Genomic DNA, 144,179 nt, shown 5'->3' on the forward strand with positions numbered 1-144,179 from the left:
ATTAGATGTTTACCACTACAGAATAAAAGTTATTTTTAAGCTTCTGATAGAAGTTTTCTTGTCCAAGTGCAAAGCACATATTTCATGAGCTTGCTATTATTATTATCACATGACTGTTATCCAGACAATAAATGAAAAGAATCCAAAACTACATCAAGGAAACCAAAGATACTCTTTTAAATTTTAGTCTAAACAAACCTTAATATTCAATTAAGTTGAAAAATCACAGAGAACAGCAATGATGAGTCACAATTCTGAATAACTGACACAGAAACAACTGGAAGAGATTCTTGTAAGTATATCAATTATTCATTATGAATCTTTGTGTCCTCTTATTCTATGTTTTTGTCAGTGTTTCCTTTTTATAAATAAAACTTTAAAAAAAAGAAATATAAATACTTCTTAATCATTCACATACAGTCCCAGTTAAGATTTAATTTTGTGCCCCTTCAATGTGAGAAAACATCTTCTGAAGTGAGTAGAAGCTTCTAAACTTAAATAGCTAGACTTGTTTGCCTCAGTAGTTTTTTTATTTTTTTTAATCTTTTGTGTTTGGAAAAGTCATTCTGCTATCCCTGAAGTAATCACACAAGGGAAAAATCTCATCCATTAGTAGTCATTCACAATTCAAGGAAAGACATGCATAAACTTATTTTAGAATCACAGAGTTTCCACAAAGAAATTTTCAGAAAATATCCCAAAGGACTTCTTAGCAATAGCCACTAGCAGCAAGTCCATACAACAGCCAGCAAAGGAAATACAAGCTGTCGAGAAGAATTGCTTTCAAAAGCTCTTGTTTGATAGAGAGTTGGAATGCTTTGTTTTATTTCTTTAGAGCAAATCCTTTTTTTAGCTTCTGGTATTCATTTGTTAAAGGAAATATGTTGGTAAAGTCCACATGTAGAACTCTGTCACAGAATAACGTTTTTGTAGAATAGTTAACTTGTATAAGTATTTAATTTCTATAAGGATATTTATATGATTCAATAGTATATAATCTTCAAATTAAGTTATTAGTATTCTGGCTATACATTATCAGTTTATTATACTCTAAATCTAGAACAAATGAATGAAAAAATAAGCAAAAATCAAAATACAGATGTTTCAGTTCTAAAAATAATTAAGTTCCCAAATAAACTGAGTTCATAATTTTAGGGGAAAATCACCCAAATAAATAATATTTTATTTCTTTTAATAATGAGATAAGCCCAGAAGGACAGAGAGTGAGAGCCTGGAGCACTGCTTAGCTCTGGCTTACAGTATTGTCAAGTATTGAACCTGGGACCTTAGAGAATCAGGCATGAAAGTCTTATGAAAATCTTTTTGCATAATCACTATGCTATCTCTCCAGGCTCATTTTTATTTAATTAATATAGTACATATAATATATAAAAGAAACAGTATATATCATTATCCATGTGATGAAATAATTAGCATAGTTTACTTTTACCTTATAAAATTTAATGACAAAATTCATTCTCAACAAATGTAAAATAAAGTTCTAGTTGATGTTTCATATATTTTATGGACATATTTAAAACATGAAGTATAACTATATATAGCATTTGGACATGGGCAATACCTGTATTTATATTAGGTGATAATATTTTCATATTTATATCAGAATGTACAGTTTCTGTATATACTTAGAATTTTTTTGAGTTTAAAAACATATTTTGTCAGCTAGCAATGTGAAAGAGAGATGACCCAGGAACCAAGCTTGTGGCAATTCAAAACTTTATTCATCCAAAAGCCCCAGAGTCAGGCAGTAGCACACATCGTTAAGCCATGTGGCACAAACTGCAATGGCTGGCGTGAGCCTCTGGCCAGTCTGCACTTGCTTCTCCAGGCTGGAACACAGAAGAGGCAAGTCAGAAATGGAAGTGGTTTGACAATACCATACATGGTTAGGAAAAGGGCAGAGAAAGGTGAAAGAGGGCTGGGAAAGGTAGGGACTTCCTTAGCAACTGTTGCTAGGGGTTTAACTGGTAGGATTAATAATACCCTGTGGGGAGTTAGGGAGGGGACCTTAAGTCATTTATAAGACAAAGCAGAAGATTGATATGTAGATAATAAAAGGGCGGGCCATAGTATCAAGGAATGCAGGGTGGAGCAGGGGAAGCTGGCTTAATGTTTTAAGGAATGCCAGGATCCTGGAGGCAGGAAAATGCAGGGTGCATTTTGAGGCAGGGAGTCTGATAAGACGAGGCAAACCTTGGGGGTTCTCCTGTCCCTCCTCTCCCGACTTCTCAGTAGAGAGAGAGACTGACAGGATAGATGCTTCCCTCAGGTCAAGCCCTGCCAGGCTCAATCACATCCTCACAATTTCCCTACAGTATTTATTTATTTTCATTGCATAAAGATAGAGAGAAAGTAAGACAGAAGAGTAAGATAAAGAGAGTAAAAGAGAAACCTGTGGCATGCTTTCCTATGCATGAAGCTTCCGCAACCCCCAGCAGGTGGGGATTAGGACTTGAACCCTGATCCTTGCACATTGCAATGTGCACTCAGCCCAATATGCCACCAGCAGCCCCACTTCTGAGATTTTGAAATATCACGCTGACTCAACTTTTCCACTTTCCTCTCTGCTTTATTCAATGCCAACTTGATTACTTTTGAGATACTTTAATAAAGCACATCCTATTTCAAAGTCTGTTTCTGGGAACTTGACCTAAAATGCAACTTTACTGGTATCTCTTTCCTTTGACTTCTCTTTTAAATTATTTTTTATTTATTTAAAAAAGGAGACATTAAAAAAACCATAGCATAAGAGGGGTACAACTACACAATTCCCACCACCAGATATCCGTATCCCATCCCCTCCCCTGGTAGCTTTCCTATTCTTTATCCCTCTGGGTGTATGGACCCAAGGTCATTGTGGGATACAGAAGGTTGAAGGTCTGGCTTCCGTAATTGCTACCCAGCTGAACATGGGCATTGACAGGTCGATCCATACTCCTAGCCTGTCTCTCTCTTTTTCCCTAGTGGGAAAGGGCTCTGGGGAAAGCAGAGCTCCAGGACACATTGGTGGGGTTGTCTGTTGAGGGAAGTCTGGTCTGCATCATGCTAGCATCTGGAATCTGGTGGCTGAAAAGAGAGTTAACATATAAAGCCAAACAAATTACTGACCAATCATGGACCTAAAGGTTGGAATAGTGCAGATGAAAAGTTGGAGGGGTCCTCCATTTTGTAGATAGCTAATGGGCATATTTTAGTATACTAAATTTACCGTATGTTCTGCCAATCTCAAATGATATTTTGCTATATTTTAAGTTCTAGACTAAAATATTTTAGTTGAATTGTAAAGAATAATCCACAAATATACTTTGAATTCCACTAATTCCAGCAGAAAATTCTGTGTATGTCTGTGATAGCCAGACTGTATATTTTCATTATATATATATATATATATATATATATATATATATATAGAGAGAGAGAGAGAGAGAGAGAGAGAGAGGGAGAGAGAGATTACAATAAAGTATTACTCTGGTACATGTGATTCTAAGGATCGAAATCAGAATTTCATACTTTCACACACAGAGCTCTAACCATTGCACAATCTTCTAGGACACTCATCATTTCCTATTATTTTTCTGCCTAGAGTAGTTGATCTGTTGGATTTTGTTTAATTTTTTTGGTTTACTGACTTCAAATATGATTACTGTTGATCAATTTCCCGGCTTCAATTAGTCCAGAAAATATTATATTGCTTCAATATTATTATATTCTCAGATGAAGGAGAATTTTGTTGGAACAATTGAAAAGCATACGTTGTGCTGCTCAAGAGCCAAATATATGTGTGGTTTTTGTCAGTGTAGAGGTTTTAGGTGAATGAGAAGGAAGAATGATCAGTCAAGAGTTGATAATATAAAGTAAGTGCTCAACTTAAGAGTATATAAAATTCAAGGGGGCCAGGTGGTACACCTGGTTGAGTGCACACATTACAGATAACAAGGACCCATGTTTAAGCCACTGGTACACACCTGCAAGGGGAAAGCTTCAAGAGTGGTGAAGCAAGGCTACAGGTATCTCTCTGTCTCTTTCCCTCTCCACTCTCAACTTCTTTCTGTTTCTAGTAATAAATGAATAAAATTTTTAAAAAATTAAGAGTATATTGAATTCAGCTCTCTGTATTGGGATACAAAAATCAATATTCTGTATGCTTATTTTATTATTATTGATGCCTATAATTGTCTTGGGGGTGTTACTGTACTTCAGGATTCTCATGTTTTACAGTAATGAGATGATAACATTTCATCAGGTGTCAATTTGTTTAAGGAAAACATCAACGTATGAAATCATCAAACTTTCAGAAAAGTCTACTGCTTTGGTAATTCTTGTACATATTTTGTAAATAATCCTTCTGTAAATTTTTATAATTTTATTTATTTATTATTGGATAGAGACAGAGAAACTGAGAGAGGAGGGGGATGATAGAGAGGGAGAGAGACAGAGACACCTTAAGCTCTGCATCACGACTCATGAAGCTTTCCACTTGTAGGTGGGGACTAAGAGCTTGAACCTGGGTCCTTGTGCACTGCAGAGTATGCACTTTACCAGGTGTGCCACTGCCTGGCTTTGTGCATTGGCAATTTTGTTCTGATACCTACTTCTAGCTTGAATTCATAATAACATTTTAATCACACAAAATGGGGATATTTTAAAGACATGCATTTGAAAGCACGTAAAGATATATGTAGGGAAAGAGAGAAAATATGAAAATAGACTGAGGTATAAAAATATTCTGGGGGTACTTCTTGGGAGCAACTGACATGAACTGACTAAAGTACTAATGAAATGTTGCCATTTAAAATTCAAACTGGCCTTCAAAATGAGAGAAAATGTCTCTGTGTAATTAAAAATGCTGAAATAGATTTTCAAAGAATGTTACCTTGTGTTTTTCAGGGATCATAAAATCATTGTAAGTTTTTCTCTTGGTTTTGATGTAGTTTGTTCCATACAAATCACTACAGACTACACCATGGACCTTCTTAAGGGTAAAAAGTCACATACTCAGCAATGATTCAGTGCTTTGTCCAAATCAAGTTTCACCCACTGAATGCCATTTCCTTAGCACTTCCCCTTATCTCTGTCCCTCATGAATATTCAACCAATCTAACTGTAGAAGTTGTTTTTATAATCAGAAAATTTTATTCTTTGATTTGAGAAATCTGAAAAGTATAGGGATATAATAATCATATTATAAATTATAAATTTCAAGTGTACCTCTGGTTGATATGACAAATTTACAAATTGTGATATGAACCACTATTGTGTTAGCTAACCCTTCTATCTTGTCACATGTAGAAATATATAGGAAGTTTATAGGATAAGAATGTGCTCTATATTTTCCATATTATTATATGGAAAACTGAGAAATAATGTACATGTACAAACTGTTGTATTTGCTATGAACTGTAAAACATTAATGTTCCAATAAAGAAATTAAAAAAAGAAAGTGTTCTAAACCAGACTACTTTAACTACCACTATTTTTAGCAAATTCATTAAATTTAAAATTAAAGTAGAGTTGCCACAAAATTGGCATTTAGAATACTACTTAGTAAATTTTTAAATGATGACCTATTAGTTAAAGAGAGAAGAGTACATGACTATGGCACATGTGATACCAGGGATTGAATTTGACAATAATGCCTTATCTATTGGACCAACTTCTATGTTACAGCTACTTTATGTTTTATTAAATAGTACTTTTAATAATGCATTCATATTAGCTTGTCCTAAAAACTGCTTTATTTCTGGATTTTGAATATCTTGACCTAAGTAAAAATGCATATATCATGTTTAAAATTTGATCATGTCTAAAATTTCAATTTGTGGTTATGATTTATTTTTTGTTGACTGGACTTTGCCCCTATACAATTCTGCAGGTCTCTCCAGGTCCCCTGCTCAACCCTTGGCCATTGGGTGATGGAGGGTCACTGCAGCCCCCTGGGAGTCCTGGGGCAGCTCTGTGAGATGAGGGCAAAAGGCACACAACGACAAGCAGTCAGCTCTGGGAGATCCTTAGAGTGTAACTCATTTGTTGGGAGAGTAAAGGCAAGCAGATACACCCATAACTGTGGGTGAGGGGTGGGGTTGAGGTAATCATTAACCCAAACACAGAGCAACACAATGTGTAGTCACATATTGATCTGCAAACTATTTGATCACAAGTAAAAGGTTACCATACAAGGTTTGATCACAAGCTTCACAGTGCATATTTCTCCAGAGGTAAATTGCAGGAACTCAGGGCATGGGAGGAGGGAGGCAGCTGAGCAATCAGGATGTTTGAAAGAATTTTCAAGGTAGCCATACGCAGTAATTCATGACCTTTGTTAAAAAGGGGGGTGGGGAGGAGAGGCATGTGTAGAAAGGTGCCCATGTCTGGGCATCCAACCATCATAAATCCAGAAGTCCAGGAGACCTGCCCTTTTCTCAGTGCATAAGAGGGAAGGCTGGTTCTACCCACTCAAATTCTCATGGAAACAATGGCTTGCACTTCCCAGACATTGGGCACATTCTCCAACACAATTCTGTTGCTCCTTTATTTTTTCCAGATAGAGGGCAGAGACAGCCAGAAACTAAGAGATAGCACAGCACTGCTCTACAGTGCTACAGTGCATGAAGCTTTCCACATGGTACTCCCATGTAATTCAGTCCTCAGTCTTGGTTAAGCATAACATCTAAACTGTAAACTGTGCTCCGCTATATGTATAAAATTTTTAAACAGCTAGGTTTTTTTCCTTCAACTGAACTTCATAAGCAATGCTATTCAAGCTTAACACTTCAGGGTGTCTGTTTTAACTTAGAAATTAAAAAGAGTACACATTTTTATACAAAAAAAATTAATCAGGAGCTAGAAGGAATTATGTTAAGTGAGCTAAGTCAGAAAGACAAAGACAAGTATGGGATCAACCCACTCATAAACAGAAGTTGAGGAAGAAGAACAGAAAGGGAAACTCAAAGCAGGATCTAACTGAGTTTGGAGTAGGGAATCAAAGTAAAAATCTCTGAGTTGAGGGTGAGGGTGGATGTTCATCATTACTGGGGGAGAACAGGGGGAGGGTGGGATTGGACACAGTCTTGTGGTGGTGGGATTGGTTTTTATGTACACTCTTATTAACTTATAGTCATATAATAACTATTTAATTAATATGAGATGGGAAAATTGAATGTCTCAAACCTTTTTAGGGTGCATTAAAGTATCACATATTTTTAAGTTTTTTTATTTTTTATAATTTTAATATATTTATTTATAAAATGGAAACACTGGCAAGGTCTTAAGTAAGAGGGTTACAATTCCCACCACCAGAGCTTTGTATTACATACCTTCCCCTGATAGCTTTCTTATTCTTTGACCCCATGGGAATATGAACACTGGGTCATTATGGGGTGCAGGAGGTGGAAGGTCTGGCTTCTGTAATTGCTTCCCTGATGATGGGTGTTGGCAGATTGATCCATGATCCCAGCCTGTCTCTCTCTTTCCATAGTGGGGCAGGACTCTGAGGAAGCAAAGCTCCAGGACACATTGGTGGGGTCATCTGTCTAGGGAAGTCTGATTGGCATCATGTCCTTTATCTGGAACCTTGTGGTTGAAAAAGAGTTAACATATAAAGCCACTCAAATTGTTGATTAATAATGAACCTAAAGGCTGGAATATTGCAGATGAAGATTTGTGGTCTCCATTTTGGAAATAGCTAGCAGGTCTATTTTAGGTATGTTCCAAAAGGTCCATGTCTTTATTATTATTATTGCCTGAGCCTGACATCTGATATGCAGGTGGACCCAGGTTATTGTCTGGAGAGATTGTGTCATAGTTGGAAAAAGGACTAGAAAGCCTGGATTAGGGAAGACGGTATCTCCCAAATATGGGAAAAGTGATATATATTGTTGATTTTAAGCCCTAATGATTTGATCTGGGGCCCAGATTCAGCATAGAAGACTATGTAACCTCTACATCCATGTAGATCTGAACATGCATTCTGTGGTCATCATTAGGGACATTCTGAGTTTCACCAATTTCAGGACCTATCTTCTTCAGGTGGTAGGTAGAGTATGTTATCCAACCCCCCTTCAGAGTATGGAACATTCTCTACCATTGTTGATACATATTGAGGCCAAGGTCCTATGGGGGCCCCCAAAGGGTATCATTATGTCTCAAACTTTTTAATGCATAGACCATAGGCTGAGCCTTTGAAATGCTGACCATCTTAAAACCTTAGACCAGCGAGAACAGAAGCAACTGGTGGTGATAGTCTATAAGATACAGCTATATATAAATAATGTCAAAGGACATAATTTATGGTGATGTATATGTTATAGCAAAGCCTAACAATGGGATTTTCAAAGTCAACCCAATTGCCAAAAGCTTGATTATAACAATAATTATCTATTGCCTTATTAAAGCCTAAGACAGCAGGAACATACAGTTTCCTCTATAGAGCCTATATTTTCCCCAGTCCTGGAAATTCTAAGGTGGGGCTCACTTCCTGCATGCTTTTCTAAATTCGTATTGAATGATATTGCATCTTCTGATCCCAACCTAATCAACGCAATGAGCACCACCATGGCAATCTTCACTTCAAACTGTGTCCAGAGACATCATGCATGGAATGTCAACCCTTCAGCCTCATTATTCAGTGAGACCTTTCCTTTCTCATAAGATTCTCTAATTTTGAGTGGTTCACTTCCTAAAAAAAGTCCCAAAACCTAGATACAGACCAGGTCCCATGAGATAGGGCATATGTTCACATGTATCCATAAATTAGGACAAAATATTTACCTGAAAGCAAAAGTGCATGGTAGTCTGCAATGAGTCACTATATGCAACAAACAAATAGAAAGACCTAAAAAAAAAGACACCATAAAGTTCCTAATGAAATAGTTTCTGCTTAGACTTAGATACCCTCCTCATTTACTTCTTATTATACTTCCTTCAGTCACTCCAAAGCTAGCCTTATCAAAGTAAGGACTGCAAAAGCTGAAGAAGGGCAAGAGACTGGCATACTTTAAAGATGACTCTTTAGTCAGTATCAGGCCATCCCATCAGCAAGGGCCCTAGTTGGGGAGTCCTGAGATTCCCAAATAAACAGGATGGGCCTAGACTTTGAATACATGCCTCTTTCCATTATTACTGGTCATCTCCATCAGGAACACATAACAAACCCCTTTGTGGGCCCCCATAGGATTTTACCCTCATTTTGGATCAACAACAATGGTAGAGAATGTTCCAGCCTCTGAAGGAAGGCTGGACAACATACTCTATCTACCACCTGAGGAAGATAGGTCAAAAAATTGGGGCAGCCTGGAACATTTCTACTCATGACCACAGAATGCGATCTCAGACCTACAGGGATGCAGAGGTCACATAGGCTCCTAAGCTGAATATAGGCCCCAGATCAGATCAAATCAATGGGGTTTACAGTCAACAATATTTATAAACCTTTCCCATATTTAGGAGCTACTCTCTTCCCTGATACAGCTTTCTGGTCCTTTTTCCAGCCATGACATCATCTGCCCAGACATCTCCCCATATCCACCTGCATATCAGATGTCAGGCTCAGGAAAAAAAAAAAAAAAACTAGTATAGTCATATAGTCATGGGCCCTTTGGACTTTGGGATATAACTAAAATAGGCCTACTAACTGTCTACAAAACGGAGACACCCAACTCTTCATCTGCCCTATTCCATCCATTAGGTTCATGACTAGTCAACAATTTGTGTGGCTTAATATATTAACTCCTTTTATAGCCACTAAATTCCAGATTCTACCATGATGCCAACTGGACTTCCCTGGACAGACAACCCCATTAATGTGTCCTGGAGTCTTGCTTCCCTATTTCCCACTCTGCCGGGATAGCCTGAGGGTACTTCTTCCCGAGCTAGTGCTCTCTGGGTTGGAGAGAACTCAACTGGAGCTGATCTAGGCTGCTGTGTGGGAGAGGGATCAGGAACTCATGCTGCACCAACTTCCGCAGGAGATACACTCTGGAACTCTCAGAGCCGGAAAGCAATTTCCAAGTGTCTTTAATCAGAAGAGCAGCTGTTTTTATACTCTCCAAGTAGGGTGGAAACAGGATGTGATATAGAGAGGGTGGAGAGAAAAGTGACTGGTGAAAATCAGAGTGTGACAAAGAAGGGATCAGTGTGTGACAAGGAGGGGGTGGAGCAGGAGAGAATCCTATCATAGAATCACCAATGCCCTGGAGTGCTTTATGTAAAAGTGATTTATGTAAATAGACCAAAGCTTTGGATCAGTAAAATCCCTGTATAGGCATATGGTTAAGCAGAAGCCAGGGGGAGGTGGCAACTACCCAACATCTCCCCCTTTCTTTTTAACTTTTTGCCATAGTATCAGGAGTGCGGGGCACTTTGTGAGGCAGGGAGACTGATAAGAGGCACACCTTTTTGGGGGGTTCTACTGTCCCTCCTTGCTCAACCTCTCCGTGGAGAGAGAGACTAACAGGATTGACACACCCCTCAGGCTCAAGCCCTTCCAAGCTCAACCATATCCTCACAATTCCCCAACATCTTCCTCTTACTTAATGGCCATATATAACTGGGTCAATGTCTGTAAAAGGCTTCATCTCTGTCAGGGGAATAGCAGTGTAGGGGTGAATGGAAACCTGTTGGGAAGAAGGCAGAATGATAGTGTGTAAGTGTCTTCAAAAAGAACTAGCACAAGACAGGGAGGGATAAGTAAGAGTAGCAAGAGACAGAGTGAGCCTGATGGGTGGAGGAGTGGGGGCCTGATTAGCCGAGGGGCTAGAGGGGTGATCTGGCATTGCAAAATTCCCGAGTCAGCTGGCAGTAAGCTCTATGAACTGCTACAGTCATTCTTCAAGAAGTCCAGCAGTATAAAAGGAGTGTCCAGCAAGTTCTATAGAAGCATCAGTCCAATGTCAAAGGCCAGGAAATAAATGTCACACGTCTATCTTGATGGAGGAGGACGGCCACTGGAACTTTTCTTCTCTGTAGAGAGTGACCTGGAACCGCCAAAACATGATGGGCGAAACAGAAGCAGGAAGAGCAGACACCGATGGTTGAGAGAAAGGCAGTAGGAAAGTCTTGTCCTTTGGAGTCTGTGAATCAGGTTTCCCAGATCGTGTCAGGTCACATCATGGGTTTCGGGGGATGGCTGTAATTGTGGGTGATGTCAGAGGTCAGGGGTCCAAGATGGATTTCTGGGGATTCTATATGAGCAGATGCTTCTTTATGCGAAGGCTTGTCATAGCTGTAGTCAATTACTTATGAAAAAACTTTGTAACAAATTAGAAGTTTACTACAATTGATAACTCAATGATTATAATTGGTTTAGGTATCTTTATAATTTCGTGTAAAGGTCATCTTACGTGACCTCATGTAGCAGTCTTTATATAGCAAAGTTTTCATACCGAATTTAAGTCACATATATTGATTCTTAACTATTTTTACATTGGGTTTTTAAGCAAACTCAGGTTACTAGAGTTAACACATTTTAGTGACAATTTTTTTTTTGGTACATTTACAATATCGGATTGATGCCAAATTTGTTGTGGATTAATTTCCACAAGATAGCTTACAGGACATTTTTGGGGGCCCTCCAAAAATGTCCTGTATAGAGAATTTGTATTTTAACTTAGGAGATGATGAATTGTCACATTGAATATTTAGAGTTTTACCTTAAAACACTCAGTTACTTAAATGAATTGATTTTACCTCTTCTCATAAAAATGTAGCTTCGAAGTTACAATTTAACTGTTAAGTTAACGTTTACCAAACTTGAAACACGCATATTAAACATGTAGTTTATAACACACAGGAGGAGAAAAACTTGTAAATAAGATATATCATTTCAAATGTGAATTTAGATCTACTGTCATAGTTGAACCATCTTTACTCACACAGTTTAAGACTAAACATTTCATATTGATATCAAGACTTAAGAAAGAAATCAAAAGGGGGAATGAACAATTTTTGGACTGTTTCTGGACGTCTCTAGAAACCATGGCTGCGTCCAGCCATTTGATATAAAGTCAGTTAACTTTCAGAGTACTCTGAGCACAATGGGTCATACAAAAATTTTGGTCACTCAATTTTTTTTTTTTTTCACTCACTCACTCACTCACAAAACACAACTGGCCAGTCATAGCATAAGACATTCATTCGGGGGGGGGGGGGAAGAGTTCTGTGAATCAGATTTTTTTTTTTGATTCTGCCATGCTGTATTATGGATCCTGGGGTGCATCCTGTAGCCAGTCCTCTTGCAGCCAGTCTTCTTGCAGTGTTTCCTGTTCTTCAGGGATATCAGCGCCATCGTGTGGGTATTGCCGAACATGGCGGGCAGGAACCCAAACAGGCTTGGAGTAATTTTGTGGAAAAATACATGCAAAACCCCTCCCCATAGTCAATAGGGGGTCAGGTCCTTTCCAAATTTTATCAAGTGGGTCTTTCCATTTGACTTTAATAGCTGGGAGGGTGGGTGGTGTTTGCCAATGAAGAATTATAGGAGGTTGGTCTGAGTTTTTGTAAATATTAAAGAGATTTAATGTAGTTAAGGCTTTTGCCAGCTGGATATTAGGGGGGTACATTTCCCCTTTTTCTTTATTTAATTGAGCCTTAAGAGTTTGATGGGCCCTCTCAACAATGCCTTGTCCCTGTGGATTATACAGAATGCCTGTAGTATGAGTAATGTTCCAGAGGGAACAAAAATCTTTAAATTGTTTGCTGGTAAAAGCAGGTCCATTATCCGTTTTAAGTTGAAGAGGTAAGCCCATTACAGCAAAACAGGAGAGCATATGGCTTATAAGCTTTTTTGAGTTTTCTCCAGTCTGAGCTGTAGCCCACATAAACTTAGAGAAGGTATCAATTGAGACGAACACATATTTTTGTTTGCCAAAGTTAGGTATGTGGGTAACATCAATTTGCCAAAGAGCGTTGGCTTTTAAACCTCGAGGATTAACCCCCAGAGTCTGAATAGCAGGTGTTTTGATTAGACCTGCACAGGATGAACATGTAGCAAGAATACGTTTTAACTGTGGCAGAGGAATATCAGGAAATCGAGCTCGAAGACCTTTAAGATTAACATGGGTTAGGGAATGAAAGTCAGCAGGATTAGAGACAGAGGCTAGGAGAATTCCTGTGGAGGCAAGGCGGTCAGCTGCAGCATTCCCTTCGGACAGGGGACCAGGAAGAGTGCTGTGGGAACGTAGGTGCTGAACATACAGTGGATGGGTTCGAGAACAGAGCATAGAGGCAATCTGAATTAAAAGAGGAGAAAGTGGGTTGTCATCAATTCTTACATAAGATCGAGCAAGCCATGGAAGTAAGTTAACAGTATACACACTGTCAGAAAAAAGGTTGAAGGATTCTGGTACAGCTTTTAATGCAAGGAAAACAGCATAAAGTTCTTTGTACTGAGGGGAATTATCAGGAAGTTCAGTAAAGAGAGGTTTGGGGTATTGCTGGTCTGGATAATATATAAGGGCAGCAGCTCCCTTTTTTCCACCATCAGTGAACACTGTAGGAGCAGAGGGGATGGGATCTCGAGAGAAAAGTTTAGGTACTAGTAGAGGCAACAGAGGTAAAGAAGCTATCAAATTATTAGAGGGAAAATGATTATCTAATTGTCCTGGAAAACCCATTAAACTTATGGCAAAACGAGAATGGTGGCGTATGAGCCATTCTGTATCTGTGAGAGAAAAGGGAAGAATGATTGAATCTGGTTCCCTTCCTAAGACCTGAACCGATCTGTTTCTTCCTTGGTGAACCATAAATGCTAAGGCATCAATCTTGGTAAGGAGTCTTGGAGCTCCACCTACTGACGTATGAAGCCATTCGAGAACACCATGTTTCTGCCACAATGCCCCCACTACCGTGGGGGTGGAGTTAAAGATTAGAAGATTTACTGGAGAGGAGGGGGAGAATCGAACGAGGTGCATGTCCTGGAGAGCCTGGTTAACTTTTTCTAGAGCCAAGGATGCTTCGGGGGTTAACATACGCTTTGAGGAGGGCTGTTTGTTTCCTTTTAACAGATTGAACAGTGGTTGCAGGCAGCTTGTAGGCAGATAAAGATACTGCCTAAGCCAATTCAAATTTCCAAGAAAACTTTGTAAAGAAGCAAGAGTGAGATTAGAAGGAAAAGTAACACAAGGTTTTAAAGGACGAATCTGCGTTAGGGAAATCTCTGAGCCTAAGAAAGATATTGGAGGGATTAGCTGTATCTTCTCAGGAGCTACATTAAGTCCACTTCTCTTTAAGGCAGGATTAGAAAATCACGTAGGGCGGAGAGATCTGTATCTAATTCTCCCCATATTAACACGTCATCCATATAATGAAAAACCTTAAGGCCCTTATGAATATATGGAAAAAGGGCAGATTTAACAACCTCTTGACAAATAGTAGGACTATTAGCCATGCCCTGGGGCAGTACCACCCATTCAAATCTATCGGCAGGGCTGGCATTATTAATAGAAGGAACAGAGAAAGCAAAACGTTTACAATCTTGTGGGTGTAAGGGAATAGAGAAAAAAACAATCCTGTATATCAATAGCTATGATTGGAATTCCTGTGGGAATTGCGGAAGCAAGAGGCAAACCCCTTTGGGGGGAGCCCCAAACCTGCATGGTTTTATTAACTGCACGAAGATCTTGGAGGAGGCGCCATTTTCCTGAGCGCTTTTTAATTACAAAGACTGGAGTATTCCATGGGCTTCGAGAATGACGAATGTGTCCCAAAGATAACTGCTCTTGGACGAGTTTTTTTTAAATTTCTAGCTTCTCCCTAGGCAAAGGCCACTGTTCCACCCAGACAGGCTCATTAGAAAGCCAATCTAAGCGGGGAGTTCTGTTACAAACAGTGGCAGTTAGTATTGGGGGTGCTGGTTGGGTCTAGCAGTCTCACAGGAGTGAGTGTGGTGTCCTGCAGAGGTGTCTGAGGATATCACTACATCTAAAGATTCCAGCAAGTCTCTTCCCAATAAATTGGTGCTTATATCAGCTATTAAAGGCTGAAAGCGTCCGGTAGTCCCTTCTGGATCTTCCCACACAAGGGAATCTCGTGTGCGGAATGCCTGAGTCAATCCTCCAACACCATGTAAGCGTGGTCCTGGGAGGAGTTCCCAACTCTGGGGAACCTCTGCTTGTCTTAATATTGTCTTATCTGCTCCCGTGTCAATCAAACATTTAAAAGGAATATTACCAATCTTTACTGTCATAGTTGGGTGACCCCTTTCTAAAACAGGGGTGGTCCATAAAATCTCAGGCTCTGAATTCGAGCTGTTCTCTTGCTCCAGCCGGTTATTTCTATGCTGGAAGTTCCCACATACTGCAGGTTCCTCCTTCTGCTCACCCTCTGTTATTGTTACTTGGCGTGGTGGGTGTAGCGATGGATTGGGTCCCAAGCTGGGCTTCTGTTTGTGGAAGAAGGGCACAGCACCAAGCGGGCGACCTGCTTCCTTCCCTCTTGGGGGCGGGGCTAAGGGAAGCCCCATACCTAGTTTAAATCCCTGTTTACATTTGGCAGAGGTGTGCCGTTCCTATGGAACCTTGACCAACAATCTCTTCTCCAGTGAAATCCTTTCTGGCATCTGGGACAAGGCATTCGTGGTCTCTGATTGCCTGTCTGGAGGCGGGGTTGCCCTGATTGGAAGTGGGTTCACCCTGACTGGAGGTGGGGTCACCCTGACTGGAGGCGGGGTCGCAGTCTATTTTCTGGACATTGGTTACGCCAATGCCCTTGGCGACCGCACTGAAAGCAAGCTCCTTTTTGCTTATGTAAGGTAGCTGCATAGGCCTGTAACATAGGTCCTTGAAAAGAGCTTGATCTGAGATCCTGTGTAGCTAGAATCCAAGTATCTGGGTGTTCGTTTTTAAGAGTGATACAGGCCTGTCGAAAATGCGGAAGCATTCCATCCCAGACTATGGATCGCAGAAGGAGAAAACGAGCGTCAGGATTATAAATCTTCCTTTCCAAACTCGACTGGACCCTGGCAATGAATTTAGCGAGGGATTCATCAGGTTCTTGTTGCAGGGAGAGAATGGGGGCTGAGGCTGCTCCCATGGGTGGTGTTAATCACTCCCATGCTTTTAATGCACACAGGCGTACTTGATCAAAATACCCTGCTGGAAACTTGGCTTCTGCCTGTTGAATCCCTGTTTCTAATTGGCCTGTTCCAAACAATGCATCAAAATTACCCTCTGGCTGATTTTGAATATTTTTCCGCAATTGTTGTAAACATTCGTCACGAAAGAATGCCTCCCATTGCAGGAAGAGGGGGCCTGGGAGCGTAGCACGAGTCACATCTCTCCAATCTTGAGGGGTATTAAGGTTCTGAAGCAGGCCTTGTAAAATGGACCTGGTCCATGGGGCATGAACACCGTCATCTTTGATAGCCTGGCGTAGTTCCTTCAGGTCTGTGGCGGAATATGGATACCAGGCCTGAGGTTTTTGTCTATTGGGGGCAACATTGACCGGAAATGTGTGGACTTGCTCTGATAAGTGTGTAGCGGTAGGAGGAGTCATCGAAGTGGAAGCTTCTGGACAAGTGGCCGAAGAAGTGGTTTTGGAGGCTACAGGAGAATTCGGAGATGTGTCTATCAAAACAGGGTGGGGTGAAGAAGCAGCCGTGGAGGCAGCAGGAGGTTCCGGACACGTTTCTGCCAAAATGGGGGTGGCCGAAGAAGTGGCTGTGGAGTCCAAAGGAGAATTCGGACACGTGTCTGCCAAAATAGGGGCCTCAGGGCAAGATGCCAAAATAGGGGCCTCAGGGCAAGATGCAGAGGAATTAGGGTGGGTCAAGATCACGACAGGCCTTTGCTTCTTCTTGTTTTTAAGGTGCTGGTTAAGTTCTATGATTACTTCCTTTATCTCTTTGACCTCAGCCTCTAGGTCCTTAAGCCTTTTGAGAGGTTGACCTATATATCCCTTAAAAGCTGCTATGATGATCAACAGGATATAAGGTGAAGCCCCGAGAAAAATGTCCCAGATATATAAAAATTGTATACTGGAAAAAGAATGCAGGATTTGGAAAAGATTTTCCATGGTGGAAAGATCTCCGGAAAACAATAAGAAAGAAAAAAAATCACAGTGCCTTAACACAATATTGCAGATACCCAAAAGGTGTGTACTTATCTAAGATGTCTTCTTGTAAATCTGCTGCTTACAGGTCCCTGTTCCGGGCGCCAGATGCCGGGATAGCCTGAGGGTACTTCTTCCCGAGCTAGTGCTCTCTGGGTTGGAGAGAACTCAACTGGAGCTGATCTAGGCTGCTGTGTGGGAGAGGGATCAGGAACTCGTGCTGCACCAACTTCCGCAGGAGATACACTCTGGAACTCTCGGAGCCGGAAAGCAATTTCCAAGTGTCTTTAATCAGAAGAGCAGCTGTTTTTATACTCTCCAAGTAGGGTGGAAACAGGATGTGATATAGAGAGGGTGGAGAGAAAAGTGACTGGTGAAAATCAGAGTGTGACAAAGAAGGAATCAGTGTGTGACAAGGAGGGGGTGGAGCAGGAGAGAATCCTATCATAGAATCACCAATGCCCTGGAGTGCTTTATGTAAAAGTGATTTATGTAAATAGACCAAAGCTTTGGATCAGTAAAATCCCTATATAGGCATATGGTTAAGCAGAAGCCAGGGGGAGGTGGCAACTACCCAACACCACTCCACTAAGGAAAGAGAGAGACAGGCTGGGAGTATGGATCGACCTGTCAATGGCCATGTTCAGTGGAAGCAATTACAGAAGCCAGACCTTCCACCTTCTGCATCCCACAATGACCCTGGGTCTATGCTCCTATAGGAATAAAAAAATAGTAAAACTATTAGGGGAGGGGATGGGATAGGGAGTTCTGGTGGTGAGAATCTTGTGGATTTGTACCCCTTGTATCCTATGATTTTGTCAGTGTTTCCTTTTATAAATGAAAATTAAAAAAAAAGAAAACAAATAATCACTGTTACAACCCCTCATTTCTAGTATAAACATGGACAAAGATATATGGCGAGTTGGGTGGTAGCGCAGTGGGTTAAACGCACATGGCGCAAAGTTCAAGAACCATAAGCACAAGGCTCCCCACCTTCAGGGGAGTCTCTTTACAAGCAGTGAAGCAAGTCTGCAGGTGTCTTTTTTTCCTCCTCTCTGTCTTCCCCTTCTCTCTCCACTTCTCTCTCTGTCCTATCCAACAACAACATCAATAACTACAACAATAAAAAAGGAAAAAAGAATCTATATGACTATAAATATAAAAACAAATTTTATGATTTACTAGGGTTCCTTCTGTAAGCCCTGACTTTGCTTCCAAGGGCATGGGTGCAATAACCGGTATCAGATAAAGGCTTTCTGCTAGCCTGGTAGTAGTCTCTTTCATCTGTGTTTAACCCAGAGATGGCCCAGAGCCTATGCTTCCCTGAGTTTGGGTGGTTCCGGGATGCCAATCATAGTGTACCCAGGGTGTTGAAATACTGCAATCAAAGCTACATCTCTTGAGTACTTGTGAGGAGTTTGCAGATGAAAAGTTTAGCTGCTTTGGCATGGGTCCATAGACCTGTGAATTACAAAACGAAAAAACAGGCCCTTTACCTTAAATTAGTAATCTTATGTCTCCAATCACAAAGAGGCTAGACAAATCAAGGAAAGTAAACATTTAGAGTTAAGTCTAGATAATATACATGACTGGGAGGGGGCATTTGGTCATCTGATGGAATGGTGCTTCTGGTAGAGAAAGAATAGAAGCTCTATAGAGAGTTATGTTCACCAGCTGTTTGATTAGACTTATACACTGCAACAGAGGGGATGGGATACAGAGTTCTGGTGGTGGGAATTGTGTGGAGTTGTACCCTTCTCATCCTATGGGTGTGTCAGTGTTTTTTTTTAATAAATAAATAAATAAATAAATAGTGAAAAAGAATTATATACTGCAAAAATTTATAGTACATAAAGCCCTCTTTATTCTTCCATTTATGTTTAAAAATTGCCCTTATAAGGGTGTATTACAGAGTTCCACAGCTACTTGTCGAGTGGGTTTGTAAGGTTTACCAGTTACATGCTTAATATTTCACTAAGAGAAATGAGCAGGAGTCTGGAAGTAGCACAGTGGGTTAGTCACAGGTGGCTCAAAGTGCAAGGACCCCTGTAAGGATCCTGGTTTGAGCCCCGGATTCCCCACTTGCAGGCGAGTCACTTCACAAATGGTGAAGCAGGTCAGCAGATGTCTATATTTCTCTCCCGCTCTCTGTATTCCATTTCCTCAAAATCACTGTGGTTGTCCTGGGCCTATTCTGGATTCAAATACATTTTTACACATGTGTTCTGTTCCCTTAAATTCAGTAGAACTTTGATGAAAATTAAAATCAGACTATATTTTGTTATTGGCAAGATGGTTATTTTAATAATGCTAATTCTTCCTATTATTGTCATGGAATTTAATTTTTTGTGTCTTTTTGTACTTCTTTTGTAGTGACTCACATTTTCTTTTTGCAAATTTATTGTTTTAATCTAATGAGCATTACCAATTGATATTTTAAACTGTAAAGTAAATCATGTCCGGTGGCTTGAAGTTGACAGAAAAGACAGGTATTTCTTATATTCTCAGGATTTATCATCATTAACATACAGAACTAAACCATACATCATTATTATTCATCATTATTATTCATTTCTCTATCTCCCCAATGACTCACGTTTTTAGTGTACAGTTTTAACTTATTTGCTTAGTTTATTTCTAGATGCCAAATTCTTTCTGCTGCTGCTGTAAGTGGGATTGGTTACTTTCTTTTCTTGTTCATCATTTGCATGGCATAAAGGACTATGCATAAGTTTTGTATATCTATGTTATAACCTATAATTTTAGTTTACTTCTTAATAATTTACAAGTTTTACTGCAATATTTTGAATTTTCTATGTGTATCGCCATATTGAATCATATTTTTTAAAATTTTCTTCCGACTTGGGTTATTATTATTATTAGTCTTTTTAATTGTTTAAGCTAATAGGTAGGATTTGATAACTCTGCTGGGTTTGGATAATTGTGCAGTTAATTGTTCTTTTTCTTATAAAGTCCACAAAAATATTATTGTAAAGTCCTAAGAGGTATTCAGTGATACAACACATGCTTCCATTGTGCAGGACCAGAAGTTTGATCCCTAGCACCACCAGGAGCATTAGATGCAACACTGGAGACAACAATGATGGGAGTTCATGGACAGAGTAGTATTTTGATGTCTCCCTATTTCCTCCTGATAAAAAATATTGAATTAAAAAGCATAGAGTTGGGGAGGCAGTTCAGCAGCGTCACATGTGCATGAATGAAACTATAGTGCTGCAAACAAATTTAACATACAATAAATTATCTGCAAACACAAAAAATGATCATTTAATTGATTTTTTACTTCCTATGTTTTAAAAAGAAATTTTGTACAGAAAAAACAGCTAAATTTTTTTTCTTCTTCAAAATGTCACTTTAAAATTATATTTATCTATTTATTTATTGATTGATTGACGGAGACAGCCAGAATTTGAGAGGGAAAGGGGTGATAGAGAAAGAAAGAGACACAGAGACACCGGCAACACTGCTTCACCATTTGCAGTTTTCCTTCTGCAGGAAGAGACCAGGGGCTTGAATCTAGGTCCTTACACATTGTAACATGTGTGCTCATCAGGTGCAAAACCACCAGGCCCTTCAAAATGTTACTTTCTTACCCTAATGAGGTTTTAATCTTAGCTTAATTTTGTTTAATAATTGATAGTGTGAATGGGCACATCTCAATTTCTTTACCTTTATATTAATAACAAAACAAATGCTTAAAAGTGTAAAGTCACCAAACTGCATATACCTAATATTTGAGAACCCAAAGAATAACCACAAAGAAGATTAAATTGCAAATACTGGTAGATGTTCCTTTAAAAGCATATTTATAAAATTCATTCATAAAATGAAATAGGTTATTACTTTGGAAAGACAATATCATATCAAGATTATCATATGATAGAAAGAATTAAGTGATTTTAGGATGTGTGAAACAGAAAGTAAGCCAAAGTAACATTGGGAAATATGCAAAATCTCCTTTCTATAATTAATACATAAAGTAAATATATGTCATGAAGAACTGTTAAACAGGGAGAAGCTGAGAATAAAAAGTAATCAAAACACATACATTTTCTTTTTCTTTTTTAAGTACTTAAAAAAATATATCTTTATTTATTTAGTTACAGACAGCCAGAAATCAAGAGGGGAGAGGTTGATAGGGAGAGAGACAGGGAAACACCTGCAGTTCTGCTTCACTACTAGTGAAGCCTTCCTCCTGCAGGTGGGGGCCAGGGGCTCAAATCCGGGTCCTTGCACATTGCAATATGTTCCTCAACCAGGTGTGCCACCACCCGGCCTCAAAACACATAATTTTTCTTAACATTTATTTACTTAAATTTTAATCTTGAATATAGAAAGACTAGACATAAATATGATTTTGAATTTTCCTTTAGAACACATTGAAGATGGTCAGTAAAAATACTTGTTAAATTACAGTAAAGTGCACAGATTTATAAGATGTGTTAATTTTAAATAATCTGCAGTTTCTGCAGGCAATGATAGATTATCTCATTTTGAGCATTTGGGATAAAGGAAGAAGAAACAATTTTTAAAACTGCAATGATTTTGATTCTGGGCAGTAGCACACCTGACTGAACATGCACAGTACAGTGCTCAAAAACCCCTGTTCAGGCTCTTGGTCCTTACCTGCAGGGGGAACCTTCACAAACAGTGAAGCAGTGCTGCAGGTGTTTTTTTGTCTCCCTCCCTATTTTCTCCTTCCCTCTAAATTTTTCTGTCTCTATTTACAAATGTATAAATAAAACAAAATTTAAAACATGTGCTTTAAAAGAATTAAGTGATTGAAATTTGCATAAGAAACTTGGTGGGGGTGGGAGGGTGGATGGTAGCATAGCTGGTTAAGCACACACAGCCCCAAAGCACACCGACTGGGGTAAAGCTCCTGGTTCTAGCCCCCAGCTCCCCACCTGGAGGCGTTTTGCTTCACAAGTGGTGAAGCAGGTCTTCAGGTGTCTATCATTCTCTCTGCCTCTATGTCTTCCCCTGATCTCTCAATTCATCTCTGTCCTATCCAACAGCAACAACAACAGCAAGGACAATGATAACAATAATAACAACAAGGGAAACAACAGGGGCAATGAAATAGGGGGGAAAAAAAAGGCCTCCAGGAGCAGTGGATTTGTAGTCCAGGCACTGAACCCCAGAGATAACCCTAGAGGCAAAAAAAAAAAAAAAAAAATGAAAGAAAGAAAGAAAAAAAGAAAGAAACTTTAAGTAAGAAACTTTTTATGATTGTATTTACATTTGAAAGTAATCATCTGATGATTTTATAGACTTGCTTATTAAACACTTAAACAGATCTAGATTAAGTAAAGAACTGTTAAGATTAAAAAGGATAAAATATTTCCTGACATTGGTACTATAATTGGAATATTAGAAAATGAACGATATAGTAGTACCTCTTTGCTTTTATCTCCCAGATAAGGTAGATGGTAGCTAAATATTCATGTAAAAGAACACAAAAGAAATGATATAGCTGAACGGATGTCAGCCAGTCACCTGAATGCTGCTTGATCTGTCACATATAATTCAAACAAAATGACCTTGTGAAGAGTGAGTTCAGTTTTGTAGAAACAGGGCCAAAAGTGTTCAGCCTCTGATACTTGCATTATAATATTTTATCCACTAAGAAATAGTCATGTGAGGCCCCAGAGGCGAAGAGAAAGCCACCAACTCAACCCTATGACAATTACACCTTTCAAACAACCAACTAGGAGTCTGAAAATTAGTTTTAAATAAAACGCAAAGTCAAAACAAAAAATGTCACTATGTTTTTATGAGTTTCTTTGCAGACAAGTGTATTTGAAGACCTAAAGTCATTATCTGTGATATTTATCATTAATTTAACAAAACAGTATTTACCAGAGAACATTTTACATGTAGAAAAATGAAATCAAACCGCAGCTAAATGCCATGCATCAGAATAAGCTAAAAAATGAAGCAAAGATCTGGATAGGATATCTGAACATATAAAGTACATAGAAGAATATGCCAATGAAACACTTCAGGGTCATAACATCAATGATGTATTCAAAAACTCAACCTCATGGGCAAGGGAAACTAAAACAAAATTAACTAAATGTGGCTACATTACATTAAAATGCTTCTACACATCAAAAGAAAACTCTCTATGGATAAACAGGCAACCCAGAAACTGGGAGTTGATATTGACATAACAAACATATGACAAATTTTTGATATCAAAACATCTATGAAGAACTCATACAACTAAAAAAAGGAAAAGACAACTCAATAAAAATTGGAGCAGAAGACATGAACAGTTCTCTAAAGAGGAGATACGCATGGTCCACAGATCTGTAGAAATGCTCAACTTCACTTATAATTATAAGAGAAATAAAAATTAAAACTGCATTGAGATTCCACCTCACACCTGTGAGAATGGCATTCATCAGCAGTATGGGAATCTATAAATGCTGGAGAGGATGTGAAGAGGAGTTCTATTTTATTGCTTATAGGAATTCAAACTGGTGCCATCATTACGAAGAACAGCATGGAGAATCCTTAAACAAATAAAAATGAAAATACATTATGATCCAGATGCTCCACTCTTAAGCATTAATATAAAAGATGTAAAAACTAATTTGAAGGAACATGTTATTAGCTGCATTATTCACAACAGTCAAAATATAGAAACAACCTAAATGTTTGTACAAGATAACTGGATAAAGCAGTTATGGGAAATATGCTTAATAAAGTTTTAATCAGTAATTATAAAAATGATGATAGATATTGATACCTTGTCCTTTTGGATAAAGAGAACTAGAAGATATTTTGTTACCTGAAATAAGTATGAAGATGAAGAACAACTACTAGATGATTTCATTTGTATATGGAATATAGAGGACTTTCCATCCTTTATTTCCTAAGGACTGGAAGACATGCAAATAGCTGACCTGAGAACCATGGCTTGATGAGAAGGCAGAACTCAGTATGCTGAATGGGATTGACGTGTATGCAAGATGGCCATGTCTGCTAGCACAGTGGTCTGGGGATAATAATGCCCTTAACATGGTCAATCTGCACACTGTGTACAGGTTATCTATTGTTTTATCCGGGCTGGCTTCACGGTCGGGTAACAGAGATGACCAGAGACACGTGGCTGGGCCGGAAAGCTGTATTTCTTTATTCACGAATGTGGGAAGACCCGGAAGGTTCTACCGGACACTTCCGCCCTTTGGTAGCTAATATTAGCACCAACCTATTGGGCAGGGATCTTCTACAATGTCTTGATGTTAGGATATCCACAGATGCCTCTGCAGAGTGTAACACCCGTTCCCGCGAGACCAGGTCTAATCAGCACCCCCAATACTAAATGCCACTGTTCATAGCCAAACACCCCGTTTAAGCTGGCTTTCTAATGAGCCTGTCTGGGTGGAACAGTGGCCTTTACCTAGGGATAAACTAGAAATTTTAAAAGAACTCGTCCGAGATCAGTTGTCCTTAGGACACATTCACCATTCTCAAAGCCCATGGAATACTCCTGTCTTTGTGATTAAAAAGCGCTCGGGAAAATGGCGCCTCCTTCAAGATCTCCGTGCAGTAAATAAAACCATGCAGGTCTGGGGCTCCCCCCAAAGGGGTTTGCCTCTTGCTTCTGCAATTCCCACAGGAATTCCAATCATAGCTATTGATATACAAGATTGTTTTTTCTCTATTCCCTTGCATCCACAAGATTGTAAACATTTTGCCTTCTCTGTTCCTTCTATTAATAATGCCAGCCCTGCTGACAGATTTGAATGGGTGGTGCTGCCCCAGGGTATGGCCAACAGTCCTATAATTTGTCAGGAAGCTGTTAAATCTGCCCTTGTCCCATATATTCATAAGGGCCTTAATGTTTTTCATTATACAGATGATATTTTAATATGGGGAAAATCAGATACAGATCTCTATGCCTTACGTGATTTTCTCATTCCTGCATTAAAGAAAAGTGGCCTTAATGTAGCTCCTGAGAAGATACAGCTAATTCATCCAATATCTTTCTTAGGTTCAGAGATTTCTTTAATGCAAATTCGTCCCTTAAAACCTAATGTCACCTTTCCTTCTAACCTTACTCTTGCTTCTTTACAAAGTTTTCTAGGAAATTTAAATTGACTTAGGCAGTATCTCTATCTGCCTACAAGCTGCCTCCAACCACTGTTTGACCTGTTAAAAGGAAACAAACAGCCCTCCTCAAAACGTAAGTTAACTCCCGAGGCCTCCTTGGCACTGGAAAGGGTTAACCAGGCCCTCCAGGACATGCATCTTGTTCGATTCTCTCCCTCCTCTCCGGTAAACCTTCTAATCTGCAACTCCACCCCCACAGTAGTAGGGGCATTGTGGCAAGACCATGGGGTTCTTGAGTGGCTTCACACGCCAGTAGGAGGAACTTCAAGACTCCTCACTGAGATAGACACATTAGCATTCATGGTTCGCCAAGGGAGAAATAGGTCTGTGCAGGTCTTAGGGAAAGAACCAGATTTAATTATTCTGCCCTTTTCTCTCACAGATACAGAGTGGCTTATATGCCATCATTCCCACTTTGCCATAAGCTTCCTGGGGTTTCCAGGACAAATAGATAACCATTTTCCTTCCAATAAATTGATAGCTTCTTTACCTCTTCTGCCTCTACTAGCACCTAAACTTTTCTCTAGAGATCCCATTCCTTCTGCTCCTACAGTCTTCACTGATGGTGGAAAAAGGGAGCTGCTGCCCTTATATATTACCCAGACAAACAATCTCCTAAACCTCTCTTTACTGAGCTTCCTGAGAATTCCCCTCAGTACAAAGAACTTTATGCTGTTTTCCTTGTATTAAAAGCTGTACCAGAATCCTTCAACCTTTTTTTCTGACAGTGTGTATACTGTTAACTTACTTCCATGGCTTGCTCGTTCTTATGTGAAAATTGATGACAACCCACTTTCCCCTCTCTTGATTCAAATCGCCTCTATGCTCTCTTCTCGAACCCAACCACTATATATTCAGCACCTTCGTTCCCACAGCCCTCTTCCTGGTTCCCTGTCCGAAGGGAATGCTGCAGCTGACTGCCTTGCCTCCACAGAAGCTTTCCTAGTCTCTGTCTCTGATCCTGCTGATTTCCATTCTATAACCCATGTTAATCTTAAAGGCCTTCGAGCTCGATTTCCTGATGTTCCCTTACCACAATTAAAACATATCTTAGCTATATGCTCTTCCTGCGCAAGTCTCATTGGAGGACTAGATGCAGGATACATCCCAGGATCCATAATATGACATGGCAGAACCTACAAAAGTTGGCTCACAGAGCCCTCTCTCCTACCCCTTCCCTGAATGTCTTATGTTATGAATGGTCAGTTGTGTTTTGTGAGTGAGTGTGCTGAATGACCAAAAATTTTTGTATGACCCATCTGCTTAGAAGTACTCTAAAGGTTAAAACCATTGTTACTAACATGCATTAACTCTCTAAGTAACCTGAGTCTGCTTATAGTCCAAAGTCAATTATAGTAAACCTCTAACTTGTTACAAGTTTTATTGTTTTTCACAAGTAAGTGATTACAGCTATCAAGCCTTCATATGAGGAATCATCTGTTCATATGGTAAGGTATTAAACTGTAAGAAGTTCCTCCATATCCAACCTGTGTGAATTAGGCAATCCAGCAGGAACAGTCAGAAGCACCCTAAATGGAATTTCGAGGAGCTTTTTGGAGTAGGACGCCCTCCGGGGACTCTTAATCCTACATGGTGAGATCTTGATGATCTGGTTCAAGTTGCGTTTCATAAGAGAATGATTTGAATGACTGAATTTTTGTTTGACATTGACTTAAAAAAAAAATGCTGGACACAGCCATGATTTCTAGAGACATCCAAAAACAATCCAAAAAATTGTTTTTTCCCTCCTTTGATTTCTCTTTTACGTCTTGACATGAATCTGATACATTTAATCCTGAAAACTGTATGAGTTATGGGTGGGGCAGATAGTGCAATGATTATGCTAATTATTCTCATGCCTGAGGCTTTTAACAGTGGTTCTTCTGTTTACCTTTCCACATTTTATTGAGTTTAAACTGTTTAAACAACCTTAAAATCATACTAGAAAGGACTTCCAATTATAATGGAGTTATCAATTATAGTAAACTTCTAATCTGCTACAAGTTTTGTTTGACAAGTAAGTGAATTTCAGCTGTCAAAGTCTTCACATGAAAAAGCATCTACTCAAATGGAATTCCTGGAAATCCATTTGGATCCTGTTCTCTGACATCACCCACAAGATGGAATGACTACAACACACCCCTGGAAACCAATGAGGTGACCTGGCACGACCTGAAGAAACAGATTCACAGACTCCAAAGCTCACTCTCTACAGAAAAGCAGAATTCTGGTGGCCGACATTCCCCATCGAGACAGACATGCAGAATTTCATCCCTTGGCATTTTCTTCTGTGGTCAGCTACTTTGGACTGACACCTCCATCGGACTTACTGGTACACACTGCTATGTTTCTCAAAGACTAACTTCAGCCAGTTGCCTTGAGACTTTATAGACCATGTCCCCTCACCTGCAGGCTCTGCCCCAGAGTCAGAAAACTCCCCCTCCTTATTAGGTTATGCCCACAGAGGCATGAAGTGCCCCAAGAGTCAAGAGATGCCCACAGAGGCAGGAAACGCCCTTTGAGGCAAGAGATGCCCCCAGAGTCATGAAGCACTCCCAGAGGCAGGAAATGCCCTTTCGCCTGCTAGGCCTTGCCCTTTGAGGCAAGAAAAGCTCCCCTTGGCATCACACTGGTTATTGCTGCTCGCCTATTTTGTTTTCCATGTCTTATGCCAGTTCTTTTGAAAACGCCTGTATGATATAGGTTTCTGTTCACCCCACAATGGCCACTAGTTAAAAAGAGAGGGGGAATTGTTGGTATGCATGAGACCCCTTCTGTTTCATTTGGTTTAAATCCCCCCTGCTTAACACTATTCTATTTACATAACCACTTCATTCTATTTACATAACCACTATTAACAAGTACCACCCTCCCTCCAGGGCATTGGTGGTTCAGTGATAGGATTCTCGCCTGCTCCATCCCCTCCTTGTCACACTCTGATTTTCACCAGTCACTTTTCTCTCCACCCTCTCTATGTCACATCCTGTTTCCACCCTACTTGACAAGTATATATAAAGACAGCATTGTGAGTTTTAGGGTACTTTAACTTGAGTTTAGCTTAGCTCATCTTAGATTGTGCTGCGTCCTGCATGAATAAAGAGATACTGCCTACAGCTCAACCATGAGTCCCTGGTCATCTGTTACCCGCCCGAGAAGCCAGCCCGGCGAAAACAACCTAGCCCGGAGAAAACAACACACGAACAATGATTCATAAACTAACCCAAACTAATACCAAACAGAACTCTCCTGCATCCTTCTCACATGGCGGTGCCAAGAAGTCTCGAACTCTATTGGGGTTCTTTGGGGTGGGGACAAGTGGGCCGTGAAACTAGCAGGACTAAACCAATTTTCCTGGCAGGGGGAGAGCTAGACCAAACCAATGTAAAGCATACAAAAATTCCCCCTTTTCTTTTTAACTAAATGACTACAGTATCAGGGGTTTGGGGGTGAACAGAAACCTATATCATACAGGCATTTTCAAAAGAGAAACTGGCACAAAAATGGAGAAACATGTAAGCGGGCAACAAGAACCAGTGTGCTGCCAAGGGAAGGGCTGAGGGGGCCATTTTTTGCCTCTGTGGGCAACACTTTATCAGCTTAAAAAAAACATTTCCTGACTCTGGGGGGTGTACTTGCCTCGACGGGCATTTTTTAGCATGGGGGCGGGGAACAGCCTAGAGTCTCAAAGGCAGCTGGCTGTATTCAGTGTTTGTTGTCTTCATGGGGGATGTCAGCCATTGGAATTCTGCTTTTTTGTAGAGAACTTGACAGCTGCAATTTACTTACTATGAAACAAAACTTGTCATTAGCATAACCATAGCGCAATCTAACGTTTCTAATTGAGAAGGAATTTGAGAGTTTTACATATCAACAACGTCTATTTAACCTTTTGTTACACCCATTTAGGATGGAGACACACCCTAGGTGTACGCAGGTTTTGTTTAGACCAACTTAGTTAAAATATATTGATTGTTAACTAATTTTTACCTCAGACTTTAAATGTAAGTTAATTTTATCTTTATGAGAATTACATTGAAAACCTTTTTCATTTAACTTTGTCTGGTAAGAATTTAGCCTTAAAGTTATATTCTTAACCTTAAAGTTAATGTTACCAAACTTTAAACACACACATACACATGGTCTTCAATACACAAGGAGAGAAACTTATGTTACTAAGACATGTCATTTTAAACACGAATTTAGATCTATACTGTCTTAGCCTTTCTGGGAGTGCATTGTCCAGCAGTGGCCTCTTGGGCAGCTTCACTTCTAGGAATTGCAGGTTGCAATCTCTGGATGAATCTCTGCGTACTCCAGCTTGTCTGTCTTCAGACCTGAGCTGAGGATCTCGGCCAGGGAGCCTAGTTTCAGCAGGGAGCCCTCAGTCTCCCGGTGGCCGGGATCTGTCCAGACTTCATAGCACGAGGGTGGGCGGGCCAGCCATGCAGAAGGCGCAGGCCGAGGTGCCCCGGGGTGGTGGCCATGATAGGCTGCCGCAGCCCTGCCCCATGGCCCTGCCATGTCTGCTGCCCTGCTCCCAGAGGCCGAGCAGCATGGAGGGAGCCCACGCCCAGTGCTCCGCACCACACGGTGGAAAGCCAGCTCATGAGGGCTGACGTTGGGCTCCTGCGGGCTGGCGTTGGGCAGAAACCACAGAGTGGTCCAGAGATAAATGTTCCAGAAACAGTAAAACAGTCTCGTGAAGAAAGGGCAGACGCCTTTGGAGATCTCTTTACAAGCAGAAGAGAAGGCCATAGTGCGTAGGTAGCCAAATTGTCTTCACTTATCTGAGAGATGCGAAGGTCCCGTCCCACGTTGTAGACGCCATTTGTTGTTTTATCCGGGCTGGCTTCACGGTCGGGTAACAGAGACGACCAGAGACAAGCGGCTGGGCTGGAAAGCTGTATTTCTTTATTCACGAATAACGATTCATAAACTAACCCAAACTAATACCAAACAGAACTCTCCTGCATCCTTCTCACATGGTGGCACCAAGAAGTCTCGAACTCTGTTGGGGTTCTTTGGGGCGGGGACAAGCAGGCCCGCAAAACTAGCAGGACTAAACCAATTTTCCTGGCAGGGGGAGACCTAGACCAAACCAATGTAAAGCATACAACAGTTATCAGGATCCTTAAGTCTAGGAGGAATGGCAAACACCTTCTTATTCCAGCCACTTACTATTATCCTCTTGCCTCTGACTACATCCCTATTTGTTTTTATTATTTTATTACATAAAATGAAATGTATAAGCTTAAATGCAGGGTTTTACTTTATGTAAGATTTCAAATTTTCCATTACAGCACTAAAATTAGATAAATTTAGCACATCTATCTACATGTCTATGCATTATTCATTGGAGACTGAAATGTATTGTCCTTTGTAATCTCAAAAGCCTTATCAACTTTGTTTCTTTAGAAAGAAATTTAAGGCTCCCAAATTGATGGAATAGTTTGAGAGCAGCCTAAAAACCACATTGGAGATTTTAACATCATTGTCATAGCAAGAAAGAAAAAGTAAAGTGTTTAGTTAGGAAGGATAATGGCCGCTTGTCAACTCAGAAAATGCTTTTCCTGAAATATCACTCTTCAAGGTAACGTTTCCAAATGGATTTGAAGAAGAAGAAGAAGAAAAAAAACTTTCCTGAAAATGTTCCTTGGTATAAGCAAAGTCTCTTTTCAATCAAATCTTCTTTGAGAAAAGTTCATTTTTCCCCTCTCAAAGTGAGCCTGTTCTCTCCCTATTTCCATTTTTAGATAGAAGAAAAATATGATTAAGTTGACACACCTAGTTTGAAAAGAAATTGCAAATGTATAATGATATATCAAGTTAAATCTCTGAGAAAGAAAAATGCAATTTTAATTGTTTACCATCGTCTTCCAAATCAGATGTTCTTATTTCAATTTAGTGAGTTCCAGAATGAATTTAATATTCTCTTATAAAATTCAGTTCCAATGTATAAAAACATGAAATAGATGTTTCCCAGTCAATGATTGGCTTTTACATTTTTTTTTCCTTCTAGGAATCAATCTTAGTGTCTCATTTATATAAAGCATGAACTATGCTACTAAACTAAATAATAGTATCCCTGACCCTCCTCCCATTTTTAGTTATGGATCATAAAATTTAACTTATTATTGATAGCACTGAGTTAAAATAGTTATGTCTAACTCTATGCTATATTTTTTCTTTCCCTTTCTTAATATCATCATTTTGGGTAACCACTGCAACACTTTTGAATTATATGTGATCCCTATTTTCAAAACAAATTCCATAAATGGGCTACTAAATTTCTGGACCTGAATCTGTACTACAATTAGCCTTTCTTCTACAATGTCCTATGAAATAAAATAATTTAAAATTTAAATTGTATATTCAATAAGTAGCCACAGTATGATTCATTGTATTGTTATGTGCTAAAAATGTGTTTAGTGAACAGAAATTAGTAATGCTATAGATAATTTTGAATTCCAGACTCCATTATAACTTTTTAAGGGCAGAAGAAAAAGATTGCTACGAGGAAGAAACACTACCAATTCTCAGTAATGAACAGTGCTTTCAGAAAAATTATATTTTACCAATAATGGAAAAGAGGCAATAATAATATGCCATACACCACTTCATACCTATCACTTGTTATTTTTTTTTCTAAAAAATGTAGACGACACACTGGAGGATTATTGAACATCCCTAGAATGCTTATTAATACAGTTAGACTTCAAGGTCCATGAGACAGCTCAATGGTATTTTTCTTTCTTTCCTTCCTTTTCTTTTTTCCTTTTTCTACTTTTTTTTTTTGGTTGGGTAAAGGAATACATTCTACTATCCAAAACTGACATTTTAAATAAAATGGAATCTACTAGTATATTTGTATGATATATCACTAGCCTACTAGTTATAGTGTTAATGTAACAGTATAAGATTAGAAAAAGTACTCTATTCAAAACCATAGGCCATAGCTAACCTAATACAAAGAGTAAAAAAACAATGGGAGTGAGGGGATAATTAGAATTTGCCAGGATGCTCTTCAAAATGTGTTATTAGACAGTGACAAACATCTGGACTTGGTTAAGTTAAATAGGGAGATTTTATTAGGTTCTTGACCCACTGCCCAATCATAGCACAACTACAAGAATCATTCCTGTCCACTTACACCTGTGAAGGGACAGCTTCAGAAAACTCCATCAAATGAATGTCTGCGATAGTTTTGAGCATCCCCTGGTAAATACTCTATTTGGAGTTACAGACAGTTATGTCGCAGAAATGACTTCTGAAATTCTGTCTTCCCTAGAATCCAGAATATCACATGTTATTTTCTTTACCTTTGTTTCATCTTTATATTTACCATTTTATTTCTTCTTTAAAAGTTTTATTAGTGATTGGATGTTGATTTACAAAATTATAATATAACAGAAAGACTCTCATGCCTGAAGCTCCTAAGTCCCAGGTTCAATCCTTCGTACCACCAAAAGCCAGAGCTGAGCAGTGTTCTGGTGTTTCTCTGTCTCTATCTTTTTTTCTCTCTCAAAAATAAAAATAAAATAAATAAAAAATTAAAAGATAATATAACAGAGGTATAAAACTACACCATTCTCACCGCCAGAGTTCTGTAACCTTATTCCCTCCATGGGAAGCTACAAAAGTTCTCCCAGGTTGCAGATACTGGTTGATTATTATTTCTATAACTACCTTTTTAAAACTTTTTTATTATTTTTATTTATTTTTTGTATAAAGACAGTAAGAAATCAGAGGGAAGGGTGGTATAGAGGAAGAGAGACAGAGAGACATCTGCAGTGCTGCTTCACCGCACACAAAGCTTTCCCCCTACAGGTGAGGACTGGGAGCTCAAACCCAGATCCTTGTACATTGTAACGTGTATTCAATCAGGTGCGCCATCATTCAGACCCTATTTCTATAACTATATGTAAATAATAGCCATAATTTTTCCTATTGCCCTGCATTCTCTTCCATTCCAAGTCATATTACAAGTCATATTCCAACACCTATTACTACTCCCAAATATCTGTCCTATTTTCCTCTTCTCTCTCAAGATCTTGATGGAATTGGAGTTCAGAGCCCTCTGGCCATCTTCTGCTATCATTTATCCTCTTCTGGAAGTACAGGCCAGAATTCTTTTTGAGGTAGGTGGTAGTTCTGTAATTGCTTCTCCACTGGACATGGCCATTAACAGGTCAGTCCATACCTGCAGCCTGTTTCTACCTTTTCCTAGTTGGGTAGGACTCTGGAAGGGTGAAGATCTAGGCCACATTGTTGAGATCATCTGCCCAAGGAAGTCAGGATGGTGTCATAGTAGCATCTGCAACTCGATGGCTGAAAGGCAGTAAGAAAACATGATGAAATGATTAATGAACAGGAAACAAAAAGTAGAAATGGACAGATGAGAATAGGGATCTTAGGGTTTGTATCCCAATTACGGGTTTATGGGGTCTGCCTTCTTTGGGTCTTTCTATAAGATTTATAAGTTTATTAAGTCTAAGTTTAATTGGATAGAGAATGTATGATGTCTTCTTTAGGCCCTTCTATAAGTAGTCCAGGCTTATTAGGTCTAAGTCTAATTATGGAGGGGCATTAAACACTTTTACTTTGAGTAATATAATTGCCACTTGCTTGTGGATAGATGTATACCTGTTCCCAGTACCCTAGGCCTAGCCTATATCTAGTATCTATAACTTTGTTAGATAAGGTATCATCTGATATGGAACTTGGTAGTCTTATGTATTAGAAAACATCTCATCTTATTAAATAAAGAACTTGGTAGGTTGATATCTCAGACTTGCATGCCACTGCATTGTCGGTATTGATTTTGTAAACTGCTACTTTACTGAATTTATTCATGATTTCCAATAATTTTTTGGTAAATTGTCTGGGGCCTCTAGGTATATCAACATATCATCTGTAAGTAATGATAGTTTAACATTATCCTTTCCCGTTTGGATTCATTTGATATCCTTTCTTGCCTGATCTTGATGGCAAGGACTTCTAGGATATGTTGAATAGAATTGGTGACAGTGGACATCATTGCTTCCTAAGTTTTCTACCTGAGCTTGTCTGTATTCAGTATCTTTTACTCCTTGCAATTCTTTTTTGAAATTTTTTTATTTCATGCTTCCTGCCTAGTGAACTCTGAAGTTCTTTCATGTTTTCTAATTTCTTAGAGAATTTTGATTGAAATTCTTCTTTCATGTTTTTGAGTTTCCTAGAGAACTTTGTTTGAAGCTCTTTTTTGCATTTCCTAACTCCTCAGTGAAATGCTCTTTCAACTCTTGAGTATTTGTCTCCATACATAGATTCTTGGAAAGTCCTCATCATGAGCTTTCTTTTCTTTTCTCTCCTTTGTCTCTTTTTTCTTTTTCTTTTTTGTTTTTGCCTTCAATTGCTGAAGCATGGTGCTAACACTCTGAATTCACTGTTCCTGGCAACCATTTTTTCTTTCTTTTTTTGCCTTCCATTTTATTGGATAGGACAGAGAGATTGTGAGAGGAGTACACGAGAGAGGGTGAGAGAGAAAGATAGAAACCTGAAGAACTGCTTCACCACTTGTTAAGTGTCCTTTATGTAGGTGGGGAAATAGGGGTTTGAACCCTCAAACCTAGGTTCTTGAGGTTAGAACTTTGTGTGCTTAACTGGTACCACTGCCCAGCACTCCTACTCAGTATGAGCTTTCTAGATTCTTTCTCTGATTGTTACTCTATGTTGGTATTTTCTTGGAGATCTATTTCATTCCCATCTGCTTGATCTGGCATGCTTGGTCATTTGTTTCTGCAGTATTACTGTTTACACATGTATTGTGCTGATTATTGCTAGCCAGCAGGTGGTGCTACTGTGGTGGTCTCTGGGCTTTCGCTTTGTTTCTATGTTGCATGGCAAAGGGGTAAGACCTTGGATTTGGTTTTTTTGTTATTGTTATTGCTGTTTCCTTGGGCTGTTGTGTGCTCCCTGTGATGCTGTATGTGGCTTCTCTGTGTTATTTCAATATGAAGCCAAGCCACAGTGATTTGCAGCTGGGCTGCAGCTGTGTTCATAGAAGCAGGACTTACTTAACCATTTAACCAACACTAACTGATACAAAGTACCTTTATGTTTTGCTTACAGACTGGATTTCCTTTAATCACAAATGTTTCCTGCTTTTTTGGCATATCCTTGTCTATAATTCAATAGGTTGATGTCCCTAATGTCATGGATAAAAATTCATAAGTTTCCATTATTTCATTGCCAGCACTGTATGTTGCCTTGAGGGAAACTGCACATAGAGGGAAAATGTCCCTGTGCTCTTCAGTAGCTCTAAATACTTTGTGTTTGGCTTCAGTCCTATGCCTCTACTTACCCCAAACATCCACAAACACTCACCTGAGACTATGGTGTTTCTGGGGGTATCTCAGCTGTAGTTGGTGGATTTCATTAATATTCATAGTTATAGATATTTGATGTTTGGGGGAAGAATCTAATCTAGTCTCTGTTACACCATGGCCACACCTCCCCTCAGCAGTATTTTCTACCCAAGAGGAATTGGGTTCATCCTCTGACTCTGCTTTTATTTCTTATTTTTCATTACCTTCCTTCCCCTTCCTTCCCCTTCCTTCCCCTGTCTTCCTCTACCTTTCACTTCTCTTCAGTTTTCTTTTCTTTTTTTTTTTTTCCACTGGAGCTATTTTCATCATGGCTTATCTTGGCCCCAGGGATTGAAGCAGAAACCTGGTAATCTCATACATGAAAGTCTATTTTATTTTTAAGTTCTCACATTGTTTCTCCAAAATTTAGTAGATAACACTAAAACCAATGAAAAGAATGACCTGAAGGACTGGTTAGTGGTGCACTGGGTTAAGCACACATAGTAGGAAGTATAAGGACCCATGCGTGGATCCTGCTTTGAACCCCCAACTCCTCACCTGCAGGGGGGTTACTTCACAAGCTGTTAAGAAGATCTTCAGGTGTGTCTCTGTCTCTCTCCTTCTCTATATCCCCTTTCTCTCTCTATTTCTCTCTGTCCTATTGAAAAGAATTGGCAAAAAAAAAAAAAAAATGGCCACTGGAGTTGCAGATTTGTAGTTCAGGCACCAAGCCCCAGTGATAATCCTGGAGGCAAAAAAAAGGCCTGCTCCTTAATGTGACCTTATTCTGTGGAGGAGGAGGGGTAACATGCAGGTCTATAAGGATAAATTAAATAGCAATTAAAATATAGAGTTAGTTAAAATTAGGATCATTACATTCACTCAGAGTAATTAGTATGAGTAAATCTTTAAGTCCCCATTATAATGCATTTGAATTTCCACTTAATATTTGTATTTTGTAGATAAACATTAACTTAAATAACTATTATTTTTGCATTTATTTAGTTATTTCTTATATGAATAAATACAGAGAGAAATAAAGAGAGGAGAGAGAGGGAGACAGTCAGAGAGACACCTGCAGTCATGCTTCACTACTTGTGAAGCATTCCCTCTGCAGGTGGGGAACAGGGCTTGAACCTAGATCTGTTTTCACTGTAATGTATGCATTTAACCAGGTGCACCACCTGGCCCTTGGATAGCTATTATAATTCAGACTGCAGAAACCTTAAAAATCTAAATACACTATATTTCTAAACTGTAAGAAATGAAATCATCATTTTATTTTCATCAGTTCAGTTTATACATATCTGAGTCTTACTCTATTGACTACTTTGTTTCAGGACCAGGTAGTGGTGCACCTGGTTAAGGGCACATAGTACTAAGCATAAGGACCCATGTAAGAATCCAGACTCAAGCCCCTGGCTCCCCACCTGCAGGGAGGATGCATTGCAAGCAGTGAAGCAAGTCTTCAGGTGTCTTTCTCCCTCTCTATGTCCCCCTCCACTCTCAATTTTTCTCTGTCTTATCCAATTAAAAAAAAGGAGAAAATTTCCATCGGGAGTAGTGGATTTGACATTGAGGCAGGCACAAAGACCTGGTATAGTAAAGAGCTACTTAACATAAATTCAGAGAAGTTGAGTCTTTCATAAACAGCATGAGAAGATGGTTTGCTGAAAAATTTCTAGGATGCTATATATTTGCAAGCAACATTAATGCACTGAGACAAATATTAAAATTTATTTAAAATATATAGCTATAATTCTAGTCTGTCCAAATGTATTAACTATCTTCTAAGAATTTCCTAATTCAGTCCTAGAAATTCTTGGAACTGTGAACATTTTCCTTTTCAGAAATGTCACCTCTTCTTCTTCTAGCGTTTGCCCTTCTTCCGTAGCCAATCAACAGTGTCAGGTTGAGCCTGATGTCTGCTTGTTGCTGGCTTTGAAAGTGACTGGGATCCATGTGGATTCAGTCGGCTAGGAACTCTTATAAAAGCTAACAGAAAATTACAGGAAAAAATAAGTCTTCTAATTTAAAAGTTGATTGGCCTGTCAAATGATGCAGCCAGGTTTGCTTCTCTAAAATCTTCTGATCCATCTGGATGTGCATGGCAGACTCTTGCTCTATCTTCACAGGATGTTCCACATTCCAATGCAAGAGCAGTTTCATTTACCATTTCACCAGCATCTGACCCTAAGATATGTGCTCTCAATGCTCTATCTATTGATTAATACTCAAGAGTATTCACCATACCATCTGGGTCAGCATTTATCTTAGCTCTGCTATAAGCAACAAATGGAAATTTCCCAAATTTACACACAATACCCTCCTTTCAACTGCCAACCCAAGCAACTTCAGCATGTGTGTAAATCACTGATGGGACACAATTATAGTTGATATGCACAGCACCACCATCCATTCATTCAATGACATAGATAATGCCTTCATCCTCTGCTTTGTGAATTGGCATTGGCCCAATAACATCAACTATGGTGTAAATATTTGGAATTTTAGTTTGGTATCTTCTACTGACTGGAATTCTACCTCAAGTATACAGTTCACTTCAATCCCAAGATCTAGTTCAATTCCAAGTTCCAAATTCAGAGCAAATGGTCATTGGCCAGTGCAAGCAAAGATTACATCATAAGTTATAACTTCAGATTTACCGCCAGAAGTAAATTCAATAGAAACATCCATCAATTTTATCATCTGATTTCATAGTACCATCAGTACTTTGATTTTCAAATTAAATTTAAATCTGTTTCAGAAGGAAGCATTGAAAATTTTGTAGATGTCTCCATCTACAAAATTGATGGAATTTGGTATTTGAATATGATATCAAATTCAATTCCACCAGTATGGCCAGGAAACTCAATAGCTATCACACCTGTTAAAGCTTTCACTCCAGAACTCTTCTCCATCATTTTCTCTAAATTCAAGTGAACTTCAGACATTTCCAATGCCCTGGATGCATTTTTTCCCCATGGGTCAAATGGTGTGTTATTTGACAAAACCTTGAATGACCAACATTCAAGCTTGTCCTACCAAGTGTTCCATTTACTCATAGCAGAATGTCTTAAAGAGTAACTGGACTTTAACAATAGCAACATATTCTCTTGGACCAGAACCTATCACTGTTACATCAGCATCAATTTCTTGATCTCCTTACCTTCTCAGAGGCACTGCTGAAACTCCCTGTAGCCCAGGAGATATTCAACTAAAATGGCCTCTGTTGGCCAAGAAGCAATGCATACTCCATCTCTCCATCTTGATGCTCAACTAGCTTTTTTGCCTCAGTGTTCACCTGCAGACATAAAGTCTTTTGCATAAAATGGTGCTACCCTTGGCTTTGAATTAAGTACATATGGGGGCAGGAGAAACAAGTAAAATCAAGTAAAAACAAGTCTTAAAAAAACTTACAGTCTCTTATTACTTAAGGTCTCTTATTACCAGTTGGTTTATATCTGTTATCAAAGGACCTGCATTTCTCTGAAAGACAACTATAATATGGCTTTCTCACATGTGTAATATGATAAATTGAAATACATGAATTATGGGAAAAATAAGTAGTTAAACTGTCATTTTGTGAAAACTAAGAGAGTTATCAGTGGGGTGGGGAAAGAGAAACTATGTTTGTAGGTGGGTATAGTATGAAGCTATACCCCTATAATCTTATGACCTTATAAAAATTATTAAATCTCCCAACAACAAAAGTCCTGGACCAGATGGCTTCACAAATGAATTCTACAAAACTTTCAGGAAACAGTTAATACCCATACTTCTTAAGCTATTCCATAAGATTGAAGAAACAGGAATACTCCCTTCCACCTTTTATGAAGCCAACATCACCCTGATACCAAAAGCTGATAGGGACAGAACAAAAAAGGAAAACTACAGACCAATATCTCTGATGAACATAGATGCCAAAATATTAAACAAGATCTTGGCCAACCGGATACAGCAACACATCAAAAAGATTGTTCATCATGACCAAGTGGGATTCATCCCAGGAATGCAAGGCTGGTTCAACATCCGTAAATCAATCAATGTCATTCATCACATCAATAAAAGCAAAGCCAAAAACCACATGATTATCTCAATAGATGCAGAGAAAGCCTTTGACAAAATCCAACACCCATTCATGCTCAAAACTCTACAGAAAATGGGAATAGATGGGAAATTCCTCAAGATAGTGGAGTCTATATATAGCAAACCTACAGCCAACATCATGCTCAATGGAGAGAAGCTGAAAGCATTCCCCCTCAGATTGGGGACTAGACAGGGCTGTCCACTGTCACCGTTACTCTTCAACATAGTATTGGAAGTTCTTGCCATAGCAATCAGGCAAGAGAAAGAAATCAAAGGGATACAGATTGGAAGGGAAGAAGTCAAGCTCTCACTATTTGCAGATGATATGATAGTATACATAGAAAGACCTAAAGAATCCAGTAGAAAATTACTGGAAGTTGTTAGGCAATATAGCAAGGTATCAGGCTACAAAATCAATGTACAAAAATCAGTGGCATTTCTTTATGCAAACACTAAATCTGAAGAAGAAGACATCCAGAAATCACTCCCATTTACTGTTTCAGCAAAATCAATCAAATACCTAGGAATAAAGTTGACCAAAGAAGTGAAAGACTTGTATACTGAAAACTATGAGTCGCTACTCAAGGAGATAGAAACTGATACCAAGAAATGGAAAGATATCCCATGCTCATGGATTGGAAGAATAAATATCATCAAAATGAATATTCTCCCCAGAGCCATATACAAATTTAATGCAATACCCATCAAAGTTCCACCAGGCTTCTTTAAGAGAATAGAACAAACGCTACAATCATTTATCTGGAACCTGAAAACACCTAGAATTGCCAAAACCATCTTAAGGAAAAGAAACAGAAATGGAGGCATCACACTCCCAGACCTTAAACTATATTATAAAGCCATCATCATCAAAACAGCATGGTACTGGAACAAAAATAGGCATACAGACCAGTGGAACAGAATTGAAAGCCCAGAAGTAAATCCCAACACCTATGGGCATCTAATCTTTGATAAGGGGGCCCAAAGGATTAAATGGAAAAAGGAGGCTCTCTTCAATAAATGGTGCTGGGAAAACTGGGTTGAAACATGCAGAAGAATGAAATTGAACCACTTTATCTCACCAGAAACAAAAATCAACTCCAAATGGATCAAAGACCTAGATGTCAGACCAGAAACAATCAAATACTTAGAGGAAACATTGGTAAAACACTTTCCCACATACACCTCAAGGACATCTTTGATGAATCAAACCCAATTGCAAGGAAGACCAAAGCAGAAACAAACCAATGGGACTACATCAAATTGAAAAGCTTCTGCACATCCAAAGAAACTATTAAACAAACAGAGAGACCCCTCACAGAATGGGAGAAGATCTTCACATGCCAGACATCAGACAAGAAACTAATCACCAAAATATATAAAGAGCTCAGCAAACTTAGCTGCAAAAAAGCAAATGACCCCATCCAAAAATGGGCAGAGGAAATGAACAAAACATTCACCACAGAGGAGATCCAAAAGGCTAACAAACATATGAAAAACTGCTCTAGGTCACTGATTATCAGAGAAATGCAAATCAAGACAACACTAAGATACCACCTCACTCCTGTAAGAATGGCATACATCAAAAAGGACAGCAGCAACAAATGCTGGAGAGGATGTGGGGACAGAGGAACCCTTTTACATTGCTGGTGGGAATGTAAATTGGTACAGCCTCTGTGGAGAGCAGTCTGGAAAACTCTCAGAAGGCTAGACATGGACCTTCCATATGACCCAATAATTCCTCTCCTGGGGTTATACCCCAAGGACTCCATAACACCCAACCAAAAAGAGGTGTGTACTCCTATGTTCATAGCAGCACAATTCATAATAGCTAAAACCTGGAAGCAACCCAGGTGCCCAACAACAGATGAGTGGCTGAGAAAGCTGTGGTATATATACACAATGGAATACTATGCAGCTATCAAGAACAATGAACCCACCTTCTCTGACCCATCTTGGACAGAGCTAGAAGGAATTATGTTAAGTGAATTAAGTCAGAAAGATAAAGATGAGTATGGGATGATCCCACTCATCAACAGAAGCTGACTAAGAAGATCTGAAAGGGAAACTAAAAGCAGGACCTGATCAAATTGTAAGTAGGGCACCAAAGTAAAAACCCAGTGGTGAGGGGTAGGCATGTAGCTTCCTGGGCCAGTGGGGGGTGGAAGTGGGCGGGAGGGATGGGTCACAGTCCTTTGGTGGTGGGAATGGTGTTTATGTACACTCCTAGCAAAATGTAGACATATAAATCAGTAGTTAATTAATATGAGAGGGGGAAATCAATTGTATGTCTCAAAGTTTCTCAAAAGACAAACTGAATCTTTTTAATATATAGGCTATGTATTTGATATGCGGACTCTCTCAAAAGCCTAGACCAAGTAGATTAGAAGCTTCCAATAGCACAGCTATATACAAGATACTGGGTACTGTCCAGGAAACCATAACAAAGGGACTTTTCAAAGTTAACCCAATTAACAAATAATGTGATGATAATATTAACTATCGATTGTCTTTTTGAACCCTAAGACAGCAGGAACCTCACATCTTCACTATAGAGCCCCTACTTCCCCCAGTCCTGGAACCCTTGGATAGGGCCCACTTTCCCGTATGCATCTCCCAATCCAAACCAAACAACATTGCATCTGCCGATCACAAACCAACCAAAGCAACGATTGCTACCTCAACATGCTTCACCCCAGAATGTATCCAGAGACTTCACGTGTGGAATGACAACCCTTCAGCTTCATTACTCGGGTGAGACCTTTCCTTTAATAGTACACTCTAATTTCATCTCAGGTAGTTCACTTTCCAACAAAGTCCCATAACCTATATATACACCAGTTTCTGTGAGAGAGAGCTTATGTGCACACGTATCCATAAACTACTGCAAAATATATACCTGAAAGCAGGACTACACTAGAGTTTGCAGTGAGTACCTCCCTAACACTTCCTCTCCACTATTCCAAGCTTGGGATCCATGATTGCTCAACAAATTGTTTGGCTTCATATGTTAACTCTCTTTTCAATCACCAGGTTCCAGATGCCACCAGGATGCTGGCTAGGCTTCCCTGGATTGAAGACCCCACCAATGTGTCCTGGAGCTCAGCTTCCCCAGAGTCACACCCTACTAGGGAAAGAGAGAGGCAGACTGGGGGTATGGACCGACCAGTCAACGCCCATGTTCAGCGGGGAAGCAATTACAGAAGCCAGACCTTCTACCTTCTGCATCCCTCAACGACCCTGAGTCCATGCTCCCAGAGGGATAGAGAATGGGAAAGCTATCAGGGGAGGGGGTGGGTTATGGGGATTGGGTGTTGGGAATTGTGTGGAGTTGTACCCCTCCTACCTTATGCTTTTGTTCACTAATCCTTTCTTAAATAAAAAATTAAAAAAAAAAATTATTAAATCACTAGTGAAGATTTTTAAAAAAAGGAAAATAAAGAGCAGCCTGAATCTTCCTGGACTTTGTTTCTATTTGAGGCTACACAGTGTCATCATTTATTTTATATAAGTAAAATATACCCCAGAAACATATCAACATTTTTAAAAGCATACTGCATACCAGGTGTCAGGCTCAGGAAAAAAAAAAAAACTAGTATACTCATGGGCCCTTTGGAATATAACTAAAATAGGCATCCTAGTTTTAAAAAAGAGACCCCTAAATCTTCATTTGCAATATTTCAGCATTTCGGTTCATGATCAGTTAACAATTTGTTTGGCTTTATATGGTAACTTTTTTTCAGCCATCAGGTTTCAGATGCTACCATGATGCCAACTAAACTTCTCTAAGCAGATGACCCCACCAGTGTGTCCTGGAGACCCACTTCCCCAGAGCCTTGCCCTACTAGGAAAAAGAGAGGCAGGCTGGGAGTATGGATCAACCTGTCAACATCCATGTTCAGCGGGGAAGGAATTACAGAAGCCAGACCTTCCACCTCTGTACCCGATAATGACCCTGGGTCCATGCTCCTAGAGGGATAAAGAATAGGAAAGCTATCAGGGGAGGGAATGGTATATGGAGTTCTGGTGGTGAGAATTCTGTGGAGTTGTACTCCTCTTATCCTATGTTATTTGTCAGTGTTTCTTTTTTATGAATAAGAATTTTTTTAAAAAGCCTGCTGCAGATTCCAGGCACTAAAAGCAATTTGAACATTAAAAGGAAGTATCTATCTACAATATATTTTAGAATTATAAGATATTCCCAAGTTTTTCTCTTATTTTTTAATTGAAATATGTTCCCATGGGGTCCAGACGGTGGCACACCTGATCAAATGTACACAGTACTAAACACAAGGACACATTCAAGAATCTGGGTTCAAGCACAATTCCCTACCTGCAGGTGGGATGCTTCACGAGCTGTGAAGCAGGTCTGCAGGTGTTTATCATTTTCTTTCCCTCTCTTTCTCACCCATCCTTCTCAATTTCTCTCTGTTCTATTAAATAAAACCTGGAAAAAATGGCCACCAGGAATGGTGAATTTGTAGTGCCAGTACCAAGCCTAAGCAATAACCATGGAGGCAAAAGAAAGAGAAGAAAGAGAAATAAAGATAGTAAGGGAGGAAGAGAGGAAAGAAGGAAAAAGAAAGGGGGGAATGGGGGGAGGAGAAAGAAAGAAAGAGAAAGAAAGAAAGGGAGGGAGGAGAAAGGAAGAAAGAAAAAAGGGAGGAAGGAGAAAGAAAGGCAGGAAGAAAGAAGGAAAGAGAGAAAAGGGAAAGAGAGAGAGAGAAAGAAAGAGACAGAAAGGAAGGAAGGAAGAAGGAAAGAGAGAAATAAGAAAGAAAGAGAGGAAAAAAAAAGAAAGAAAGAAGGAAAGAAAAGAGAAAGAAAGGAAAGAGAAAGTGAGGAAGGTATAAAGGAGAAAGAAAGAAAAAGAGAAAGAAAGGAAGATGCCCCCCCCCCCCCATTACACTTAATGGTCAAAGAATTCTAACTTGGGAATGTATTTCTTTATTTTAATTTTCTTTATTTATTTATAATTGGATGGAGACAGAGAAAAATCAAGAAGGGAGGGGATCTGAGAGTAGAAGAGACAGAGACATCTGCAGTCCTGCTTCTCAGCTCTTGAAGCTTTCCTCCTACAGGTGGGGACCAGGGGCTTGAACCTGGATCTTCACACAGTTGGAACACCTGGTTAAGTGCTTACATTACAGTACACAAGGATCCAGGTTCAAGCCCATGGTCCCCTCCCCTCTCAATTTCTCTTTGTTTCTACCCAATAAGAAAGAAATAATTATTTTTTTTTAAAAAAGAAATAGGTTCCCATGTTGGAATTTTTCTGATCATTAAGTGTAAATCTTCGTTAGTAACCACTCTCTTCAGTTTTATCTTCCATAGAAACAGGAATAATATTCCCTTACATCTAGTAATACATGTTTACTTAATTTAGTAGTAAACACTATCTTATATATAAATAGAACAAATATAATTAGAACATTTTTCTTGGAATTTAAATTTTAGGGAAAATGAGTTTATATAATGACAGTTCTCTTTTAAATACACACACATACACACACATATACATATGTATATATACATATATATATATTCTGTAGTTAGCAGTGTTATTTTTGTACATAAAATTTTATTTATTCCCTTTGAACACAAGAAATTACTGGACCAAACCACAGTTCAGTTTTAAAAACTGCATTTTCTCCTCTTCATATAATATTAAATCACACTAATAACCACTATGGTAACTTAGTCTTCACAATGATTTTTTATGTGCATTTACTCTAGTGAGAATATCTAAGATAACTGTTTTGAACTTTCTGTGAAAAAAAATCTGAATGAAATTTTATTTATCATGTATGTAGAAAGCTTAAAAACATAAATTGTGGAAACAGGGAAGTCAGCATAGTAGTTATACAAAAAAAAAAAAACGTCAGACAATAGGCTAATAAACAATATATATAAAGAACTCATCAAAATCAGCAACAACAACAACAACAATGTGACTCCATCCAAAAATGGGCAGAGGATATGAATATTCACCAAAGATGAGATCCAAAAGTCCAACAAACATAAGAAAAATGCTCCAGGTTATTGATAGAAAAATGCAAATAAAGCCAATAATGAGATACCAGTGCATTCCTGGGAGAATATCATACATCAGAAAGGGTAGCAACAATAAATGCCAGAAAGATTGTTGTGATAAAGGAACCCCTCCTGCACTGCTGGTGGGAATGTCAACTGGTCCAACCCCTTGCTTTGGAAAGCAATCTGGAGAACGCAGAAGGCTACAAGTGGACTGACCTATGAACCTACAATTCCTCTCCTGGGGATATATCCCCAAAAAAACCAAGCATATTCATCCAAAAATATTTGTGTACACCTATATTCATAGCAATACAATTTGTAATAGCCAAAACCTGGAAGCAACCCTGGTGTCTAACAACAGGTAAGTGGCTGAGTAAGTTGTGGGATATATAAACAACGGGCTACTACTGAGCTATTAAAAATGGCGAATTCACCTCATCTTGGATGGAGCTTAAGTTATATAAGCCAGAAAGAGAAAGGTGAATATGGGGTGATCCCACTCAGAGACAGAAGTTGGAAAAAAAAAAAAAAAGAAAGAAGAAGAAGGGAAAATACAAAGCAGAAGTTGGACTGGAGGTGGTGCACCAAAGTAAAACACTGAGGTGCTGGGCAGCGTTCAAGTCCTGGAATATGATGGCAGAGGAGGACCTGGAGGGGGTTAGATTGTTATTTAGAACATGATAAATGTTACACAAACTACTGCATTTTACTGTCAACTGTAAACCATTTGTACTTCCAATAAATTAAAAAAAAAAAACTTTCATGCTTGAAATTCCAAAGTTTCAGATTAGATCACCACACCCCACCACCAATAACACTCAATAACTTAATTGGAGAATCCCATCTATGTTCATGGTAAGCTGAGAGTGGTGAGGACTGATTCTGTGTTCTACATTTTGTGTATACAGTTATATGAGTGCATACTATGGAAAGGTAGCAATAAAAAAATAGTTGCTTCTCAAAATGGTTTCATATTGATATTTTACTTCAAAGGATGTTAGTTTCTTTCTTATGTATCTCATAACATCTTGGGTAAAACGTTTTAAAGACTCAGATGTAATTTTATTTTATTTATTTTACTTTATTATTTTAATTTTTATTTATAAAAAGGAAACACTGACAAAAAGCAAAGGATAAGGGGTACAAATCCACACAATTCCCACCACCAGAACTCTATATCCCATCCCCTCCCCTGATAGCTTTCTTATTCTTTAACCCTCTGGGGGAGTATGGATCCAAGGTCATTGTGGGGTGCAAAAGATGGAAGGTCTGGCTTCTGTAACTGCTTCCCTGCTGAACATGGGCAATGACAGATCGATCCATACTCCCAGCCTATCTCTCTCTTTCCCTAGTGGAACAGGGCTCTGGGGAAGCAGGGCTCCAGGACATATTGGTGGGGCTGTCTGCCCAGGCAAGTGCAGTTGGCATCACGGTAGCATCTGGAACCTGGTGGCTGAAAAAAGAGTTAACATATAGAGCTAAACAAATTGTTAACTAATCATGGAACTAAAGGCTAGAATATTACAGATAAAGAGTTCAAGGGTCTCTGTTTTATAGATAGTAGTCCCATTTTAGTTATATTCCAAAGAGCTTGTGAATATTAAATGCATAATAAATATGCATGATCATATAAATGCTGAATAATTAAACAAAAATCAAGCAATAATTTGTCCACATTCACTTTATATAGAATACATGCACTACACAGAGCATTTAGTTTATTGTGATTATTATAATTTTTTTTCACAACCAGGTTTATTGCTGGATCTCAGTACCTGCCTCATGAGCCTGAAAATCCATGTTGTCATTTTTTCTTATTCTTTTATTATTATTATTAATGTATTTTACGTATTATCATTATCATTATTTTATTTTTATTTCTTTTATGTTTACATATTATTTTTATGTATTTTTTTTTAGCACCACCAGTGTTATCACTGGCACTACAAATCCACTGCTCCCAGTGGCTGCTTACCCCCCTCACCTTTGTTTTCTATTATATATGGCAGAGAGAAATTGAGAAGGTAGGGGCAAATGAAGAGAAAGAGAGATCTTCTTCACTGTATGTGCAGCATTCATCTTGTAGAGAGGAAGAGGGAGCTCAAAGCCAAGGCACTGTACATGGTAGTGTGTGCACTCAACTTTTAAAAATTTGAGTCTGATAGAGACAGATGAAAAATATATAGGGAGAGAGGAGAGAGAGATATCTGCAGCAATGCTCCATGGCTCCCGAAGCTTCCACCTTACAGGCAGGGAACTGGAACTGAACCTAGATCCTCCAGCTTGGTAATATATACGCACAACTAAGTGTGTCACTATTTGTCCCCAATTCTACTTTACTTTGATGCTAACACTTTTTTCTCCTGATTAGTGGAATGTAGCAATAAGTTCCTTAAATTTGAATTTATAATTTTTGATCATTGAAATAGAAATTAAAAGGACATTATTTGAGATTGAATATACTGCTGCTTTGGTTTGATTAACACTTTGATTTAGTAAACTAGTGTAATCAAGCAGAAAAACAACATACACCATAAATGCAATTTTTACTGAAAAGCGTTAGTTGATTTCAGATAATTCACCTAGTCAGGATTATGTAATTTTCCACAAACTGCCCTGTAAGAATTTATTCAGAAAGTAAAAGGTTTTGTATATATATTCAATTTGAAAGAAAACTAGGGTACACATTTATTTCAGAAGAATACATATTTTGGTTCTAGGAAGATAGCAGAAGAGTTATGGAAAGTGCCTTCATGCCTGAGGCACCGGAGTCCCAAGGTTCAATCCCTAGCATAACCATAAGCCAGAGTTCAGCAGTGCTCTAGAAAAAAATAAATTAAAAGTTCAAATCCTTTTGAAATTTTGAACTCACAGGTGTACAATTTCACATCTCCCCATGGTAGCTATAAGTACACCACACCCCCACCATTGCCCAAAGTTATCTTTTCTTTTAGTAATTAAGTTATATTGTTTTTACTTCTTTCAGAATGACATTTTCATATAGAATGGCAAAGGCAGAGAAAAAGAAATACAGGTAAATAGAAGATAGCACAGAAACTTTTTACGGTTCCATGGAGCTGGGGAACCAAACTCAGTTGCACACAGGATAAATCAAATACTCTCCCAAGCAAGCTATAGTTCACAGTTCTGAAAGTTTCATTTTTATTTTGAACACTAGACATTTTGCAAGTAAAATGCAGTAATACTCCATATCATTTTGTTTGTTTCTTTATTACTTCAATTTTTATTGGGGGGATTGATGGTTTACAGTAAATTGAGTTGTTGGTACAAGTGTAAAATTTCTCAGATTTCTGAAAAAATTCTCACCCCCTGCTTATGTCTGCCTCTATCTTCATACAACAGGACCTGAAATCTCCCTGCTCCAAAGGAACATAGATGTACAACAAACGATAAGTGGTTAAGAAAGATGTGGTGTATATACACAATGGAATACTACTTAGCTATTAAGAATGATGAATTAATCTTCTTCACCTCATTTTCAGTGGAGATAAAAGGAATCATGTTAAGTGACATAAGCCAGAAAGAGGATGAATATGAGATGATCTCACTCATGTACAGATATTGAGAAATTAAGACCAAGAAGAGGAAACACAAAATAGAACTCAAACTGAGTTGACATAGAATATCTCCTCTATCAATTTAAGTTTTCCCAATTGTGAGTTGCAGATTAGTAAACTATAATATATTAATACCTTTCCCTAAATGCAATTTTCCTAGCACTTTGGATTTTATAAATAGTTGAATTCAAGACTGCCAGGCTAGCGTGAGGGTGTTTCTTCCCAGGCACGTGCTCTCTGGGTTGGAGAGAACTCAACGGGAGACAACCTGGGCTCCTGCTTACTCAGCAACTGGGGAGAGAAAGCAGGAACTCATGGCAGAGTGGGAACGCAATGTGTCTTTATTGATCAGAGACAATGCTTTTATATATTTTGAACTGGAAATGGCAAGTCAGAAAAGGAAATAGCTAGGAAATGGGGTGGAGAAAGTTGCAGGAAGGTAGAAAGCTTCCATAGCAACTGTTGCAAAGGTTTTAACCGCTGGGATTAATTAATACCCTGCAGGCAGGGCGGTTGTCAGGCAAAACAATGATTATTTAAATAGACCATAGTATCAGCAATGGAGGATGGAGCATAGCACGGGTGGGCAGGCTGGCTTAAGGCCCGACACAAGACATTGGATCAAGTAAAACTTTGAATGATCTAGCCTTTCCATACAGTTTCCCAATCTGATTACCTGGTTTCTTACCAAATGTAGCTTCCAAATATGACTAATCCTTTAACTGAATAGTTGATCATTTGCTTAGAATCAAACTTTTGGTTCTTAGAAACAAATATTGTATTTGATTTTTAATAAATTAATTTGAAGAATAGAATGTGTGTGTGTGTGTGTGTGTGTGTGTGTGAGAGAGAGAGAGAGAGAGAGAGTGACAGAGAGAGAGAGAGAGACAGGGAGAAAGAAAGAACCAGAGCATTATTTTGGTATATGTGAAGTTGGGGATTGAACTTGGGTCTTTATGTATGCTGCAAGTACAGTGTTCTAACCACTGGGAAACTTCTGTTTGTTTGATTTGAACCCCATGTTACTAGGCATTAGTACCTAGTACAACATATTACTTTGTCTTCGTCTTTTTTTTTTCTTCTTTTCAAGATTTTGATGTAACTTTTGAACTTTTTACATAATCTCAGACCTAGCAAAAACTTTCCTTTGGGAAAACCAGTCATACATTTTAAAGTTTTCAGGTTTTGATGCTTATATTCACCTCTCTTTCTTTCTCTCTCTCTCTCTCTCTCTTTCTTTCTCTCTCTCTCTCTCTCTCTATCTCTCTCTCTCTCTCTCTCTCTCACACACACACACACACACACACACACACACACACACACACACACATTAGAATTTTCTTTTACCAAAGTTGAGGCTCTCTGTTTAGACTAAACAAGAATATCAGTCCACACTAAGAATGAGCATATGTCCCTAAAAATCAAAAGAATGGACAGTAGTTGGCAAGTTGTCGTTTCAACATAAAAAGTCTTTTTATTTTTAAAATTTTATTTATTCTAGTTTTCATATCCCTCTAATGACTAAATATGGAACTGAAAAACATAATTAACTTTTTACAAGCATTTTGGCTTATAGCTGTTGCATATTATCTCAAAAAAAAGTTTTCGGGGTGGGGCTGGATAGTAGCACAGCAGGTTAAGTGCAGGGACTGTCTTAAGGATCCTGGCTGGAGCCCCTGGGGGTGGGGCAAGGAGTTGTTTCACAGGTGGTAAAGCAGATCTGTAGGTATATATGCTTCTCTTCCCTTATTTTTCTTACCCTCTTCTTTTGATTTCTCTCTGTTCTATCCAACAACAACAACTAGGGCAACAACAAGGGCAACAAAAGGGGAAAATGACCTCCAGGAACATTGGATTCAGTAGCGAAGACATTGAGTCCTAGAGATAACCCTGGAGGCAAAAAATACGTAAATGAGTTTTCCTTAAATACATGAGTTTTAATGGCTAACTAGGAAATATAAGCAAATAATTGAAAATGGAAAGTCTACACACACACAGGAATACACACATATACACTAGATATTTTTAACTATGCATTAAAAATATATATAAAAGATAGATGGCAATTATGACTTGTGTTCATAAGAAATAACTTTTGATCTAATATTTGAATTAACACAAATTGGTTCTTAGTGTACTGATCAAAAGAAAACACGACCAACTTATTCATTTGCATCATGATATACTAGTGTCATGATATATAGGATGTTATGATTATACATAAATTATCACCAGTGTTGGTATGAGACAAATTTTAACTGGAGTGTAAGATATTAGTTAATCAAGGAACTTTGGTAGTTTTTTTTGGTCAAATAAGGTTAGCATAAAGATGATATCATGTTGTATTAACAGTGGCAGCTGTGGAAATCTTTGATTTGAAAAAAAAAGTCTAGGTCTTAGATTTCCAACTAATATGTTAGGTGGAAAAAATAAAGATAGTCTTCATGTCATAACAAAAAAGAGTCTTGGTCTCTCCTTCAGCTTCAAGTTACATGAAGAAGAAAGTAAAATAGTAGTCTATGAAGTTATAAAAAAAAGTAAGAAACATTTGTAAACTGCTGTGGAGTAAATTATAGAGTGTACTTTCAGTAGAATAATACAGAATTTATACAGTAAATTAAATAATATGCATCCTTTGCATAAATAAAAATAATACATGTGGATTTTCTTGTTTGTAAAAGCAAAGAAAGAATGGATTTAAAATTAATGAAACTGGTCTGTGGTGGGTAACACTGATAAAAAAACTGAAAGAAATGGTTGCTCTTTATAGGTCTTGGTAAAAGTACTTAACCTCTAGGAAACAATATTTTTAATCTATGATTTGCAAATAACAAATAAAAAAGTCCCTGTAAAGATATATCAGAGAGGTTACAAATGCAAAGTAGCATCATTTGTTTACTACTATTATTCAGAGAAATCATTGCACTAGAACAGGTGTCACATTTATATTCGCCATGCTGAGCTCACCTGCATGTGCACACAGCAAATGAAAATACAGGTGGTGCGGTGGATAAAACATTGAAGTATCAGGGGAGTTGGGCGGTAGTGCAGCTGGCTAAACGCACGTGGCGTGAAGCGCAAGGACTGGTATAAAGATCCAGGTTCCAGCCCCCCCCCCACGAATATCTGGCGGGGCGATGTTGCTAAGAACTGGCAGCCATGGAACTGAGGTAGAACAGATGATTCCAGAAATTATCCTCATAGAGGAATATAATTTGGAATCGACCAAGTGGACATGGGGGCTACGGAACCATACTGGGGCACAGTATTCTGCAGTGGAATAGCATAATGCCAGAGATGATGACCATAGTGTGGAAGCGCTCGCGCCCCATGAAGAGCTGGCCAGTCTTGCAATGATGTTATTCTTCATGCCCACCTATGCTGCAGTTTTTATGAGATGTTCGTGAAATGACAGGGTGCGATCGAGAGTAACGCCAAGATAGACTGGCTGGGCTTCATGCTGGATTCTTGTATCATCAAGCTGCACATTAAGCTCAGGCAAGGCCAAGGCATGGTGTAGATGGAAAACAGATGATACCGTTTTTGCAGTGCTAGGGATTAGTCGCCATTTTTTACAGTAATCAGATATCAGAGACATGTCTTTCGTGTTTCCTCGAGGATGTCAAACTTGGATGCCTGAGTTGCACAGCAGATGTCATCGGCGTAGATGAACTTCCTTGAAGAAGTTTCTGGAAGGTCATTGATGTAAATATTAAATAGCATAGGAGCCAGAACAGAGCCCTGGGGGAGGCCACTTGAGACAAGTCTCCATCTGCTAGACTTGTCACCAAGATGCACCCGGAATCTTCTGTTTTGGAGAAGAAACGATATAGTGTTGGCCACCCCTGGTGGCAGGCATCTTGAGATCTTGACTAGGAGACCATGGTGCCAGACCATGTCATAGGCTGCTGTGAGATCAACAAAGACAGCACCCGTCTTTAAATTCTTCTGGAATCCATTTTCAATGTAAGTTGAGAGGGCCAGGTCTTGTTCTCAGGTAGATCTTCCTGGGTGGAAACTAGCCTGGGCGGGTGATAGGAATTTCTCTGTAAGAGGAGAAATACGTGACAGAAGCAGCCTCTCAAGGAGTTTGTAACACACGGAGAGGAGAGAAATTGGTCTATAGCTGGCGGCCAGTGTTGGGTCTTTCAAAACTGCTATTATCTTCGCACGACGCCAAATTTTGGCCATAGATTCGGATTCCAAGATGTGGGACAGGAATAAAGTGATCCACTCCTTTGCCGCGGGGCCCAAGTTAAGAATGAGTTATGGGGTGATGTTATCATAGCCAGCAGCCATTCCCGGTTTAAACCTCTTCAAAGCGTCTTCCAGTTCAGACAGTGTAAAGGGAGAGAGTTTTGGAGATGGACAAGATAAACGGAAGTGGGATGACCACTCGTGGGAAATTTCTCTTTTCCAGACTGGGTCGATCTTAGCATGTCCAACTTGAGTTAGGTGACTGACTGGCCACTGAGTTTGGAGATACGAGAGGATGGGAGACGGGAGAGGGTTGGCTACTGGCATCCAGACTATGAAGAAGCTTCCAGGCCTTCCTACTTGAGTGGGTGAAGTTCAGACTTTCCGTGAGTTGTTGCCAGCGGGCTTGGCGTGCTGCATCCAGGGAGGCAATGAGATGGTCAGCCACATCTGGGTCGCCCGACTCATCATACTGCTTTAGTAGTTGCTCGCATTCAGCATCAAGATAAGGCATATAGTTAGCATGTCTCCCATGAGGAATAGCTTGGGAAGCTGCTTTGAAGATGGCTTGGCGGAAGCACCTGTAGGAATCTTCAGAGGGGACAGAGTTAATTGGAATTGCAGGAATAGATTTGTTGGTAAGATCACTGAACAGACGCCAGTTTGCTTTCCGAAAGTTCCATCTTAATTTCTCTGAGCACAGAATCAGTGGGAGCTGGAGACCAATGTGGATGATAGCTGGGCGGTGATGACTGTGCGGGAAGATCTTGAGAACGTGTTTTGTAGCGGGAAAGGCTTGGCCATTGACTGTGCTAATCCAGCACAGATCAGGTGACGAGTCTTTATTCCATCTAGCACTGTGAAAAGAGCCTGGCTGTTTGGGGTCGTAAAATAGGGAGAGGTCATTCGCTGAAGCCCAGTCCTAATGCAGTAATACTAAGAAGAAGAAAGCAAATGGTGGTACTTGAGGGAAATGTGCTTATTGAAAAGAAAGCAGAAGAGAATCCCACAAAGGTGATTAGGAGACTGGCAAGAAAAATATAATACAGGAAGTAGGAGGGCATTGGAATTGTGCTATGTTGGAGCCCAAGGGAGAAGGGGCATTTTCCATTCACTGCTAAAGGGAGGAAAAACAATAACCACCAGAATGATTCATGTGATTTGTCAACTAAAAGTTAGTGGGAAAGTAGAAAGGAATTAAAATAGTTGAGGGAAGAGACACTATCTATCAAAGACAAAGCTCAAAATGTATCAAAGGCAAGGTTTTTTTTTTTTTTTTTTGCCATTTTTGCCCAAGGCTCACTCCAGTACTAATATTTTGATGAACTAGTTCAATTCAGTTCCCCATTTCTATTTCAAGTAAAGAAGGAAAAAGTAAAACAAAAATCAACAGGACAGAAATAAAGAAACAAGCAGGAAATTACCAGGTGATTATTTAAATAAACCTCTAAACAACAGGAATTGTCTTCATTTTGCTTTCTTTCTCTCTTTTTTTTCTTCTTCTTTATTTCTATGTTTAAATATGAATCTTTTGAATGAAAACATGTACAAGGATAGAACAATTCTCCAAAGGCCTTACATTGAAAATCCTTTCAGGATGTTTTAGTCATTTTTATCATGCATAGAGTTCTTTGCCTCTGATCCCATTGTTTGAAATGTGTATTGTTCTTCAGGTCACAGAGGAACAAATCTTTCAAAATGGCCATGCCGACTTAACCCATGGAGAGGGAAGTCAACGTACAAGAAGTTCAATTACTGTGAATTTAAAGCAGGAAAAGGATTTCTCAAGCCACAGTTATGTTCAACTCAAAAGTATCCACATCTCCAAAAAATTGGCATTTTTCTCTTTTAAATTTACAATCATTGCTATCCTGCTGCTCTCCTGGGGCTAAGCCAGTGCTATCAATTGCTTGGCTCTATTCTGCTGTGACCATAATAGTCACAGTGGCTTCACATAAGTCCTCCATAAGTAGGGCTAGAACTAAAAAAAAAAAAAAAAGAAAAGAAAAAAGAAATAAAATGTCTTTATATATCCACTTCAAAATAAATGCTGATGATAAAATGTAAGTAGATGATAATGTATAAATGGTAGGTAAGTATATGAAATAGACACACATATTTGCTCACATATGAATAGAAAGGCAGGAATGAATGGGTATCAATATTATTTGGAGTTTTCATAATAAGAAAATATAATTTTTCTTTTTGTAAAATTGAGGGGTATCTCTTAAGAAAAAGAATTCTAGCCTTGAAAATAAAGTCGTATTATTTTTGTCTCTTAAGTTTGGGCTTTATACCTGCGGCATTTCAGAGCACTAATAAATCTGCAGTTGTTAATGCTACTGTCTAAAAAAAAAAAAAATCAATCCTTCTCAACCTAATCTTTTGCCAAGATCCTAACAGAGACTGCAGATGTCTACTAAAAAAGCATAGATGTAAATAAAAGCCAATTTAGGTTCTGTTTTGCCTGAAGGTTTGTCACTCTATGTTACTTTTTAAATTGATTAATTTTATTAATTAAACTTGAGGGGAGAAGAGGTGGGAGGGAAAGAGAGAGAACCAGAGAATCACTCTGGCACATGTTATGCTGGAGATCGAACTCCGGACTCTGTACATGAGAATCAAATGCCATATCTACCTTGCCATTTCCTGGGCTAATCTATGTTAGCTTTGTATTGTTAGAATACCCACATAGCGGGGCTGGGTGGTGACACACCAGTTGAGTGCGGTCATCACCATGTGCAAGGGCCCAGGTTCAAGCCCCTTGTCCTCATCTGCAGGGGGAAAATGTCACAAGTGGTGAGGCAGTCTTGCATGTGTCTCTCCTCTCCTCTCCCCTCCACTCTTTATTTTCTTAATATATGTATTAATTAATTTGTTTCTTTTGAATAGAGACAGAGAGAAAAATTGAGAGGAAGGGAGAGAGAGAGGAAGAGAGAGAGAGACCTGCAGCACTGCTCACTGCTTGTGAAGCTTCTCCCACTCTGGTGGTCACTTCGAACTTGAAACTGAGTTCTTGTGCACTGCAATATGTGTGTTCAATAGAGTTCACCACCAAGGCTCCTCTCTCTCCCTTTTTACATACCCATTACATCGCAATTCCTGTTTTTTAAAAATTTTCTTTCATTTATTTATCTATTCATTTACTTACTTACTACTGGATAGTGACATAAATTGAGAGGAGAGAGGGAGATAGTGAGTGAAGGAGACAAAGAGAAGCCTGCATCCCTGCTTCATCTCACTCGTGAAGCTTTCTCCCTGCAGGTAGGGACCAGGGGCTTGAAAGTGCATCCTCGTTTGTTGTAATATGTGCATTTAACCAGGTGAGCCAGCACTTGGCTGCTCAGTTTCAATCTTTATCCAATAAATAAATTAAATGACCATATAATTTATCTCATAAATGGAGTCACTTTTGGGAAAAGGTACACAATAGTGGAGCAGATGCCAAAATTATTGCTATTCAAGAAAAGCAAACATAAACTAGAATTCAAGCAACCATCCACCTTTTTGAATTATATGACCAAGCAGATCTTTACAATGTGGAGTGCTAGGTGAATGCTGTGTGGTGGCCTTACAAATCACTGATCTTAGCAATGTCTAGCAAATGATAATGAATACCCATAAATAATGGCACTGGTTTTTTTTCCTTTTGTGTTCACTAAAATGGGGCCAAGGTGTGAGTTGAGATAAAAAAAAATGGTAAATTAGTAAATAATAATCTACTCTGTTTCTTCTTTGGGATTTTCCTTATGTCCTTATAGTAACACTTTTTTCATACTTTTAGATCCTGGTGTCACATGACTCAGGTAGTAGGGTAGCTTGTACTGCAGGCTAAACTTGCTGTGGAAATGTATGTATTTGGTCTTTGTGAGAGTTATAACAGGAGATGGAAGAAAATTATAATTGAATGTTTAATGTATTATTTATAAAACAAGACGTCTTACCAAGAACAGTTTCTTTTTCTTTCAATTATTGTTAGAAAGTGTAGCAAGAGGAAGCCAGGTGGTGGACAAGTTCAAAGAATATTATGCACAAGGACCTGCGCAAGGATTCAGGTTCAAATCTCTGGCTCCCTACCATCATATTCAATAAAACATAACAAAAAAAAAAAAAAAAAAAAGCAAAACAGAAAAACTGTGTATGGGGGGATGACACCCGTAAATGTAAATTCATAGTGCCAGCACCCATTTCCAGCGATAGCTCTAAAAGGGAAAAAAAAAGTTAAGTAAGGAACATTTTTGAATGTTCATTCTAGTTCATCCCTAAAACACCACTGATATGACAGGTTTTAATTTTTTATATATCTTATTAACCACACATGTGGAAACTTATATAATGTCAGCCAGCTAGGATGTTTGCTACTTACTAATTAGTGGACCCAATTAGCATAACACCATGGATGTAACAGATCAGTAATATGTTATGAGGAGTATTATTCTGAGAAAAATTTCATCTAATATATTGTGAAAGCTGGGCAAAGAAATCGTATAATGGTTATGCAAACAGACTCATGTCTGAGGGTCCTAAATCCCAGGTTCACTCTCCCATATCACCATAAACCAGAATTGAGCAGTGCTCTAGTAAAAAAAAAAAATGAATAGAATAAATGATAATTGTTCAATGTTAACACTTGCAATTAAATATTTATGAAAGTAAAAAAAAAGTAAGTCAATAAAGGTACATTATTGTCCTTGTTAATTAATGAAAAAGCCTTTTGATTTTCCTTTTTAGTTGTTTTGAATCATTATTTTTATTTTTAATTATGTGACAGAGAAAAACTGAGGGCAAACAGGAAGCTAGGAAAAGAGACACCTGTAACACTGCCTTAAGGCTTCTGAACTTCTCTCCTGCTGATGGGAATCGAGGGCTTGGACCTGGGTTCTTACAAATGGTAGCATGTGTGCTCAACCAGGTGTGCCACTGCCTAGACCTCTGATTCATTTATTTAGGAGAAAACCATTGATAGTATTTGACAGGCCTGTGGTAACACACAGGGTTATGACCCACTCCCCGCCCCACCAAGTAAAATACTGTGTTCAGTATAGCAACTGCAATTGACATTGCTATCTCATTAAGTTTATAAACATCCACTAACAACTTACCAAGTATTTTGGACTTTGCACAGGCAGTAGGAACTGGGATTAAAAAGATTCATCATCCATGAGTTTTTTTTTTTTCAGTTCTGTACTCTAAACATAACTTTAATTGTTACATTATTTCAAATTTGAAAGTAGTTGGTAGCACTCCCAGGACTTTTATTTGCCCCTCACGGTCATAATGACCCACAATTTAGGAGTTGGGGAAAACAATATACCAGGAATTATCCAGTTAATGCCTAGATCTACTCCTCAAGTTTGTTTGGAACAGCGGTAGTATTTGTTGCCAAAAGGCATTATCTATTCTTGAAGCTGGGATCTGTCATTATAGGTTGTGAGAGGAGCCCCATGGTGAAGATAGGCAAAGGAGATCTCAAAAGCACCACACTTTAGCATAATTTTGTTTCTGACAATGGTAGAAATACTGGAGCCAGTAATTTACTTCTCACCTACTGAATTTGGCAAAAGTGACAGGATACTACTTTCATGATCATCCCATGGCTAATAATAATAAAAAAGAAATGGGATTTTACAGATTTAATTAGGGTCCTTAGGTAATTAGGGTATCTTCTTTATTTTTTAAAATATTAGTCATTTTATTTGTTACACATGAGTTTCATTAGAAGCCAACAGAAAAAACCAGAGCAGTAGACTCACACATGAGAACACTTAGAACCTCAGACACTCAGATTAGAGCTCTTTAAGCCACTTCTTAGCCACACATGAATTTACTTTAAGTTAACCAAAAGAGACATACCCTGCATGACCTGAATTAATGGGCTGAGCCCACTATAGAAAGGACTTTCCTCGAGCCTTTTCAGGATTTCCTGAAAGTCAAAGATTTGAAGAATCTATGTTCTTTTTTTAAAATTTTATTTATATTTTTAAAAAAGGAAACACAAAACCCTAGGATAAGAGAAGTACAACTCCACACAATTCCCACCACCATAACTCCGCACCCCCTCCCCTCCCCTGGTAGCTTTCCTATTCTTTAACCCTCTAGGAGTATTCTACAGTCACCGTTAAATGAATTCTGCAAATAATCCAAGATTGCTAGGAGGCAGAATCTTCCCTAGTTGAGCATCCATAAGGGAAGACATTGGATTGGTTTGGTGTATGGTGCCAAAGTAAATGGCTCTGGGGTAGAACCTGGAGAGGGGTGGAAGGGAGGAAGGGCTATCAGGCACTGCCGCATGGTGGTAGAAAATCACTTACACTGGAAGGTATAATACTTCTTTGCAGACACCTAGCATGGTGAGATGGGCAGTTGTACCTATGTACCAACAATTGTACTATAAACCACTAAACTCCCAACAAAAAATTAAAGGGAAAAAGAGAAAACAATTGAGTCAGCAACTTCAATTCAGAATCAAGATTCAAGTTAAGCTATGCCTAGACCTCTCATGTATAGAAACTGTAAAATAGATGGATGATATGTTAAACTTCTATTAAATGAGTGGTAATCCCTTCAATAGCATTTAAAACTAATAGAAGAACAACTACTATGATGTGAGAGCAAGATTTCTTAAATTGAACACTGTTTTTTTTTTTTTTTTTTTGCCAGACAAGTCATTCTCAAAGATTGCTTTATGAATTGTAGGAAGTTTAGAAATATCTGGTCATAAGATGTCCATTGAATACCTTGTCTGTGCGGTGGCTCAACTATTATAAAGGACACACATCATCAAATGAGAGGGTCCAGGTTCAAGCCCCTGGTCCCTGCCTATAAAAGTGAAACTTCAAAATTAGTGGAGCTTGCTGCATATGTCTCTCCTTCTCTTTGCATCTCTTTCCATCTCTATTGCTCTGTTACTCAATTTCTATTAAAAAGAAAAATGAGGAGTCGGGCTGTAGCGCAGCAGGTTAAGCGCAGGTGGCGCAAAGCACAAAGACTGGCATAAGGATCCCGGTTCGAGCCCTGGCTCCCCACCTACAGGGGAATCGCTTCACAAGTGGTGAAGCAGGTCTGCAGGTGTCTATCTTTCTCTCCCCCTCTCTGTCTTCCCTACCTCTCTCCATTTCTCTCTGTCCAACAACTACGACAACAATAATAACTACAACAATGAAACAACAAGGGCAACAAAAGGGAATAAATAAATAAAATAAATTAAAAGAAAAAAGAATGAAAAATGGAAGGGGAAGCCTGCAGGAGAGATGTAACAGTCATAGAAGCACCAGGACTCAGTAGTAGCTTTGGTAGAAGAAACAAAAATAACCACTAATAACCACAATCACCTGCTCATTTGTGAAAATAAAACATATTTCAAGATATTGTCAAACCACCCAGGCTAACAACAAATATCAATATTTGATCCATAACATAGTTTGCATGCCTTCATTAAGGAAAAATAAAGAGTATTTCTATAGGTCCATGCATGACAGGATGACAGGATAATTTAATGAGAGATTAAGCTTAGATGAAAGACTAGGTTTACATACCACTATTATTACTAGCTATGTGTGCACTTTTTCCACAAGTGACATTGTCTATGTCAGACTCAGTTTTCTGAATATATATACACATATATATTCTTATTAATAAGTTTCCTGAAAGAGATGCATTTAGAATTACTGTTACAAAGTAGACTTTCAGTCATAAAACCTACAGTCATACTGCATGAGGTTACTGGTGCAGTCCCCAGTACCTCATGCAGAGGGGGGAACCTATAGTTTGTCTCCCTCTCTTTTTCTTTGTCTCAGATGATATTTCATCTCTGAAATGTAATAAATAAAAAAGTAAATCCTCAAAAATGAAAATAAAATGTGGGGAATCTGGCAGTAGTGCAACAGGTTAAGAGCACATGGCACAAAGTACAAGGACCAGCATAAGCATACCAGTTCCAGCCCCTGGCTCCCCACCTGCAGGGGAGTCGCTTCACAGGTGGTGAAGCAGGTCTGCAGTTATCTGTCTTTTTCTCCCCCTCTCTGTCTCCCCAACCTCTCTCCATTTCTCTCTGTCCTGTCCAACAATGACAACATCAATAACAACAAAAATAACTACAAAAATAAAACAACAAGAGCAACAAAAAGGAATAAATATATATTTAAAAATAATATATATAAGAAATTAAAATGTTTAAGTATATATGAAGTTCATGAGAGAGGGCTGACTTTAATTTTAGTGAACAAAAATATCATTCCCTACTTTGTGTGCACTGAAAAAAGAGAAAGAGACTGAATCTCTTGTTATCACACAGCGCCTTAATTTAAGCAAGCAACTTGATCCCCCCCCCCCCAAATTCTTTTATTGGAGAAATAACTAATTATTTGCAAGTTGTTGTCACATAGTTACATTTTTTTTAAATCTCCTCATGATAGATGTTCAGAGCCCTCTGGTCATCTTTCCTTACCTTTTTTCTCCTGCAAGCATGGACCAAAATTCTTTATGTGGAGCAGAAAGTGTGGGATTGAGATCTGACTTGTGTAATTGCTTCTGTGCTGAATATACACATTGGCAGGTTGATGCAGGTGGAGTTATACTCCCAACCTGTTTTTGTTTTTCCCTAGTGTGGTAGGGCTCTGGAGAGGTGAGGCTCCGGGACACAGTAATGAAGTCATCTACCCAGGGAAGTCAGGATAAAATCAGAGTAGTGTCTGGAACTTAGTGCCCAACTACTGGAGTTGGAAGGTTGACAACTAAGGCTTGGCATTTGTGGATACAGTCCAAAGCCAAAACGGCAGTAGCAACATAACATAGCATGGTGACACTGGTTGTATCGATTTAACTGAGGTCAGCAGTTATTATAAGAGGGTAGGGAATCAAGAGGAGAGGCATCAAGAAATATAAGCAAAGTCCCAGAGGGTCCAGGACTGGGAGAAATACAAATTTTAAAGAGGATGTGGAAGTTTCGTTGAATTCTTAGAGTTTAAGAAGACGATAGATAGATAAATATTATTATAACCAAGTTAGTTGGGAGCTTGACTTACTTTGAAGATCTCACAGTTAGGATTTACTGTACCATGCTTGGCATCATCATGATTTATGTTATTTAATGCTGTCTACAAATTAGTATATCTTAGATAGTGATAAGACCAGTTGATTCTGATCTACCTGGTCTAAGGATGTAGGTAACTTAGTATTTGAAAAAAATATATCAATTTTTAGACTTTCTTTAACGATACTTCTTTTTTTAAATTTTTTTATATTTATTTATTTATTTCCCTTTTGTTGCCCTTGTTGTTTAACATTGTTGTGGCTATTGTTGTCGTAGTTGTTGGATAGGACAGAGAGAAATGGAGAGAGGTGGGGAAGACAGAGAGAGGGAGAGAAAGACAGACACCTGCAGACCTGCTTCACCGCTTGTGAAGTGACTCCCCTTCAGGTGGGGAGCCAGGGGCTTGAACCTGGATCCTTACGCCAGTCCTTGTGCTTTGCACCAGGTGCTTTTAACCTGCTGCACCACCGCCCAACTCCCTAACAATACTTCTTAACATAACTAGTAGTTATACCGATATTCACCTTAAAATAGCTTATTAGAATATATGATAGCTCATTGAAATTTTCAGTATCTATGTCTTTTTCTTTTTTTTAATTGATTTTGTTGAAAAAGACCATTTAGAAGATGTCTCAGGAATACAATTTTATATCCTCAAAATATGTGCTAGCTAGCTTAATTCTTCTTGTCTGGGATGTTTGGACAATTTATTTCACTTTACCAAAGCATCCTCCCAATATGCCAACATTCAGTAACTTGAAAATTTATTACCTAAATGTTTTGCTTCTTGAGATAGGTCTTCATTAACTCAGATGGCTGAGACCTTTTTTTTCTTTGATAAAAATTATATAATTTAACTTAGTTATAAACTGCATTATTTTATTTAATTTTTTATTTTCCTAAAGATTTTATGTCATCAAAGATTTTCCATTATATCAGAACCCAGTACAGCTGACTTCCAAATATCCCTACTTGAATGTTCAAAATATTTTATACATCTATCTCAATGCCACTTGAGTCTTAGTAGTATTTTCTCTGTTCTGAATCTATACCATGCACTTCATGTCCTCTTTATGTGAAATTCTGTTTTACAAATATGTTAAATCATTTCAACAATATTATTGAGTGTTGCTAAACTCTTGCAATTCAGAATTTCTGCATTCATTTTTGTATGAGAAGAAAGAAAACTTTTCAGTGCCTTATTGCAAAAGCTTCTTTCCTTCACAGTAGAGAAATATTGCAAAACTGTCACAAGGAATTTGTCTGGGGTCATTGAGTTTCTGTGAGATTTGGAGTGTCTACTTAATTCATGTCTTTCAGATAATACCCAAATTATTTGCATCTCATAAGGAAAAATTTAAAGTTACCTCTGGGTAAGTTAACAATGACAATGATAGACTAGACATGGGATAAAGGGTTGGGTGGATGGCCATTTTTCAGGCTGCCAGTAATGTTCAACATAGTCAGCTGATTTTGACCTTAATAAATTGACACATATAACAAAATCATTTGATTATGCGTGATGAGATACAGTATACAGTAAAAGAAATATAGACATCTTCACAGTCTATCTACAAGAAGATAAGAGTATCCAAATTCTACCATAGGACAAATGTGAATCATAAAGAAATTACTTCAATATCAAAGAAAAAAATTAAATTTTGCAATCCTTTTTGGTTTTCATGTTAACGTTAAAGAATTCATTTTTCAGTAACCACAGTTTTCCATTTCCTGACAATGTTAGAGACTTAGAAACTTTTTTTTCTTCTGTGCACTAATTGGTACACTGGAAAGATTTGTTTAACTAGCCAAAAGGATTGCAGTTACATACATTAGGATATCTGGCTACAGTCAATGCCCATAAATCTGGTTGGAGAAGCAAGAGGTATTGATTTTTTTTTTAGATTTCTTTTAATATATCTTTATATTTTAATATATTTTCTACCCTCAGTGGAATTATGAGACTTATAAAAACAGTAAACTTGATTTTTAATTCATATATTTAAAGTTTCTCCATGATGTTTTGTGCAGCTATTGTTCACTAAACTAGTATGGTCTTCTGCAAAACATATAGGGATTCTAAAGAGACAGAACAGGAAAGAATTAAAAAGGGTTAGGGTTAATTGGAAAGCTGGTTCTCTATGATAGAGAAGGATGTCAAGTGGGTGTGTTCTGCAGACACCTATTCCAGGGAAATAAGAAACTGTATGCATAGGGAGTTGGGCCATAGTGCAGTGGGTTAAGCACTGGTGCAAAGCACAAGGACCTGCATAAGGATCCTGGTTGGAACCCCTGGCTCCCCATCTGCAGGGGAGTCATTTCACAGGCATGAGGCAGGTCTGCAGGTGTCTGTCTTTTTGTCCCACTCAGTTTGCTGAGCTCTTTGTATGTTTCGGTGATTAGTCTCTTGTCTGATGTATGGGATGTGAAGATCTTCTCCCATTCTGTGAGGGGTCTCTTTGTTGGTGTGATAGTTTCTTTGGCTGTGCAGAAGCTTTTCAATTTGATGTAATCCCATTGATTTGTTTCTGCTTTAGTCTTCCTTGCAATTGGGTTTGTATCATCAAAGATGTCCTCGAAGTTTAGGTGGGAAAGTGCTCCACAATTTTTTTCCTCTAAGTATTTGATAGTTTCTGGTCTAACATCCATGCCCTTGGTCCATTTGGCGTTGACTTTTGTTTCTGGTGAAATAAAGTGGTTCAGTTTCATTCTTCTGCATGTTTCAACCCAGTTTTCCCAGCACCATTTATTGAAAAGAGCTTCCTTTCTCTATTTAATACTTTAGGCCCCCTTATCAAATATTTGATGTGCACAGGTGTGGGGGTTTAGTTCTGGGCTTACAATTCTGTTCCACTGGTCTGTGTGCCTATTTTTGTTCCAGTACCAGGTTGTTTTGATGATGATGTCCTTATAATATAGGTTGAGATCTGACAGGGTGATGCCTCCATTTCTGTTTCTTTTCCTCAAGATGATTTTGGCAATTCTAGGTGTTTTCTGGTTCCAGATAAATGATTGTAGTTTTTGTTCTATTCTCTTAAAGAATCTTGGAGAAACTTTGGTGGGTATTGAGTTAAATTTGTATGTGATTCTGGGGAGAATGTTCATTTTGATGATATTAATTCTTCCAATCCATGAGCATGGGATGTCTTTCCATTTTTTAGTATAATTTTCTGTTTCCTTGAATAGTGACTCAGTTTTCAGTATACACGTCTTTCACTTCATTGGTCAGGTTTATTCCTAGTAATTTTCTTGATTTTGCTGCAACAGTGAACGTCATTGCAGTTTCAGTGGAGGGAATGGGGACACGGAGCTCTGGAGGTGGGGACAGTATGAAATTGTACCCCTCTTATTTTCTAATTTTGTAAATCACTAAAAAATATACTATTCTGTTTGTCTTTGTACATACCTCTAATGAATGTAAGAATTTCTCAATATATACGACTGGTGTTGTACTTGCTAGGTCAGAAATCTGTATCTCTCAAAGGTAGTGCTAAATTATTTTCCTGTAACAGCTGAACCCAAGGAAATATTTTAGTGTCTTGGGAGACACTAATATTAAATATTTTAGATACTTGGGAGTCAGGCGGGTTAAGAACAGTGGGTTAAGCACTCCTGGTGCAAAGCTTAAGTATCCCCACCTGCAGGGGAGTCGCTTCACAGGTGGTGTCTGCAGGTGTCTATCTTTCTCTCCCCTTCTCTGTCTTCGTCTCCTCTCTCCATTTCTCTCTGTCCTATCCAACAATGACAACAATAATAACTACAACATTAAAAAAGGGCAACAAAAGGGAATAAATAAATTAAATAAATATTTTTTAAAAGATATAAATACTTGCGGTAAGTTTGTTTCCAGCATTATGGCTTGAAGAATAATGTTACAAATGACAATAAATGAGTCACAGTGGCTTGCAATAACATTATCAAATCACTATTCTGAAAAACTATAGGTCACTCTCCCAAAATAAAGGTATATACTTTAGGAAAGCATAAGAAAAATTCACTGAGCAATGTGCAGGTTGTGGCTGTTATTTACCACATATTGTTCCCTCTTGAAACACAGCATGCGCTGACTTCCTCTCTAGGCCAGTAAACTAAGTATGCCATATTTCTCTTTCTCAAGTCAAAGTGGATATGCCAGTATCTTTATTATCTTCTGGTCTTTTATCAATATTAATATCAGTTTTTGTTTTTTAGCTGAGAGGGCTTGGACCTCAGAAAATAAATGGTTTCTAAAGTGCAGATAAAGGTGAGGTTACATGAACATATTGTGATGGTAAGATATATGTTGTCCTATGCTGAGCTTAGTTTGCTACAGCATCAGCACAACAGCTAAGGATACTAAGAAGGTAAAAATACTAATCAATAAAGTTGCAAATTAATATTGATTATATGTAATAAATAGTTTGGAAATCGTACCCATTAATATTGTGTAAAATGAAATAAAAGCACAGTGGAATTGATGGGATTAGAGCCCTGACTTCCAGGAATGAATCTGTATTACTCTGCCATTTCAAACAAATATCAGCATTATTCTAATTTTTCAACAATGCGATTTGCTTAAAGCAAAATGAACAAAAAATAACAGGATTGTGAAACATAACTGGGTTTTTTTTTTTTTTTTTGCCTCCAGGATTATTGCTGGTGCTGAATGCCTACACTATAAATCTGCTGCTCCTGGCAACCACATTTTATCCGTTTTTGTTATTGTTATTATTGATGTTGTTGGATAGGACAGAAATAAAAAGAGAGAGAAGAGGAAGACAGAGAGAGGGAGAGAAAGATAGACACTTCCAGACATGCTTCACTGCTTGTGAAGCTACCCCCTGCCGATGGGGGAACAGGGAGATCGGGGCTCAAACCAGGATCCTTTACATGGTCCTTGTGTTTTGCACTATGTGCCATAACTTGATTTCTAAAAGAAAAGACTATAGTTGATGGGGGCTGGGCTGTGACATACCTGATTAAGTGCACATATCACCTGGCCAAGGACCCAGGTTCAAGTTCCTGCTCTCCACCTATAGGGTGTCTGCTTCACAAGTTAGGAAGCAGTCTACAGGTGTCTATCTTTCTCTACCCCTTTCTATCTCCCCTCACCTCTCAATTTCTCTCTGTCCTGTCAAATAATAACAGAAAGAAAAAAGTGGCCACTGGAAATGGTGGATTCCTAATGCAGGCACCAAGTCCCAGCTATAAACTGGGTAGCTTAAAACAAAACAAAAACTATAGTTGATTTTGTCATATTTTAAAATTTATATACTGTATTTACTTTAACAAAATGTAATCACAAAATTTAAGGAAAACATAATTAAATGAAAAAGATGTATTCTTCTGTGGACATCCATTAAATAAAAGGGGATGACAGAATGTTTGACTTTCTTACATAGGGTTCCAACTTTTTCAGATATATTTTTAGACATTGACCAACAAACATTACAAAACAGAAGATTCCGGGTGCATCTGGGTGACAAGTCTAGCAGATGGAGACTTGTCTCAAGTGGCCTCCCCCAGGGCTCTGTTCTGGCTCCTATGCTATTTAATATTTACATCAATGACCTTCCAGAAACTTCTTCAAGGAAGTTCATCTACGCCGATGACATCTGCTGTGCAACTCAGGCATCCAAGTTTGACATCCTCGAGGAAACACTCACGAAAGACATGTCTCTGATATCTGATTACTGTAAAAAATGGCGACTAATCCCTAGCACTGCAAAAACGGTATCATCTGTTTTCCATCTACACCATGCCTCAGCCTCGCGTGAGCTTAATGTGCAGCTTGGCGATACGAGAATCCGGCATGAAGCCCAGCCAGTCTATCTTTGTGTTACTCTCGATCGCACCCTGTCATTTCACGAACATCTCATAAAAACTGCAGCATAGGTGGGCATGAAGAATAACATCATTGCAAGACTGGCCAGCTCTTCATGGGGCGCGAGCGCTTCCACACTATGGTCATCATCTCTGGCATTATGCTATTCCACTGCAGAATACTGTGCCCCAGTATGGTTCCGTAGCCCCTATGTCCACTTGGTCGATTCCAAATTATATTCCTCCATGAGGATAATTTCTGGAACCATCCGTTCCACCCCGGTTCCATGGCTGCCAGTTCTTAGCAACATCGCCCTGCCAGATATTTGTTGGGATGCGGCATCATCTAAGTTCATTTCCCACGTCTACGCTCGACCCGACCTGCCAATATACGCGGATATCTTCGCCCACCCTGTTCAACACTTGACGTCTCGTCATCCAATCTGGTCTCCTATGCCTACACTGAACTTCTCTGTTCCAGACTCTTGGAAACAGAGTTGGCAGTCAGCTGAGGTAAAGAACAAACACCTCATCACAGAACCCTGCAAGCGTCAACCTGGCTTTGACCTAGCACATTATGATTGGGCCCTCCTCAATTGCTATCAAACAGGCCATGGCCGGTGCGCCGCTATGTTCCATCGCTGGGGAGCCAGAGATGACCCGAACTGCCCCTGCGGCTACAGACAGACTATGACCCACATAGTCAATGACTGCCACCTCTCCAGATTCAAAGGAGGTCTCGAAACTTTACATCAGGCTCAACCTGACACTGTTGACTGGCTACGGAAGAAGGGCAAATGATAGAAGAAGAAGATTACAAGATGATGGCAAAGAAACAAGAGACAAATGAATTGTGCACATTTAGCCTACTTCACTGAGTAAAGAGATTCTCCATCTCATAGCACTAGAACAGGGAACTTGCAAGTACTGATACTGAAGAAGATGAAATCTAGAATTTGAAGAGATATAGCCACTTACTACTCTCAGAGAGGAATCCTATAGTGAAGGCATTTCAGAGAGGAGAAATAGATATGCAACAAGCACGATATCCAAAGAGACCAGCAAAAGTTTTTTTTTTCTTTGAGTACTGATCAGTATATACATGTAAGAAAACATGTCTGACTAAAAATAAACCCCCAAAATCTGTAGGAAGATCTGTCTATAGCATTTATAAAGAACTATACAAAATGTGTGTATCACTGGTCAGAATGACAAAACCTTCTAAGGCATATGTCATAAGAAGAACATTCAGAAAGGCATTGTCTAGGGAAGCTAGGGAGATAGCATATGGTTATGCAAAGTAAAATAAAATAAAATAAAATAGAACAAAATAAAGCTTTCATGTCTGAGGTAACAAAGGTCCCAGGTTCAATCCCTAGCACCACAATAAGCCAGAGCTGAGCAGTGCTCTGAAAACAAATAAACAAACAACCTGAAAGGCATTCTCACATAAGGGTAACCACGTTAAGTCTTAAAGTCTACTCTGTTTCCAAGACAGAATAAAATCTATAGCCAAACCAGAATCAGATTTTTTTTGAAATTAGTTTACTGCAATAAGATAGTCTATTTCACCTTGGGTATCAAATTTGTAAACATCAAGTTGTTTGTACTATCGTTTTAATATTCACAAGACAGCTGTGTTTTATTATTTATAATAGAATTTCCCCTCTTTTTCATAGCTTAGCAAAAGGCTTATTAATTTGTATTGCTTTTTTCAAAGAATTAGACTTTAGAATAATTTTCTTGAGATATAGGTTTACAACACTGTATTTGTTTTTATGAGTCTACACCTCTTGAAATGTGTATTATTATGGCAAATGCATACAAAGAGTATCTATACCTTCTACTACAGCCCACTGCACTTTTGTCACTCTTTGTTTCCACTCCCTCCTTCTAATAATCTCAGTTATGTCATTAGAGTCCATAGTGGTTTTATTGTTGCTCAGGAAAAGAAGAAAAGAGAAGGAGAAGAGGGAGAGTTTTTTTTTTTTTCACAGTGATAATAAATTCAATTAATCATGCAGGTATTACAGATTGGAAATAGCAAGTATGATTATGCAATGTCTACAATATTTGTACCTTTTGTAAAAATAGCCAAAGGCATACTTAAACATGTTACTTTAATTCAAAATCAATTAGGGGGTTGAGTGGGGTCTACAGTTAAGCACACAGTACCAAGCGCAAGGACCAGCACAAGGATCCTGGTTGAAGCCTCTGGCTCCCAACATGCAGGGGGAGGGGATGTCACTTCACAAATGGTGAAGTAGGCCTGCAGGTGTCCATCTTTCTCTCTCCCTTTCTTTCTTTCTTTCTTTCTTTCTTTCTTTCTTTCTTTCTTTCTTTCTTTCTTTCTTTCTTTCTTTCTTTTTTCTGCCTTCAGGATTATTGCTGGGGCTCGGTGCCTGCATTTCTAATCCACTGCTCCTGGATCCATTTTTTCCACTTTTATTTGCTGTTACAACAGAGAGAGATTGGGGGGGAGCAGGTAAGGAGGATAGAGCTGGAGAAAGACACCTGCAGACCTGTTTCATTGCTTGTGAAGTGTCAGCCCCCCCCCCCCCCGCTGGTCCTTGCTCTTTGTACTCTTTGCACTTAACCTTAACCTGATGTGCCACAGCCTGATCCCCCTCTCTCTCCCTTCCCCTTGCCTCTAAATTTATCTCTATCCTATCCAAAAAAAAAAAAAATCGAAAAAATGTCCACAGAAGCAGTGGTTTTGTAGTGCAGTTACCGAGCCCCAGCGGTAATCCTGGAGGTAAAAATAAAATAAAATAAAATAAAATAAAATAAAATAAAATATAAATATAAATATAAATATAAATAAATATATTCAGTGGTTTCAGATATTATTCATTACCTGGTATCACAACTACCAATACCGTGACACCATTTATTTAAGTATTTCTTCTTATTTTTGTATTTATTTTACATATTTTATTTTAATGAGTGTTACAGAGGGGAATATATTTAGATGATACATTTGGATAAAGAGAGTGTGTGTGTCAAGAGCACTGCTCATCTCTGTTTGATGGTGGTACTGGGGATTTAACTTGGGATGTCAGAGCATTAGGCATGAATCTAATCTTTTGTGTAACCAGTATGCTGTCCTTAGACCCTGTATATTTATTTACCTACTTACTTATATGTTAATTAAATCACATCTTTAACTAATGATGGAAGATTCTCATAGACCATAGCAAATTTTACAGCTTTATATATGGGATTATTATAATTTAGAGCATTAAATATAGAGATTATATGCAAAAATAAATAAATAAATAAACTAAATCAGAAGCACTATACAAAACATTTTCCATATCCCTATCTTAATCCTGAAGCATAAATGCAAATTCCAGTATTGTATTCACAACCTATTTACCCCAAAGATATGCACAGATTACCTATGACATTTCGCCTCACGTGCTACATAAATAGTATTGTCCCATGTGTTCCATAAATGAAGAAATAAATGAACATAGATGACAATGAATGTGCATTAATGGAATTAGCATATTTTCCCCTTTTTCTATTTTGTTGTATCTAAATAACATGATATAATAACCCTTCTATTTGCTAAACCCCAGCCAAAGCACATGTAAAGTGTTCTTATATTTTTATTTTGTATTTGTATTATTTTTAATTACTATAAATAAATTTATCCTTGGTTATAGGCTGCTTTTCATTTGCTTTTGTCTTTTTCCTCCTCTTTTCTCTGGAGATTGTGCTTCAAGAACAAGTACTCAAATATTTCACCCACACCAGTCAATGATAGCACTCTGTCTTCTTGGACCAACATTGTGCTACAAAAGTAAATATACTTTGGGATCTCATGAGATATCTGATGTGAGATATCTGATCTGATATCTCTTCTTATGAGATGGTAAATTGAAAGGACCATTAATGCTTGAGAAAATGCAGAATGGTTACCAACTATGGACAGAGCTCTTGGCAGGGAAAGAAATCAGCATTCTGAAAGCAGATGTGGAAGGTTTAGTGACTTTACTGTGTGGTGGCTCCACCTGATGATTCAGAGAAACAATATGCTTTATTTTTTAGTTCTCTTTATATGTTGTGGTTCTAAAAGATATTTTGAGTTGTCCTATGAGTTTTTAAATGAAATGACACTTGACGATTAAAACTATGGTGTACTAAAGTACAAATTTCCTCTTTACTAATTAAATTTACACTGTGGATGAATTCATTTTTTAGTAGTAAAGTGTGTATCAGTTAAGCTCTGAAATTAAAAAATACATTAAAAAATCCTCAGACCAGGGAATAGCCACTAGGTAGACTACACATGCTTCCATGTACAGAAACACTGGTTCAAAACCTTGGGACCCGTCTGCAGAGAAGAAGCTTCATGTTTGGTGGAGCAGTGCTGCAGATGTCTCTCTCTTCTTCCCCCTCTATCCTCTATCTCTTTTATCAAATGATCTCTAAGAATGGTCAAGTCATACAGTCAGAAGACCCCAGAAATAAATTTGGTGGAAAACAGAAAAACAAAAACAAACAAAAAACCAAAAAAACCTTGGGAGCCCCAATGATAGAATTATAGATAATTATTGAAAAACTTTTCTGTAGGAGTATGGACAGAGTAAGAAGAACCAAAATATGAAAAAAAAATCCATAGTGTTAAAAAATTATAAATTTAATATATTCTTCACTATATGTGAGAAATACTTAGGGGCTGAATTGTGGCAAATCTCATGGAGAGTGTATGTCCAAGGACCCAGGTTCAAGCTCCTGGTTCCCACCTGCAGGAGGAAAGCTTTATGAGTGGTAAAGCAGTGCTACACATCTCTCTTCCACTCTCCCTCTGCATTTTTATCAGTCTCTATAAGAAAGAAACAAAAATCACTACTGGAACAGTGGAACTACCTTGCATCAGTGATAACTGTGGTAGCAAAAATGAAATAAAGAAGAAAGAAAAAAAAGGAAGGAAGGAAGGAAGGGAGAAAGAAAGAAAGAAAGAAAGAAAGAATATTTAGATTTTTTTTTGGTAATTTCCCTCTCATTAATGAAAATATTATATAAATGAAATTAGGATAAACTTTCATTTTTATTATTTAAAATATTTATGTATGCATATATAGTATAAGATTTTAGAAGTATAGTTAACATATTTTGGCATATGGTTTCACACACACACAAACACACAACAAGCCACCACCCATCAGCGAATTTCCTGTGTCACTACATTAAATGGAAGCTTCCACTTATTCTCTCCTCTCCCTATCTCCTTTCCTTCTGAGAGCCACTATAGTTTTTACAGTCTAATACCAGTCCACTAATATCTCTCTTTGAGATCTCTCTTCATAAACTCTTTCATTAAATGCATATTTTAAAAAGAAGTAACATATCAATTTGGGGTTGTTGCCATAGATCTTTATCATAGATGCTCAAATATTAAAACTTACAGTTTACTCTGTTCATTTTTTTTTTAAATTTTTCCCTAAGCAAGACAGCCCCCAGATATAATAATTTACCAGTTCACTGAATGATAAATATTTTGAAACTCTCTTGTTAATTAATAATGCTAATATCATCTTTAAATAACAAGAAAAATAAAACTTTTAATATCCCAAGACTTTATTCACTGTGGTGATACAGTGACACTGGATTTACTAAAGTGTAAACTGAAAAAGGTTTGTCAGATAATGTGGTAATTAATATTGCTGAGTATTCTGAAAAGATAGGATAAATCTTCAACATTTCTGAAAAGCACTTTGAAAATGAAGGACTGAGACTTTTCTATTACCCTTTGATATTCCTGCAGTAGGAAATGTGGTTGGTGGCTTGAGCTGAAACATTTTTCATGAAAAAGAAAATCAAGATCCTATCATATTATAAAATACAGATCTACTTCCCACATTTTGTTAAATGCTGTGGAGTGCAATATCCCCTGAGAAAATCTAGTAAAAAACCTTTTTTTTCTAAAAAGGTCTTAGTTAAGAAAGGAACTTCTTGAACTATCATTTGAGCTGTAAAGAACAAAGGAGAAAGACAGTAGTGAGTATATTGATATACAAAAACTATTGTTTAATGACTTGGGCAACAGGAATTTTTTTAAAAGAAGATAAAACTGAAGATGACATTAGAAGAACAGATACAACTTGAACTTGATTTTATTTATACTAGTTTGGTTTCCTTTCTTTATTTTGTTATGTTATTGTTTGTTTTTTACCAGAGCACTGCTCAGCTCTGGCTTATGTAGTACAAGGGATTGGACCTGAAATTTTGGAGCCTCAGGCATGAAAGCCTCTTTGCAGAACCATTAGGCTATCCCTGCTGATTGAAAATAGTTTGGGAATATAAGTATTTTTCCAAAGAACCTTTGGGTACCCCTAGAATAAATGACTATAAATAAATTTTTCTTTCTCTGCTTTTAAATTTATGGTTGCATAGATATTATCAGCTGAAAGCAAATTGGATAAGTGAGACATAGTTAGAATGATATTGACCAAGAACACTTCTAAGGTCCTCAGAGCAGTAATGCAAAATATTCTTTTTTGGACTAATTCTATTAAAGGCATGTTTATTTTTATTTATTTATTAATTTATTTATTCATTTATTTATTTTTGTCTTAAAGGCATGTCACTAAACTAAAATATGATTGTAAACACTCATGGAATTGCGTACAAGGACATCAGCTCTTGTCATCTTTTTCTGTCACTTTGGGAAATCTTTCTAATTGACTTTTATTTCATCTTATAAATGACTGAACTGGCTGGTAGGTTTCTGTGAGAAAAACATATGATCAGTCTTTAATGAAGAACTATATTAGCTTAGAGGGTTAAAATCTTGTTTGCCTCTTGCAATAGTATTCAGCTGAGAATTGTCTGGAGTTTTCCTATACTATTTTTTGGAGTTGCATAGTAGTGACAGACAGATTTGTTCTTCGATATGATGTTACAAATAAATATGACACACTCAGAAACAGGTGAGTTGAGCTTGCCACTAAAGCAGCAGAAGAATGCATTTGATCCCATGCCTCTTTAAAATCACTGTAACTTTTTTTGTGAAATCTCTAGGGCCCTCACTGGGGCTTCCTTTTACATTTCTTTTCTGTATGTAATGCATTCAGTATGAAGCAGTTCTACTGAAACTGTGAGATTTAGGAAAACTTTGGATCAAATAATTACCACTGTCTTCATTATATATTCATTTAGGATGGCTTCCCTTTCTTTTCTTAGCCATAAGTAGTGGTTTTTATTTGTTTGTTTGCTTTCACACAGTTGGAATACACTTCTGTTCAAGATGATGAAGGGTTGATTGATCAAGTTTTTTACTTAAATGCTGATAAAAAAACTATTTGGGAATAGAGGATGGTGATTTCCCACATTTTAAATTTTTATTATCTTTATTTTCTTATTTGTTAGAGACAGCCAGAAATTGGGAGGATGGGGGAGATAGAAAGGGAGAGAGAGAGAGAGAGAGAGAGAGAGAGAGAGAGAGAGGGACCTGCAGCACTGCTTCTCCACTTGTGAAGTTTTCCATGCAGTAACATGTGTGCTCAACCAGGTGCAGCACCACCTGTCCCCACCCACACTTTTATCCAAAAAATCTCATCTGTAAATTCAGCGTATAGAAAATGAATATTCAGTATACCACTTTTTAAATGATGTCTTCCACAAGGTAACAATGATTTAATACAACATATATACAACACATACACATTGCCCAAAGGAATAGTAGAACAAAAACATCTCATGATGACAGATTATTTATTTGTAATTTGTTTGATTGCTTAGTTTGGACACCAGCATTATTGCTGGGACTCAGTACCGTTGCACACTGACTCTATCATTCCATGTAGGAATCTGTAATTTTTTTTCTGAATGAAAGGTGGAGGAGTTGGAGATATCTGAAACTGAAGTAATGTAAACTCATACAGTTTCCCCTCTGCAGGTAGGTGAGACATGCTTAAACTTAAGTTCTGGCACATGGGAAGATGTGTACTCTACCTGGTGCACCACCACCTAGCTCCTTCATGGGATATTTTATCACTATTTTCTCACCAAAGACATGAGGTTTTCTATGTAAGATTTAGACATCCAAGAGATGTGCCTGACTACAAAGGGTTGACTTGTTATGTGTGCTTGTTATGTGTGTTATGTATGAGATAATTTGGCAGAACACAAAGTAAAATGTACGATTCGTACTTATGAGTATAATGCAGTGCAGATAAGAAAACACAGTCCTGACGTGATGAGATAAATGTACAGTGAATGAAAAGGAAAATAGAGCTGACACTCCACCAGGAATTTCCCTTCTCCCACTGAATTATCCTCAAACTAGACCATGAATAATATGTAAGAATTCCTTTATCTGTTACTGAGAAAAGCTATTTTAGTTTTATTTTATTTATTTGTATTTATTGGGTAGAGACAGATAAATTGAGTGGGAAGGGGAATATAGGAAGAGAGAAAGAGAAAGAGAGACCCACAATGCTTTTTTATTGCTCATGCAGTTTTTTCCCCTGCAGGTGGGGGCCAGGTATTGGAACCCGGGTTTTTGAGCATTGCAACACATATGTTCTACAGGGTGTGCCAACACCTAGGCCTCAGGAAAGTTATTATAAATAAAAAAACTACCAGCATGTGCAGACTCCTACACACAAGAGAAAAATGAACATAAAGGGAGCAGAAGAACATCATTTAGAAATGTCAGGGTAGGTATTTTTCCAAGAGTGAAAAGTGATCAAATTAAGCACTGGTTAACAATGAAAGATAGTGGCACGTTTTAAATAAGAAATTTTGTCTTCAAATTTTAATATGATGAAAACTGAGCTAATATCCAGACCCCAGAGATAAATACTGTAAAATTCAAATAAGGGCCTTTCTGACTTAGAACTAGACTAAAACCCTGTGGTAGAGGAATTTTGTGCTAAATTTTTGAGGCATTTCATCAACTGCTCTTCATTCACTGGAACTTACCAGAAATGAACCTAATTAAATATCATCATTCTAGCCATGTTTGTTCCAAACTTTGTATTTTTAAGCATTTTCACTATGGAAGATTTGAACCCAAGAAACTCTTTATTTACTTACTTATATAAATATGTGACTGTGTTAAAGTGTAATATCTAGTTGGAGTGACAAATAAAGGGACTGAATTTTAGAACCAAAGTAATTAAGTTATAAAGATTAGTTGCTCAGTGGGATGCATTGGATCGACCTTCTCATGGTGCATCCCGTGAGTACCCATTTATTGGGGAAACTGACGATCCTTCCTAGCCGACTGAATCCACATGGATCCCAGTCACTTTCAAAGCCAGCAACAAGCAAACATCAGGCTCAACCTGACGCTGTTGACTGGCTACGGAAGAAGGGCAAACGCTAGAAGAAGAAGTTGCTCAGTTTATAATGATGAACAGAATAAAGATATGATTTTTTAATTTTCATCTCAAATTAGTGTATTGCTTTATTAATCAACATTACCTCTACTTTTTTTCTTTTCTTTTTGTTTTTTGTTTTTGCCACCAGATTACCACTGAAGCTCAATATCTTCATGATGTCACTGTTCCAAGTGGCGACTTTTCTCCCACCTCCTCTTTTTTTTGTCATAAGGTGAGACAGAAAGAAGTAGAGAAGAAGAGAGAGGGAGACAGACAGAGAGAAGGCAAAGGAGCAACACCTTTTTTTTTTTTTAAAATCTTGGAAAAAGTAGTGACTTTTATTTACAATTACGTATACCAAGATTACAATAGAAACACTACTGATAACAAAAGTGAACAAAAGCAATGATTTTTGGTAATGACAATGAATGGAACATTGATAGTCACTGCTGAGAGCTAAGCAATTACCCAGGAGCTGTAGATCTGATTGCAATATGGTCTTCCACTCTCTTTCATATCTTAGTGGCTTTCTCCTTTTTTTTTTCCAACTACTCATTTGAAGTCATTCATATTTGTTGCCTGGACTGGAGTGGAGTACCAATAAAAGTAAAATATGAAATTCTTGTTGTTCCTTCTTCACTTTGATTGGATTAAACAAATATAGTTACACTGTTAACATTCTGAAACTTGACCTATAAAAGTGGGGCAATGCCATCTTCTTTAATATCCTCTTCTGTTAGTTCCAGCTTGAATTGTTTCACTCCTTTCTGCCTCTTCAAAACCCATAAATCAGGGTAAATTGATGAAAATTTTTATATATTTAAATCTTGACTGTTATCTAGTCCTTGAAACTTCATTGAGTAAAGTTTAGCAAGTTAAATGAACGCCACAGTAAGAGAACTGCCCTCTGCAAGTGGTGCTCAAAGTCTTCAACTCAGTCCTTGTGTACTGTAATGTGAGTGCTCTACCAGAGTCCTATCCTACTAGGGAAAGATAGAAACAGGATGGGGGTATGGATTGACCTGTCAACGCCCATGTCCAGTTGAGAAGCAATTGCAGAAGCCATACTCTTACCTTCTACACCCAAAAAAGAGTTTTGGTCCATACTCTCAGAGTGGGAAAAATGATAAGGAAGATGACCAGATGTCTCTGAACTCCAACTTCATCAGGAAAGAAGAGGAGAAAAGAAAGGCTATTCAGAAGTAGTAATAGGTGTGAGTGTGACTTGAAAGGGAAGAGAATGAAGGACCATGGAAAAATAGAATTATATATATATTAGTCAAACCAGATCTGAAACCTTGGAAGAATTACTGTAGCTTCCAATGGAGGAAAATGGGATAGAGAACTCTAGTGGTAGGAACAGTATAGTATTATACCCAGGTTATAATTTTGTAAATCAATATTAACTCACTAATAAAATTTAAATATGTAAATATATGTATTCATGTACACTCATAGTCATGCTAAATCAGGTGGTGAGCACCCAGTAGAGTACACACATAGCAATGTGTAAAGAACTATGTTTAAGCCCTAGTGTCCATCTGCAGGGGGAAGCTACAGTGCTGCAGGTAGTGCTTTCTTTTTCCTCTCTCTTGCTGGGCTAGCGTTGCGGGTGTTTCTTCCCAGGCATGTGCTATGTCGTGCGAAAGAGCTCGAAGGTAAAAAGCTTCCATAGCAACTGTTGTGCAGGTTTTAACTGGGGGGATTAATTAATACCCTGCAGGCAGGGCGGGTCTCAGGCAAAACAATGATTATGTAAATAGACTATAGTATCAGCAATGGAGCAGAGCAGGGGGGATGCCTGACATCTCTCTTCCTTCACAATTTCTCTTTTATATCAAAAAGAAGAAATAGGAGATGAAGAAGAGAAAGAAAGAGAGAAAAAAGAAAGCTTACTTGGGTAGTGTGCTGCTTTGCCATGTGTAGGACCCAGTTTTTCTTTTTTTTAAATTTTTATTTATAAAAGGAAACACTGATAAAAACAATAGAATAAGAGGGATATAACTCTACACAATTCCCACCGCCAGAACTTTGTATCCCGTCCCCTCCCCTGATAACTTTCTTTCTTTATGCCTATGGGAGCATGGACCCAGGGTCATTATGGGGTGCAGAAGGTGGAAGGTCTGGCTTCTGTAATTGCTTCCCTGCTGAACATGGGTCTTAATAGGTCGATCTATACTCCCAGACTGTGGATCATCCTGGGGCTCTCTGCCTTCCTGGTCAACGGCAGCAGAGACTGGGGCAGCCCTTGGGGGTCCTAGGGGGACTTTGGTGACTTGGGTGATGTGCACAGAGAGAAAGGAAGGAAACACACATACAGTCAGCTCTAGGAGACTCCTCTTAGCACGACTCCTTTATTGGGGGGTACAAGCGGACAGATATACCCAAATTTCAGAGAGAAGGTAGAAGTGATCATTTAGTCATATACACAATGCAGAGTTAAGTCTTTACCTGTCAGGTGTTTGATCTTATCTGGGAAGTTACCATATAGGACCTGGTCATGAGCTTACAATGTATAGGTAAGCCCTTTTCTCTAAAGGTGGATTATAAGCACCTCTGGGCAGAGGGGGGTATGGGGCAATTAAACAGAGCACCTAAGGCAGGGAGGGAAGGGACAGTTTGAGCAAAGCCAGGATACTTGCATGGGTTACAGTTATTCATGACTTTGTTCAAAAGGGATGGGGAAGCATGTACAGGAAAGTTCCCAGTCTGACAAAGACCATCCATCATAAGTTCAGGAGATCAGGAGGGACCAGTCTACCATATCCCCTAGAAAGGGGGGAACTTGGGGTCAACCCGCTCAGACTCTTGTGGAAATAATAGCTTGGACTTCCCAGACAGTGGGTCCTTTCCCCACACCAGCCTGTCTCTCTCTTTCCCTAGAAAGGTGGAGCTTGGGGAAGTGGGGCTCCAGGACACATTGGTGGGTTCGTCTGTGGATCCTTATTTTATTTTTTGTTTGATTTCCAAGGACTGTGTATATTCTGCATCAAAGATTTTGTCAAATGAAGGCAGATAAAGATCTTCTACCACTGGAAAGATGCATTTTTATTCTCCTAGAGATAGCATTTAGTCAATAAATGGTCCTACTATTAATACTACATAGTTATCTTTTTTGGTTTTTGTGACCTTCACATAGGCATTTTATTTTAAGGTAATGACATGATGTCCTCTGTGCAAAATATATCAGTGAATTCATTTAGAGTGTGAATCTTTATAAAAATGAAACAACACATGTTCATGAGGAAAAAATGTTTCTACATGATAATACACTTATATAGGTAAGCATTTTATTTGTTAGTTATTTTAGCTTCTTCATAGATAACATTATTAATCATTGCTTACTCTAGGAAGAAAAACACACTGTGAATTCATCTTCTTTTAACCAGTCACATCACTAAGCTCCTATAGTCTTCATATTTGCTTTGATATGTAACTATATTGACATATATAGCTATATTTGCTATTTGTGATTAATCTTTCCCTTTATTTAATTTTCTAACAGGAGAAAAAATTGTCTAAAACTGAAGGAGCTTTAGTAGACTCAGTTGAATGCATATGTAACTACATGCAAGGAGCAGTGGTCAAGACCTCAGTACCCACCTTCAAGAGAGAAGTGTCACAAGTAGTGAATGAAGCATGACTGCAGTCTCTCTCTCTCTCTCTCTCTGTCTGTCTCTCTCTCTTTCCCTTTCTCCTCCACTTTCAGTTTCTCACTGTCCTATCATGGGAAAAATAAAAGAAAAACAGTGGTGTATTGGATTCATTGTACATTCTCTGAACCCTGTTATAACCCTGGTGGCAGAAAAAAAAAAAAATCCAAAACTAAGTGAAGTTTAACTCACACCTATACTTGACTCACAGACTGAGTCAGTCTATCAGTGGTTACCTAGGTATCAACAGAGTGACAACTGTATTTACTTATTGATGTGGGAACAGATAAAAATGCTAAAGAAGGTGTAGGAACTATTGTGGGAAGAGAAAAAGAAAAATAAAAAGAAAGGAAGAGGCTGAAACACAGGAGAAGTATTTCTCAAGAGAACACAGGTGAGAGATCACAGGTGAAATACTATTTGTAGAATTCTGATAATAACCCATACTATTTTGGTGAATTCATATTTTCATAGCATACATGTTCTCTCTTCCCCCTTGTATAGTAGAAATTATAGGCTTCATTCACAACTGTTACTGTAAGTGGTGTTTACAACGTCAGTTGGAGTGGTCATATTGTTCTCAAATTTAAACATGTCCTTCCAGATGGTATGTACTGTTTAACTGGGATGGCACAGAAATATCAAGTAAATACATGACATGGTGCTATTTCCTTTTTTTTTTCTACCATTCGTAAAGAGATCACTTTGATGTTTATAACTTAGTCAATCCAAATGGAGTTCTAAAAGAAAAAAATACTTTATTCTAATGTGAGATATATGTAAGTTTATTATATTTCTATAGTTATTTATATATAATATACATATAAATATATATTATATAGAGATAATATATTTTTATATATTTATTTTTTATTGGATAGAGACAGAGAGAAATTGAGAGGGGGCTAGTAGATAGAGAGAAAGAAGGAGTAGGTCGGTAGCGCAGCTCTTTAAGTGCATGTGGCACGAAGCGCAAGGACCCGCATAAAGATCCCGGTTTAAGCCCCCGGCTCCCCACCTGCAGGGAGTCACTTCACAGGTGGTGAAGCAGATCTGCAGGTGTCTATCTATCTCTCCCCCTCTCTGTATTCCCCTCCTCTCTCCATTTCTCTCTGTCCTATCCAAGTACAGCAACAATAACAATAATAATAACCAAAACAATGATTAAAAAAAAGAGGGGACAATAAAAGAGGAAAGAATGGTCTCCAGGAAATGTGTACCTCCTGGCCCCTAGTGACATATTTTGGAATGTGTTAATTTGTTTTATTGTGCTTATCATTACATACTTTTATACAGATACTGAAGCCTCAGATAGTAACCTTTAAGTATACAGAGGGTTATAATACAACTGCTGAAACTGAAATATTAACATGGAACATTTTCCTAGAAGCAAATGAACAATTGAATTCTCTGAGTCAGAGTTGTCATTCCGTGTTTAATGAACTCTGAGAATAGATCCCCTCAAGGTATTTTAGTAGAACTTCCAGGGCTTTATTTCTGTTTTCAGCTAAGATGGGCTTTCCTACTGTAAAATAAAATGGCTGTAGCTACAGTGCTAAATTGTCTCATTTTACTCAAAGCCACGAATTAAAGCAGCCCATAGTTCTTCATTTCCCCCCCATCTTTTAAGATGGATAGATCTAAAAACTCTGGTCTTTATGAGCACTCACTTAGTCATGTTTCTTTTAAGTATTTGTGAATTATCAACATGCTTTACCCTGGTTGATTCTGGGTTAACACAATGTTTGCAACCCATTGGTATTAGAATTATCTGTTACATTGGGTGAAAACTCTCAATCACTAGAAGAAAATGACTATTGTTGCTTAACATTACCTCTATTATTTCCTATCCTGTGACTTGTTCTCCTAGACTTTTATCATTATAGTCACTGTTTTAATTTATAGTAGGAATCACATGAAAATGTTCTTGCATTAAATTTAACCCTGAATTGATAAGTGGAGTGAGGGTCTCTGAATATCTTATCTTGTCATAATATCATTAAATTGTTAAGCTGGCATGGCTTTACTGTGCCACTTGTATGCTAAATCTCAGAATGAGTTATTCCAAATTTATGGCATTGTAAGTGTCTGTAGCTTTTAATTTAATTGTGTTGTCAGATTTCCAGTACCAGGGTCTAAAAATGTTAATTTCAAAGACCCAAATTCTGCTGGCAGCAGAATAAAAGTCAAGTTCCCTTGCCAGAAATTCAGTTGTTGGCTTTTAGTTTTGCAAGAGGAAAGTGGTAAAAAAAAAAAAAAAAAATCAATGTGAATATCCTTGGAGTTAATATTCATTGTCTTCATTTAGGTGGATTATACAGCTTCTAAAAGCACACAGGCATATTTTATTATAGCACTTTATAATTTTCCACAAGGCAAAACTTTTATTATTTCTTGGCCTTATACTTGCCTTCAAATATTGTGAATAACATTGTTCTCTGACACTTTAAGCTTTCCCTTTTCCTCTGCTCTATCAAGTGTCAAAATAAAATAAAAAACAGACTGGGGGTGGGTGGTAGCATGGTGATTAAGCACATATGGCAGGAAGCTCATAGACCAGCGCAAGGATTCTGGTTAGAGTCCCCAACTTTCCACCTGCTGTGGGGTTGCTTCACCGATGGTAAAGCAAGTCTGCAAGTGTCTATCCTCCCCCTCTCTGTTCTCCCCTCCTCTCTCAATGTTTATCTGTCCTATCCAACAACATCAGCAATGGAAACAATAAAAACAACAAAGGCAACAAAATGGAAAAGTAGTAGTAGTAGTGGTAGTGGTAGTGGTAGAGGTAGTGGTAGTAGTAGTAGTGGTAGTAGATCCATAGTGCAGACACTAAGCCTTAGTGATAAACCTAGAAGCACACACACACACACACACACACACACACACACACACACACACACAAAGAGGCAGAGCCAAGATGGCAACTAGGAAGCAGCTACTGGCTTGAGCTCTGACAACATCTTCCCAGAGCCATATTCAAATTTAATGTAATACCCATCAAAGTTCCACCAAGCTTCTTTAAGAGAATAGAACAAACACTACAATCATTTATCTGGAACCTGAAAACACCTAGAATTGCCAAAACCATCTTGAGGAAAAGAAACAGAAATGGAGGCATACAACTCCCAGATCTCAAAGTATATTATAAAGCCATCATCATCAAATAGCATGCTACTAGAACAAAAATAGGCACACAGACCAGTGGAAAAGAATTAAAATCCCAGAACTAAACCCCCACACCTATGGACATCTAATCTTTGATAAGGGAGCCCAAAGTATTAAATGGAAGAAAGAGGCTCTCTTCAATAAATGGTGCTGGGAAAACTGGGTTGAAATATGCAGAAGAATGAAATTAAACCACTTTATCTCACCAGAAACAAAAATCAACTCCAAATGGATCAAAGACCTAGGTGTCAGACCAGAAACAATCAAATACTTAGAGGAAAACATTGGTAAAACACTTTCCCACCTACACCTCAAGGACATCTTTGATGAAACAAATGCAATTGCAAGGAAGACTAAAGCAAAAACAAACCAATGGAACTACATCAAATTGAAAAGCTTCTGCACAGCCAAAGAAACTATCACACCAACAGACCCCCTCACAGAATGGGAGACGATCTTCACATGCCATACATCAGACAAGAGACTAATCACCAAAATATACAAAGAGCTCAGCAAACTTAGCACCAAAAAAGCAAATGACCCCATCCATAAATGGGCCGAGGATAGGAACAAAACATTCACTTCAGAGGAGATTCAAAAGGCTAACAAACATATGAAAAACTGCTCCAGGTCGCTGATTGTCAGAGAAATGCAAATAAAGACAACATTGATATACCATCTCACTCCTGTGAGAATGGCATGCATCAAAAAGGACAGCAGCAACAAATGCTGGAGAGGATGTGGGGACAGAGGAACCCTTTTGCACTGCTGGAGGGAATGTAAATTGGTACAGCCTCTGTGGATAGCAGTCTGGAGAACTCTCCCAAGGATAGACATGGACATTCCATATGACCCAGTAATTCCTCTCCTGGGGTTATACCCCAAGGACTCCATAACACCCAACCAAAAAGAGGTGTGTACTCCTATGTTCATAGCAGCACAATTCATAATAGCTAAAACCTGGAAGCAACCCAGGTGCCCAACAACAGATGAGTGGCTGAGAAAGCTGTGGTATATATACACAATGGAATACTATGCAGCCATCAAGAACAATGAGCCCACCTTATCTAACCCATCTTGGACAAAGCTAGAAGGTATTATGTTAAGTGAGCTAAGTCATAAAGACAAAGATGAGTATGGGATGATCCCACTCATCAAAAGAAGTTGAGAAAGAAGATCAGAAAAAGAAACTAAAAGCAGGATCTGACTAAATTGAAAGTAGGGCACCAAAGTAAAAGCCCTGTGGTGAGGGGGAGGGTGGACATGTGGCTTCCTGGGCTGGCGAGTGGGTGGGATGGCACACAGTCTTTTGGTGGTGGGTATGGTATTTATGTACACTCCTATTTAAGTGTACTCATATAAATCACTATTTAATTAATATGAGAGGAGGAAAATTGATTGTATGTCTCGAACTTTTTAAAACATAGACTGAGTCTTTTTAATATATAGTCTTTGATATGGGGACTCTCTCAAAAGCCTACACCAAGTAGATCAGAAGCAACCTGTGGTACAGCTATATAGAAGATACTGGGTATTATACAGCAAACCCTAACAAAGGGACTTTTCAAAGTTAACCCAATTACCAAATAATGTCATGATAACAACAACTATCCATTGTCTTCTTGAACCCTAAGACACCAGGAACCTCACATTTCCACTATAGAGCCTATATTTCCCCCAGTCCTGGAACCTTAGGGTAGGGCCCACTTTCCAGCATGCTTCTCCCAATTCATATCAAATATAATATTGCATCCGCCGATAGCAACCTAATCATGTGAGTGCCACCTCAACATGCTTCACTTCAGACTGTGTCCAGAGACTTCAGGTGTGGAATGACAACCCTTCAGCTTCATTACTTGGGTGAGACCTTTCCTTTCATAGTATTCTCTAATTCCATCCCAGGTAGATCACTTCCTAACAAAGTCCTCTCCACTATTCCAATCTTTGGGTCATGATTGTTCAACAATTTGTTTGGCTTTGTATGTTAACTCTCTTTTCAGCCACCAGGTTCCAGATGCCATCAGGATGCCGGCCAGTCTTCCCTGGACTGAAGACTACACCAATGTGTCCTGGAGCTCCGCTTCCCCAGAGCTCCACCCTACTAGGGAAAGAGAGAGGCAGACTGGGAGTATGGATCAACGAGTCAATGCCCATGTTCAGCGGGGAAGCAATTACAGAAGCCAGTCCTTCCACCTTCTGCAACCCAGGACCATGGGTCCATGCTCCCAGAGGGTTAGAGAATAGGAAAGCTATTGGGGAGGGGATGGGATATGGAGATTGGGTGGCGGGAATGGTGTGGAGTTGTACCCTTCCTATCCTATGGTTTTGTTAATGTATCCTTTCTTAAAAAAAAAAAACCTTCAGCTGGGGGACAGCATGATGGTTACGCAAAAATACTTACATGCTTGAAGCAAAAAAGATCCCAAGTTCAATTGCCAGCACTGTTTTAAGCTAGAGATAAGCAGTGCTCTGGAATTAATAATAATAATAATAGTAATAATTTGCAAATTTTTCCAAAGAGACTATATTGTTTTTGCATTCCCACTAGAGACTATAAAATACCTAATTACCTTACTAGTTTGTCAGCACTAGGTATTGCTAGTTTTGCCTGTTATAACAATTCTTTTTTTAAAGTGATAGACTGATAGATTAATTTAGGATAGAAAAAGAACTCCAGAGCAGCATTTACATTTACAGCCATTTTAATAGGTATGCAAGGATACTATTATCTCATTTTGATTTCAATTTACATTGTTCTAGTAAAAAAATAGTACTGAACATAATTCTCGGGAATGTTTATCAGATACTTATTTGCTTTGCTCAAGTTCATATCACATTTTCTTACAGGATTAAAATTGTTTGTTTTCTTAAAGCTCAGCTTTTCTTTTGTGAATTTTATCTTAGTTCTTACAAATAAGAATCTTTATGGAGCAAAAAGTCATTGTTACTTCTATGTTTTCTTCACAACATTTAATAATCTAATATCACGCCTTTAAATTCATAATTAATCTGTAGTTAATTTTTGTAATGGTGTGAAGACTAGATTAAGGTGTATTTTCATGAGCATATTCAATTATTCAAGCATCACCTGTTAAATCACTATCTTTTATTTAATTTCCTTTGAATCGTTGTCAAGTTTAATTTTTATTTGAGTTAATCTCTTTCAAAATTGTTAATTATCTCTCTCTAAGATATAGGTCTATAGTTGTTCAAATAACCAGAGTAAAATTATTTAACTTGTCACAATCATTACATATGTAAATGTATTTGTTTAATTATTGATTTACTTTTTTCCCACCAGGGTTATTTCTGGGGTTCAATGACTTCAGGATATATCCATAGCTCTCAGTGGCTTTTTTTTCTTCCTCTACTTCTCCTTCTCCTCCTCCTCCTTCTTCTTCTTTCTTCTCCTTCCTTCCTCCCTCCCTTCTTTCCTTCCTTCCTTCCTTCCTTCCTTCCTTCTTTCTTTCCCTCCCTCCCCTTCCCTTCTTTCTTTCTTTCTTTCTTTCTTTCTTTCTTTCTTTCTTTCTTTCTTTCTTTCTTTTTCATTTTGATAGGACAGAGAGAAATGGAGAAGGGAAAAGGAAATAAAAAGGGAGAGAGAAAGAGGGAGAACTATAGTACTCTACTTGTGAAGCTCTCAGCTGCAAGTGAGGAGAGGTAGTTGGAACCTGAATACCTGTGCCAATAATGTGTGCACTCCACCAGGTACAATTCTGCCCCATCTGCTTAAAGGCATAATTTCTAAAGTGATGTAGTATGATAGTTTTTATTAAAATAACATTGACTATATTTTCTTATAAATTGTAGATCATCCTGTACCAATCTACATATTAATTATAGTGGACTTTTTCTTTGGGAGGAATTATCTGCTTATTCATTTGTTGATATGCTAATGTGTTTTAATAAAGTTAAATCCCTTTCCACACATTATCGTCCTACTTTTGGACAGATTATGTACTATGACAATTATCTGTTCTTATAGTTATTTTATAATGTTTTCTCTAAAGCGTAGATACAGAGGTAGACTTGATTTATGTTTTTCATTATTATTATTATTATGATTACTAAACCTTATGAATACATGTTTACCCTGCTCCTGGGTCATTTTTTTTTCATAGTGAGAGAGAGATACAGAGATAAAAGGAGAGAGTGAAAGTCAACACACCACTAGAACTTAGCCTGCTATGATGTCAGGGCTCAGACTTACACCTGGAGATCTTGAATATGCCTTGTTGGACAGATTAGTATTTTTTGAACTTACTAGGTAAATTACTATGTCAATATTTTGGAGACATAGTAAACTGCATGACATAGATTGTATATCCAACGTTGGTCTTTGAATATAAGGACATAGTTAATAATGCTAATGTCACAGTGAGCTATTACTCTTGTTCCTACATTCATTGAATTTCATTAAGGCTATACAGAAATGTGAAGGAATGATATAAAAACTGTGCTGAATCTTCTATTCCATGTCTTTATCAATAGTAAATTAATTTAATTTACTTTTATATGAATTTTGAATTTTTAACCTGAAGATCTTGAATATGCCTTGTTGGACAGATTAGTATTTTATTGAACTTACTAGGTGAATTACTATGTCAATATTTTGGAGATATAGTAAACTGAATGACATAGATTATATATCCAAAGTTGGTCTTTGAATGTAAGGACATAGTTAATAATTTTCATTTCATTTCATACAAATCATTTGATTGGGGTTATAAAACTTTACAGTATAGTAATTAATACACAGGTGCTATTGCTTACTTCCTGTGACAGATGACTACACATTGTTTTCACACCCAGCTTAACTCCTCTAACATCATACATCAGGGCCTAATGCTTTCTCAGCCCATGCATAAGTCACAAGTCAAAATGTGAACATCTGAGTCAAACCAGGTGTCCTCTATTATGGGCTAAACGAAAATCACGAATAACTATGCTAGTAATAATATCTGTTAAGTTCACATATTGACTAACAATTCAAAGGCATATATTTAATTTGGTTCTGGGGATGAGCTAAGGACCTTGTGGATATATGTTATCATTGAGCTGCCTCCTCAGTCTGATTTTTTTCTAACCATATATTTGGAGAGGCAAAGATGCATTAAAACAACACTCCACCAATCCATAGAGTTCATTTTTGTACTAACCATACTTGTGGTGCTCACATAACATGATTCCTTCCAGATCCATCATAAATGAGGTAAAAAAAGAAGACTCAATTTTAACAGATGAATAGTATTCAGTTATATTTATATCACACCTTTCTTAGCCATTCATCTTTTGTGGGGCATCTGGGTTGCTTCACAGTTTGGGCTATTTCAAGTTGTGTTGCTATGAGCATAGGTGTAGTTAGACCTCAGGATGGGCATGCTTCTTTCCTTGGTATACATCCCCACCGGAGGAATTGCCAGGTCATATGACGGGTCCATTTCTACCAATCTGAGAATTCTCCAGATTTTTTTCCACAGTTCACATCTTCACCAGAGGTGTAGAAGGATTTCTTTTTTCCCCACAGTCACTTGCTCCAATCTTTTCTAATGCATGACATTCTCACAGGTGTAAAGTAGTAACTCATTGCTGTCTTTATTTGCTTATCTCTAATAATCAGTGACTTAGAGCTCATTCTTATATGTCTGTTGGCCCTCCAGATCTCTTTTTTGGGGGGAAGATCCTGTTCATGTCTTCTCCGTATTTTTTTTTAATGTTTCTGTTTTTGTTGCTGCTGACTTCATTGAGGTATGTGTATATTTTTCTTATTATTCCTTTGTCTGATTTATGGCTTGTAAAGATCTTCCAATTTGAGGGTTTATTTTTGTTTGGGTGATGTTTCCCTTTGCTCTGCAGAAGTTTTTCAGTTTGATATAACCCCACTGGTTCACTTTTTGTTGTTGTTATTTTTATTGCTGTTGGACTTGAGTCTTCAAAAGAACTTTTACAGCCTAGATCTTGAAGCATTTTGCCAGTGTTTCCTTCTGAATATTTGATGTTTTCTTGTCTAATGTCCATATATATGTCCATTTTGAGTTGACTATTATGCCTGGTGATATCTGGTGGTCCTGTCTCATCCTTCTGCACGTTTCAATCCAATTTTCCCAATAGGTACAGAAAAATCTTTTCTTTTATCATTTGTTGTTTTGGCTGTCTTGTCAAAAATCAGTTTCTCCTAATTGGGTACTGGAAATAGTTTTATTTTAGTTAACTTTAAACTTTTTTTTGACCAAGTAAAAGGGTTTTCTAAGCCAAAGATATGCATATAATAGTTTAAACCACCCACCCTTACACCTTGAATTCAAGGTCAATGAACATCTTCAAGCAGGTTCAGGGCCTAGGTTGTAGTGAGTGTTCTGTCAGTTATATAGGTAAACTGAGCATCCTCGCAAATGACGAACTAGAGGTAGCTGGGATGGTTGCTCCTTTAACATTCAGCTGGGAGATAGCTGAAATTAATGATTACCCGAAGCTAGATGCCAGTTGCTCTGCTCAAACAGGGTAATTGTAAAATGCTGTAAAGTTTATTGATTTGAGGCTTTCCTTTGAAGAATTGTGTTGTTTACAAATAGAGACAAGCTATTAATTTCTTAAATTTCAGACCTAATTTTTCATGACTGATTTCGCTGCTCAGAACTTTCAGTGCAATGTGAAGTATGAATAATATTCCAATTTTTAGGGAAATTAATTTAGACATTTACAATTATGATTAATTTTTAATTTGGACTAGGTAATATTTATCAGGCACTTCCATGTGTCAGGGTTTTTAAACAAAAAATGTTTAATGTTTCAATTGTATTTTGTGTAGAAGTGGTATATATTTTTACTTTATTTATTTATTTATTTTTTACCAGAGCACTACTCAGCTCTGGCTTATGGTGGTTTAGGGGATTGAACCTGGGACTTGAGAGCGTCAGGCATGAAAGTCTCTTCCCATAACCATTAATATTATTGTAGGAGATTCTATGTTGCATAGCTTTATTTACACATGCAGAGCTCAAATGTTGCATGTGACTTTAAAAATACTATACAAGGAGTCAGGAGGTGGCGCTGATTAAACGCACGTGGTGCAAAGCACAAGGACCAGCCTAAGGATCCCCATTAGAGCACCCGGCTCCCCACCTGCAGGGGAGTCGCTTCACAAGTGGTGAAGCAGGTCTGCAGGTGTCTTTCTCTCCCCGTCTCTATCTTCCCCTCCTCTCTCCACTTCTCTCTGTCCCATCCAACAACAAGACATCAGTAACCACAACAGTGTTAAACAACAAGGGCAATAAAAGGGAAAAAAAATAAATATTTAAAAAAATTAAAAATACTGTACAAATATTTCTTTTTGTTGTTGTTGTTGGAATTTTTAATGTTTTATTATTGATTTAATAATGATTAACAAGACTATAAGATCACAAGGGTACAATGCCATACAGCTCCAACCACAAGAGATCCGTACCCCATCCCCTCCATTGGAAGCTTGCCTATTCTTTATCCCATTTTTAAAAATTTATTTATTCATTTATTTGTTTTAAAAAAGACATTAAAAAAACTGTAGGATAGGAGGGGTACAACTACACACAATTCCCACCACCAGATCTCTATATCCTATCCCCTCCCCTGATAACTTTCCTATTCTTTATCCCTCTGGGAGTATGGACCCAAGGTCATTGTGGGTTGCAGAAGGTGGAAGGTCTGGCTTCTGTAATTGCTTCCCCGCTGAACATGGACATTGACTGGTCGGTCCATACTCCCAGTCTGCCTCTCTCTTTCCCTAGTAAGGTGGAGCTCTGGGGAAGCGGAGCTCCAGGACACATTGGTGGGGTTCTCTGTCCAAGGAAGTCTTATTAACCACTAGCTGTTAATTTTAGCAATGCTACATTGTAACAATATATTTTATTAATCTTAATTTTATAGCTTGTCTTCTGTTATTTGATCATAAACATCTTGAAATAAAATATAGAAGTACACCAATGTTTTAAAAATTATTCCTTCTATTAAAAATAATCATATATATCATTATATATATATGTATATACATATATATTTTTTTCAGGTACTATCTACAGAGAAGTGCCATGAGCAGTAAAGCCCTGTTGCAAGTTTTTCCTCTTTATATCTCTCCTTCTCACTTTCTCCCTTTCTCTGTCTCTCAATCTCTCTCAAACGATCTAAATTTTGAGAATAACATAAATGGTGGAGTCATGCAGGTACCAAGTCTCAGAGATAATCCTGATGTTAATCACTATTGTAGTCATAATCATCATCATATATGCTGATGCCATTTGTTTTTATCATTTTTATTTATTTCAAAAAGGAGACATTAACAAAACCATAGGATAAGAGGGGTACAACTCCACACAATTCCCACCACCAGATCTCGGTATCCCATCCCCTCCCTTGATAGCTTTCCTATTTTTTATCCCTCTGGGAGTATGGACCCAAGGTCATCATGTGATACAGAAGGAGGAAGGTCTGACTTCTGTAATTTCTTCCCCACTGAACATGGGCGTTGACAGGTCAATCCATATTCCCAGCCTGCCATTCTCTTTCCCTAGTAGGGTGAGTCTCTGGGGAAGCAGAACTCCAGGACATATTGATGAGATTGTCTGTCCTGGGAAGTCTGGTTGGCATCATGCTAGCATCTGAAACCTAGTGGCTGAAAATAGAGTTAATATACAAAGCCAAACAAATTGTTGAACAATCATGAACCTAAAGGCTGGAATAGTGCAGATCTGAGGTGTGTCTTACCTGGAGAGTTATCTTTCCAGTCATTCAATTATTCGTATGGTCTCCAAACTCACATGACTACACTATGTCAAAATAATAATGAAAAGTCATTTTTTTCTGCTATTACTGAAGTGTCTCTCCTCAATACAAATCCATATAAACACAAATGCTATTTAACTACATTTCTTTGCACTTACTGCAAGCTGTTTAACAGTTTTGAACACAAGATCTGTTTAAGTAAGAAATTTGGAGCGAGGAGGGAGGCAGTAGCACATGTGATTAAGTGCATACATCACTAATAGGCAAGGACCCGGGTTTAAGCCCCTGTTCCCTACCTGCAGGGGGAAGTCTTCAGGAGTGGTGAAGCAGGTTCTCTCTATCTCCCCCATCCCTCTCATTTTTTCTCTGTCTCTACCCAACAACATAAAAAATGAATACAGTTTAAAACAAACTTTATTTACTTTGTATGTTTATGAAAATTCAGTGCAACAAGAATGCTCTCTATATGCATAAGGCCACCTTCATTCTATTTTTCTGAGGATTCTATTTTTTTAATAATGAGTTACATTGATTTCATTGGCTACATTGATAATAATGCCACAATTTGTTTTTTCTTACAGAATGCATATGTCTATAAATAAAAATACTCTGTGAAAGAACAAGTTCAATATTTTTCGTCATTTATATAAAATCATCACTGTGGGGCCAGGTGGTGGCACACCTGGTTTAGTGCACATGCTACAAGGCACAAGGATGTGGGTTCAACCATGTTCCCCACTTACCTGGGGGGAAGCTCCACAAAAGGTGAATCAAGGCTGCAAGTGTCTCTCTGTTTCTTTCACTCACTATATCCCCACCCCTTATTGATTTCTCTCTGTCTCTACTTCTTCTTCTAGCATTTGCCCTTCTTCCGTAGCCAGTCAACAGCGTCAGGTTGAGCCTGATGTAAAGTTTCGAGACCTCCTTTGAATCTGGAGAGGTGGCAGTCATTGACTATGTCTCTACTGAAATAAATACATAAATAAATAAATAAAATATTTTAAAAATAATAAAATCACTGTGTAAGTATCTCATCTGAAATTTAAAAAAAAATGGAAACAAGCTGAGCAGTCACTAAAACTTGAGCCTAGTGGCACTATCATAAACTGATTTGGAAGATAAGTATAACTTGTTCTGTCAATGTTTGCTGTAATCTGGAGCAATAAGTCTCACAAAAAATTCTTAACAGGGGAATAGCTGAAATCTAGTATCTCCAGAATCATGGAATTCCTTTGCAAAGTGCTAAACTTTACTTTGTAGTATCCTCTGCTATTTTTCAGATGAAAAGTTTGTGGGTGACTTTCATTTTTCCACATGGGACCAGATGGAATAGTATGCACTTTTTAAAACCATCTATTATGTAGCCCCTTAATCTTCTTACATCAAGCAGAGGAGAATAAGAACATCTGACTTTCCAGAGATAAAGTTAACATGACAAGGTGTCAACCAGACTCTTTTATATGGTGTTTCCAATATTTTGTCAAATCACTTTGAGATCTTTTCAGTCAGCTGTCTTATGGGCTTAAGGAAGCCAAGAACACAGTGCCTATTTTAGAAGCTGGTAAATGTCATTGCTTCCTTGCCAATATGGTTTTAACTATCTGCAAGGTCAATCCGAGCTGAAATTTCTCTTCTAGAGATGACATTGGCTAGATTACATTTATTTAAGCATCACCAGGCATAAAGCTTTCCATAAACAATACAATATTGATATCAAGAATATTTTATCTGAAAAGAAACTTAGACTAGACTTGCAAAAACTATTTTTTGCTATATAGTGTAAGGTGTCCAAAGGAAATAAAAGATTATATTAACAGCGTAATTGAAGAGAAATTAATACAGGAATAAATTAATTGACAAATATTGGAGTAGAGTTTTGGAAAAAAAAAAGGAAGGGAACTGCATGGTGGCCAATATGTAAAGCACATGTGTTACCTTGAGCAAGGACAGGTGTTCATTCCCTGGCCCCCACCTGAGTGTATGGAGGAGCTTCACAAGCAATGTAGCAGAACTGCAGTTGTCTCTCTCTCTCCCTCTCTCTCTCTCTCTCTCTCTCTCTCTCTCTCTCTCTCTATATATATATATATATATATATATATATAAAATACATCTCAAATTTTCTCTGTCTCTATTCAGTACACACACACACACACACACACACACACACACACACACACACACACAACCCAGTAGTGACAGAGGATCCACTATTCCTACTTCTTTCTTAATAAAAACTTTATTATTAGTGATTTACTGGTGGTTTACAAAATTGTAAGATTTCAGGGGTTAAGTTTCATATACATTTGTCTGTGTAAGTTGTTGCAGCCTCTACCAGAATCTCTGTGTCCTCCCGCCCCTTATAACTATTTCTCACAAGGTCTAAGAGTTTGGTAATTGCAGGTTTGTTTGCTTTAGTTTTCTACATCCAGTAGATGTATTTTACCTCTTCATTTATTTTGCTTACCATAAAATCAACTTGAGCTCCACCCATTTTATCCTGAGTTTTTTTTTAATCATATCTCATTAAAATAGTGTTCTATAGGATATATATTCCTCAACTTCTTTATCTAGTTTTCTACCACCATGTATTTAGGTAGATTCTATATTTTGTCTATTGCAAATAGTTCAACTATAACATAAGAGGTATACATATCCTTGTGGATTTGTGCCTTCTTTCTTCTTCTTCTCCTCCTCCTCCTCCTTTTTCTTCCTCTTTTTGGCTATGTGCTTAGGAATTCACTATCTAGTTCAGATGTCACTTACCAAGGGACAAACATCTAGAATGCAAAGACAACTAGAGCTGTATTTAAAAAAGCATTTGATCTTAGATAAAGAAAAGGAGACACTTCTATTTTAAGCCTACCCACCAAGGAAAAACAATAAGGAAGATACATGCTAATTTCTCTCCTCTCCTATTTTTCTGATCCTCTGTTATTAATAGCTATAACCACAAAATAAGTAGAGGACAAAAAGTCTGTTACAGGCCCAAAAAGGTCAGCTTCTTGAAATACATTAAATTCCAAGGACTTCAGACACTACATATGTAGTGAAAATGCAAAATATCTTCAACAATTTACTACAGGTATTACATTAGCACAATTATTCATTAGATATTAAAGGCAGAGTGTGAGTAAAACTTAGTAATGACAAATACATCTAAATAACAGACTAATATAAGTAAATGGATTTATTCAACCATTCAATTAGCAATTCAAATATATAAAATTTTAATCATATGTAAATCTTGAGGAGATCTATTAGAATTTCAATTTAGGGAATATCACTATTAGAATTTTCATAATTAACATGCATATATCATTCACTGGACTTATACTAGGTCTCAAATATTAGTTTCTTCTAGAACAAAGAGTCTTCTGTAATACTTAAAAGTTTAATTATAATAATAATAGAAAAGTACACAAGTAAAATATGGAAACATTTTTGTTAAAAAATATCATGATGGGAGAGGAAATTAATTAATCTTTGATTTATTTCATTGCTGAGCACTCAAAATAAAAAAAGAATCTATCCAAAGAACATGAACACACATATCTGAAACAAACTATGGACACCTATGATCATGGTAGCACTATTTATAAAAGCCAAAGTGTGGGAACAAGTCAAATGTTCATGGACAGGTGCTTAACGAAGTTATGGTATGTATACATACATAAGGTTGCTACTCTGATGTAAAAAATAATGTAATTTTTTTACAACATTTTTGGATAAAATTTGAAGGAAAGACGTTGAGACAAGCCTGAAGAAGTAGGAGGAATATCGCATGACCTTACTAATATGTTGAACTTAAGAAAAAAAGAATGGAAAAATAGAGTGAAACTTAGACAAGCTAAGCTAAGGTCTATTGAGTAGACCTAAGGACTCTAAAAAGGGAAGATGAGGCAGGAATAATCTGAAGAGGAAGTAGAGACCTTGAATACTATGGTGCAGGAAAATATCAGCTGGTGATATGGTGTACAAAGACTTATCAAAAGGAGATAAGAAACTGTATACATATAATAAGTATATTGTATATCACCATTTCTGCCAGTAAAGTGTTGCATATAAAATGCAAAGTAAGAGGCTAATAGATTCAAAAAAGGGTAGCTTTCTTATAGTAAAGATTGTATGACAAGGGGCCAGATGTTGGCTTACCTGGTTATATGCACATGTTAGCATGCACAAGGACCTAGTTTCAAGACCTAGTCCCCACCTTCAGGGAAAGTGAAGAAGTGAAGCATGCATTTCTCTGTCTACCTCTTTCCCTCCCTATCATCCCCTCTAAATGTTCTCTTCCATATTAAACAAATAAGTAAGTGAAGTTAAGACAGATAAATAAAAGACCCTGTGACAATTCAGTAGCATCTTAGGAAGAAGTGCTATTAGATGACTTTAAACACACGTTGATTGATCACAGAGCAACACTGGACAAGGTGACTTATGAGATTCACCCCACTGAGGGAGTTTCTAATTCTAGACAGTCCTATAACTGGGCTGTAGAGCCTGTATATCTTATATCATTTTATTGGAGGGTTAATAGCTTACAGTATACTGTTGACACATTGATATAAATAACATCTCCCCATGAAAGGTGTTATGCAAGATATTCTCACTCCCAACTTAGGCCGTATTCCACTACCATGCACCAAAGTCTTTATTTCTAGGTATAGGAGAAACTTGCATTTTTTAGTTTGTTGTATTTCACTAATGAACATTATGACCTATTCTTCTTTAAAAAAAAAGTACCAAAGAAATGTAAATGTCACAGTGAAAAATTAGGCTAGGCAAGTTGAAAAAAATATCATCAGAAAATTTATAAATAGGTTACAAAAAAAAAGAAGACATTACTTTTAGATAAGGAGGAAAATGAAAAAAGACTGTATAACTCATGTAAAATTGTAAATATCCAATATTTTCCTCTTATATCTACAACTAGAACTATGAATAGCATCAAGAGATATATGAAACACACTATATGGGGAAATTAGGGCCATCATCATTTGGCTTTTGGTATTTTTAACTTTAATGATACATAGCTAAACTGTAAATACCTTGAGGTATGCAACCTTGTAGCCCTAGTTCCTAGTAGACCAGTTAGTATAAAGTTGCTTTTTAAAATGTGTTTAATGAATATCAAAATAAATGAATGAGTTGATGAAATATCTGCTTGGGAATTTTTCGAAAATTCATTTATTTATTCCCTTTTGTTGCCCTTGTTGGCAACAAAATGGATAGGGGTGGGGAGACAGAGAGTGAAAGAGAAAGACACCTGCAGACCTGCTTAGCTGCTTGTTAAGGGACTCCCCTGTAGGTGGGGAGCTGGGGGCTCAAAAAGGTATCTTTATGATGGCCCTTGAACTTTACATCACGTGCGCTTAACCCGCTGCACTACTGCCCAACTCCTGACTTGCACATTTTTAAGAGTATGCGCAGTTTAGGAAATTATAATGTTTATATTATAAGAGAAGCAGATTATTAAATCTTCCTTTTGCCTGATTTATAGAAAAAAAACATATCCTACATTTTAGTAGAGGCTTTAGATTACTTCTTCAGCTCATCCTGGGTGAAAATTTGTTCTCAGAATTAACTCCTTAGGCTATTTATATTACTCGGTATAAAAATATAAACTGTAAGACCCACATTAATATCTCACTCTCTGTCTTCTCTCTTACCTGGAATCCTCAGATTTGGAAAACTAAAACATTTGCTGTATGCGTGCTTCATACACGCTCATTACAAAATTCAAAGTGGCAGATCAACAAATAAACAAAGTTATTTATTTATTTTTATTTTTTAAATGTTTATTTTATTTATTTATTCCCTTTTGTTTTCTTATTGTTTTATTGTTGTTGCCATTGTTGGATAGGACAGAGAGAAATGGAGAGAGGGAGGGGAAGACAGAGAGGAGGAGAGAAAGATAGACACCAGCAGACCTGCTTCACCGCCTGTGAAGCGACTCCCCTGCAGGTGGGGAGCCGGGGTTCGAACCGGGACCCTTATGCCGGTCCTTGTGCTTTGTGCCACCTGCGCTTAACCCACTGCGCTACAGCCCGACTCCCATAAACAAATTTATTGACGATCTCTTCCTTAATGACTTTTCCTAAGACAAGGTAGTTATTTTGCATGTTAAAAGTTACTAGTTTGGCTGAGAAGACATCAGAATGGTTATGCAAAAAGACTTTCATGCCTGATGCTCTGAGATCGCAGGTTCAACCCCCAACACCAAAATAAACCAGAACTGAAGAGTGCTTTCTTCTCTCTTCTCCTTTCCCCCATCCCTTCCCCTCTTCTCTCCCCCCCACCTCTCCCTTCATTTCTCTCCAATTAAATTAAAATATTAAAATTGTATCTTTTATAGACTTAAATGAAGGATTTCTTAATACTAGTGTTACACTAATGCTTGCTTATAGTGAAATAATAGTTTTGAATTTAGACAGTACTGGGAAATATTTAGTCTATTTGACTTTATTAGAAGAGGAAATATGTTGGGCTTGAACTGTTTTTTGATCAGTTGTCTCTTCATTAAATATTCACTTTTGACCTCCAATTTTCATCTGGTCTCCAATTTTCATTTGTTCTTTAATTTTTAGACATATACTTTAGTCATGAAAAGTTCAAGCTTATATTTAAAAATGTGCATAGAAATTAATTCAGGCTTAAAACATTTATATTTAAAACAACTTAATGAATAGTAATGTATTCTGAATTGCAAAGAAAATAGAATAATGACCAGGGAGGTAGTTTTTGGTGGAGCACAGATATGAGGACTTGCATTTGTGAGTTTTGGAATTTGATTCCCAGGGCCAAACATGTCAAAATGATCATCTATCTATCTATCTATCTATTTATCTATCATCTACCTATCATCTCACCCTTTTCCTCTTATTTAAATCTAAAAGTAAAATAAAATAAACATGTGTTGTTTTCCCTGCGTATAGTAAAGCTGTATGACCCCTCTGTAATTTTGAGAATTCCACAATTACATAGAAGAGTGGACCATCCAATGTGCAGACCAACCTTTTGGTCTGGCCCTGCTTAGGTAACCACAGGCAAGAACTGAAAATCATCAGTATATGCTAATTTCTAACTAAACTGATTATTTTGTATGGCCTGTGTTAGTCCTCTTTTAGCAGAGTCTACCTACCATGGTAATGCAGATAAGCTTTACATCCAACTGGCTTCTCTTGCAGTGCCTTCATTCTTCTTGTGAATTACTGTTATTTCTAGCTGTGAGCTTTCCCCAACGTTCAACCACCCCCACTGACTTTATTTAAATTTATTAAAGCCTAGTAAGCAAAAAATAAAGCTTTTGAAAAATAGCTTTCTAAGGTCATTAAATATTCGAAATCTCTCATTCAATTTTTAGAGAGGAGAAAACTCAAAGTTAGAATTACAGTCAATATATTTAATAAAAGACTTGCTTACTGAATATATAGCAGTTTGAAGGATGACCAGGATATTTGGAAAACTAAGTTCTGTAAAGGTTTTGTCTTACGTTATGGATAAAATATTTTTTATGTCAAATAGTATAGAATAACAAGATATTAGCATAGTAGTAAAAACTAATATTAATTTTTACTGCTTTTCAATTTCACATCCAATTTTGGGTGGCTTACATAAATTAATCTTTTAAATAAATCCTATTATTCTATTTTGTCTGGCTGGTTATGCAAGAGAGAGAGATGACCCAGGAACCAGGCTGGTGGCAGCAAGGCAATTCAAATGTTTATTCATTCGAAAGCCCCAGAGTCAGGAGGTAGCACACCTGGTTAAGCCATGTGGCGCAAAACGCAATGGCCGTTGTCAGCCTCCCAGTCTTCCCTCACACTTCTCTAGCCCGGACAAGGGTAGAGACAAGTCGGAAATGGAAGTGGCTTGACAATACCATACATGGTTAGGAATGGGGCAGAGAAAGGTGAAAGGGGCTGGGAATAGTAGGGGGCTTCCTTACAACTGTTGCTAGGGGTTTAGCTGGAAGGATTAATAATACACTTTGGGAAATTAGGAAGGAGACCTTTAGTCATTTGTAAAACAAAGCAGAAGATTGACATGTAGATAATAAAAGGACAAGCCATAGTATCAAGGAATGGAGCAGGGGGGAGCTGGCTTAATGTTTTAAGGAATGCCAGACTCCTGGAGGCAGAAAAATGCAGGCTGCTTTGTGAGGTAGGGAGTCTGATATGACATGACATATCTTTGGGGTTTCTGTGTCCCCCCCTTGCTCAACCTCTCTGTAGAGAGAGAGAGAGACTAACAGGATGGACACAAGCCTCAGGTCAAACCCTACCAAGCTCTACCACATCCTCACAATTTCCCTACACTATTTAGTTTCTAGAAACAACCAGAAATCAAGAGGAAAGGGGGAGATGAAGAGAGAAAGAGACAAAGAGACACTTATAGCATGACTTCACCATTTATGAAGCTTCTTTCCTGTAGGTGGGGCTTGGTGGCTTGAACCTGGGTCCTTGGGCACTGTAAGGTGTGTGCTTAACAAGGTGTACCTATTTAAATTGTTCTTAAAAATACAATATTATACATAAAGACCAACCACAAAGGCCTATTTGTTTTCTGAAACATTACTAAAATCTACCCTCAGTATTTTATGAAATTTACCAGCTGCAACTACTAACAACATATGTCAGAGATGTAGTTAAATCCACTGATGCTGATTGTTTTCATCATGTTTTTCTGAAATACTGTTCACACAGAGTTGCTTCTAAGACAGTCAAAATAAGAGTAAATCCTGATATTATGGTTTCCCAAAGATCAATCATATGTACTAAAATCAGTTTTATCCAGGTTTATCTTGATATTTCTGGTGACAGTTGACTGTTAGGGACCATAGTGAGAAGTAAAAGTATATAATAAGTAAAAATATAGCAACATTTGATTTCTTTTTAAAAAAATCTTTTATTTATTTATTATTGGATAGAGACAGAGATATTGAAAGAGAAGGGAGAGATAGAGAGGAAGAGAGACAGAGAGATACCTGCAGACCTGCTTCACCGCCTGTGAAGCGACTCCCTTGCAGGTGGGGAGCTGGGGGCTTGAACTGGGACCCTAACCGTTCCCTTCGCTTTGTGCTACTTGCGCTTAACCCACTGCGCTACCGCCCGACTCCCAACGTTTGATTTCTATTCCTTTTTTTTCCCACCAGAACACTGTACAGTTCTGTCCTAAGGCAGATTGGATTGAACCTAGGACTTTAGAGACTCAGGCATAAAATTCACTTACATAACCATTATGCTATCTCCTTTAGCCCAAATCTAATTTTTAAACCCAGATTAGAAATTAAATTTTTTTTCTGGTATTTATTTATTTATTTTCCCTTTTGTTGCCCTTATTGTTTAACATTCTTGTGTTTATTAATGTCATTGTTGTTGGATAGGACAGAGAGAAATGGAGAGAGGAGGGGAAGACAGAAAGGGGGAGAGAAAGACAGACACCTGCAGACCTGCTTCACTGCTTGTGAAGCTACTCTTCTGCAGGTGAGGAGCCAGGGGTTGGAACCAGGATCCATACATTGGTCCTTGAGCTTTGTGCCACGTGTGCTTAGTCCCCTGCATCATGCCTGCTCCCAACATTTTCTTAATTTAACTTTCCTTGAATTGTCACATCTCTTGAATAATTTTGACGGTTCTGAAACAAATGTTAATAACTGTTGACAATGCTTTCTTTGTCTTTATAGAGAATTGGAAACTCAAAAGTTCTACTCTCCACATTCTGGAACAACTAATGATAGCTTTTCCCCAGAGCAAATTATTTCTTGGTTATTTTTAGTTACGTATTTTGCATAAAGATAGAATTAGAGGAGAAGAATAAGGGGAGGAGGAGGAGGAGGAAAAAGGAGGAAGAGGAGGAGGAGAAAAAGTGGAAGAAGAAGGAGAGGGAGAAGTAAAAGAAGAAGAAGGAGGAGGAGGAGGAGAAGAAGAAGAAGGAAGAAGAAGGAAAAGAGAAAGAGGAGAAGAAGAAGGAGGAGGAGGAGGAGGAGAAGAAGGAGAAAAGGAGAGACCTACAACACTGCTTCACTGCTCATGAAATTTCCCCATTGCAGGTGGGAATCTGAAGCTTGAGTCTGGTTCCTTGTCCCAGATATGTACCCATCTCTCCCCTGAGCAAACTATTTTTTTTCCTTTTGTTGCCCTTGTTGTTCATCATTACTATCATTATTATTGTTGTTACTGCTGTTGTTTTTGTTGGATAGAACAGAGAGAAATTGACAGTGGAGGGGAAGACAGATAAGGGGGAGAGAAAGACACCTTCGAGAAAACTATTTTTATTTAACTACTTGTACATAAAAAGTATATAATCTGATGGAATCAGGTGGTAGTGTAGCAGGTTTAGCCCATGTGGCATGAAGCTCAAGAACCAGTGTAAGGATGCCGGTTCGAGCCCCCGGCTCCCTACCTGCAGGGGAATCACTTGACAGGCAGTGAAGCAGGTCTGCAGGTGTCTATCTTTCTCCCCCCTCTGTCTTCCCCTCCTCTTTTCGTTTCTCTCTGTCCTATCCAACAACAAGGACATCAATAACTACAACAATAAAAATTATATAATCTGCATATGATGTATTACATTTTTATCACGCATAACGATGCAGACAGAATAGCTAACAGGCTTGTGAAATAAGTGATATGAATAGTTGCCGGGATAGCCTGAGGGTACTTCTTCCCGAGCTAGTGCTCTCTGGGTTGGAGAGAACTCAACTGGAGCTGATCTAGGCTGCTGTGTGGGAGAGGGATCAGGAACTCGTGCTGCACCAACTTCCACAGGAGATACACTCTGGAACTCTCGGAGCCGGAAAGCAATTTCCAAGTGTCTTTAATCAGAAGAGCAGCTGTTTTTATACTCTCCAAGTAGGGTGGAAACAGGATGTGATATAGAGAGGGTGGAGAGAAAAGTGACTGGTGAAAATCAGAGTGTGACAAAGAAGGGATCAGTGTGTGACAAGGAGGGGGTGGAGCAGGAGAGAATCCTATCATAGAACCACCAATGCCCTGGAGTGCTTTATGTAAAAGTGATTTATGTAAATAGACCAAAGCTTTGGATCTGTAAAATCCCTATATAGGCATATGGTTAAGCAGAAGCCAGGGGGAGATGGCAACTACCCAACATCTCCCCCTTTCTTTTTAACTTTTTGCCATAGTATCAGGAGTGCGGGGCACTTTGTGAGGCAGGGAGACTGATAAGAGGCACACCTTTTTTGGGGTTCTACTGTCCCTCCTTGCTCAACCTCTCCGTGGAGAGAGAGACTAACAGGATTGACACACCCCTCAGGCTCAAGCCCTTCCAATCTCAACCATATCCTCACAATTCCCCAACATCTTCCTCTTACTTAATGGCCATATATAACTGGGTCAATGTCTGTAAAAGGCTTCATCTCTGTCAGGGGAATAGCAGTGTAGGGGTGAACGGAAACCTGTTGGGAAGAAAGCAGAATGATAGTGTGTAAGTGTCTTCAAAAATAACTAGCACAAGACAGGGAGGGATAAGTAAGAGTAGCAAGAGACAGAGTGAGCCTGATGGGTGGAGGAGTGGGGGCCTGATAAGCCGACGGGCTAGAGGGGTGATCTGGCATTGCAAAATTCCCGAGTCAGCTGGCAGTAAGCTCTATGAACTGCTACAGTCATTCTTCAAGAAGTCCAGCAGTATAAAAGGAGTGTCCAGCAAGTTCTATAGAAGCATCAGTCCAATGTCAACGGCCAGGAAATAAATGCCACACGTCTATCTTGATGGAGGAGGACGGCCACTGGAACTTTTCTTCTCTGTAGAGAGTGACCTGGAACCGCCAAAACATGATGGGCGAAACAGAAGTAGGAAGAGCAGACACCGATGGTTGAGAGAAAGGCAGTAGGAAAGTCTTGTCCTTCGGAGTCTGTGAATCAGGTTCTCTAGATCGTGTCAGGTCACATCATGGGTTTCGGGGGATGGCTGTAATTGTGGGTGATGTCAGAGGTCAGGGGTCCAAGATGGATTTCTGGGGATTCTATATGAGCAGATGCTTCTTTATGCGAAGGCTTGTCATAGCTGTAGTCAATTACTTATGAAAAAACTTTGTAACAAATTAGAAGTTTACTACAATTGATAACTCAATGATTATAATTGGTTTAGGTATCTTTATAATTTCGTGTAAAGGTCATCTTACGTGACCTCATGTAGCAGTCTTTATATAGCAAAGTTTTCATACCGAATTTAAGTTACATATATTGATTCTTAACTATTTTTACATTGGGTTTTTAAGCAAACTCAGGTTACTAGAGTTAACACATTTTAGTGACAATGTTTTTTGGTACATTTACAATATCAGATTGATGCCAAATTTGTTGTGGATTAATTTCCACAAGATAGCTTACAGGACATTTTTGGGGGCCCTCCAAAAATGTCCTGTATAGAGAATTTGTATTTTAACTTAGGAGATGATGAATTGTCACATTAAATATTTAGAGTTTTACCTTAAACACTCAGTTACTGAAATGAATTGATTTTACCTCTTCTTGTAAAAATGTAATTTCAAAGTTACAATTTAACTGTTAAGTTAATGTTTACCAAACTTGAAACACGCATATTAAACATATAGTTTATAACACACAGGAGGAGAAAAACTTGTAAATAAGATATATCATTTCAAATGTGAATTTAGATCTACTGTCATATTTGAACCATCTTTACTCACACAGTTTAAGACTAAACATTTCATATTGATATCAAGACTTAAAAAAGAAATCAAAAGGGGGAATGAACAATTTTTGGACTGTTTCTGGACGTCTCCAGAAACCATGGCTGTGTCCAGCCGTTTGATATAAAGTCAGTTAACTTTCAGAGTACTCTGAGCACAATGGGTCATACAAAAATTTTGGTCACTCAATTTTTTTTTTTTTTCACTCACTCACTCACTCACTCACTCACTCACAAAACACAACTGGCCAGTCATAGCATAAAACATTCATTCGGGGGGGGGTAGTTCTGTGAATCAGATTTTTTTTTGATTCTGCCATGCTGTATTATGGATCCTGGGGTGCATCCTGTAGCCAGTCCTCTTGCAGCCAGTCTTCTTGCAGTGTTTCTTGTTCTTCAGGGATATCAGCGCCATCATGTGGGTATTGCCGGACATGGCGGGCAGGAACCCAAACAGGCTTGGAGTAATTTTGTGGAAAAATACATGCGAAACCCCTCCCCATAGTCAACAGGGGGTCAGGTCCTTTCCAAATTTTATCAAGTGGGTCTTTCCATTTGACTTTAATAGTTGGGAGGGTGGGTGGTGTTTGCCAATGAAGAATTATAGGAGGTTGGTCGGAGTTTTTGTAAATATTAAAGAGATTTAATGTAGTTAAGGTTTTGGCAGCTGGATATTAGGGGGGTACATTTCCCCTTTTTCTTTAATTGAGCCTTAAGAGTTTGATGGGCCCTTTCAACAATGCCTTGTCCCTGTGGATTATACGGAATGCCTGTAGTATGAGTAATGTTCCAGAGGGAACAAAAATCTTTAAATTGTTTGCTGGTAAAAGCAGGTCAATTATCCGTTTTAAGTTGAAGAGGTAAGCCCATTACAGCAAAACAGGAGAGCATATGGCTTATAAGCTTTTTTGAGTTTTCTCCAGTCTGAGCTGTAGCCCACATAAACTTAGAGAAGGTATCAATTGAGACGAACACATATTTTTGTTTTCCAAAGTTAGGTATGTGGGTAACATCAATTTGCCAAAGAGCGTTGGCTTTTAAACCTCGAGGATTAACCCCCAGAGTCTGAATAGCAGGTGTTTTGATTAGACCTGCACAGGAGGAACATGTAGCAAGAATACGTTTTAACTGTGGCAGAGGAATATCAGGAAATCGAGCTCGAAGACCTTTAAGATTAACATGGGTTAGGGAATGAAAGTCAGCAGGATTAGAGACAGAGGCTAGGAGAATTCCTGTGGAGGCAAGGCGGTCAGCTGCAGCATTCCCTTCGGACAGGGGACCAGGAAGAGTGCTGTGGGAACGTAGGTGCTGAACATACAGTGGATGGGTTCGAGAACAGAGCATAGAGGCAATCTGAATTAAAAGAGGAGAAAGTGGGTTGTCATCAATTCTTACATAAGATCGAGCAAGCCATGGAAGTAAGTTAACAGTATACACACTGTCAGAAAAAAGGTTGAAGGATTCTGGTACAGCTTTTAATGCAAGGAAAACAGCATAAAGTTCTTTGTACTGAGGGGAATTATCAGGAAGTTCAGTAAAGAGAGGTTTGGGGTATTGCTGGTCTGGATAATATATAAGGGCAGCAGCTCCCTTTTTTCCACCATCAGTGAACACTGTAGGAGCAGAGGGGATGGGATCTCGAGAGAAAAGTTTAGGTACTAGTAGAGGCAACAGAGGTAAAGAAGCTATCAAATTATTAGAGGGAAAATGATTATCTAATTGTCCTGGAAAACCCATTAAACTTATGGCAAAACGAGAATGGTGGCGTATGAGCCATTCTGTATCTGTGAGAGAAAAGGGAAGAATGATTGAATCTGGTTCCCTTCCTAAGACCTGAACCGATCTGTTTCTTCCTTGGTGAACCATAAATGCTAAGGCATCAATCTTGGTAAGGAGTCTTGGAGCTCCACCTACTGACGTATGAAGCCATTCGAGAACACCATGTTTCTGCCACAATGCCCCCACTACCGTGGGGGTGGAGTTAAAGATTAGAAGATTTACTGGAGAGGAGGGGGAGAATCGAACGAGGTGCATGTCCTGGAGAGCCTGGTTAACTTTTTCTAGAGCCAAGGATGCTTCGGGGGTTAACATACGCTTTGAGGAGGGCTGTTTGTTTCCTTTTAACAGATTGAACAGTGGTTGCAGGCAGCTTGTAGGCAGATAAAGATACTGCCTAAGCCAATTCAAATTTCCAAGAAAACTTTGTAAAGAAGCAAGAGTGAGATTAGAAGGAAAAGTAACACAAGGTTTTAAAGGACGAATCTGCGTTAGGGAAATCTCTGAGCCTAAGAAAGATATTGGAGGGATTAGCTGTATCTTCTCAGGAGCTACATTAAGTCCACTTCTCTTTAAGGCAGGATTAGAAAATCACGTAGGGCGGAGAGATCTGTATCTAATTCTCCCCATATTAACACGTCATCCATATAATGAAAAACCTTAAGGCCCTTATGAATATATGGAAAAAGGGCAGATTTAACAACCTCTTGACAAATAGTAGGACTATTAGCCATGCCCTGGGGCAGTACCACCCATTCAAATCTATCGGCAGGGCTGGCATTATTAATAGAAGGAACAGAGAAAGCAAAACGTTTACAATCTTGTGGGTGTAAGGGAATAGAGAAAAAAACAATCCTGTATATCAATAGCTATGATTGGAATTCCTGTGGGAATTGCGGAAGCAAGAGGCAAACCCCTTTGGGGGGAGCCCCAAACCTGCATGGTTTTATTAACTGCACGAAGATCTTGGAGGAGGCGCCATTTTCCTGAGCGCTTTTTAATTACAAAGACTGGAGTATTCCATGGGCTTCGAGAATGACGAATGTGTCCCAAAAGCAAAAGAAACCTGTTAACAACCACATTTGAGACTTTACTTACTACCATTAGTATTCACTAGTTAAGTAATTCTTACTGATGATCTCTTCGTATTTTTTTCATCTGAACTCATGTCATAGCTAGAATAAATATGAAATGTTGACAGCATAATGTCATTGAGAATTGATTTGCTTCTTAAAAATGCATTCTTAAAGTAAACAAGAACCTACTCTCTCTCTCTCTCTCGCTCTCTGTCTGTCTGTCTGTCTGTCTCTCTCTCTCTCTCTCTCTCACACACACACACACAAAAAACTTGTATAGATAGACAGCTTAACTCATTCCTAGGATCAATTTAGTGATGTGTCTCATTACTTCTTTTATAAAAAAAATATGAGTCTCATTCTTTTTTTAATCTTTATTTATTGGATAGACACAGTTAGAAATTGAGAGGGAAAGTGGTTATAGAGGGGAAGAGAGAGACAGAGACACCTGAAGCACTGTTTCACCACTTGTGAGGCTTTCCCCTGGCAGATAGAGACTGGGTACTAGAACCTGGCTCCTTGCACACTTAACATGTGTGTTCAACCAGGTGCACCATCACCCAGCCCCATGAGTCTCATCATTCTACTGCAGATAAGAAAGTTGTTCTATGAGTCAGCACAATTTCCTTGGCCTTCTGAGTACCTATTATAATCATTTATTTGAACTTGAAATAGAACAATAATTATTTTTGTATTGTCCTAACTATAAAAAAATGCTTTATCATCCCTATTCTTAGAAATGAATGTCAGTGTCTTTATCATATTTTATAAATTATAGATAGGCATATAAGTGAACAAGAAATTAAATAACTGCAATAAATGTGTGTTTTTAAATTAATAAGTAATGCAATTTGTTATTGAAGTAACTGAATAATAATGCATGCTTTATTTATTAAATTGCTAATGTGTACAGGAACTTATATTTTTGGCATGTGCATGTATACTGTTTAATTTGAGGTTAAATATTTTTCTGACTTTCAACAGTGATTTTTAGAGTCATATTCATTTATCTTGATCAGTTAACAGATAAGATAACATTTAGGAAATTCAAGGAAAGAGGAATGAGATGGGCTACCTAGTACATTATACAACTTGTTTCAGGACCCAAGTTCATTCATGACTTAGGCAACCATATAGAAGCACCTGCTGCAATGGGAAGTATTCACCAGCCATGAAGAGTGTCTCTCTTTATCTTTGTATGAGAAAACATAATAAGGAAATTCTAAATGATTTTTCCAACTTTGGAAATGAATTTTTTCCTCCAAAACCAAGAAAATAACTTGAATATAAGGGTACAATAGTGGAGAAGTATTTCAGGGTATGGTATATATACACCTATTATGGGGAGATAAAAATATATTCTTGTGGAAACTATCTTGTAGGTTGGTATTTCTCGATGTCAAGTGAAAAAAATCAGCAGCCACATTCATGGAATTAATGTAGAAATTATAAAGAATAAGTAGCATATAAGAATTTCAAAGACAGACGACAGAAAAGTCTTCAAACCTAGAAAAGATCCACACCCAAGTGCAAGTTTTCTTACAATTGGTGTTTACCCTGATATAGCCACAACATCCCCTAGAGTCTGCAGTCAGAATCACAGACAAAGAAAATAACTTCTGATATGTGTAATGGAACAGACATTATAATTCAGATCATTACTGTGGAGGTTATGGGGCAAAAACTCATTCAAGAGATAGAAATATGAATGTCTATCTACTCTAACCCTTTCTAGCAGAGGAACCTGTACAGATACAGTGACTTTCCACCTTCATGAGAGTGAGAGAATCACAAGGATTGAGTCCAACCACATCAATATACATTGGCCAGTCACAGACCATAGTTGTTGGGTGAAAGACTGTGAGGATCCCAGAAGTCTAGGTCTTCCTTTTTTTTTCTTTTTTCTTTTTCTAACTGATCCTCTTCAGGAAATATTCCCCTCTAACACTCCTAGAAGATGTGCATTGTCTATTCATTTTGTTCCTAGTTCTTTCCTCATTAAAGTGTTCATGTTGAGAGAGTATATGATGAGGCAGGAGAAAGAGGTATGAGTGTTTGTCCTGCTTAGTTCACAGTTGTTGGAAGTATGAAATGTAAGAGATATGTAGAGATCTATCTTGGAAACTGCCAGCTTGAATTTCTCTCTCCCTGTAACCTCCCCTTTATTACCTTGCCAGATGTGCTTTTATGTCAGTAAAGTCTTTATGCTTTAATGACTGTTCGGTCTGCCTTGCAACATGGAATCTTCACTGACATGAGCGCAAGAACCAAAAGGATATTAAGTCCCCTAGCAATGGGTGGACACACAAAACTGCCACAGGTACATGACTATGAATGCAACAAATCAAGGACTAATTACAATATGACAATTTTCCAAACTTGTTAAGTTACATCAGCTAAATGTTAAACATTTTTCTGCAAAATCAGTAGTTAAATAAAAATTAAAATATATCTTCATTGAAGTGGTTAGTGAATGGATAAAAAAAATTTCAGATAGCAGAATATAATGCTTATAGAGTATAATATTTAACAGATTTGGATCACACATGAGTTCCAAGGTCATTTCTATCACTAGCGAGTATCTGTGAACAATTTGTGTCAACTCTTTGAACTCAGTTTCTTCAACTGGAAAAAGATACTATGTATAATACATAGTTAGTCCTCAAACCCTGGCTCCCCACCTGCAGGGGAGTCGCTTCACAGGCGGTGAAGCAGGTCTGCAGGTGTCTATCTTTCTCTCCTCCTCTCTGTCTTCCCCTCCTCTCTCCATTTCTCTCTGTCCTATCCAACAACGACAACAACAATAATAGCTACAACAATAAAACAACAAGGGCAACAAAAGGGAATAAATAAATAAAATAAATACTTAAATTTTTTTTAAAAAATACATAATTAGTCCAACACATGTTAAGCAGTCTTTAGATAATAAGTTTTATTTGGGAGAGAGAGAAAAATTGATAGTATTTAAGAACAGCAAGATGTGTTGGTTATTTTAAACCCATGATACTTTTACCACAACTCAACCCTCACATACTCCTCTCCCTATCTTTTCTAAATTAGGTGGATTTTTTTAATAATTGGAGCATCTGTTTCTTAAGGGATATATATATATATACATATATATATAGCAATATATATGAATTCTTAGTGGATATTAATTGTTAGGTTTCAAAGAGCTAGGCAGGACACAATAAATTTACATACAAAATTAAGGAACAAGAATAAAAATTTTGAGGAGGCTAAAAAATGGAGCCAAAAGGCTGGAGGCTGGGGAAAACAAGATAGAGAATCCACAAGAGGGAGAATGAAAAATAAGTGATTTTGGTACAGGAGACATTTTTAGTGAGTCTTTTTTTTTTTTTTTTTACTATTTTAATGTAATGTATTTTCTAACATAGTTTAAATAAAATTCACATTTTTTTGCTTTGTCTTCTGGAATGTATTCTATTTTAGAGGAATAAAAGACAACTGCTGAACATTTGTTCCAGATTTTGTGTCAGGTAATAATAATAATGTCTGTTCCTGAAGAAGATCAACATTTGCATTTTATGATAATCATTTGGTCCTGGGTTCAGAAGAGTAAGGGAAACTAAAAAAGGAAGGAGACAGAGCATCTAGAAATAAACCTGAATTTGTTTGTAAAAATAGCATAAGTAAAATGAGGTATTCCAAGTAGTGTAGGAATCTGGGTTCTTTTTATAATATTAGATGAAGTGATAAAATATTTCAAAGGGAAAAAAATACATCAGATAACTTCAAAATACTTTATAATTTTAAATTTGTTTAAAATCACTAATATTACCAGAACACAATTCAAATTTTCTAAAGTCAGAGTTTTTTTTTCTCTCTAACATATTTATTGATGTAATTCTCATTCCAGAAGAAAGAACAAGATGATATCAATAATAAATAAATAAATATTATGATATAACCTTGAAAGCATACTGTTTTTAATTTGTCAGCTTTATTTTTTATTGTATTCTAATTTATTTACAAAAAGGAGACACTGAAAAAAACATAGGATAAGAGGGGTACAACTTCACATAATTCTCACCACCAGAACTCCATATCCCATCCCCTCCCCTGATAGTCTTCCTATTGTTTGACCCTCTGGCAGTATGGAACCAAGGTCATTGTGGGCTACAGAAGGTGGGAGGTCTGGTTTCTGTAATTGCTTCCCCGCTAAAAATGGGGGTTAAGAGGTCGATCCATAATCCCAGCCTGCCTCTCTCTCTCCCTAGTGGGGCAGCGTTCTGGGGAAGTGGAGCTTCAGGACACATTGGTGGGGTTGTCTGTCCAAGGAAGTCAGTTTGGCATCATGCTAGCATCTGGCACCTGGTGGCTGAACAAGTTGTTGACTAATCATGAACCTAAAGGCTGAAATAGTTCAAATGAACAGTTGTGGGGGAAGGGGGGGTTCCCTTTTGTAGATAGCTAGCTAGTAGGCATATTTTAGTTATATCCCAAAGGGCCTGTGACTATAGTAGCTTTTTTTTTTTTTCCCTCTAAGCCTGAAATCTGATATGGAGGTGGGTCCTAGTTCTTTTCTTTTCTTTTTTCTTTTCTCTTTTCTACCAGAGCACTGTTCAGCTCTGGCTTATGGAGGTGAGGGGGATTGAACCTGGGACTTTGGAACCTCAGGCATGAGAGTCTGTTTACATAACCATTATGCTATATACTCTCTGCCTGATCCTAGTTATTTTCTAGGAAGATGATGTCATGGATGGAAAAAGGACCAGAAAGCTGGATCAGGGAAGAGAGTAGCTCCCAAATATGGCAAAGGTGTATAAATATTGTTGATTGTAAACCCATTCGATTTGATCTGATCTGAGGTCCATATTCAGTTTAGGAGCCTATGTGACCTCTGCATCCCTGTAGATCTGAGGTCACATTCTGTGGTCATGAGTAGGAACATTCCAAGCTGCCCCAATATCAGGACCCATCTTCCTCAGGTGTAGAATAGAGTAACTTCTCCAGCTACACTTAGGAGGATGGAAAATACTCTATCATTGTTGATCCAAGTTGAGGGCAAGTTCCTATGGGGGCCCACAAAGGGGTCTGTTGTGTTGTTTCTGATAGAGATGATCAGTAACAGTGTAGAGAGGGATTTATTTGAGGCCTAGGACCATCATGTCTGTTTGGGAATCTCAGGACTCCCCGAATAGGGCCCCAGCTGATGAGGTGGCCTCATAGTGACTAAAGAGTCATCGTTAAAGTAGGCCAGTCTCTTGCCCTTATTCAGCTTTTGCATTCCTTGCTTTGATAAGGATAGTTTGGGATTGAGTGATGGAAGTATAATAGGAAATAGGCTAGGAGGGTTTCTAAGTCTAAGTAGACACTATTTCATTAGGAACTTTATAGTGACTCACTGCAGACTATTGTGTACTTTTGCTTTCAGGTATATATTTTGCCCTAATTTATGGATACATGTGAACATATTCCCTATCTTATGGAGCCTGGTCTATATCTAGGTTTTGCAACTTTGTTAGGAAGTGAACAGCCTGGAATGGAATTAGAGAATACTTTGAAAGGAAAGGTCCTGAATAATGAGGCTGAAGGGCTGACATTCCTTGCCTGATGTCTCTGGACACAGTCTGAAGTAAAGCATACCAAGATGGTACTCATTGCATTGACTAGGTTGGGATCAGCAGATGTGATATCATTTGGTATGAATTGAGAGAAGCATGCAGGAAAGTGAGCCCAACTCTAGAGGTTCCAGGACTGGGCAAATATAGGTTCTATAGAGGAAAAGGGAGGTTCCTGATGTCTATAATCACATTATTTGGCAGTTGGGTTAACTTTGAAAAATTTCTTTGTTAGTATTTGCTGTATCAGACAAAATATCACCATAATTTATGTCCTTTGTCATTATTTGTATATAGCTGTGCTGCTGGTTGCTTCTGTTCTCCCTGGTCTAAGCTTTTAAGCTTTTTTTTTTTAATCCTGTAATAAATTGTATGAACTAACCCAATATTCTCTTCCATAATATTTTTCTAATAGTCCCAAATATAAATGACCTTTGAGTAAAATCTTTTTAGAATTTATAGTTTATGTCAACTCCAAATTACCCAGATAATTTTTTTCTACTTCTATGATATTTATCTCTCAGTGATCCAGAAGAAAATATATACTCTAGTAAAATGTAAAACCAACAAAAATACAAAAGTCCACAAATTTATAGTATGCACAGAGAAAGTTTTGTTAAGCCATGTATAACCTAAAATATGTATTAATATCCGGACTGGATGGTGGCCCATGCAGTTCAGCACACACAGGGACTTCAGTTCACCCCCAGTCTGTATTCTGGCAATTTACCTCTTTTTTTTTATATACCAACTAAAGGACTTATGAAGGTAGGATAGGATTCCCCTAAGACTCATCAAAAGCAACTGTGAGTATCCACTGCTACTGCCCTCAGAGGCTGGAGCAGCAAGGGAGAATGTTCTGTGCTGACATCTGGGAACAGAGAACTGACCAGGAAACTCAGGAGAAGACCTACATCTCAGTGGCCTGGCAGTGGAGCTGTATAGTGGGAGCCTTTCCACATTGTTTTCCTGACAAGAACATGATGAATTGTTGTCTCAGAAACTACAGACTGTAAATAGGACTACTTTAGAAACTTACGGGGCCCAGCAGTACTACCCTGCTTGGCAAAGAAGCTGTATTGAGCCCAGAGCTTTGGATTCTTGGAGTGTGAGAGTCTCTTTGCATAACCACTGCCCTCCCCTCCCCACCATGTCCCTGCTTTATTTCTTGGTCAGGAGTGAGTAATTAAGCTAAGAAGCCTACTTATAGTTTAAAAGCTCTCAGGCTCCCATAGCCTACATGGAAGAAAAAGAACAAAAAAGGCTTTAACAGCCCTAGTGCTCCAACTCAGGGACTGAAATAATATTGAAACAACTGTTAATTTCTGCAACTGTAGTATCTTACTTAGACACAAGTCAATCAGGCAAGAGTGATCAGTAATTTGAAAACTACTGAGAGAGGAACCTCATAACATATTACATAAAATGGTTAAGCCAACAGGAAGAAATATTGGATAAATGAATCAGGAGAAGAGTCCAGCTAAAAGCCCTCCAAAAGTTGAACCACAAAATAGTGAGATCAACATCCAAATGCTTGTTAAGGAAATAGTCACAGGAGTGAGTAAAGAGTTTGAAAGAATTGTCATCAGAAATGCAGAAACAACAAATGAGACTGTGGAAGAAAACACTAATTATCTCAAGGTTATTAGAGCACTCAAAGCTGAAATAGCTGAGCTAAGAACACAACTAGCTGAATAAGCTAAACCAGTATCAGAACAGGGTAACAAAATAGATGAAGTACAGAAAACAGTAGAGGGGAGAGAAAATAGAATAAATGAGGCTGAAGACAGAATTAGCAAGATTAGAGACAACTAAAAAAGAAGTAAGAGATCTCAAAAGGTGATTAAGAGATACTGTAAAAAACAACAGAGACATATGGGGTGGCTTCAAAAGAAATAATATACACATTATTGGCTTACCAGAGGAAGAAAGAGAGGGAGGGGAAGAAAGCATACTTCAGGACATAATAACTGAAAAATTCTCTATCAAGACAACATCAAAGACATAAAGGTTCAAGAAGCCCAGAGGGTCCCAAACAGAATTAACTCAGATTTAAGTAAGACACATCATACATAGAATGGAAAGGAATAAGGATAAAGAAAGGATACTGTTAAGCGCATATGGCACAAAGTGCAAGGACTTGCATAAGGATCCCTGTTCGAGCCCCTGGCTCCCCACCTGCAGGGGGTTAGCTTCACAGGCGGAGAAGCAGGTCTGCAGGTGTCTTCTCCCCCTCACTACCTTACCCCCCTCTCTCTATTTCTCTCTGTCCTATCCAGAAACAATAATATCAATGACAACAATGATAATAGCCATAATAACAATTTTAAAAAATGAAGGTTTCCTGAAAGCTGCAAGAGAAAAACAAAGAGTTACCTACTGAGGAAAACCCATAAGATTAGCAGCATACATATCCACACAAACACTATAGGCTAGAAGATAATGGCAAGGTATTTATTGAGTGCCCAATGAGAAAGGCTTTCAACCAAGACTACTGTATCCTGCTAGACTGTCATTCAGACTAGATGGAAGCATAAATATCTTCTCAGACAGGCAACAGGTGAAAGAATCAACTACCACCAAACCCACTCTGAAAGAAGTTCTGAAAGGTCTCCAATAAACAGTCAGACCACCTATCATAACACTCTAAAAATCTACAAGAATGTCATTAAAATATATTCAATCTATACTATTAATTAATGTTAGTGGCCTGAATTCACCTATTAAAAGGCACAGAGTAGGCAGATGGATCAGAAAGCACATCCCAACAATATGCTGTCTACAGGAAACCCACCTAACTCAACAAGACAAACACAGACTCAAAGTGAAAGAATAGAAAGCTATCATACAAGCCAATGGCCCACAAAAAAGGGCAGTAACAGCTATTCCCATATCTTACATGATAGACTTTAAAATAAATATAATTTTAAAAGATAGGGATGGACATTACTTAATCTTCAGAGGAGCAGTCAATCAAGAGGACTTAACATTTGCACCTAATGAGAAGCCATCTAAATATATCAAACATCTACTGAAAGAGCTATAGAAATATATTAATAGCAATACATTAATTGTAAGGGACTTCGGGAGTTGGGCAGCGGGTTAAGTGCGGGTGGCACAAATCTCAAAGACTGGCATTAAGATACCTGTAAGAGCCCTGGCTTCCCACCTGCAGGGGAGTTGCTTCATAGACGGAGAAGCAGGTCTGCAGGTGTCTATCTTTCTCTTCCCCTCTCTGTCTTCCCCTCCTCTCTCCAATTCTCTCTGTCCTATCCAACAACAGCAACAACATCAATAACAACAGTAATAAATACAACAATTAAACAAGGGGAACAAAATGGAATAAATAAATAAATATTAAAAAAAAATAGTAAGGGATTTCAAAACCTCACTCTCTCAACTTGACAGATCATCCAGACAGAAAATCAATAAAGAAATGAGGGAGATAAATGAGGAGACAGATAAAAAAGAACTATTTCATATTTTCAGAGTGATTCACCCCAAGAAACTGGAATACACATTCTACTCAAGTCCACATAGGTTGTTCTCAAGGATGGTCCATATGTTAGGCCACAAAGACAGCATCAGCAAATTCAAGAACACTGAAATCACCCCCAGGTATCTTTTCAGACCACAGTGGAATTAAATTAATGTTTAACAATAAACAAAAGATTAGTAATAGTCTCAAAATGTGGAAGCTCAACAATACACTACTTAACAACTACTGGGTCAAAGAGGAAAAAAAGGGAAAAAACCAAAATGTTTCAAGAGTTCAATGAAAATGAAGACACAAGCTATCAAAATATTTGGGACATAGCTAACACGGTACTGAGAGGGAAGTTCATAACCATGCAAGCACACATTAGGAAGCAAGAAAAAGCACAAATAAACAACCTATTTCCACACCCTACAGACCTAGAATGAGAAGAACAAAGGAACCCTAAAGCAACCAGAAGGACAGCAATAACTAAAGTTAGGGCAGAAATAAATAACATTGAAAATAAGAAAATCATACAAAAGATCAATGAAAGTAAATGTTGAATCTTTGAAAGAGTGAACAAAGTCGACAATTAGCCAGACTCACAAAACAAAAACAGAGAAGACCCAAATAATTTGGATTGTAAATGAAAGAGGACATATTAAAACAGACACTAAAGAAATTCAACATTTCACATGAGGCTTCTATGAACAACTATATGCCACCAAGCTAGAGAACCTGAAGGAAATGAATGATTTCCTAGATATCTAAGAACTTCCAACATTAAATAAAGAAGAACTAGATAATATGAACAGGTCCATCACAGCTAACAAAATCAAAACAGTTATCAAAAACCTTCCCAAGAATTAAAGTACTGGGCCAGATGGTTTTATAAATGAATTCTACAAAACCTTCAAAGAAGAACTAATACCTCTACTTTTAAAAGTCTTACAGAAGATTTAAGACACAGGAATACTTTCATAGCCAACAACTCTCTGTTACCAAAAGCAGACAGGGATACAACCAAAAAAAAAAAAAAAACAACAACAACTACAGACTAATATCTCTGATGAACATAGATGCGAAAATATTGAACAAAATTCTAGCCAACCAGATACAGCAGTATAATTTGTAGTAGCCTAAACGTGGAAGGAACCCAGGTGTCCAACAACAGATGAGTGGTTGAGCGAGTAGTGGTATATATACACAAGGGAATACTACTCAGCTATTAAAAGTGATGATGTGAGTCAGAGGGGGAAGATGGCGGACTGAGAAGCTGCTAACAGCGAGTGCTCTGATTACATCGTCTGGCAACGGTAGGATTTTCTGCCTTTAGCAGGCCAGTCAATAAGGGGTGACACCAAAGAGGTGATTATAATTTAATTTGGGTTAAGAATTAGAGTAAAGGTGACATGGACTAGCGGGGCTCCAGACTTCCCAGGCGGCGCCGAGCAAGGCAAGTGCGCCGGGCATTGTCCTCCACCTGGGAAGGCGGCTCCTCTGCCAGCCGGTTGCAGAGCGCTGCTGGGCGGCCAACAGAGGACCCGGAGAGAGCACTTTAGCTTGGGGGCTTTCTCTTGGGAGTCTCCAGGGTCCACCGCGACCCTGAGGCCGGATCCAAAGACTTCTTGAGTATAGCTCTCATTGGATCAAAGGATTTGGAGCTAGTTTTCATTTTCGAGAAATCCTTTAAAAAAGTCTGGAGAGGGGGGTTTCCCAGAAGATGGCAGACAGAGAAGCTGCTAGCCTCTGAGCTCCAAACACATTCCCAAGAGACAATAGGATTTTCTGCCTTTAGCAGGCCAGCCAATAACGTGTCAGAGCAGTGACAAAGAGATGACTATAACTTAATTAGGGTTAAGAATTAGAGTAGGGGGGGAAATTCTTCTTTCTTCCTTTTAATTTTCAAGCATACATCCTTCCCATCCCCCCCACTCCCATAAGCAGTCCCTGGGTACCAGCTCCTAGAAGGATACCCATAACACCAAACAGGGTGTTTTTTTGAATTCACTGATACAAATTTGGGAAGTTCCTTGCACTGCTCTTTAATTACAACTCTTTTTCTTATCTTCTCCCTTTTCTCTCTGTTGTCTCTCTCTCTCTCTCTCTCTCTCTCTCTCTCTCTCTCTTTTTAATCTCTTCATACACTTCTTTCTTCTTTGCCTTTCTGAATTTGTGAATTACTTTGGGGAAGAAATCTAACTCGGAGTGGACTCTCTATGTGTGTATCTCTGCTCTAGTTCCCTTTCCCCTCTTGTTACCCCTAGAATATACAGTGGATAGTAGATTTGCATAACTGTCTATTCTTGCTATCCTCTCTTTCTTTTCTCTTTCTTCACTGGGATTTGCTTACTATTTTTTCACGGACTGGAGAAATTGTTTGGCTAACTGGTAATGATTAAACTACTTCAATACTTACTTCAATTGCTACTGTAATTCCGGAGGTTGGTGAGTATAATTGTCATAAAGGTATTTAGTACAGTGTTACTTGTACTCAAAATACAACAACTGAGGAACAACAGAGCATAAAAAAAAGAGAAACACATAAATTTAAAAAATGGGTAGATTAAAAACAAATAAAACTGCTACTCCAATGAATGAAGACAAGAGCCCAGAAGAAACTACAAATCAGCCAGAAGTAACCATAGATAAGAAAAGTATGCAAGCAATAATAAACTTATTAATCACAGAAATGAAAACAACATTGGAGGAAAGGAATGGCAGTATTAGGGAAACAACAGTTGAGACCCCCAAGGAAAATACTGATTATCTTGAGGCAATTAGAGAACTGAAAGCTGAAATAGCTGTAATGAAGAAAGAAGCTGAGGCAAGGGAAAGCAGACTAACAGAAGCAGAAAACAGAATTAGTCAGACAGAGGATGAGTTAGAGAAAACTAAGAAAGAGGTGAAAGAGCTTAAAAAGAGATTGAGAGACACTGAAAACAACAACAGAGACATATGGGATGATCTCAAAAGAAGTAACATTTGTATAATTGGCCTGCCAGAGGAAGAAAGAGAGGAAGGGAAAGCAAACATTCTAGAGGAAATAATACAAGAAAACTTCCCAGACCTGAATAACAGAAATTATATCAAGGTTCAAGAGGCCCAGAGAGTACCAAACAGAATCAACCCAGACCTGAAGACACCAAGACACATCATAGTCACAATGAGAAGAAGTAAGGATAAAGAAAGGATCCTAAAGGCTGCAAGAGAGAAACAAAAAGTCACATACAAGGGAAAACCCATAAGATTATCTGCAGACTTCTCCACTCAAACTCTAAAGGCCAGAAGGGAGTGGCAACATATCTATCGATCCCTGAATGAAAAAGGGTTTCAACTAAGGATAATATATCCTGCTAGACTTTCATTCAAGCTAGATGGAGGGATCAAAACCTTCTTAGACAAACAACAGTTAAAGGAGGCAACCATCACCAAGCCGGCCCTGAAAGAGGTACTAAAAGACCTCTTATAAACAAGAACATCACTATAATACTTGCAATATATCAGAGTAAACAAATTGTTTTTTAGAACAATGGCACTACAATACATTAAATCCATAATATCACTAAATGTCAATGGCTTAAACTCACCCATCAAAAGGCACAGGGTGGGGGGATGGATCAGAAAACATAACCCAACCATATGCTGCTTGCAAGAATCTCATCTGTCACAACAAGATAAACACAGACTTAAAGTTAAAGGATGGAAAACTATCATACAGGCTAACGGTCCACAAAAAAGGGCAGGAACAGCCATTCTCATCTGAGACACGATAGATTTTAAATTAAATAAAGTAATAAAAGATAGGCAAGGACATTACATAATGATTAGAGGATCAATCAGCCAAGAAGACTTAACAATTATTAACATCTATGCACCCAATGAGGGACCATCTAAATACATTAAGCATCTACTGAAAGAATTTCAAAAATACATCATTAGTAATACAGTAATAGTGGGAGACTTCAATACCCCACTCTCACACTTAGACAGATCAACAAAGCAGAGAACCAATAAAGATACAAGAGAATTGAATGAAGAGATTGACAGACTAGACCTCTTGGACATTTTCAGACTCCTCCACCCCAAAACTGGAATACACCTTCTTTTCAAATCCACATAACACATACACAAGGATAGATCACATGTTAGGCCACAACGACAGCATCAATAAATTCAAGAGCATTGAAATCATCCCAAGTATCTTCTCAGACCACAGTGGAGTAAAACTAACATTTAACAACAAACGGAAAATTATTAAAAGATATAGAGTTTGGAAACTAAACAACATGCTCCTTAAGAGCCACTGGGACAGAGACTCACTCAAACAGGAAATTCAAATGTTCCTGGAAACTAATGAAAATGAAGACACAACCTATCAAAATATTTGGGATACAGCTAAAGCAGTACTGAGAGGGAAACTTATAGCCATACAATCACATATTAAACACCAAAAAGAAGCTCAAATGAACGACCTTACTGCACACCTCAAGGACTTAGAGAAAGAGGAACAAAGGAACCCTAAAGCAACCAGAAGGACAGAAATCACTAAAGTTAGAGCAGAAATAAACCACATCGAAAATAAAAGAACCATACAAAAGATCAATGAAGCCAAATGTTGGTTCTTTGAAAGATTAAACAAAATTGACAAATCCCTAGCCAGATTCACCAAACAAAAAAGAGAGAAGACTCAAATTAATAGAATTGTAAACGATGCAGGAGATATCACAACTGACACCACAGAAATCCAGAGAATCCTGTGAAACTTCTATAAAGAACTATATGCCACCAAGCTAGAGAATCTGGAAGAAATGGAACAATTCCAGGAAACCTATTCACTGCCAAAACTGAACCCAGAAGAACTACAAAATCTAAATGCACCAATCACAGACAAAGAAATTGAAACCGTTATTAAGAATCTCCCCAACAACAAAAGTCCTGGACCAGATGGCTTCACAAACGAATTCTACCAAACTTTCAGGAAACAGTTAATACCCATACTTCTTAAGCTATTCCATAAGATTGAAGAAACAGGAATACTCCCTTCCACCTTCTATGAAGCCAACATCACCCTGATACCAAAAGCTGATAGGGACAGAACAAAAAAGGAAAACTACAGACCAATATCTCTGATGAACATAGATGCCAAAATATTAAACAAGATCTTGGCCAACCGGATACAGCAACACATCAAAAAGATTGTTCATCATGACCAAGTGTGATTCACCCCAGGAATGCAAGGCTGGTTCAACATCCGTAAGTCAATCAATGTCATTCACCACATCCATAAAAGCAAAGCCAAAAACCACATGATTATCTCAATACATGCAGAGAAAGCCTTTGACAAAATCCTACACCCATTCATGCTCAAAACTCTGCAAAAAATGGGAATAGATGGGAAATTCCTCAAGATAGTGGAGTCTCTATGGAGCAAACCTCAGGCAACATCATACTCAATGGACAGAAGCTGAAAGCATTCCCCCTCAGATCGGGGACTAGACAGGGCTCTCCACTGTCACCGTTACTCTTCAACATAGTATTGGAAGTTCTTGCCATAAGCAATGAGGCAAGAGAAAGAAATCAAAAGGATACAGATTGGAAGGGAAGAAGTCAATCTCTCACTATTTGCAGATGATATGATATTATACATAGAAAGACATAAGAATCCAGTAGAAAATTACGGGAAGTTATTAGGCAATATAGCAAGGTATCAGGCTACAAAATCAATGTACAAAAATCAGTGGCATTTCTTTATGCAAACACTAAATCTGAAGAAGAAGACATCCAGAAATCACTCCCATTTACTGTTTCAGCAAAATCAATCAAATACCTAGGAATAAAGTTGACCAAAGAAGTGAAAGACTTGTATGCTGAAAACTATGAGTCGCTACTCATGCTCATGGATTGGAAGAATAAATATCATCAAAATGAATATTCTCCCCAGAGCCATATACAAATTTAATGCAATACCCATCAAAGTTCCACCAAGCTTCTTTAAGAGAATAGAACAAACACTACAATCATTTATCTGGAACCTGAAAACACCTAGAATTGCCAAAACCATCTTAAGGAAAAGAAACAGAAATGGAGGCATCACACTCCCAGACCTTAAACTATATTATAAAGCCATCATCATCAAAACAGCATGGTATTGGAACAAAAATAGGCACACAGACCAGTGGAACAGAATTGAAAGCCCAGAAGTAAATCCCAACACCTATGGGCATCTAATCTTTGATAAGGGGGCCCAAAGGATTAAATGGAAAAAGGAGGCTCTCTTCAATAAATGGTGCTGGGAAAATTTGGTTGAAACATGCAGAAGAATGAAATTGAACCACTTTATTTCACCAGAAACAAAAATCAACTCCAAATGAATCAAAGACCTAGATGTCAGACCAGAAACAATCAAATACTTAGAGGAAAACATTGGTAAAACACTTTCCCACATACACCTCAAGGACATCTTTGATGAATCAAACCCAATTGCAAGGAAGACTAAAGCAGAAACAAACCAATGGGACTACATCAAATTGAAAAGCTTCTGCACATCCAAAGAAACTATTAAACAAACAGAGAGACCCCTCACAGAATGGGAGAAGATCTTCACATGCCAGACATCAGACAAGAAACTAATCACCAAAATATATAAAGAGCTCAGCAAACTTTGCCGCAAAAAAGCAAATGACCCCATCTAAAAATGGGCAGAGGATATGAACAAAACATTCACCTTAGAGGAGATCCAAAAGGCTAATAAACATATGAAAAACTGCTCTAGGTCACTGATTGTCAGAGAAATGCAAATTAAGACAACACTAAGATACCATCTCACTCCTGTAAGAATGGCATACATCAAAAAGGACAGCAGCATCAAATGCTGGAGAGGATGTGGGGACAGAGGAACCCTTTTACATTGCTGGTGGGAATGTAAATTGGTACAGCCTCTGTGGCGAGCAGTCTGGAAAACTCTCAGAAGGCTAGACATGGACCTTCCATATGACCCAGTAATTCCTCTCCTGGGGTTATACCCCAAGAACTCCATAACAGCCAACCAAAAAGAGGTGTGTACTCCTATGTTCATAGCAGCACAATTCATAATAGCTAAAACCTGTAAGCAACCCAGGTGCCCAACAACAGATGAGTGACTGAGAAAGCTGTGGTATATATACACAATGGAATACTATGCAGCTATCAAAACCAATGAACCCACCTTCTCTGACCCATCTTGTACAGAGCTAGAAGGAATTATGTTAAGTGAACTAAGTCAGAAAGATAAAGATGAGTATGGGATGATCCCACTCATCAACAGAAGCTAAGAAGATCTGAAAGGGAAACTAAAAGCAGGACCTGATCATTGTAAGTAGGGCACCAAAGTAAAAACCCAGTGGTGAGGGGTAGACATGCAGCTTCCTGGGCCATTGTGGGGTGGGAGTGGGCGGGAGGGATGGGACAGTCCTTTGGTGGTGGGAATGGTGTTTATGTACACTCCTAGCAAAATGTAGACATATAAATCAGTAGTTAATTAATATGAGAGGGGGAAAATCGATTGTATGTCTCAAAGTTTCTCAAAAGACAAACTGAATCTTTTTAATATATAGGCTATGTATTTGATATGTGGACTCTCTCAAATGCCTAGACCAAGTAGATTAGAAGCATCCAATAGCACAGCTATATACCAGATACTGGATCCTGTACAGCAAACCATAACAAAAGGACTTTTCAAAGTTAACCCAATTAACAAATAATGTGATGATAACATTAACTATCGATTGTCTTTTTGAACCCTAAGACAGCAGGAACCTCACATCTCCACTATAGAGCCCCTACTTCCCCCAGTCCTGGAACCCTTGGATAGGGCCCACTTTCCCGTATGCATCTCCCAATCCAAACCAAATAATATTGCATCCGCCGATCACAACCTAACCAACGCAACAATTGCCACCTCAACATGCTTCACCTCAGACTGTATCCAGAGACTTCACGTGTGGAATGACAACCCTTCAGCTTCATTACTCGAGTGAGACCTTTCCTTTTATAGCACACTCTAATTTCATCTCAGGTAGTTCACTTTCTAACAAAGTCCCATAACCTAGATATATACCAGTTTCTGTGAGAGAGAGCTTATGTGCACACGTATCCATAAACTACTGCAAAATATATACCTGAAAGCAGAAGTACACTAGAGTTTGCAGTGAGTATCCCCCAACACTTCCTCTCCACTATTCCAAGCTTGGGATCCATGATTGCTCAACAAATTGTTTGGCTTCATATGTTAACTCTCTTTTCAATCACCAGGTTCCAGATGCCACCAGGATGCTGGCCAGGCTTCCCTGGATTGAAGACCCCACCAATGTGTCCTGGAGCTCAGCTTCCCAGAGGCACACCTTACTAGGGTAAGAGAGAGGCAGATTGGGAGTATGGACCGACCAGTCAATGCCCATGTTCAGCGTGGAAGCAATTACAGAAGCCAGACCTTCTACCTTCTGCAACCCTCAACGACCCTGGGTCCATGCTCCCAGAGGGCTAGAGAATGGGAAAGCTATCATGAGAGGGGGTGGGTTATGGGGATTGGGTGGTGGCAATTGTGTGGAGTTGTACCCCTCCTACCTTATGTTTTTGTTCATTAATCCTTTCTTAATAAAAAGTTAAAAAAAAAAAGTGATGATGTACCATTTTCAGCCCATCTTGGATGGAGCTTGAAGAAATCATGTTAAGTGAAGTAAGTCAGAAACAGAAGGATGAATATGGGATGATCTCTCTCACAGGCAGAAGTTGTAAAACAAGATCAGAAGAGAAAACACAAGTAGAACCTGAACTGGAGTTGGTGTATTGCACCAAAGTAAAAGGCTCTGTGGTGGGGGGGTGGAAGAGTACAGGTCCTAGAAAAGGATGTAAGAGGACTTAGTGGGGGTTTTATTGTTATGTAGAAAACTGGGAAATATTATGCATGTACAAACTATTGTATTTTCTGTTGACTAATAAAAAATAATAATAGTAGTAGTAGTAATAATAATAATAATAAACTTTCATTGCTGCTCTAGAGACCTTTTTGCAAGTTAATATGCCAAACTTGAATTTGGTAATCCTTTCATGCCAAGCCTCTTGCTAGTGTCACATCTTCATAGTAATGAATAGTTACAAGTTATAAGATTTGTTTCAGGAGAAAATTTACAATGATTCATTATGGTCCCCACAGCCTTGGTCTTTGAAACAGGCTCCATTGCTCTTTGCCCCGGACTCTAGTCTCCCTCCTTTTTTCTCTTGTTTCTCACCCTCCAGCCCACTTATGCAAATCTTCCACAAGGCAAAGGACCAACTGAGATGTTGATTTGCATTTCACTTCAGCCTTCATTGCTTTTCCAAACAAGAAAGCCTTTTGAGACATGCAAAAGCTAGTGTGTGGTAGCATGTAAGAATCATTTTTACTGGGAGTCGGGCTGTAGCGCAGCGGGTTAAGCGCAGGTGGTGCAAAGCACAAGGACCGGCATAAGGATCCCAGTTCGAACCCTGGCTCCCCACCTGCAGGGGAGTCGCTTCACAGGCAGTGAAGCAGGTCTGCAGGTGTCTATCTTTCTCTCCTCTCTGTCTTCCCCTCCTCTCTCCATTTTTCTCTGTCCTATCCAGCAACGACGACAACAACAATAATAACTACAACAATAAAAAAATAACAAGGGCAACCAAAGGGAATAAATAAATAAAGTAAATATTAAAAAAAATTATAAAAAGAATCATGTTTACCTTCACTTTTAGCATAAATTTAATAACGTGTTGAAAATAAATTAGACACAAATTTTATGGAGGTAGCAGGAAGACCTCAAAGAAAATAAGTCATTGCTTGTGAGGAGAGAATGATGTTTTTTTGATTACTGTCAATGGAATGAGACATGAATACTTGAGTATAGAGATTTTAATTTTTTTCTGCCTCCTAGGTTATGTCTTATGCTAGGTGCCTACATTACAAATCACAAATCCACTGCTCCTTTGACTTTTTTTTCAATTTTTTTTTGATAGGACAGAGAGAAATTATGAAGGGTGAGGAAGGTAGAGAAGGAGATAGACAGACACACCTGCACACATGCTCAACTGTGACTCCCCTGCAGGTAGAGAGCAGGGTGCTGGAACTGGGATCCTTGTGTGGGTCCTTGACTTTAGTGCCATATGCATATGTGTGTATAAACCAGTGTGCCACCACCCAGCCCCCTCTTTTTTTGTTTGTTTGTTTTTTCACCAGAGTTATTGCTGGGGCTCTGTGCCTTCACAATGAGCCTACCATTCCTCTGGCCATTTTTTTTTTCCTTTTGACTTTTTAGGACAGAGAGAAATTGAGAAAGGAGGGGAAAATAGGGAGAGAAATAGCAAGAGAGATGCTTGCAGCACTATTTAAACACATGTGGCTCTTCCCCCTATAGGTGGGGACAAGAGCTAGAATCCATGTCCTTGTTCATGGTAACATGTGCTCTACCATCCTGAAGGATAGATTTAAAGGTGGAATTCTTAAGATCAGCCCTCACAAGGTTTGGATATGAAGGAACCCAGTTGGCTTACCAGCTGTTACCTTTGAGAGAGAGAGAGAGACAGAGAGACTGAAAGAAAAAACTAGAATTCAGCAGGTAGTAATTCTTTTCAAAGACACAGGTAATAAATTTTGAAACTTTCTATGCTTATCAGGGTTCTTTTCCACCACACCAGAGCAGGAAATATTGTTGGCACATCATAACAGTAATTCAAATAGCTTGTTCATGTGGCTTCATAAAAAACAAAGCTGTTTAAGACATGCAATTTTTAATATCTTCAATATAAAATATAATTCTAAATGACACTAAAAGGGCTGAGTGATGATTTAGCCAGTAAAACATGCAGGTTACTATGTGCAAGTGCCCAGGTTCAGGACTCCCTTCCCCACTTGCAGTGCGGAAGAATTAGAAGCACTGAAACAATGCTACAAATATCTCTCCTTATCTCTCATTTTTCTGTGTTTCTCATTGTCCATCAAAAAATAAAATGATTACTGGGGAAACCAAAGTTGCCAAATACATGTATGATTACAAATCGTTGGGATGCACTGGATCGACCTCCTCGTGGTGCATCCCGTGAGTACCCATTCATTGGGGAAACTGACAATCCTTCCTAGCCGACTGAATCCACATGGATCCCAGTCACTTTCAAAGCCAGCAACAAGTAGCTCCTGACAGCTTTCAACCTGACGCTGTTGACTGGCTACAGAAGGGCAAATGCTAGAAGAAGAATTACAAATCATTTTTTTAATATGCCAGACATAAAGTGGTGCAATAGTTCTCAGATGTCATTGAACTGTCAGTTTGATTACAATGATGGTAACTGGAATAAGAAAAAGATCTGTTTCTATAATCTTTGGCTTGGAAGTGAAAAGCAGAGTTTTGTCAAAGTATATCAGTTGACAATATTCAAGAAACTTCATAATAATGATGATAGATTAGAAAAAATTGGTATAATCAGGTGATATATTCTGATGACATTTCTAAATTACCTGCATGACTGATACCTGCATGGTGAGAAGAAAAATATTAAAAAGTTAAGCTTAACCTGTAATAGTAGGTAGCTTCTGTCCATGAAATTAAATAGACTGTGATTACACATAAAGAAACCCATAAAGTCTAAGTATTTTCCCCAAGTTACCTGTAACTTGGAAAAATATATATGAGTATGATTTAAGTACAGAAACATCAGAATAAATGAATAAAATTTGTCACTTTAAAATACTTTATTTCAGAAAGTCTAGTAAATTTGTCACTCTAAAAGATTGTATTTATTGTCTACTTATTTTCTCATTTTATAAGCATTATCTGAAAGCTGTATAAAATTTTAAAGAAAAGACTTAAAAGAAACATGGCCATACCATATAATGATAAAACAACAAAAACAACAACAACAACAAAAAACTTTTAAATAGGGGAGATAATAGACGATAAGGGCAGTCAAAAGAGAACTCATATATTTTTTAAAATTTTTATTTATAAAAAGGAAACACTGACAAAAAAACATAGAATAAGAGGGGTAACAATTTCACAAAATTCCCACCATCAGAACTTCGTATTCCCTCCCCTCCCCCGATAGCTTTCCTATTCTCTATCCCTCTGGGAGTATGGACCCAGGGTCATTATGGGATGCAGAAAGTGGAAAATATGGCTTCTGTAATTGCTTCCCCACTGAACATGGACGATGACAGGTCGATCCATACTCCCAGCCTGTCTCTCTCTTTCCCTAGTGGGGAGGGACTCTGGGGAAGCTGGGCTCCAGGACCCATTGGTGGTGTCCTCTGTCCAGGTAAGTCTGGTTGTCATCATGGTAGCATCTGGAACGTGGTGGCTGAAAGAAGAGTTAACATATAAAGCCAAATGAATTGTTGACTAATCATGAACCTAAAGGCTAGAATATTCCAAATGAAGATTTGGGGGTCTCCATTTCATAGATAGTTAGTAGGTTTATTTTAGTTATATTCCAAAGGGCCCATGATTATACTAGTATATTTTAAATGTGTACAATTGGAGAGAGAGAATGCCTCTATTGTAAATGCTCATTCTTTCTACTACTGGAAATACAATATAGCATAGCTACAATTTCTTGCTTCATCTCATGATAGTATTCTCTAATCTCCACATGGGCATTTCTTCATACACTTTTTACCTCTTCTTAAATTCAATTTTGCTATTGTTCTGATCTGTTGTGAATTATGTAAAGATGCTAGGCAAAAGTTTATGCTCATTTGACATTTTTAACTGAAAGATCAATTAATTTTCTTAAACCATAATTGTTTTTATTGCTACATACACAAGTATATAAACTTGCCAAAAATCATAAAATTGTGAACTTAATTTCTTTTATAGTATGTTAATTATATTTCAATGAAATTTAGTACAGTAATTGGGTAAAGTGATGACAGGCTCAAAAAAACAATTATTTTTAGTTTTTTATAATCAATTTACCAATATGAATAATATAGGTTGGAAGTAAGTTTTATAAAGTAATATCTCTTTCTAACTTTTCACAAAGATGAGAGTGATGATTAAAATAGGATTTTCTCATTATCTTGGAGCTCTACAAATGGGTGCTAACTGATAGTTGAGGTGATGTCTGGTCAGTCATCTATCACATGGTTTAACTCTGTCAGCATAACTCTCTATGAGGACAATAAAAGAAGTAAATCAGTTTATGAGAGGAACAAAAAATCCAACATGTAAATCTCTAACTTCAAATAGGCAAATCTGAATCGATTATGAATTATTCTTTATCGAATTATAGTTTTTATAATGCATCAATAGAGACAATGTTCCAATTTCAAATTGTACCATTTTTTTTTTTTTTTTTTTTTTTTTGCCTCCAGGGTTATCTCTGGGGCTGGAGGAGGGGTCGGTGACAGCACTATAAATCTATGAATCTGCTGCTTCTGACAGCTATTTTTACCATTTTTTAAATTTTTTTACTTGACAGGACAGAGAGAAATTGAGAGGGGAAGTGAGACAGAGAGGAAGAGAGAAAAAGAAAGACACCTGCAGACTTGATTTACTGCTTGTGAAGTGTTCCCCTGCAGGTGAGGAGCTGGAGCTTGAATCTGGATCCTTGTGCTTAGTACTCTGTGCACTTAATCAGCTATGATACTGCCCAACTGCCAATTGTGTGATTTTGTAAAATCTTATCTGGGGTTATTCCATAACCTAAGTCCCTTTACATTTTACCTGAAAGTGAAGTCCTTCTTTTTAAATATTACATATTTATTGAGGTTTGTCTGGTGTTGTTGTCTTCAGCAACCACAAAAAGCACATGATTTAAACCTAGTCAATTATAATATAATTAATATCTATCTTTGCCATTGTTTTGAACATATGAGAAAAAAACATAGTGAAAAGGAGAAAAAATATTTATTATATCATTTATATTCTCCATTATTAGTACCTTCAAGTTCTGAGAATTTTACATCTAGCCTAATAATATATTCTTACTCCATTAATATTCCTTGAGTTGGATCTTTTGCAATTATTAATAAGAAATTAGGATAAATGAAAGTGGTTTCTTTGTCAAATAACACTGTGTGCTTATATATGACATAATGATTTGAAACCTTAACTGTAAAGGCATTAAGAGCTATCTGAGCTTTACTTGGTTTCTCCTTCCTGTCCAGTTTGCTTTACTTAAAACTATTTTATTCATCTTATTGAAAAAGAAGTTGAGAGGAAAGGGGCAGATAGAGAGTGAGAGACACCTTTAGCACTGCTTCATCACTCATTTAGCTTCCACACTGCAGGTAGGGACTGTGTGTTTAAACATGGATCTTTGTGCATGACAGAGGGTGTGCCATTGCTCAGGCACTCATCTTGCTTCTTAAACTCCACCTTTGAGTGAGATCAACTAATCTTTGCTCTCATTCTGGGTTATCTCACTTAACAGGATTCCTTCAAGTGTCATCTAAAAATGAGACAAAAGAGATGATAGTGTTTGGCAACATCCATCACAGGGAGATAAGAAGTTGTACTCAGGTGACCACAGCTATTGCACTATCCAAATGAACTACTTTGCCTACATTGTTTTCCACCTTTTAATAGTTCTTTGTGATACAAGATACACTCTATCGTGGTGAATGTTTTATGTTTACTTGAGGAGAATATTTTAATGCTATAAAATGCAAATTAGGTCAAGTTGAATGATAATTCTGTTCAAATATCCTATGTATTTACTAATGTTATGCTTAGTCTAGCAATTATTGAGAGATAGGTGCTAATGTTTCCAAATTTAGTTGTAGTTTTGTGCATTTGTGCATATTTTTTCTCTAATATGTCTGCATATTATTTGATGAAACACATATATGTTCTAGATTTGCATTTATCTCAATAATGTTATGTAATGCCTCTTTTTTGCATAACCTTCCTTGTTATGACTTCTTTGTCTGATTATAATGTTTAATTTGATTAATATTTATTATTTAACATATATATATGTATATAGATCGGTAGACAGATAGATAGACAGATAACTCTTTAAATTTGCCTTTTCTCTTAAATTTGTTAGTATTTCTTGTAGTGTCTGTTTTAACTTTGTCATCTAGCAGTTTCTGCTATTTATTTGGCATACAAAGACTTTCTATGCTTAAAGATTACTGTAAAATTACTGTAAAATGGAATTAAAACTACAGTGTTCTACATGTTGTATTTCTTTTTATTTATATTCTCCAGTTTTCTGAGCCAAATCACTATTTTATTATCTTTTGTCATTTTAAGTTTATTTACTATATTTATTTATTTACTAGATAAAGACAGTCAGAAACTGAGAGGGAAAGGGGAAACAGGAGAAGAAACAGAGAGACACCGGCAGAACTACTTCACCACTTGTAAAGCTTTTTCCCTGCAGATGGGGTCTGGGGATTCCAACCAGGGTCCTTCTGCATTGTAACATCTGTGTGTGCTCACCCAGGTGGACCATCACCCAAGTCATCCTTTTATCTTCATTTCATAAATTTTTTATAAGTACCACTTGAAATTTTAAATTATTTGTCATGGGATTGCACACATTTTTAAAGTATGTGTTAAGATAACATTAAACCCATTCTGATGTTCTTTTTTTAAAATTTTTTATTAGTCTCCCTCCAAGGCATGGCAATGGCTAGTAGAGCACACGTATGTTTCAGTGCACAAAGAACCAGGTTTAAGTCCCTGGTCTCCACCTGCTGGAGGAAAACTTCACAACTGGTGAAGCATTGCTGCAGATGTTCCTCTTTCTTCCTTCTAATTCTCCCACATTTAATTTTTCACTGCCAAATAAATAAAATAAGCTTCCCTCTCTCCTGAAACATTTATAAACTGAGCTGTGCTTTCAAAAAGATTTATAACTTAAAATAAAAAATAAAAATATTTTATAATTGTGCTATATGCCGGGCTAGCATCGCAGGAGAGAGAAGAGACCAGGAACTCGTGGCAGAGCAGGAACGCAATTCAATGCCTTTATTGATCAGAGACAATGCATATGTATGTGTATATATCTTTAACTGGAAGTGGCAAGTGGGAAAAGGAAATGGCTTGGAGAGGGGATGGAGAAAAGTAAAGAGCAAAGGTAGAAAGCTTCCATAGCAGCTGTTGCTAAGGTTCTAACTAGTGGGATTAACCAATACCCTGCAGGCAGGGTTGTTCTCAGGCAAAACAGTGACTATGTAAATAGACCATAGTATCAAAGATGGAGCAGGGGGGGCTGGTGTAATGCCCAACAGCTATAGTCCTTTCAAAAAGATTTGTCAATTTTATTGAAGAGAGAAAAACAGAATAGATAAAATACCAAGAGCATCACACTGGAACATGCAGTACTGAGGGCTGAATTCAGGACCTCTCTGCTTTATCCATTGTACCATCTCCCAGGCTGCAAGCAAGCTATGCTTATATTTTTATATAAATGAGGCAATAATCAATTTTTGTCAGAGCACTGCTCAGCTCTGGCATGTGGCAATGCCAAGGACTGAACCTGGGACCTCAGGTGACTCTGGCATGAAATTTAGCTCCACTACTGCTAATTCTATCTCCCTGTTCCTCATGAGGAATTCCAGAGACTATGAGTGTGGTCTCAACATATCCTGTCCATGTATTAATCCAGTACTATACTCATCATCAAATACCATCTGAGAGGATGTATTTTCCAGAGATTCAGAAAGGATTTTTTTCCTGAGTGGTAAAACGCAACCAAGGATTCACCAGAGTCCTCATGCTCAGGTATTCAGCTTCAGCCAAATTCTCATCTTTTATGCTACCATTGCTGTATGAGGTGTTTTGTTATGCCCTGACACATAGTATAATGATACTTTTTTAGAGCAGAAAGTAATAAAACATAAGATAAAATTATTTTGATTGTATTTTTCATGTTTTTTTCTTTCCAGAGCACTGTTTAGCTCTAGCTTATGCTGATACAGGGAATTGAACCTGGGACTTTAGCACCTTAAGCCTGAAATAATTTTTTGCTATCTACTTGATATATATATATATATATATATATATATGTGTGTGTGTGTGTGTGTGTGTACATATATAGAGATAGATAGTGTATATATATATATATATATATATATTCAAGTTTCTGTATAGTATAAATTTTTTCTGCCTAGAAACATCCTTTAAAAGTTTTATAATGCTGACTACTTAATTAATTTTACTTGACTAAAAAAAAAAAATCTACTTCTCAACTGCATTTCACTGGGCAAAGATACCTCCCATTGCAGAATCTTTATTTTCTTCATCATTTTTAATGAATAGCTTCCACATCTTCTGATTTTCACTGTTTATGGCAAGAAGTCAGATTTCTTTCTACATTGATGTTGAGTACACACATCCTGTGTAGGAGAACCCAGAGTAGTGTGTACCTTCTTCTGTTGTTTTAAAGTTCTGGTCTTTCCTTTTGGTTACCATCTCACAGTTAGGTCTTCACTGATTTGTTCATAACTGAAGCTAAATTTTTATCAGTGAAAAGCTATCTTTTCTACATAAGTGGTCACATCTTATTTGTTCCTATAGAGGATTATAACCTTCACTTTACAACAATTTGCTCTGCTTAGGGAAATATATACAACTTATACAAATGCACATATACATTATACACTAGGTGCATTACATATATTCATATATGTGTGTGCTTTAATTTTTATTTTTGAGCATAGGGAACCTAGCCTATTGTATGAATATATAATACTTATAATGCTGAAAGGTCATTTTAAACATTAAATTGGTTATCAACCCATAAAGCAAGTTACTGCCAGATTTAACCTAGACTTGTTCCAAGTAGTGAGACAGGTATGGATTCTTCAGGGCCCATGCCATGCTTCATCCACTAGAGTCCACACATTACCATGTGGGAAGAACCATGTTCAATTCAAGTCCCATTTCCCATTTGTGGTAATGGTGTGTGTATGGGGGAAGCTTCACAAGTGGGGGAGAAGTTCTTCAGGAGTGCTTCTCTCTCTCTCTCTCTCTTTCTTTATTTTTAAATTATCTTTAATTTTTATTGAATAGATATAGCCAGAAATTGAAAGGGAAAGGGGGATAGAGAGGGAGAGGCAGAGAAAGAGTGAGAGAGAGAGAGAGAGAGAGAGAGTCCTATAACACTGTTTCACCACTTGTGAAGTATTCCCCCTTTAGGTGGGGACTTGGGGCTTGAACCCACATCCTTGCACATTGCACATTGTAACATATGTGCTCAACAGGTACACTCAACCAGGTGTGCCACCACCCATCTCCTCTCTCTTCCCCATCTCTGTCTTTCACCCTTTATAAAAAAAAGTTCACGCTTTTATTCTTTTATTATCTCTCATTCAATAAATAATCTGTAAAATCAGAAAGTAGTAAGATAAATCATAGATAAACAAAATATTAATATTTGATGTTATACTTTTCAGAATTTTACTCGTTTATTTAACTGAATATTCTGCATTTTAAGTGAGGAGTCTTACATTGCCCTCAGTTCTTTAAGAAATGTCATGTTTAGTTGGTTGTCACCTAAGTCCCAAAATGAATAATGCTGTCAATCAAAGAAGATTATATATATATTTTTAATTTACTTGCTAGGTATTTCTAATAAGAAGAGCTGGTATAGAAAAGTTAGCTCTTGATAACATATGTCTTTATTCTTTGAAAGAAAGAAAAATTTCCAAACATCTTTCATAAATAACATGTAGGTATCAGTCTGATGTATAGCTCATCACAATCTACTTGACAATTCAAGGAGGAACACAACACTTAATGGAAATGAAGTCTTTCGAGATCACTCAAATGGAACACAACTTAGGGTATGATATTATGTAATTAACTGATCTTTCACATTGAGGGACAAAATAAATGCATCACTGATTAGCGTACCAGTAGCATTTCTTAGTACTGTTTAGGTAATGGCTTTCATCCTCCTTATGAATTCACTGAGATAAAATTAAAATATGTTCTATACAAAATGTTCTAATAGTATATAAAATAATTACATTTGATTACAAGAACAAATGTGGGTGTCTTAGAAATGAATTTCTTGGTTCCTTACATTTCTAAGTAAAGAATAATTTTTTGCTTGAAACATTTAAATCTTCTTCTTCTAGCGTTTGCCAAACATTTAAATGATCTAGTTTAAGTATGCCTGATTGATGATTTGGAAAAATAAGCCAGACAATATTGTTACTATTAATTTTTTATATTTTGTTTTAATACTTTTTAAGAAATAATATACATGGGTAAACAAAATGAGCTGCCTGGATAGTATGCTGTTTTGTCATGTGACAGATTTGAGCCCAGCCCCCACCTTATTGAAAAAAGTATCTCTGCTTCTCCATTTCTACCTAAAATAATAATATTTAGTCACTCTATTTTATAGGTTGATGTTTTTTAAAAAGATAGGATGCCATGAAATCATGTTTAGACTTTAATAATTATTATCCATTTTGTTATTGTAATTGGCCAGAAACTGAATAATTTTGGATGGATTTCCATAATTCATGTAAAATATTTAATATCAGCTAACTCATTTTTCAATTTGGAATGGTCTTGGTAAATAAAAAAAAGGTAGAATGGAAATAGAGAGGCATCTAGTAAGTCAGAGGTAAATACTTAGAATGTTAATCTTTAGAAAATTGAAAATTTTACTACTTGACAATGTGATTGGGAAAGCTGACAACAGATAGATGAACAAACAGTTATTATAAAATACTCTTTAACCAACCTAAGGTAAAACAGATTCTCAAATGTGAAAACAATCTTGATGGTGGTGGTTGGATTTCACATAGATGACAATTTAGCAACTAAGAACTTCATTAAAAATATAGTATCTCTGGGAGCTGGTTAGTGGCGCACCCTGTGGAGCAAACATGTTATAATGATCAAGGACCCATATTCAAGTCCCACATCCCCAACTGTAGGGAAGAAGCTTCACAAGTGAAGTAATGCTACAGGTGTCTTTCTCCCTACCTTCCTATCTCCTTCTTCACGCTCCTTATCTCTGTATCTATTCAATGAATAAATAAATATTTTAAAATACAATGCCTTCTTAAACCAAACAAATGAACTAGAAAACTGTTATTTTGTTTCAATATCTTTTATATCTCTTATATCCTCTGCTATTTTGAAAATCATTGTCTCACCAACTCTGAGAGAAATTTTGATATGTTATGAGAGTTACACAATTGTAAGAACTTTGTGAATAAGGTAGAAGGTCATACTTAATATGACTAACCTATGAATCATACTACATCCTCATCAAGATACATTAAAAGTATAAATATAAGAGACTATTCATTATAAATGTTTGACCAGGCATTTATAAGTTTAAAACTTTGGGACCAGTCAGTAGATACCTTGTAGCTTATGGAATCAAAGTAAATTTCAGGATGAATGGAAAGAAAAAGAAAATCCTTGTACAACAGGGGATTCTGATAAGTATTAAATGTTATCATTTTGTAACTGTTTTTTCTTGATTCTTGGATGCTGTAATAATTTTATAGGCTCCTGAACATGCTTGAGTTCAATTAAGATATATAAATTTACTGTGACTGTAAATTGACTTTAATAATAATTTTTGTGGATATAGATATATTCTTATTATGTCTGGTGAATTACTTTATTTTGTAAAATAAAAATTGAGTGAGTTTCTCAGTCTAATTTATGTTAGTTTTCTCCTTTAGAAATGCATGTGATTATTAATATTCAAGGTACACAATTTGTCAGTAGCCTTCAAATTTAATATTTAAAAATGTTCGGAAGATATTGCCCATCTGTCTTATTTGGAATTAAATTTATAAAAATGTCCAGTCTTCATTATTAACCATTTTCTACTTACATTTAATATCCTATAAAATCCAGAGTTTCAAATAATGTACAAAGTAGGATAATTCCTCCAGCTTTAGTGCACATATACAAGGGATTAGGAGACCAAAAAGACTTTACTAAAAATATATTCAGAAAAGAAAAATATATTCAGATTGATTTATGAGCACACTAGCTTTAGACCTCAGTCAAACTAAGGTAGGAAACCATATATACATATATTATTTTTAATTTTTTAATTACACTTTATTTATTTATTTTACCAGAGCACTACTCAGCTCAGGTTTATGGTGGTGGAGGGGATTAAGCCTGGGAATTTGAAGCCACAGGCAAGAGAGTCTCTTTGTATAACCATTATGCTATATACCCTCACCTTAGTTATTTTTAAATAGATACAAAAAGACAGAGTGAAAGAGATTATAGCTCTAAAGCTTCCTTCACTACAGTGAGGGCTGGATTTGAACTTGGATCATGCATATGACAAAGTACACTATCCAAGTGACTTATTTTGTTGATCAGATAGATGATGATGATAGATAGATAGATAAATGAAAGTTACATGATAGATATATAGGGTTATATAATATGCAATATACAATATGAACCACATATATTCACCCTTTTTTACATTTCCTTTGGACATTATTGTCATAACAGGGGCTTTACTGCTCCAAGTTAACCATTTTTCAAATAGAAAGAGATTCAGAGGCAGAAAGAAAGCATGTCATAACACCAAAGCTTCCTCCAGTGTGGTGGTGAGTGAGGCTAGAACCTGAGTGGTTTATAAAACAAGTACCCTTTATAGGTAATCTGTCTTGCAGGTCAGGACGTATTTTCACAAAGGTCAAAAGAGTTTGAACTTATTTACTTTTATACTTTACCTAATTGAAATAGGTCAAAGTGGAAGGATACATGGATAAACTGAATTCACTTTAACAGTGACTCATTCATGACTTACTGTATATTGCACAATGCATTGTAGTATGTAGGAGGGATAGAAAGGTGGAAAATTATAGGACCTAATGGTGACTTATACAATCGTGCATATATTGTACTATGTGCTAGGATGCAAGTTGAAAATCTTAGTTACCACGTGGGAGCAGTTGGGGGGGGGCTGTCACTACTCAGGGAGCAGTGTTGTAGGGTCTCTCCTCTCTCCCTTTCTCTTTCAGTCTCTAAAGAAGGAGGAGGAGAAGGAAAAGGAGGAAAGAACGCATAGAAAGGAAAAAAGAAATAGAGAGAGAAAGAAATTAAGGAAGGGAAAGAAAGAAATTAAGGAATGGAAAAAGAAAGAAAATAAGGAAGGAATTTAAGGAAGGGAAAAGAAAGAAAAAAATCGCTGGAAGCTGTAGTACCATTCAGATACTGAACCCAGACATAACCCTTGTGGGAAAAATATTACAGTCCATGACCACTAGAAATCCATCTATCTATCTATCTATCTATCTATCTATCTATCTATCTATCTATCTATCATCTTGTGTCTTCTTCTCTCATTAACCAAACATATTGTTTCTTCTCCAAAACAGAAGATTCCGGGTGCATCTGGGTGACAAGTCTAGCAGATGGAGACTTGTCTCAAGCGGCCTCCCCCAGGGTTCTGTTCTGCACCTACGCTATTTAATATTTACATCAATGACCTCCCAGAAACTTCTTCAAGGAAGTTCATCTACGCCGATGACATCTGCTGTGCAACTCAGGCATCCAAGTTTGACATCCACGAGGAAACACTCACAAAAGACATGTCTCTGATATCTGATTACTGTAAAAAATGGCGACTAATCCCTAGCACTGCAAAAACAGTATCATCTGTTTTCCATCTACACCATGCCTCGACCTCGCGTGAGCTTAATGTGCAGCTTGGCGATACGAGAATCTGGCATGAAGCCCAGCCAGTCTATCTTGGCGTTACTCTCGATCGCACCCTGTCATTTCACGAACATCTCATAAAAACTGCAGCAAAGGTGGGCACGAGGAATAACATCATTGCAAGTCTGGCCAGCTCCTCATGGGGTGTGAGTGCTTCCACACTACGATCATCATCTCTGGCATTATGCTATTCCACTGCAGAATACTGTGCCCCAGTATGGTTCCGTAGCCCCCATGTCCACTTGGTCAATTCCAAATTATATTCCTCCATGAGGATAATTTCTGGAACCATCCGTTCCACCCCGGTTCCATGGCTGCCAGTTCTTAGCAACATCGCCCCGCCAGATATTCATTGGGATGTGGCATCAACTAAGTTCATTTCCCACGTCTAGGCTCGACAGGACCTGCCAATATATGCGGATATCTTCACCAACCCTGTTCAACGCTTGACGTCTCGTCATCCAATCTGGTCTCCTACGCCTACATTGAACTTCTCTGTTCCAGACTCTTGGAAACAGAGTTGGCAGTCAGCTGAGGTAAAGAACAAACACCTCATCACAGACCCCTGCAAGCGTCAACCCGGCTTTGACCTAGCACATTATGATTGGGCCCTCCTCAATTGCTATCGAACAGGCCATGGCCAGTGCACCGCTATGTTCCACTGCTGGGGAGCCAGAGACGACCCAAACTGCCCCTGCAGCTACAGACAGACTATGACCCACATAGTCAACGACTGCCACCTCTCCAGATTCAAAGGAGGTCTCGAAACTTTACATCAGGCTCAACCTGACGCTGTTGACTGGCTACGGAAGAAGGGCAAACGCTAGAAGAAGAACCAAACATGTCATGTTTGTGTAGTACTGGATCACATGTATATACTGTATCCATTACTCCTGTGCTAATATTTTAATTCTCCTCCTCCTCCTTCTCCTTCTTATCAGAGAGAAAAATGTAGTCAGAGGGGTCTATTATGGTGTTCCTGATGGAGATAATGGTCCCCTCTGTGAGCCTTTATTGTACCTGGCCCTCAAGGTGAATCAACAATGGTAAGGAATGTTCCATTCGCCTAAGGGAGGTTGGATAACACACTCTGCCTATCACCTGAGGATGTTGAGTCCTGAAATTAATGCAGCCTGGAATGTTCCTAGCTGTGACCATGGAATGTGAGCTCAGACCTACAGGGATGCAGAGGTTACATAGGCCCCTATGCTGAATATGGACCCCAGATCAAATCAATAGGGCTTATATTAAAAACATATATATACTTTCCCCATATTTGGAGCTAATCTCTTCCCTGATCCAGCTTTCTGGTCCTTTTTCCAACCATGAAACCATTTTCCCCAGACAATAGCTTAGGTCACCTTCATATTAGATGTCAGACTCAGGCAAAAACCAATAAAGTCATGGGCCCCTTGAAATATACCTAAAATAGACCTACTACCATTTCCCAAAAATATCTTAGTTTATGCATACCACTTTTCTTTGCAACCACTATTATTTCATTTAGGGAACATGCCCAGAATGTAAAGCAATGAAATAATAGTGGTTGCAAAGAAAAGTGGTATGCATAAACTAAGATATCTTTGTAAATATTTTTCAGTGCTCTATTTCATTCAACATTTGGGCCAAAGAGTACATGAGTAAACTTAGCAATAGGCCCCAGATCAGATCAAATAAATGAGGTTTACAGTCAACAATATTTAGACACTTTTCCCATATTTGAAAGCTATGCTCATCCCTAATCCAGCTTTCTGGTCCTTTTTCCAGCCATGACATCATCTCCTAAAACAATAACTTAGGCCCACCTGCATATCAGATGTCAGTCTCAGGAAAAGAAAAAAAATAATAACTGGTATAGTCATAGGCCCTTTGGAATATAACTAAAATCGGCCTACTAAGTCTACAAAACAGAGACCCCCCAGCTCTTCATCTGCAATATTCCAGCCTTTAGGTTTAGAATTAGTCAACAGTTTGTTTGGCTCTATATGTTAACTCTCTTCTTTTAGCCACCAGGTTCCAGATGCTAACATGATGCCAACCAGACTTTCCTGGGCAGGAGAACCCAACAATGTGTCCTGAAGCCCCCTTCACTAGAGCCCCACCAGATTAGAGAAAAAGAGAGACAGGCTGGGAGTATGGATTGACCTGTCAACGCCCATATTCAGTGGGGAAGCAATTACAGAAGCCAGACCTTCTACCGTCTGCAAAACAAATTGACCCGGGATCCATACTCCCAGAGGGTTTTTGAATAGGAAAGCTAGCAGGGAAGGTGATGAGATACAGAGTTCTGGTGGTGGGAATTGTGTGGAGTTGTACCCCTCCTTATTTATTTATTTATTTATTTATTTATTTATTTATTGTCTTTGGTTGCCTTTGTTGTTTTATTGTTGTATTTATTATTGTTGTTATTGATGTTGTCATTGTTGGATAGGAGAGAGAGAAATGAAGAGATGAGAGGAAGACAGAGAGGGGGAGAGAAAGAAAGACACCTGCAGACTCGCTTCTCAGCTTGTGAAGTGACTCCCCTGCTGGTGGGGAGCTGGGGCTTGAACCATGTTCCTTAAGCTGGTCCTTGCACTTTGCGCCACCAGTGCTTAACCTGCCGCACTACCTCTTGACTCCCAGCTGTACCCCTCTTATCCTATGTTTTTTTTTCAGTGTTTCCTTTTAATAAATAAAAAATTTTAAAAACTTGATTTTAGTCATTAAGATCTTTTTGCACAGGTGCTATGTGTCTAATACCAAAAAAAAAAAAAAAAAAGGAAAGACAAAATTTTAACTAGATGGAATCCTTGCATTTATTCATTACTGAAGTATCCAAGAAAATGCTTTCTTTTTTATTTCTTTATTGGGGGGATTAATGGTTTACAGTTTACAGTAAAATGCATGTGTAACATTTCCCAGTTCCCATATAATAATTCAACCCCCACTAGGTCCTCCTCTGCCATCATGTTCCAGGACCAGAATCCACCCCCACCCCACCCCAGAGTCTTTTACTTTGGTGCAATACACCAACTCCAGTTCAGGTTCTACTTGTGTTTTCTCTTCTGATTTTGTTTTTCAACTTCTGCCTGTGAGTGAGATCATCCTATATTCATCCTTCTGTTTCTGACTTATTTCATTAAACATGATTTCATCAAGCTCCATCCAAGATGGGGTAAAGAAGGTGAATTCACCATTTTTAATAGCTGAATAGTATTCATATATATATATATATATATATATATATATATATATATATATGTCTTACTTATTCATCCACTCCCCCCAAAAATACATAAATCTTATTTAGGAGATGATTTTTTTCATCGTTAAAAGGTGATTTCTCTAAATATTGACTTTTACAAATCTAGGAGTAAATCTTAAAGTAAATCTTATAGTAAATGATCATATTAATCTTGCCTTCTTCTTTTTTAAATGTTAAGACAAATTATGCAACTTACTGCCAAACCAAGTTAAGAAAATCAGGATATTTCTTTAATCAGTGTTATATATTCAATTAAAGCTTCATAGATAGTGAAGCAGAGCACACTAAATTTGTATGCCTGAGGCTCAGAGGGTCCATAGACTGAACCCAGAACACTACCTGTCAGTCAAGCAGTGCTCTGGTCTCCCCTTTTCTCATGAAAATAAATAGAGAAATATATTTTTTAAGTAACTTAAATGGGAGTCGGGCTGTAGCACAGAGGGTTAAGCGCACATGGCGCAAAGCACAAGGATCCGCAAAGGTTCTGGGTTG

General features: G+C 37.9%; 1 pseudogene; it reads right to left on the reverse strand.

Moving 5' to 3' along the window:
* Positions 1 to 37,584: 37,584 nt before the first annotated feature.
* On the reverse strand, positions 37,585 to 38,249 carry LOC103121290 (dihydrolipoyl dehydrogenase, mitochondrial-like; annotated as a pseudogene).
* Between the last annotated feature and the right edge of the window lie 105,930 nt (positions 38,250 to 144,179).

This window comes from Erinaceus europaeus, chromosome 8 (genome assembly GCF_950295315.1).
Source record: "Erinaceus europaeus chromosome 8, mEriEur2.1, whole genome shotgun sequence".
Classification (NCBI taxonomy): Eukaryota; Metazoa; Chordata; class Mammalia; order Eulipotyphla; family Erinaceidae; genus Erinaceus; species Erinaceus europaeus.